The sequence below is a fragment of the Plectrocnemia conspersa genome, unplaced genomic scaffold (assembly GCF_051122295.1).
Source record: "Plectrocnemia conspersa isolate PC_06_02 unplaced genomic scaffold, ASM5112229v1 ptg000012l, whole genome shotgun sequence".
NCBI lineage: Eukaryota > Metazoa > Arthropoda > Insecta > Trichoptera > Polycentropodidae > Plectrocnemia > Plectrocnemia conspersa.
Window position 1 is genome coordinate 13,208,663 of NW_028277176.1, and position 143,708 is coordinate 13,352,370.

The window sequence follows — 143,708 nt, forward strand, 5'->3', positions numbered from 1 at the left end:
AATATCAAAATTAAATGATACAAACTGGATCAGCTCATCGTAGCTAACATTACGCAGGTCAATATGTAATGCCAGCGTAATAAGGAGCCGGATGGCTACAGCTATAGGCGAGTCGGCAAGTGCGGAGGTAAAAGAGGACGCGATCGTGATTCTCGAAAATGTTCCGGAACCCTCTAGATTAGCTGGATTGTCGACAGCACCTTTTAGTAATTTGAAAAAATGTTTAGCGACATACAACTTTCTGCGAGAGCTCAGTGAATCGTATCCCAACGCTCATAAAAGAAAGGCCCTGGGATATATGTACGAATAATAACCAAATGTCCTTTTGTAAAGATATCTTAAATACCTTTTTTGAATTTTTTCCACTAAAAGGAAATATTTGGCTATTCGGGGATTCCAAATTATAGATTCCGATTCAAGAATGCTACAAACTAAGGTGTCATAGAGGATGCGAATAACTGACGGATCGTCAAAGTGAAAGACATTCCTCATAAAAAAGCCGAGCATCTTGGAAGATTTATCACAGACGTCGTATATGTGTAGAGAGAACCTCCATTTGCTCTCGAAAGTGATTCCGAGATCTTTAGTGGAAGTTTCTCTAATCAAAATGTTACCACCGAGATGGTAGAAATAAGCTGATAGCGAATGAGATCGAGAAAATGACACAGTATGGCACTTTCCGACACTAAAGGGCAGACGGTTAACGGAAGCCCATCTCCATAAAGAGTCTAAATCACTTTGTAGAGAGAAGGAGTCCACATTTATATAATTTTAAATCATCTGCGTACAGAAGAAAATTTGAATTTGTAATTGCTGTATTTATGGCATTAATAAATAACACAAAAAGCAGAGGGCCCAGATTGAATCCTTGAGGAACCCCCGAAGGGGTAAAATATTCTTTCGACAATCGGCCAACATAGGTTACAAACTCTACGATTGCTTAAATAACTTGAGAATAACCGAGTTAAATTATCCGAGCAACCGAGGTTCGACACTTTTTTTAATAATAACCTATGACAAACTTTGTCAAAGGCTTTCTCAAAATCTGTATACACGACGTCTACTTGAATTCCCGCATCGAGAGAAGTTGTCACCGTTTTGGTGAACACAGAAGTTAGTAACAGTGGAACGGGCAGGACGAAACCCGTGCTGTTGGTCTAACAAAACTTGCCGAAAGTGATTATAGAGATATTTATGAATAATTATTTCAAATAATTTAGCAGGAGCTGACAACACTGCGACTGGTCTATAATTCTTTATATATAATTTATCACACTTTTTATGAATAGGGGTGACTTTTGTGCATTTCCATAGATCAGAAAATGAGAATGTCTTGAGAATCAGATCATAAATACATTTTAAAGGAGCAGCGAGATTGACTTCGCAACCCTTAAAAATCAAATCGGGAATTAAATCAGGTCCAGAAGAACACCCTGTATGTATTGATATTTATATGTAAATATAAATATCAATATACATTTAAAACAAACAGCAAAATCTCTGACACACCATAATGTGTACGTCGCCGTTCGGAGCTACAACGACAGTTATGCATTACTTTCGCGTAGCTCGTATTGCAGTATTTATGGTTCTTTGAAGCTCACATTTAATATATTATATTTATTGATAAAGCAAATTAAATGCTTCTCAACATTTTATATTTACATCTCGCATTTTAATTTACTATATTATACTTATTTAAGAAGTGAGTTCATTGTAAATAAAATAATCATAAGTTCATAAAAGTGAGATGTAAATAAAAAATATTATAATGAAATGTTGAGAGCCACAGAATTTGCTTGATTAATAAATATGATACAATCAATTTACATTATAATATTTGAAAAAATATTAGCAAAACGAATTTAAAAAAAAGTAAAAATAAGGTATGTATATTCTGAAAAAATAAATCACTTAACAAAGGTTTAGGCAAAAACGTTTTATGTTACGGTAAAGTATGCTAGCGATCAATTGTTGGCTATAAATTACTTATGCGATCAATTGACGAAGCGGCAAATTGCTCGCAATCAATTGTCGGCGAGGTATTGCTGGCGGTAAATTTATCAGATCCCATTATATACATATAAAGTATAATGTGTAAATGTGTAATATTTATGAAAATTTAGTCACAAATATTTATATCTGGGAGGAAGTAAGATTAATGTGAGGTAACAATATATGCCGCCAGGGTCTTAAAGAGTAATTGAGAAAAAATACGGATGACAATCATTGTGATACATATTATACATAAAATGTATATTTTCGAATAAATGGTTTTTACACCATATAAATAAGAATAAAAATATTTCCATATAATTCATACATACTATATTATATGTATGTATGTTACATACATGTTCTGAATACGTTATATTTGAGAATGAGAAACTTCGGTTATGGTTGCTTGTTTGATATAATCGTAAAACACTCTGGATGTCGTAATTCTTTTCGATCCCCGAAACGTCGCCTTACTGGGGCGACATCAATAAATCCTTATAAGGAATAGTGTTTTGCGTACGGCAGATGCTCCAAACTTTTTTTCACGAAGGCAACTCTATCACGTTCCCATCGCCCGATGTTCAAAGCTGCACATAAATAAATTCCTAATATCCATTTACAGCTCGATGATAAATTTTGCGTAGCGCGTGTGTATATTATATAATACATAAACAAATTATTACTTCATTCAGTAGAATGAAACTTCAACGACTTGTTATAATTCCAAATTTATACATACATATATTGTGTAAGATAAAATTTAAATTTGTTATTTTAGTCGCATAATTATGTGCGGCACGACTATAGAATCGTAGCGATAATAAACCATTTGAAAACCGAGCAAAATTTACACGTTAGGAACCCAAAGGGTTTCGCTAAAGTTCTATAAGTCCCGAGACTTTTCGACGCAGAGCTAATTAGCCGCACATAGATTAGCTTTAATTAACGAGTGTGTATAGCAAAACTTTGAAATAAATAATGTATGTAATTTGTGTTTATTAAGCGTGAAAGCAATGTTTAATTTTTATCAAGTAGAATATATATTTTTAAATTTACTTTTACAGTAGTTATTTGAATATTTAAGTTTCTATATATATAGTACATACTGTTTTAATTAAGTATATTCGTTGCCTTCTACAATATATTTCTTTATGGGATAAATTTATTTTAATCTGAATCAATAGCTATAAGCAATGTAAAAAATAGCAATAAGTGTGCGAAGAAGTAAAAGACGGGGTTTGATATTAATAGTGGTAGGTTGGATGAAGCTGCTTGGTTCTTATAAGACGGCTTCCATAAATGATGTCACAGGTTTAGTGAGAGGTGGTCAGTGGAATTCTGACAGTCTGTGAAAGAAAGGTCTGGCATTTTTTGACATAAAAATAGGGGACGACGACAAAAGTTCACGAAAAACCTGTGACATAATTTATGAAAGCCGCTTAACCCTTTTTCTGCTATGGTGTATTTTATCAATCCTACTCTGTCCATGTTAGACAACAATACAATTTACAATAAAATAAATGTTTTATCCCACTGACTTTTATTTCTCGCTATTATCACAACAATGTATCGCTGTTTAGCACCCATAAGATTAAACATGACAATGGCGGATTGGCATTAGTAGCAATTGGCCCACGAGGTCTTAGATAAAAATAAAATAAAATATAGACGCCATTTCTCTTACATGGTGTTTATGTATTTCTCAGAAATATTTGCTCAATCATGTATTTTATATTATTTATAATATTAAAAATAGTGAATATTATAAATTGATTCACAGTTTGAGACACAAGCGAATGCGATAGATTTGACTCAACTATAACAATAATAAATGTATTTTTATTACCATTATGTTATGTTATAAATATATAAAAATATATGTTATGATATTACAAATTATATAGTGAAGTAGAGATTACTTATATTTAATTAAATTTTTATTCGTACACAAGTATTTTTCATTATATTTGTTAATTATATGAAACATTGCCGTTTTAAATCTGATATGGACACTTTACTATCTCGAGCATTACATCGTCTATTAGCTATTTAAAATTGTTGTGCTCTTTTGAGATTTAAAAGCACTGGAGGCTATGAGGAAACTATAAACCTTTTCCGGAATCCGTGTTGGATTTATAAGCTTTGTAATTTGATCATCGGTTTTTATTGCAGTCATTTTGCTGTCAACACAAATTTTCAATTATGTATCGATCTATACAACAGTTTATATTTGATATAGATATTTTTTATCCACTATTACTTTAATATATCTCATATGAGCGTACAATAAAAATGGCGTATTATATTTATGAATACAAATTTTATAAAATAATATTTATATTACATGCAGGACTGAAGAAAATGATCGTTTAATAAAAAATGGGACAAATGGAGCATGTTCATCGAAATGACGTAGTAAGAGCGAGTGCAATATGCAGAAATTCGCAAAAGAGGTCAGGTAAGCGTTTTCTTGTAAAGAGAAGACAGGGCGCGTCATTGCGTGCAAGCGAAGCGTGCAATCGAATAAAGACTGAAAAGGTGTACTCGTGTGAAATGTGATATGGAACTTCATATTATTTCACTATATAGAAAAAATTAAATTATTTTTTTGGAAAAAAAAATATTTTTAAGTAACAAAAGAAATCAGAAATTATTTAAAATAATGTATTAATAATTAATTATAGATATTACAAATAAAATTATTAGTAAACACATATAGTTATTCTATCTATCACGTTCGCAAAATAATTATCTTAAAACTATTCTCTCAAATGGCTTCCTCATAGACTTCCTCTCAAATTATCAAATATCCGGTATAACTGATAACAAGGTTATGTTTAATATCTAACTCAAAGATTTCCCTACAGTAAAAAAATAATGCCATAAAATAATTCTAATGCTTCTTGAATAATACCATTTATACTATTAAATAATTGATATTACAATAAGTGTATCATATATATTGTAGATTCGTCTTCGTTTTATTACAAGTTACTCCAAAGCAAAGTTAATTCCACACATTTTGCAACTTAACTATATTATTGCCATTGCGAAGGCAAGGCGAATTGGTAATTGAAGCTGCTTTAAGTGAAAAACAAATCACCAGAAATCATTTAAATTTTGGTATGAAACACATTGTTTTAAATGTATAGTTGCCTTATTAACATGTATTTGTTTAATTTAAATTAAGACCATCATGACCTAATATATCACGATGATAAAAATGAATAAGCAATATATTACACACTAAAAAAATATTTAAAACAGGTACGGTGATCATTGCTTATATGGCAAACTGATTGGTCACAAGGCGACTGCTCCTACGAAGATTGCTCACACGGTTTAAGTTTTTAAGGCAAGTTATTTAATTTTGTGAGGGACTACACAGATGGACCCTCGTTTGTTGGGGATCTTATTCTTGAAACTCGCGTAATTACCCTGAGCAAAAGTGATTATTTATCAATAACGATAAATTAGACAATAGTCAATTCACACAAAGGCTCTCGTTACGATTTCTCTGTTACGAAATGGCCATGGGAAACAATATATCACCAAGTAGCTCCGCAAGGCAACAAAATTTCCGTTACACAATTCAACTTCAGAGATATCCATTAAGAAAATGTCGCTTTCTAAAGGCGCATACTTATTTCATTGTTTTAAGAATCGAGTGCAACGATTGGCTTGATGATCGCTGCTGGATTGTGATTGGTCAGCAAGCTTTGCCGGCCTGAATACATAATGCTCGGCAGTCACCTGGCAGAAACTCAAAGCGACTAGCAGATTCACCCTGCCTGGCAGATGCGAAGATACGACCTGAGCCTCCCGAACATGATTATTGTAGCAAGAGGAACTGTCTCCAGCCACCTACAAAACACATGAGGATCTTCACAGACATCATCCCTGCGCCAGTTTCTCCACTACTGCTCGGAGAAAATGATACTCGGACATCATAGTAGCCGCAATATATGTAATATAATCTAATAAAATTCTCACTAGTTTCATTATTAACAGGACTTAAACCTTAAAATTGCATTATTAACAGGACTCAGTGTGAAAAAAAAATAATTGAAAAATATTCATGCACTATTTTTTTAATAATTTTATCCAGTTTTATAAGAAAAATCTCAGTTTAATAATAATGTAGCAATTATGTATTTTTGATTACAAAATCGAAAGCATATGAAACATTTTAATTATTAAAACGCTATGAAAGCTGCTGATCTGTTAAGAAAAATCGATCGTTTAAAAAACAATTAAAAGCAAATTAATGCAATGTATATAATTATTATATAGGAAATATGCTTTTTAGCACCAAACATAATCCAAAATTACTCTGAAATGTGTTTCAGCGCAATTCCTAAATTGTTCTAAAATTTCTATATTTTTTTAAAAACATTTAAAATGGATATTAAAATAATACTATATAACCATCCTATTTATCGTTATTATAATTATGAATTAATTTAATTATATGTATTGAGGTTTAAGAATATATTCAATATTAATACCTTAATTGTTATTAACAGTTTAACGCCCGAGGACTCATATATGAGTCTTGCTAGAACATTATTTAGTGAACCTGTCCTGCATAATGCATTTTCTTTTATTAAAAAAATTCCGGGATACTAAATTAGCTTCTATATGATAATCAGATATGGTAGTATACGTACTATCAAATAAAAAAATAATTATATTTTACTGCAAATTTTTGTAAAAAGGGTTGTCTTATCCCATTGCAACGCAATACAATGAAACTTCGCCTTTTTGGGGCACGTGAATTTTTTTATGAAACATATGAACCAATATTTCATATAAAAAATAATATTTTATGTTACACTTCTTGAACCGAAATAAATTTCAGGATCAAATTGTCTGGCTAGGTAAACATAAAACCGATCCAGTTAAAAGAAATCGAAACATATCGGTTAATAGTTCATCAATTAAAAAAGTTCTTCAACCTACAATTCTGCATGTTATTGCAAAACTAAAAACTAAAATCGTTATGGTATATGTAGATAAATTAGATAAAACAATATTTAAAGAGCTTTTAAAAAATATCATCACAGATAAGAAACCAGGGGGAAAAAGCTACAATTCGGATAAATTATCGCTGTATTAGTTTATTGTAAAATAATTAAAAAAAAAAATTATTGCATTTAAAAAAATCTTAATTCAGGAATGAATAAATAAGTATTTTTCATTCCTAATATTTTATATAAATTGCAAATGGTTGCAATGGTTACAAACCACGGATTTATAATTTTATAATATATATGTTTAAGTGCTTCAATAAATTTCTGTATATACAATTTATAAAAAAAAATATCCGTTTATAATATAATATAATTTGCACTCACCAATTTTTTTGGCGTCCCTTTTCTGCTTACAACTATCACGGACACATTTATTTTCATCATTGCACTTACTATTTATATTTATATTTATTATTTACACTTATAAACCGCACTATATCACTATTTATATTTATTTTTATTATTTACACTATTCACATTTTTTGATACGTATAAAAACACAATACGAAGATGAATTTAAAAACTCCTGCACATATGTTGTAACTTTACTTATTTCATGTGCAGAACAAACACGACATTATCTTCTCACATAATTACACTTTTTATTTTTATTGGCTGATGGTTTTTCTGCTTATCCGAAAGCTTTTCTGGTGGATCGACAGCACGGGCACCTCAAGATGTGGTAGAAACTAATGAAATATCTTCAGAATCGTTCGATACCACTGAATTCTGCATCCATCCTTTAACTTTACTCAAAAGAAAATCTTTGCTTTCAATTTTGCTGTTACGATTCAAATTTTAATAGACACTGAACAAATAAAACAATGCACAATAAAATAAATGAATAACAACATTTTTTGTTTATTCCATTGTTTTTTTTTTAAATATAATATAACGTAACTAGGCATTGATCGGCACGATCAACACCTCATATATTTATTACAGTACATTATACGTTGAGGCTTATATTATATCATAATATATTGTAAGGCCGGTCGTTCTGGTTTTTTCTCCGTGTATATCATCTGGCTGTTATAAAAGGTGGATATCATTATGAAATATCTTTTCTTATGTTTTCCAAATTTGGATAAGCGTTTTACCTTTTATGCCATGTTTCACCTGTAGAGGTATTATTTTATATTTTTGAGATTCTGGCAGAACCCTATTTTTCCGGATTGTTCCACAAAGTTCTGTTTTCCGTAAAAATAATAAGGAAGCTACATATTAAATTTAAATAAAATATCTTAATTGATTCTAGGGAATTTACTAAGCAAGATAAGAAAGAAAACGCCCGGCCACCAAGGAAAGTTCAGCAAAAAAAAACCCGGACGGTGCGCTGTTAAAGAAAAATTCATGTTTTCCAAGTAAGAGCATTTTAAAATTACCATGACCCAAAGTGAAAAAATTAAATTGAGTAAAATATGACATATTTATACAGTATTTTTTAAATAATTTTATTATCTCTGAAATAATATGCATATGTATATTCTAAAAATAAATATGTAGGTACATGACAAAATAAAAATAATACACATTCAATTGAAAGTATTTGTAAACATAAACTAATTGATACAGAATAGTTTTAACAAATTGATACAAAATATTAAACACATCTTTTATGTATTTAAAATTTTGTATCAATTCGTCAGCCTCTTATTAATTTGTACGCAATAAATGTGTATTGAAATGAAATAACTTTCCTTAAAAAACTAACTTGTTATTAAACCGCGTGAATGATGTTTCGTATGACCAATATTCGTCTGACTAGTTTCCATGTGAGCAATAGTCCGTTCATAATAAAAACAATATCCAATATGCTTTTAACTTTTATTCCTCTAATTAATTTATACTGGTCAGCATAATCGACTAATCCCCTTACCATACAAACGCCACTGACTGAAATTTATGGCGCTTTTAACGCCACATTAATATCAAAGAAAGATTTTAGAATTGCTTTTTTTAATCAACGGTCGCCAGGGTTGCCACACAATCGTGTCAATTCCGTCATGTGCAAGATTCGGTGCGAGTTAGCTGCCAAAAAAATTGAAAAGGTCCATAACTTTTTTTAATAAGTCAATCATAAAACCAAATGCTTTTATATTCTGAATATCCCTCCCATTAATTGCATTGGTATTATTTTTACGAACAATGTTAATTTATATTCATTCAGTATTTTGGTTAAATTAAATGCATGCCCTGATAACGTATCGAATGTTTTTATGACGCATGTTTGGCTAGCTTTTTATCGAAAACATATTAATCTCTTTATTATTTAATTTTATAAATGCATACACTGAAAAGCAGAGTATATTTTTTATAGAGATGCACATCGCACAGTGAATAATTTTTATGGTAGTCCATGCTAAAAATAAATATTAAAATCATTATGTTTATTATATCTATAATTAATATATGACAACAACGATATTAAAACACAAGTCTGCAATATATAGTATTTCATAAAAAATCTACTTCTAAATCTACTGCTTGCGATTTATCGATACGTTTTCTTGTCTTTATTAAAATAAAAATCCGTTGCACTTTGTAGAATTTACTGATTTTATGGCCAATATATGTACCAACCATATCCACAGTTCCTTATCTCAGGAAGGGTTTTCCGGTGATGATCAAATAATTGCAAAAGAGATGGAAAGAATATCTTATATGTATTTTTGTGCTGAATCCAACTCAGATGCAAATATCCTGAAGTAGAGATTAGGAAAACTTTTGAAAGATCTTAAGATCGTAACGATTTATTTTCGGTTTCTTAAGTTAAGTGTTTCCTTCCCGAAGGAAGCGCGACATTGATGAAAAATAAAACACTTGTTTCAGGTTACGTTTTAATCATCTCTTTCCCCTAGAGAGATCCAAGGCGCAAGATCCAAGGCAACCGTTGCGCCCCTTTCACTTACATATCCGTCTCCAATAAGAAAAGTAATGTCGGGAGACCATCAGTTAATTAACTTCCCGCCAGCTTAGTCTTGCACAATGCCTCAATGTGAAACTCGGCTAGTTATGTAGGTGCTCATTGGTTTAAATCGTAATATTTAATAAAATAATATTTTTAATCCTTCTTTTGCAAAGTTGATTTTAAGTCCACACTAATTAAAGAAACGGCGCTTTTCCCAAACCATTAATGGATAATCTTTACCAAGGTGTCATTTACGCATTACGATAATCATATGCAATTTGCCACATATTCAAGTTTTTTTCTATACGTGTCTGCGTCTGAAGGATACAGTTGTCTTCAAAGCTAGTAGAACTCTAAATTCCAGACGTCGATCTGGAATAGAGATAACGTGAAGAGGGAAGCGACTGCTTAGTTGATGGACCGTCTATCGATGGTGGGGGGCTCCAATTGGTTTATTTTTTATTATTAATTAACCAAAACATTATTATATTAGTTTAAAATGCTCATAGCACCACTGTGCGTCGTTTATAATATATTCATAGCACACTTTACGTCCGCACGTTGCAATTAAAATCCGAAAATATTGCATAAAACATGAACTACTGTTATTATTATTGCATTTTTTGCACGAATGCAGACACAAAGTAACGCTACGACATATGACTAGGCTAACAGTTCATTGTTGAGTCCGGATGCATTCTTCCGTGGTCTGCAATAATTATTGTGCGCAATATTTCCTAGCAAAACCTTTTGATATCTAGGCGAGCTTTGGATAGCGGGCGGTCTTCGCCACCCCGTTTTCCACCCTATATTCCACCCCCTAGCGAGCTTTCGCAGTTATATCCTCAGTGCACCTGTAGCTTTCGCGGCGGGTGGACGTTTTTCGTTTATCGTTTGCGTCACGTGCGATTCCGACTGATACCGGTAAATTGAATTATCTTCGACGGATATTTCAATTTAGTGAAAATATAATTTATTAATCTTTATCAATGGATGTTGCTAATAAACATTTAAGTTATATGTATTATTTAAAAGCCTATCGAAACTTCAAAAGTTTTTTTTAATAAATGTATTGCAATTAAATTGTACAACAAATTGGATTTTTTTGCTATAAATTTTTACTATGACAATATACTGATTTTTTTATTATTCTAATATATTTATGGCTAGATTTTAAATCGAGTATTTTGCCACAGCCAAGTATTGTAATATTACTAATCATACCAGTGCATAAAATCGACGATCGATAATAATATAACTTGCATATAATTATAAATCAGGTAAGATCAAATTTTTACCAAAAAAATATTTGTTTTTCAAGAATTTTATTAAAAATAAATATTTTTTTTAATAAATGTATGAAAAGTATTCTTACAGTTTAATTCACTAAAAGTGATTTTATTTGGAAAATCTGTATTCCATAAATCTTTTTCTTTCGGATTTTAAAAATGTAATTGAATTTATTTGATGATATATTTCTTAAGGCTTTTGAAGTTTTGAATTTTTGGTTTTAAATAAAATATGATGTTTGAAAATGCAAAAGTTTTTTAAAAGAAAAACGATCGATTTTTATTTTTTTATATGCTTATGTACAATACATATTACATAAAGAATGGTAACATAGCAAAATGGTATCATACTGTTGTATTACTGGGAGACAAGTGTCACTATAGTAAAATTTACATTATACCTTTTTGCTTATGAATCGTAATAAAATATGTTGAATGAAGAATATATTTTTCTCTCTTGAAAGATTCACTAGTTATATATAAAAATATCCAGAGGTTTATTATTATATTGTTAAATTACAGACATGTAGAATCTCAAGTAAGTAAGTGATATATATTGCTAAAATATTCTAATAATTTTAATAACAGTATTTTCTATGTTAATAAATTATATTAAACACGAAAGATTTTTAAACACATAATACGCAATTATTTTCAGCTTAAATTTATTACAGAAAATCGTACAATATAAAATTGAAGGAATGTCCTGCATTTCTCTTTTAACAAAAACGTAAGTTAAAATAATGCTAATAGTTAGATCCTCTTAATATTTTCTTATAAAACAATTTTACTACACTAAATTTAGTAACAATAATAATCAATGATATTTTGCATTGATATTATTTTTAATTGCAAAAATGTTTATTTTAATTTATATATTAAAAAAACAGTATTGAAAAATGTTTTAATTGAAAACATTTTTAATATTAAAACAGAATACCTGTTATTACAATTATTTAATAAAACACTATTCTTAATATTATGTTTAGGTGTCTTAATCTATCCTTATAATAAGGTAAAATATTATAATGCAATTAAATTAATCATGTATCGATTTACTTTTATTAATTTATACTCACATTTAATTTATTAGTATTCTACTATTAGGTAATGCCAAAATTAAAAATACTTTAATATGTTTATTTTAATTTTAATGATGCAAAATATAATTTCTTTCTAAAGATATTGGAGGTTTTGATCCAAAATATTTTTTCACTTCTTCTGAATTTTGATTTTTTCTTCGCTTAGGAAGTGTTGCATCGATCGCAATATATGGTAGTCGGAAGGAACAGGGTTGGGAAAATAAGGTGAATGAGAAAAATCTATCAGCAAAGTTCTTAGATTTTATCAAGAGTCAATTTCGCAATATGGGGACGCAAATAGTGTTGTAGAACTGTTGACTAATGCAGGACTATTTTTTTTCTTCCGTGTGCAAACATCTGATCACATTAGAAGCTTTATGCTTTTATTTTGCTAGTTTTAAGAGTTTCATAATGCATTATCTCTTTGCAGTCTCAATATACACACAAAATACATTTTTTTACTGTGAGCCTGGCCTTCGAAGTTTGTTTTTCTACTTGATCTTTAGATAACCACTGTCTTTTACGACTATTGTTTTCATACAATACCCATTTCTAATTTCTTGTTGTCAAATGATCAAGAAAAGGCGAGCAGCTTTTAGATCCAGAAGCTCTTGGGATATGTGGATATGCGCCGAATTGATTTCTTCGCTCAATTCGCGTGAAATCCATATATATTGTCTCCAAGCCTTCCCGATTTTATAAATGAGTCTGCACTGCTGGTCTCCTACTTGATATCGAAATTTCTCGATTAACATTTTATAAAACATAATTGACATTTACTGATATCTAATGAATCACATACCACTTAAGAAATGTTTTTATAAAAAATGTCATGTAATATACAATTTTGTATAAATTGTTCACTTGGTAAACATTCTGGTGCAATTGTTTTTTAATATTAGAATATGTGGTCCAGATGTGCCCCAAATATGTACTAAGGATATAATGGCCAAAGCACTACCTACTGTTAAAAGTTAAATTAAAAAAAACGGAATTCATTTTGGGATTAGCAAATATTATTATAATAATATAATATATATTTTTAGAAAACAAGCAGACTTGCGTAGTAAATAAGCTAATTAATTTAATATAATTATCTTCACTGTAAGCTTAAAAGCTTCCGTAAAATCTTAAACCAATTACAGACTACGTCTCATGCACGTTCGCATACTTAGAGTATATAAATACGATATTCATATGTGGATATACGTACAACGAAGTAAATATTCATAAAATAGGTATATATTATGACAGGATATTATATTATAAAAAAATAATAATTATAATATATTCATGTTATTATTTATCAAAATTTCACAAAAGTTTTTATTTATTATTAGTTTACGATAAATATGCGCATATTTGAGATTTTTATATGATGAAATTACAATAGAGCTTAAAATTAATAATCTGTAAAAAAGATTGTCTGCGTGCACATATATTATATAATTTCTTGCATAATATTTTAATAATATCATGATATTTCTTGTGAGTATATATTGTAAAATATGCCTTTTTTTCACTTAATGCGAGGAACGTATTCGTTCGACGTTTACGTGAGTTTTACGATCTAAAACGGATCGTTCGCAATATGGTTAAGGTTTTAAGGAATAAAATACCGTAATGGCTAAAAATTCAACATACAATATTAAAAGTTAATTATTTCTGTTTTTCATATTTATTTTAATCTATTAAATTTCGTATTAATTCGATTTATTATGTTTTAATTGACGTATATATAAATATAGAACATCAGGTGACTTTATCTTCAAAAGTTTATGTTATAAACCTAATCTTTGCTCATTATATATTTTAGGTTTGCTAGTAATAATTTAATAAACCGATATCGTTACTTCAACTTGGTTAAATACATTAATTTAAAGTTTATACTTTGTTATATTTAATATTATGTTACATGTAATAAAAACAATTTATTATGTAAACAAATATATTGTATGATACAAATATTTAAATTTCTTGATAAACTTTGTTGTTTAAACCACTACTTTGCTGATTATGTCTCAATATATTGGGTAAACTTTCCATTACTAGTAGTTTTACATACATACGTACTTGTTCTGAAGTCAACGAAATATACATGTTATATAAACTAAGTTTTAATCTTTTGATCGGTGGTGAGCGAACTATTTTAATTTCCGATACACTATTTTGTTTAAAATTTTGTCGCAACTCATGGATAGACGTTTTTAAATCGTCTATGAATTTAATGTTTGACTATATATTGGAAATTAAAAGCCGTAAGCCATTATCTTGATAAATCAACGTGTTGATTATCTGGCAGTCGATAAGAGACTGAGAGAGTACGCGATTTGCATCACGTCGCTTGACACTTCATCTCGCAACTATTGCGGCTGTCTCCTGTTCATTCATACTAAATTTTATTTTGCTACTTATTTTAGTATTTTCTTGGAGCGTTTTGTACTGATTTCAAATAATTATTCAGCACAAAACTTTAACGTCATTTTTTAATAGTAAAAAATCTTAATATGTGCTTTACAATTATTTTTAATAATTTTAAAAAATAAAGTACATTTTACATGAATTACACATAACTGAGAAAATATTTTTTTTAAGATACGGCAAAGAACTCTTCATGCTTTAAATTATTTTTTGGGTTTTCATTAAATAGACAAACATCGCAATACATATAAAAATATTGTGCGTTGATTTTTTTGAATGGCAGTAAAATCTAAATTCTGCAAATTTTTAATGCAAATATTTTTTTTTTAGGGAGCGTAACCCTAGGGGTGGTTGACCTCGCGGCCAATGAGACTCCTGATCGAATCCTATTAGACTGTTTATTATTTTTATATTTACAAGTTTGTTGTTGACGAATACGGCGTGACGTTTCTCGTGATGTCGGAGTTCGTGCAGTTGATGATGCTCAGGATGGCTCAAGCTGCATGCGACAGGTGTCAGGAGTGTCAGGTGGAGGCGCCTAGCTGGTTCCTCAGGAAGGCTGCTGGTAGATCGACTGCCGCTGATTCCGCTCTCTGGCGTCTGGTTTCTGTCTCGTGCCTCAGCGTCTCGTCTCTCGCTTGACTGCCTTGGGCTCTCTACCAAGGTCTTGTGTCAACTGCGGATCAACTGCCTTCTTCTCGTCGGAGTCCAGGCTTATATTCTTTTGGGGGATGCACCATTGCTGGCCAATCACGCTTGTGCGTCGATCTCCTAGCCAATCGCTGGAGTCGCTTCGTAGAATTCGAGAAATCGGATGTTGCATATTTGGAAGCGAGTTTTTGCTTGCTCCGACTTTCGAATTCTACGGAAAGGGTTTGCTGTTGTGATGATTAATTGCATCCGCACCGTTTAGCCACAAAAGGGATTCTCTTAACGACCCGTGTTGTGTGGTCAAAAGAAATCCCTCTTGTGCCATGATGTTTGTCTCATTATTAACGGTGAACATTCTTGGTTACGGGCATTAACAATGAGACAATTGCCCTTTTTTTGTCCGTTACTATTCATGGTGGTCGCCAGTCGCCACATTTTATTGTATATTTGAGATGCTGGCAAACAATATATGTATATATAAATAAATATTTATTTCTATCGTGTCTTAGAGATCAAAGCTAGTGATTATTATAAAATTATCTAGATAAATCCGATCGATCATCGCAGATTGGATTTAACTAGATTTTTCTAATCTCATGGATGAATATCGTGATGATTAAAATCGAGCAAAGATGTACTTATTAGGTATTACAAATTCTATAATAATGAGCTACTTTAGCTCATAGACTCTATGTGCTAAAGTAGCTCATTATCATACAAGATATACTTTATGACATAGAGTATATCTTGTATGTATTCAACAACAAAAGAATAGTACTGTTGATAACAAAAATCTCGATTATTCGGTTTTTAATAATTTAAGTTATCTAAATTTGCATAATGTTTTTAATAATAAATACATCAGAATATTAATATTTGGTATTAAAAGTGTTAGTTATAAAGCAATAAAAGTCTCACGCATGCTTACTTATGAGGAACCTTGCTCGCTCAGTTTATGATAGCAACCGTTACATGAAAAAAATTTGGTCATGGTGTGCATGAGAAAACTTCTCACGCCAGAACACCAATTATGCATCGCTCATGGTACTCATGGAATTCCTGAAAACCTTCACTAAAATATTAAAATAATAATCAATCTAAAAATCACTGTATCAGCGACATACCAAATAAAATATGACAATTTGTGGCAATATTACAATATAACCCATTAAAAATGATGCTCATATATAAAATACTTTAGAATCGTTTAAACCATAGAGTAAATAATGTATATATATATTATATGATATTCTTTACTCTACGTTTGCACGCGTCACTTTTAATAAAAAAATCTTAAAATAACGCAAATAATTGCAAAATGTTACCTGTGAAATGATAAATTGCAATTCCTCTGCTGTTTTGCACTGTTTTTACACGATAGTACGGATTAGGAAGCCATATTTTAATCAGTTTGTCGAATGCGCGGAAACGTGCAACACTAATCGTGTGTTTGGGGTCAATGATCTAGCCGCTAGATCATTGACCCATTATGTTTTAAAACACGCAAAATTTCCTCCTATGGGCCACTCTATATTATATGATATTCTTTACTCTATGGTTTAAGCAGGTGGAGTAGTTCTTATTATGAGATTAATATTCTTAAAATTAAGTACAAAAAAGGGCTTATTGATTTAAAAAAAATATTTGTGAAATTCAACAAAAATGGCATAAAGTATAGAAGTTTTTAAACCCTTAAAATTAACTGTTGCAGTACTCTGTCGATGTAATTCAAACTTATGCTTAGCATATGCAGTTTTAATATTCGCATTCTAGCAATTCACGAAACTTAAGCATGCATTTAAAAAAGGCATGATAATTTACCTTAAATTAAATATAAAAATAAGGTAAAGGGGTTTAACTGATGCACTGGAATATTTTATAAATATCAAATCGTTCGATTACATATAATCATATAATGTTTCCAATAATAAACTGTCATTGATAGTGTTATATATTTGCGGGTACTCGATGAATTCGGTATTTAGGGGGTCCGTATGGTTTGAAGTAATTAATAGGAATGCTGACGAACAAAGGACATTCCCCTATTTATATAATTATGCTAATTAGATGTAAGAAAAGGGGTGTCCGTCGTCTTAGTCTGAAAATAGACTTGCTGAATCAAAACTCGTATGAGGGGTCGTTGATTTTACAAAAACAAAGAGTTATAATATATAACAATAGCTAAAAATCAGTAGCAAAATACGTTACAAATTGCAGTGCTACTCGTTACACCATTTGTTGGATTCTCATTTGGAATCTTAAGAACCCTTATCAATTAAATAACCAATTTATAAATGCTATTTATTATGCAGTACACGTATATATAACTTTTTGTATATATTTTTTTTTATGTATTATTTTAAGTCATGCAGTATATTCCCTTTACTTAATTTTATTATTTTCATATAAAAATGTAACGTTATGTAACATATTTAATATTTATATGCAGATCAACCGATCGTGCCATGTCCGCTTAAGTCTCACCACAATAATCATAGTACCCGATTGCCAAACACAATAGTTGCAGGACAATATCGCATTATTTACATTCAACATTGATGTTAATTAACGCCATAAGAGCATAGCAATGATGAAACAATATTTTGGCACAGGGCCATTGAGATTTCGGCTGTCGCAATTCAATTAAACGGATTTGCATCTGAACCGATTAGGTCGATGCATATACATATGTATCTGTGTATGTAAATTGCATGATATTAACTGGTATTGGCGCGGTATTCGACACAATTTTACGCGAATCGCGTTCCAATTTTCCAAGTCTGCAAATTGAATAATTTAATATGGGAGCGCGACGATATCGAATTCGACAGTGACACGCTTTTCGAATTGACGAAATTTAAGCGAAGTCCTTTGGTGACAGCAAAACTGGCGTGTGAGAGTTTCGCTTGTATGTATATATGTACATATGTATTATAGAATAATAGCAAATATATTTGTATATTTTATTCATATATTATTGTATATATATATATATATATGTATTTGTGAGCGAATATAATATTTTATATTCTAGCATAAGGGTTGGAAATGTGTGCCCGCAGTAGCAAACACGTAGCCCGCGAAAGGCTTATTTTTTAGTGATTTTGAGTGTTGTGCGTATTCATTCGATTCACAAAGTGTTAGAGACCTTCGTTGTTTGAAATAGGTTTAAGAGAGCAAATATATGATATAATTCTTAATATTTGTTTTCTATTTCTCTGGCAAATAAAAAACACTCATATTGATATGATTTTTACAGAACGTTCTATTACGAATTGTAGAATAAATTAAACAATTTGCTTAGATAAAAATATTCAGATAGGTTATTTGATAAATACACATATTTATTAAGATTTTCTTTTCGGTATTTTTTTTCAGAACGATATTTTGATTATTTTTTTTAGTGAGATATAAATCGATTTTCACAAAATGCTATGGATAAATCTCTTTTTTTGATAAAATCTTAGTTATTAAATACTTTTATAATGGCACTCTAATTATTGATTTTTATATTTCTAAAAATATGTAGATTTTATTAATAGAATTTAATATGGGAAATATCATGTAAAAATTTGAGATAAGGATTTTTTTAATTTTTTATTTGTAATTAGTGAGGTATGAGGTCTCGTATTATCATGAAGCAATTTTGTTTCAAGTTCGTTTATCAACACTGGATGTTATATTGTTAATTTTCTATGCATTATTTCAATTTCTCCACAACAATATTATGCTGTAATAGTCTCGACTGGTTTAAGAAATAATCGATGAATATTTCTACTAGAATATTGTCACTATATTTTCACAAACTTAATTTTAAAGCTTCTTTGCTCTCTAAGCACTGTTCTAATATTTTTTGGTTATCGTAAAGAATCCATTTTTCATGGCAATAATACTTTCTTATTGTTTATAAGCGCAAAAATATCAGAATTTATAATGTTCGTGCGGTACCCATTTGTTTATTTTTGCACCTTTTCCATAGCATCGTGAAATGCTTGTAGGAAATCTCAGTAAAGCGAAGCTCTCAGGACCAAAGAAAAAATTCGTTATATTGAATGTAAGGAAGATGATATACTTTTATTTTATTTTTAATTACCATACTACATAATCAAAATAAGCTCTTCAAAGATTGACAGATCGCTTTTTGTCTATTTTTAAGGATACTGTAATAAACACAATAAAATGTATTGAAAAAATATTTTATAAAAAAAATTTGAGGGTCGGCGAAACACTTTGAATGTCGCTTGTGAATACATCGGGCACCCACCAAATCAAGGTCGAATTGAGTAATATTATGTCAAGTTGTAACGTCATTCTTAAATTCGTTATACTGAGATAATTTTTCGTTACAATGAAAACATTTTGTATGAAAGTTTTTCGTTGTTTGTGGTTCAACAGTGTTTCGTAATATTTTTCATAAATAGTAAATAAAGGTCTTCCACGGTGATCGGATTATTGCGCACACCAAAATTACAAACAGCAAAATTTTTACATAAAAATGATTGTTTGATTGTCAAATATATTTTACTTTTAATTCTAACAGCTTTATATTCTTCTCTATTTCTAATTAAAAAAATGTCTATCTTACCAAAAATTATATATAAAATTGTAAAATATTTTTAAAACGTGTTATTTTAAAATTAAATCATATTGACATTTGTAAAATAAACGGATTTTTTTTACATATATTGACGTATTTTTAAATATACATATATGTGGATATTACTCATTTATTTGCACAATAATCACCGTAGAGTCTTCCACTGAGTCCATTTTTAAAGTTAAAATGCCAGTAAGCTTTTTATAGAATTTATATACAGTAGACCCCTCCAATAACACGGTAAATTAGGGACGTGCTATTTGGGTGTGTGTAGTTGGGGTTTTTTATACATATTGTATATAAACAATATTATTGATTTCTACATATATTTATATTTGTTAGAAAAGTTAGATTGTTCATGATTTAGCAGTTATACCTTAAATCCGTTTGTATACAAATAAGTGGTTTATTTTTAGAAATAAGCTACTTTTCTAATTATCCTCTGCATTTTTGTTCAAAATACCTTAATTTCTCTCATATTTATATATGTCTTATTAAGTTTGTTTGTTCAATTTTTGTTTTGTTTGTATGTATAAATAAATAAAATAAATAACAGTTTTTATTGCCCCCGATTTTTTTAACCACATTAAGGTAATTTAAACTGAACTAAAAAATTTAACTGTCTTGCCACATATAATAAAACTCATTATTATGACATTGTACATTTTAAAGATATCATACATTTGCTTAAGAAAATCTTGAAAAGATTTTAGAAAATAAAACCACGCCGGGGTCACTACTTTCGGGGTTTTTCTCAAATCATAATTCAGATATCTCTGTTGTTCAAGTAGTCGTTATTGTGATCTTTAAATTATGACTAATGGCGCAGGTAGTTAAAAATCCCTACTTCTACAGCAAAGATTAAAAGATTATATTAATCTTTACAAGACCCTAAAATAATTAAAAAGTTAATTAAACTATGACAATTCTATACTTTTTTTGCAAACAAAGACTTTAGTTGTTTATAGATGTATTATAATTATTCTATGAATTTAATATTAGTAGTATCATATTTTATTTCAATTTGGTCTCATTTCATATATACAGATAGGTTCAAATTGTGCATAAATAATTATAAAGCAGTGGCAGTGTTATCAGCGTCTGCTGAATTGTACGAAATAATTATACAGAGATATGTCTTCAATCACTTTCGGAAAGTTTCGTAAGACCAACAGCACAGTTTTATTTAGTTTCTCCCGTTCTACTGTTACTAACCTTCTGTCTTTCACGAAAATGGTAACAAAATATAATTCAAGTAGACGTCATATATACATATTTTGAGAAGGCCTTTGACAAGGTTTGCCATGGGTTATTTTAAAAAAAATATCGGATCTTGGTTGCTCGGATGATTTAACTCGGTTGAGCGATAGTAAATAGTTTGTAACCTGTGGCGGCTGATTGTCAAAAGAGTATTTCACCCCTTCGGGGGGTCTTAAACGATCTGATATTTTTAATCTAACGTAAAAACATCGCGACGGTTAATTAAAATGAGTTAGTAAGTTTATGAAAAATATCATATATGAATAAATAATGCACAAAATATATTTTTCAAATTGATAATAAATTAAAAAATATGTACTTTAAAAAGCTTAATACTTAATTTGAAGTATGTATAAAATATGTGACTGTTTCCTTAAAGTACACAGATTAGGTTTGCCTAAATTTTCCTTCTCTCACAAATGAATATCATGAAGATTAATTTTAATCGAGGTAGATCGTACGTATTATGTATATATAGGTATATGCAATATACATTAAGTATTTAATTAAAAAATAATCGACTTTGTAAATATTTATTAAAAACTTATTGTAAAAATATATCTGTCATCATAATTACTTATTTACTATTTATAAATTACGGATTGGCGTGATTCATTCGATATACTAATTTAAAAGTAACGTAAAATAGCTGTAGACTGACTTTCATTATATGCAAGTTGGAAGCAAAACAAATTTATAATGCATCATTGTATGTGTTTAAATTGTTTAGGAATCGATAGTATATATGATTAATTTTCTTCGGAAAATTCGCTCGGTATTGTGAGTTATTGGAGTTTCTTTAGAAACATACGTTTTCTACTGTACACTATCATAGTAAGAAAACTAATTTTCGTTTTCTAAAGATGTTGTGAAAATTGTTGTATACAATCGTTTAAATGGAAGGATTACTGTAAACAGCAATAATTCATTACTATACATATGTTTTATCCCAGTATGCAATATATACTAATACAAAGCACACACGCGGAGGCGCAGTGCTATTATTTTCAAGTTGAGCAATTTGTTTCGCTTTAACTTTTTCCGTCTTTGCGTTCAACAAATTGAACTTATGGTAATCGAGGGATATAAAGGATATAAAAGCATGTGTAACTATTATTCGCCATTGCTCCCGCGGGGGCAGTTACCCTCGACAACATCGCCAGTGGAGTGGTCTTTTTTTGTCTCTGCTAATTTTGGCCGGTCACGAACCGAGAAGTGAAAGCAGAAATTGCAAGGAGATGTAATCATTAATATCAATTATTGGGTATCAACGACAATATGGATGTTTACTCACTAGAATGTTGTTTCCACGGAAATAAGATTACACGCGAGGTCGATATATGTAAGTGTGCCTAAAAATATCCACCCAGACACGTTTCAGCACGTCTCAACAAAAAACTGTTTTTTATACAGCCCCTATAATATTTTTTCTACTATTCTTAGTGTTGAAGACGTGTCAGCTATATTTCAAAAATGTTCAAATGCGAGTAGCTAGTGATGTTATTGTCATTGAAAATACTTAGTTCGCATGAATGTGTATACATAGTAGTGGAAATAATAAATATTTTATGATACAATGTTTCGACTATCATTAATATTTTATTTGTATCAATATTTTTTATTTATTTTAAGATTTACCCCTCTCACTTTTCTCATTCGTATATCAAGTTTGTTTCTGATTTTGTACCCATGCATATGATTATTTTTATAATACATATTTATTAGTAATAACTTGTATATTTAATTAATATTTGTTGCATTAAAAGATACGTAATCTCAATTCGCAACAAAGGTTTAAACATAATCATCACCCACCCAGCGCGATTTTATTTTAATGATTCATCATGATATTTATCTGTGAGATTAGGAACATCTAGTTAAATCTAAGATGTCAGCGTTTAATCATTTGATCGGATTACTAAACATATTTTGATTGTTTATATGCATACTACTCGTTGTTATTTCGATTCTTTTCTATCTTGAAAGTTAAACATAAAAAGCCATATAGAATATTTTTAGTATAAATTTATAAAAAAATATTAAAATAGATTTAATGTTTAATAATGTATAATTGTTATCTAAATACATACATATGCCATTTAATGTTGATTTTGGACTTCACATTTGTAATAGATCATTAAAATATGTGGTAAATTACTATACACGACATGAGCATTGTGAATGTACAATTTATGCATGTATGTTATATATCATATATAATTTATTCACTAAACTGATTCTCGCATCGCTCACGTACAATCTCCATTGGAATTCTCCAATTTCACCACATAATTAAAGAATACCTCACCGTTGTCAGATTGCCGGGCTTATTCTTCCCTTCACGTATATTTCGTTCACGGGTAATTTTGTAAAAGCGACATTAATTTTTCCCTAGTAATTTCTCATCTAGAAGAAAAAAGTAACCAAGGCTTTATTTTGTTTGCAGCCAAGAGAAGCTTTGAATCTGATTTAAAGTTGCACGGTACATTTTTCATCGTTTCTATTGTTAAAGCTTCGTAATATATTCATTTTTTCCCTTATTCCTTCAGATCTCGTTTTTTATTTATGCGAAACGCGAATTTGTATCATTTTTGTCCGCTGTTCGTAAAAAACGACTTAGCGGCAATGAACGTTAATGTCATTTCGTTTTTTACGCAGTCGGTTAAGATTAAACGACAGATTTGTATATTACTTATTTTATAAAGCTACAGTTAGTCAAGAAATGTGTCAAAGCCATTCATTATATTTAAAAATAATATATTATATTATTACTACCAATGTAAATAATTGATTTATGCATGTGTATATTAATAATTAATTACACATCGGATAAATATGGTTTATTCGCAAATATCTGATATTTGATAAATGGTCTATATTTTAAACAATAGACATAAACTTATTATTATTAATAATATCATAGATTTTTTAATGTGTTAAAAAAAACTTTAATAGAAATACTAAACTAATTAGGGTAAGAAAAAAAAAACAATATATTAATTTAAAAAAATAATTACAGTAAATGAAGTAGTATGTGTAATCTAAGTGAAATCTCTCTGTAACGAATACGAAAATAACGTAATTCCCAGTATAATGAATCTCAATTTGTCCCCGAAAATTTTATCATACAAAATATTTCATTGTGACGAAGACTGATCTCAGTATAACGAATTTACGAATGACGTTACAACTTGACACAATATTTCTTTGAATTCAGTTCGTCCTTGATTTGGCGTATACCGAAAGTGTTCACAAGCTACATTCAAAGTGTTTTGCCGACCTTAAAACTTTTTTTTGTGTTCGTTACAGTATCCTTAAAAATGGACAAAAAATATCTGTCAATTTTGTAAGAGGCTATTTTGATGCTGTAGTATGGTAATTAAAAATAAAATAAAAATATATCATCTTCCAATATAACGAATTTTTTAATCGCTCCAGTGAGTTTCGCTATACTGAGATTTCACTGTAGTAACTTTCTCCTGCAACCATTTCACGATGCAATAGGAAAGGTGCAAAAATTAATAAATGGTACCGCACGAATTGACCAAAAGGCAAAAAAAACATTTTAAAAAAACATACATTTTAAATTCTGATATTTTGGTGCTTAGAAACAATAAGATGCGATGATAAATGGATTTTTTACGGTAACCAAAAAATATAAGAACAGTACTTAGACTGTAAAGAAACCGAATTTTTAGTATAACGATTTTTTTTCTTCGGTCCCGTGAGCTTTCACTGTATTATTCCATTATTTTTTAGTATGACGTAATAATTCTAAAGGTCACTAAAAATATTTAATACAAATTTTTACCTAAAAGTTTGGTTATTTAAATAGCGTTTTTTTAGTTTTGAAAAATTTTGGGAAAATAGTTTTTCAAAAAGTGTAAGTAAATTTTAATAATATATTATTATGTATAATACATAAAACATTTTTAATTTATGTTGATCTGAATTTTAGAGGGTATAAAGTGTATTATGAATAATATATTATAGTATACAATCCTAAAATTTTCATAATTTTTTTTCCATAAAAGTATTTTTTATTAACAGTATAATATTATAAATATTTGTTTTTTGATAGCATATGTATTTTCATGTTATATTCGTTTTTTTAATTTTGCTGGATATATTATTAATAATTTTCTGATAAAATGAACAATTTTGCTCCAATATTAAATATTGTATTTTTCATATCAAACATAATTATTTAATCCATTAGACGAATTTATTATTTATACGGTATTTTGCGAAACAAAATATTTTTTGCTTTGAATTAAATTATTGTTAATAAAAAATTAATAATATTATTATCATAAGTAATTATAATTTTAATTCAAGATAAAAACTAATTACATGATTGTATCAGTAAGAAAAAAAAATTATACTTAGTATTAAAAAAATATATTTAATGATGTAAATATGTATAATAAAACAACTATTAATTGCTTTAAAATAAACAAGTATAACTATTTAAACTTATTTTATGCGTCTTACAGAATTACATTATCTGATTTGCCACTAAACGATTTTCAGATACATTTTATGCCAGTAACTTTTTTTCTCGACACATCGTATAATAATAAATACACTGCCTATTACTTGGCGCTTGTATACATTTTAATATTTATTTGAGTACTGCGTTGAAAGTAAGCTTATCGGCATTAGACGCAAAACGGGCGAGCTTAAAAAAATTAAAGCGCTTCACATTTTTCAACACGAAAATATATAATAGCATGTTTACAGAATATCGCATTTTACACAGAGAGAGGACTCACAGAGGCTTTGACGCAATGCTTTTCGTCGTATCATCACGCCTCATCCCTCGAACGAGTGCTGCGGCAAGATAAACGAGACAATACGGGCAGAAAGCTCGAATCGAAAACTGGCGCCACCGAAATGGCATATTACAATATTTTTATCCGAGCCCACACGTTTTCTGTCCTTTAATCAATCTCGCGATTCGGGAAAATAGGTGTAAATATCTTTAACATATGCGCGTGCGAGATTGCCGAATGAATTATGGGAGTAAAGAAAAAAGAATAGGAAAACGTTGGATGAAGATAGTTTGGTTCATTACAACAAGAGTCAAAATGATTAAATACAAATTTATAAAGGTATTTAATTGTAGATTATATATACTTTTACCAATACGCTATTGTAACCATATAACTAATTGAATATAAATATATTATATTTAGAAATGAGTATACTTTTTGAGTACAAAAAGAAAACCGTATCTAATCATCTGTCTGCACCACAAATATTTCTGCTATATCTATTTAGTACGCATTAATAAATAATTTACAGGGTTTAATAATGATATTTTATTAAAAATTATATAAACTTGTATAATACATGGTTATTAAATTTTTATCATCATTTAATCAGTTATTAAATTTTTATTAAATATTAATGATTATTTTAAATCTGTTAAATTTTATATATACAATAACGTTATCATAACGCTTAGTAGTCAATTAGGCGGACTATAAATTGTGAGCAATATTTTAAAGCAGTTCATACAAACTGTATTTTTGAAAAATCGTTCAATATACTCTCCGTTATTTTTTCTATTGCTACTAAATAAATATGTTCTACTCTAGCAGTCACAATTTTATTTTTGTATAAAAGGCAATCTTATTTATTTATAAATTATTAACTGCAATAATGAATTCGTGTAAATATGTTGGACCATAGTTGACGTGAAGAGGGAAGCAGCTGCTCCCTCAGTTTTCTAAGTCTTGCTTGATTCTTGAGTGCTTCAAGTTGTGTAAATGAAGGTTTCTGTCGGAAATGAATTCCGAATGGAAGTAAACAATGTGGGCTCATTATATACGCTAGAAGAGAGTAGCTTATTTTACTCAGCACACTTTTGCGACGATTAGAGCGAAATTAAACTAGTTACTTCTTTGTAAGATTCTTTTGCGTAACCGTTAAAGTTTAATATTGTGAAAATTTGGTAGCACTGCACTTGTCATTCTGCATTCCATAAGCTATCAGTATTAGCCTTATTTTGTGTAGAGCACATAACAGCTGTGGCTTATGGTCCATTTAGAGATGCATAAAAAATGCATTCTACTTCTGGGTTTTAAGGCCAAATGGTGTGATTTTGCAGCCAGATAGAAAAGCTGGTAATAGTTTATTTTAGAAATATATTTAATTTACCACACATGCAAATACATGTAGATGTCGATATCAGGCAGTGAAGTTGAAATGGTAGGTCTTGGAAGTCTCACTGGTATGACAAGTGACATACGTCTTCGTTTTCTTCAGTCGGTAATCTCATCATGATTGCTCGTATGAGTCTTAGTTTTGTTCTTTCGTGACGCTTTGTCACAAGTGTCAAATAATTCATATTGATTGTTCGAAGAAGCTTTGGTAAATCGCTGATGAGTATAATTAAAAACCAATTTTTAAAAATACACCCCTATTTGTTAACGCTTATCATAGTGTGTGTGAGAATGAGAGAGAGAGATGTTAGATAATTAAATGTTTGTTTTTATGGCTATGTTAATGTGTGATTATTGATCAAACTGAAATTTGGTGGTTATTATGCAATACTAGGTGTCTTACACACCTTTGTTGCGCTATAGTTTTACCTTTCTTTCTTGTTTAAAGCCATATATTATTAGTTTCTTGAGTTCTAAATTTATCATTGACAACAACGCTATTGTATTCTTAGAGATTTATTTTTTATTATTATAAGTTATTTGTCGTGGGACCTTTAAATTAATTATTGAAACTCTTTATTGTCTATTGAGATTTTAACGCCTCTTTTCTTACAGTTAATGCATATTTGTGAGAAGTTCTTTTTACTTGGTCCGGTAGTCTTCTTATTAGGTAGTAAAATAAAGGATTATTTTAGAATATCGAACACTTGATGACACGATTCGCGATCTTTATCATTTCAACATAATTAAAAAAACATATTTGCAATTAGTTTATTATTCAAAATATTTTTTTTTATTTTAAATAAAATTCTAATGCGCAATCATAAAAAAAAACATAAAATGATACAAAAAATATTTTATAAAAAAAGAATTAAAATTGTTTAGTTTCTACATAGAAATCCATATTTATATAGCCCAAAAAAAGCAATATATAAATCAATATTAAAAATATTTTTGAGTGACTTAGTATAGCAGTGTGTAAATTAAAAAATATGATATTGCGGTACATTTTTAAATTAAAATACGACATCAATATATTGTATATAGAAACATAAATAGCGACATACATATATTAAATCAGCATTTTATATTCTGTATCTTAAAAATATTACATTGTATAACTCAATACCTTAGAATCAATTTTTAAAGCATGTCCTATTGTTATTATTATATATAATTTTTTTATTCATGGTCTCCAATTTAATGAAAAGATTAAGTTTTTTATATTATAGTAATTTATTCATCCGGTAGAAACAATTATTTATACATTTATTTGTGCACCCTTTAATTATCACTAATTTATCATCGGCGTCGTCTCAAAGACCTATAATGATCCTATTCACAAAAAGGTTAATTAGTTTTTTTATAATGCGTCTTTTACGGTCAGAGCTTTTGTCGGTTAAATGCCAAATATATATGTTACTAAATTTTATACAGTAATAATATTTTATCAATTCATATAATATCAAAGTAAAGTAAAAATTCTGTCTGCTTGATTAACGCGTTTAATTAAACATGTATCCAAATTCTGATTAGAATTTCATGATCAAATCGCTAACTCAATCATAAAGTTACGCGGGTGTATATTATATAAATATATTATATAGTATTTAGTGTTTTGAAAATATATAAACTCGTTAATTATTAAAATATTTATATTATGTATATTTCCCGTAGGAATGGCTGATTAAACATATGTTATTTTAAAAATTAAATATATATTTTTATTTTTGATAAATCACTTTTTTTAAAAACGTGTCATCCAAGGTTGGTAATACATCATTTGGTTTGACGTTTATTCTTGCGAGGATAGAGACAAGGGTCACTTTTTGACCCTTACTTGATTAGCCCTCTGGTCGCGCCTCATCGGTTTTCGGGATTAATTAGCTTGTATTCGTGCACGTTTCAAATTCGACCCGACATTTGGTTCCGTCAAATCGAATTAGCCCTTTAGCCGTCAAGAATGATCTTTTTTATATCACATCGGCCTGCGACTTGAACGGTAAAAAAGGGTCACGTTTTTGCGTAAATCTTTTACTTTTGGCACAAGAGAAAAGCTTTCATTTTTTTAAATCTACAATGTTTCATCCTCGGGGCGAAGGAACTCGCCGAGATTTGCATTTGAATGGGGGCAAAAAGTGACATTAAGGACGGCCATTGTGTTTTTCCCTTTTGATGTTTGTTACTTTCGAGTGATAACTCCAATAAAAATGAAAGTCATTATTTTGTATTTTTTGCCCCTGTTTTATATTTGTGTAATTAATTTAAGCTTTGATGAATTGTTTGGAATACGAATTGTATAAATTATAATACACATATAGTATATAACATCAAAAAATAAATTATTATATTTCTATAAACATTTTTCTTTGTGGATATCATTATTTTCCGAATTACGGTGTACACTATGTTTAATTAGTATTTTTAAACAGAGTAAATGTGAAAAGTTTATAGTGCCTAGTATAATAGACCTAGTGGAGGAACGGGAAAAATAAAACTAAATTGACATTTAGCGATCTCTATATTATATAATATAATATAATTATAATCATTATCAAAAAAATATAAAATTAAATGTTGCGAGCTGGACCAGCTCTTCGTAGCTAGAATTAAATATATCAATGTGCAATATCAGTGTATTAAGGAGCTGGATGGCGAAAGCCACAGGTGCGTCGGTTAATGCGGACGTCCTGGCTCTAACGGGCATCAAAAGATGACGCGATCGTGATTCCGGAACCTTAAACTCGAATTTCGAATTTAATAGTCGACAGTATCTTTTAATAGTTTGAGGAAATTATTAATGACATACAATCTTATTCCAATGCTCCTAAAAAGGCGCTGGAATACAAGGAAGGATAAAAACCTCATATTCTCTTACAAAATTATCTCAAGAACCTTTTTTTAAATTTTTGGTTATTCAGGGATTCTAAATTATAGATCCTGATTCAAAAGAACTAAAGTGTTATAGAAGACGCAAATAACTGACGGATTATTATATAATAGTTTGAAAAAATAAGATACCATATTTGTCAGATATCTTTTTGTGCTGCATAATTTTAAAACTTGTTTGTTTAACTATACGTCTCAAGGTTTCACAATATAGCACTTAAAATTATCTATTAACTAACTTTTATAAATCTTCTTTATCTTTTTTTGAGCTCTACAATTTTTTCATGTCTTTTTCCATCAGTCAAGATATTTTACTAATGTTCTCGATTTTTTATCTTTTTGAGCCATCCCCTAATCCGAGTTTACTGTGCTTTATGTTTGTTAATGTTTTAGGGGTGTTAATGCTTTTTTTTCTAAATGCGTGAATTATTTCTACGTGACCTGCCCATCTTAGTTATTTGTGATTTATAAAATTTGGTATATTTTTCATGCTTAGTCAGCTTCTTCAGCTTGTTATTCATTACGTTTAATTCTCGTTTTCGGTGTCCAAATATTATTCTCTAAGTCTTTTTTCTTCTTCTCAAATATCACATTCATACACCTGTGTAACGACTGCCATTTTTTTATTGACTGACATATTTCCTAAGCACTGAAAGTCTTCTACTCCATTTATTAGTGCCTTATTAATTTTGAAATTTGTAATTTTATTATATACTAAATTCAATGAAGGTTCAGGTTGGTTTCTTTCTAATCTAGGTATAGGGTTTTTTCTAGATGATTGTTTGGATTGAGAAGTTCTCAATATTTCCTTACACGTATTAAGCCTCTATTGAAAAATTATAAAATAGCATTACATATTTTCGTGAATGGTTTTAAATTGACTGGATTTATTTATTGTTATCAACATATATAACAAGCATGTCTTCATTTACCGAGGGTGGTGACCACTGTGGTGAAACACTGAAGTATAAAAGTTTTATTGGGAAATATATAGGTGTAATAGTTTCTCCATTGTATTCTACATAATATTTGCAGCTATGATAAGTTTTGACAGAGAAGTGTAAATAATAAGAAATTTGTTTTACAAAATAATTAAATTAAAAAAGTTACAATTATTTTAGCGAACTTTTTGATTTACAGCCCAAATTAATCAAACCAAGACTTTTTTGTTCAATGCAAATTTGCCGTATTAGCATTTTTCTCAATGTTTTTCACTTTTCAAGCGATAAGAAATAAATCCAAATTTTGCAATAATACTCAATAATTCTATGGAATTTTGTGCATATGAAAAAATATGCATAAGAAAGATGTAACATTAATTCAATCATACAAGTGCATAAAAGAATTCTATTAAATATTATTATATACATATTTAAAGTTGAATTTTGGTGACAGTATAGAATTTTTGAGTACCTGTATAAGTTTGTTAGCAAAATCCAATGTGTCAATTTTTTGCAAAATGGCGACAAGTATAAAAACTTAAACACTTGTAACTTAGTAGGTTTAAATTTTAACGAAGAGATCGCTATGTATGAAACGTTTAACAGCCTAAACTTCATCTAAATAAAATATAAAAAAATATATTTTTTTGCTGCAAAACAAGCGATGTATCAGTTCAATCAGACCCCCATACGAGCCATTTTGAGACTTTCAGAAGAGTTAACGCTCTTAACCGCTTGGTTTTAAAGATTACAAATTCAATTTTTAGTATCGTATAGAACTACCGAGCACCCCCCTATACGTTCTGTATGAAAAAAAAAATATTTTTTTTTACAAAATGACGGCCAATGTAAAAATCAAAAGTGTCAAAATTTTGCAAAAATGTCGTATGTAAAAAGTTTTTAAAACATTAATTTACATTTAAAAAACAATTATTATTTTTTTTTAATAAAAATCGAGTCTTACGGTATAAAGACCGGGCCCCTAAACTAAAATATTTAATGCATGTTTAATTAAAGATTAAAGATCGCTCTCTATTACACATTTTCTCTCGTGTTTTGCAAAATATACAACATCCTCTTGTATGAATTATATAGCATTTACATGAAACAATTGACTTTTGTTTCATTTATCCGAACCAATTCTTGCCATAGGCTTTAAATTAAAAAATAATTAATAAATCATTGTACCTTGAAATTTTATTTTTTTACAACCAGCAGATGTTCAAGGAAGTCGGAAACAAATCTTTTAATATAAGTATTATTATATTTGATCATAAAACATGTATTGTAAAACAATAATTATCTGCCCTTGTTATCACTACCTGCTTTGAATGCAGCTGTGAATTAATCGAAATTATGCTACTACTTCTTTTAATTCAACTTTTAATTTTTACTAAAAAAGAACATAATAAAACTTTAAGAGAAATGTGAAATATTGATTTTCAACCATGTATATGCGATTTGTTTCTATAACTATACTTAATAAATATATAAATGATTATGCTAAAAATAATTTTTGACTTCGTGTATTAATATTGCAAATTTGCACTTGTAAATGAATTTATATTTGAGTAGATAAGTATATATATTTAGCGTATTTTAAATTCTCATAAGATCGAAATTTAAGCAGTAGAGAAGCATTGAATTTGAACAATATCCCATTCAATAAATAAATTAACGATACTCATTCATCCATCGCCGAATCTTAAACAAATTCTCATGTCGCCGCATAATTTCAGAGCTAACAAATAACGAGATAGAATATTTTATATATGGAAAAAGAGAAAGTCGAAGAGAGCGAATTGAGTCTTAAATTAAAATAACACGACTCCAATTCAATTTTCCACGACGCCTTTCCTCTCGACGCCATTCTAGTGTAATTTCGATATTCGCTCTCAATTTTTTTCTCTTTGTCCTCGGCTGGTCCACTCCTCCGAAGGGGCTTTTTGTTCCCGTCGTTCTCAAAAGTCTCCGGAAGCCCTCCAAGCCACGAGGGTCTCATCTTTCGATGCCTACAGTGATTTCATCGATACCCTAGAAAGACGTGGCAAAAGTGCAAGTAAGCCGTTTCCAGAATTGAACAGCAAAACCGATGGTTTTTGGCCTAGACTAGATGTTGGCATAGCACTTTGTTCGACATACTTTATGTCCGGTGCGATATTGCGAAGGCGAGGAGCGTTTGTTTATTGGATTCCTCTAAAGACCCGATTATTGGATGCATTCTCGAATCGGCGTAACGTATGTCAGGCCTTCGTTTCCTATTCTTTAATATAGGTCCATTTTTTTATTTTGCGCTTTACTGTAAAAAATACAGACTTCATTATGCTGTTTAATATATAATATAATAAAAGCATATTTTGAATATTTAGATTAAACAAATGAACATATGTTATGAAAATAAAATATGTATTCATTACATGTCTAAATTTGTATTATATTGTAACGCTTCTGCAATGATATTTGCATCTGTTGTATATAATCAGCACGTGAATAATTCAGTGAATAATACTTATGGGTTCGAATCCCATATAAACCGTGGTGTGTCACAATTGTGTATGGGAGATCAGAATAGGTAATTCTTGTTTATTATAATCATCGATCATCACATTTTAGATTTTCCATATCTCACGGGTGAATTATTAAAATAAAATCGAGTTGAGTTGAGCATAGTGATACCTATTGATTGGATGCTAAAATAAATGTCTTTGACTTTTATTACTTATTTTTTTTTTAATATCAGTTATGCGTTTAACACAGGAAAAAACATATTTTTATAAAACAATACCTCGCATTGCTGACCAATATTTGCCAGATAATATGACTGTGTTTAACCAAAAGTACATTCCTAAACAGCTTGTAAATTAAATTCACGAGTTGTTTTCCTCGAAAATTAATAATACTCTTCTTGTATTGTATGATTCTTCGTATTTTTGTAGTCTTCGTAAATAATAAATATGAGGTTTCATAAATAATAAATTATATTTAATTTATTATTTATGGCTCTGTCTAATTTTTCTGTAAAGGCAACTTGATGAATGGCTTCCCGTTACATAGTTTATGGTATTGTTCCTTAATCCCTTAGGATTTATTCGACCTTTAGATAACAACTTGACATCATAGTATTTGCAAAAATAAAGTGTTTCTCACTTAAATGAATTGGAATAGTAAGTTATAATACAAATAAAATACACATTAGTTTAAGAATGACTCATATTATACAGAAAAATACTAATAATAAATGAACGTCTAGGCAGTCCTAAATACACTAAATCTATTATATTTCATTTTAATATTGCAATTTAAAAAATATTACTAATTATGTTATTAATTAACTTATCAATTGTATAAAATTAATTAACCCGATTTTGTGTACAATTAATTAGTATATATTACTTGATATAATTAAGTTCACTTTTATAAATTTTAATTCAATTAATATAATTAGGGCACAGATTTAGTTCAAAGACATTTTAATTAAGAGCCGCGTCTGCGTTTTGCGAATCGCGTGGATTCGACAAAATTTGATTTTTTACAAATTAAACCGCTACCACTTAAAAACATATTTTGAACAAGTCTTTTCACATCGATGGTTTTTTAACATTCTAATGGGAGTTAATAAGCTTTCAATCCATCCCATAAAATGCAGATTTATGAATTATCCAATTCGCGATCATATTATTTGCCATCGAATCGAATCGGCGGTACTTTAGAGAAATATATATTTGCCCACAGGAAACTATCGGACAAAGTTGATTAAAAAGTGTTCGCCGGGGCTAATGTCTGCAAACAAGTATTAATGGATTGTTCTGGCCAAGTGTGCAAACGAGTCTTAAAAGCTTTCGATTGTCTCGCCGTGAAACAAGTGATTTGTGAAAGCACTCACGCTTCCGTGAGATTAGTGGGCGAGTGTGCCTGCTGTGGAAAAGTGTGACGTTGTGTCTTGAGAAGAGATAAAAAAATATATTTATACTACATATAAATACTGCACAACAATCGGCGACATGGATCGCTTCGGACACTTTGGCGTTGTCGTGGGATTGTTGGCGATGGCGCTGATTATACAGCTGGTCTCCACCGGTAAGTCATATTTTCTAAACTATTATTTCCTCACATGAAATTCACCTTACAAGTATTATTAACATGATTTTTATTCGGAAAACTTAATTTGCATTTTTATATAATATAAGGACATACATTTATATATGTATATATTATATTAAATACCATTAACAAAATTTTTATTGCGTCGTGTCTCATCATCGTTCATACAATTGATAAGGATTCGGATGGTTCTAAATAAAATTCAATTTTGAGTCGCTCTAAAATTTCTGCTCATTCTGCTTATATTCTTTAGCTATTCTTTTAATAAGAAATTTAGTTTCCGTGCTAGTTTATCACCTATCATATTTTTTTAGATGAACATATTTTTAGTAAATGATATTTTAAATATTGCCAAAAATTTTCTCACTCTGTTTACCGCATAGACTAAAACATATTTTCAGTTTCACTACAAATAATTTTTTTCACGGGTGAATGGACATTGATAATTTCGCCTAGAACATGATCTGAGAGTTTGATTATTTTGTAAGCGATGCACAACTGATGTTCTGGCGTGAAGTTTCACTAAGCGTACCATGACGCCTTCACCGTCCGCTACAATACAAACTATTATATATCACCACTTAATAAAATACTGTGTTTTTCATACGTTTCCTCAGTTATTTTATACAATCAGCAAATGTTTTAATTTTCATGTAAAAAATCAATTCTAAAATTTTGCGATTATGTTCTGTGATAAATTTTCCGGGATTAAATCAGAATAAATACTATAAGGTAATAATATAAAATTTAAAATACCTATAAATAAACAAAGCTCTCATATTTTTTATAAATTAAACAATGAGTTTCTCATTATTGTTTCTTTTTTAAAAGCTCTGAAATCAATTTGCTTCATTGGGCAAATAACAGATTCTATAAAAACATTTTTTTAAAGAGTAGCCCAGCATTTTCTCATAAAATACATACTGAAAAAGATAAAAAAAACTGCAGTTTTGCAACTATTTCTAAAAATAGGAATTCCGAAATATTAAATTCATTATTTTTTTTGGGTTTTTGGCCGAAGGGGTGTGATTTTGCAGTCAAAATAAACACTGGAAATTATGGTAACAATTTTTTTTATAAGAATTTATCAATTACCACATATATATGAAATTGTAAACGCTGCTATCAGGTAGTATCAGACTTTGCTGAAGTGTCGAATTGAATTATTGTCGACTTTGATCTTTTGTAATGGTGCTAGACGATCCGATCTTAGCCTCTGAGTATCAAGCTTCTCTTTTTCTCTGTCCGTCCGTGTGTCACATCTTTTATACGGCTGGTTTGGCACAGCTTTAATGAATCGCAGTTGGCGGGCCAATTGCATCGCTTCTTGAACACACCCACAAAAGGTGTAACGTCTTAAAAATGATACTTCAAGACGGTAACTTTCGGCGATAATTTTATTTTGAGCAGGGTAGAGTGTTCCACACAAAATCCTAGTTTTATTCCGGTACTTATAGATAATTAAAATCTCGGGACGGATGTGCTATTATGTAGTCCATGAAATATTTCCAATTAATAATGCGATTGTTTAATTCCGAGATCTCTCTTTCAATGTTAGGCCTTACTTTCAAAATGAACTGATATTACTTTTCATTTGTTTGAAATCCCCACACTTTTGTTTACTTGTATCAAGTAATATAATGACATAAACTAAAGAGCGGTAAGGAAAGACGTTTGATCACACACAACCACATGAAAATTATTAGTTATATATAATTTGATTCATAATTATGGCGATTTTTATACCATATGTTCTTAATATTTCTATATAAAAAAACAATTTTAAAGCAAATTATGTAAGGTAAAAATATAAATTATTTATTAAATAATATTTTAACAATTATTCCTTTGATAAAGTTCAAGGAAAAATGAAAAAAGAAACATGCTTTGTATATTTAAGCTATAAATTTATATATTTTCAACTAATTTATAAATTTTCATCGAAAATTCAAATTAAGCAACAATATGCATATAATGTAAATATAATATTACGTAATTTAAGATTTATATTTTACCATTGATATTTATATTTAGCTTCGCCCAAAATATATTCAAACCCATGTTTTATTAGTTTTAATTACTTTTATCATGTTATTACAAATTTATTTAGTAGCACGTAATCGGTCGTCAATGTATCGCTGTTCAGTTTCTTCAGCGGTTTCATTAGCACGTATTGCAGTTGCATGTGATTGTATTTAATAAATAAAAGTTGAAAATAGCGTAATTGCCCTAGAAACAGAATATAAAATGACGCGTGCAAATATCACGTCGCTACTGTTCATTGCTTGTGAGGAGTTCTTGTGACAAACAAATAGACATAATTTTTTTTTATGGTATAGATAATACACGCTGATTAGTGTACGGTATTAAATTGTATTATTAGATAACATCTGTATATTTATCTATTATATATACTTATCTTCATTATTTCTATTATTTAATTTTTATTACATATAAAACATAATACCTCATCACGAGATTCCCTTTTTTTGTTTTGTTTATTTTCTTATCGATCATATTCGATTTTTCTTCTTTATAGTATTATACTAACGTAAATTACTATGTTTAATAATATACATATCAAATGCATTAACTTATCTTTAAAGCTCCAGCCATTACTAGAAAAAACTATTATTGATATTTTTTACGTTTATTTCTATTTAATTACTATCATCATAATAATAATACTCTTTTTATTCTACATATATTAATATATCATCAGCAATTATTTTTCGTATACATTCGCCCTGTGTTAAATGTTTTATATTTTTGTTTTCATGTTTTTTTATATATGCGTTACGCAATTTTGACGTGGCACAGATTTTTTGCACTGTTAACGCTGCGCTTTTTTTTGGCGCTGTTTTGTCCTGCGCCGTTATGAACACCCTCAATTAAAATTGTTATTTTATCTACATATACTGTTTCATATAATAGTATAAGCAAATATCTAAAATGCAATGTAAAATTATTATTTGTTAAAAATTAATACCATATTAATTCAACATTATTTTTATAGTTTTATAATAAGTGTAATGATATTAAAAAAAACAGTTTATTGTATTAACTTTTAATAGCATTAAATAACAAATTTGCAAGTAGCAGGAAGTTTTCATATAAATAAAATAATTGTACTTTCGGGTTTTAGGACCATGTGAATATTTTGTGTTTTGTACAAAATAATACATCTTGACCAAATAAATCAATAGCAGGTCGTTGAAATAGTGGTCCGAAATAAAATGTTGAAAGGAGTGTTAATGTCCGGATAATGTTGTTCGCGAATAGCCTATTTATATGATTGATGACTGGAAGCTTTGACGAATGGTGAACATGTTTATTTTGAACAATTGGGTCAAATAAAAAAACGCTCTCTTTAGTATGTTTCTAGAAAAATCCGCACCTATTCGCGAAAGCAAATTTTTAGTTATTTATTCGAATGGCCACCATAAATAATTTTATTTTCTACTGATATGAATAAGCTTTTTTACCCATTTTGATTGAGGAAAATATGTATTTTTATTAAAATTATAACTGAATAACAATAATGTTATTGTTAAAAAAAACAATTGCGTCTTAAGACGCATTTAAAAATATATTTTGTTTAAATCACGTTTTATATCGAGAGTTGGTTTGTCTAATTGACGATTTTTCTAAATTTATATGTAGGACTACATACAAAAATTTCCGTTAAATATTATTATCTTAGTATATTAATTTTGGAGAAGCTCAAATAATATTACATTTTCAGATTAATTATCATTTTTTATTACAAAAAATATAAGTAGTTTCCAAATATATACAATGACAATATCAGATTTCATTAAAATTGTATACCGATACGTATACAAAATCAGGCACTGTTATAATTAAATGAAAAGGCCTTGCTATCTAATTTAGTCAAATAATTTAATTAGAGTGTCCCTACGCCCTTGTTTGGGCTTTTTGGCTTCCGCACAAAACAATAATTGTTATAAGTAAATTGGCCCGAGGTCACACGTGTGTGACAAAGCAATGATAATCAAAACTTTCCAGCATCCAGACGGCCTGTGTTTATATGTACAATATTTATTATATATTCATGTAAATTGATAAACATTGCTAACATTTATTATCTATTGTATATACAACAAGGCCTCGATTAATATAAATCGACTCAACCAGAGGTGTATTTTAGAATTATCGTTTGATTTTTTCCTTTTCTTTGTAAATCTTCCAAAAAAGAAACGCGGTCGGAAATAATGACACAAGTAATATACAGAGGCGGGTGGAAATTTATACCTGTTAGGGGAAAATTTGTCGGTTCACGATATTACCGACGGGAAACGGAGAAAAAATCCGAAAAATAAATATTTCGGATGATACGAAAGGGTGTTTGTGTGAGATAACTTATAATTTCGAGACCGTTCATATGATGCATGGTCGTAAAAGGAAGCGTAAAAAAACGGAATGAGATTATCTTATTTGTGAATCGAAACGTTCAAGTCACTTGTGTATTTTACAAACACTACGTATAAATGGTATATGCCACTAATATTCGACATATTTATGGTATTAAATTATAATATGGCATTAGCATTAGTTACAGGTGAAAAGTAAAGAAAAATATTGTAAAGATACATTTTAAATTTAATATATTTTTATATAACACATTAAGTTATATTTAATGAGTTTATTATCAAATTCACTAGAAATCGGTTCATACCTCTTGATTAATTAATAGTTCAAGTAGTGTTCTATTTATGTTCAATTACATAGATCGAAAGGCGATTCTTTAGTAAGGATTAACAAACTTAATCCTTTCCATTTCAAAGTAGTGATGATAGCTTTATGCGTGAATTATACGTTGAATTTAACTCATTATTTGGTAGTGAAGAAGATAATATTGGTGGGATTAAAATAAACAATAATAAAAAATAACTATAATCTGATCACAGATCATGTAAATAAATTATATAATAAAAATAATTCATTGTTTGAATTTAGAACCGATGAAGGGTGTCTTAGCTTTTAAAAGTAACAATGTTGATAATATTTAGTTCAGGTAATTGTCTATTTAGAGATGGAACAGTTGGATGGAACAGTTAGATGGAACAGATAAAATTGGGGTAATACTTTCGTGTATTTGTAGATCGAAAATGAAGTAATTAGTAATATGATTTTTTAAATGATTTTCTATGGCAGTGCTCGAGGAAATAGGAAGAGATCAACGGTCCTTCTCTTACTGACTCCTTGAGCAATCATATGTGATTTAGAGGCGGAACTGAAATACCATTTAACTTCCGTTATCCATTTGGATAACCCGTAGGTTATCTCTCATTTGAAATAGATCGCGTTTTAACGTTAATTGTGCCTGAAAAAAAATCACTAACCTATTTCTTAAATTTATTTTTGTTCTGCACATGCATCAGAACAAAAAATACACCATTTTTTATAACTTGTTTAATGGGTGATTCCTACGTATCTAAAAGCATCTAATTAAATTAAATTTTTATTTCAAAACTAATGCATTTTTCTCAGGGTCCTAAAGTGCACCTCAGCAAAAAATATTTATTTAAATATTTAAAAAATATTTTTTAATATTTTAATTCGCCTCAGTACTTTGAATATTATTTTCTCTCAGGCAACGCAGGTGATTTAAAGTATATGTATACAGACCAAAAATATTTTTTTAAGAAATCTGATACGCATACCGTTTAAATTTATTATGTTTGCACTTATACACTCAGTAGTTAAATATCCGCTTCCTAAGATAACGTAAACCCGTGCCGAATTGACGACAATGAAAAATAATCAGTGCGTCGCACCTTTCCGTAAGCCTCTGTCTCGCTGGACCCCCGGATGACATTAATTTACTTACGTAATGAACAGGATTGATAAATCATGTATTTGTAATAAATCAGATATATTTTATATTAAATATATTATAAATATTTTAGCATTAAACGAAGAAAATGAGAGGGTATGCGTTAAAAAAATAGTACATGTTTAATATAAGTTCATCGCGTATTGAATTTAGATCATCTTTTACGATTACCTCAGATCAGAAATAGCAAAATATAAATAGTTATAAAATAGTAAATGGTTATATTTTATAAATACATGTTTTTTTTTATCATTTTAATGGGTAAGATGTTAGTTAGGTAGATAAAAAAAATAATCGCTAAAGTGTCACGTCGTCATCTACCGACGAAATCTTGGGATGTGACATTTTCGCGATAATTCAAGTTGTTCCGTATTAAACGAGTCCCTGACTGTCATAAAGTATTTTTGAAGCTTTTATCGTGAAATTTAAACAACGTACTAAAGGCAAGTTGCGGCTAGCAAAAAATAACGTTGAAACGTAAAACCGTAAACGCGACCGAAAGTCATACCGCAGCCGGGCAATTATGCGTGTTTTCGTTACTATGAACGTTAACGAAGAACCGAAATGGCGAACAGTTAACTTAATGTCCGTAAATATTTTCGCATCGCTTGAAAAAAGGTACACAGTACATGCTAATTGAATTCAAGATTGTGTGTAATATTTATTAAACATATGTTAATTTTATGTATAAAGGTGTGCTCGAGAGCGCCGTATTATTAGTATTGCTTAATGCCTAATGCTCTAAAATTGTATTTTTATTGCTTTTTTCCATTCAAAAGAGAATTTCCCAGAGCGTAATAAACGTAAATTAATTGTGGCCATATCTTAAATTTACATAATAAGCGGAAATATAATCTTCAAATGATCACGAAACGAATAAAATTATAATTGTTTTATTCGTTTCGTTATTGCTAATAATAAATTAGAAATATATGAGATATGTCTTATATAATTTATTTTAATGCTCTTTATGAATAGCATGAGCAATAAAGTTCGTTTTTATATGTGCGTGGTATACTCGGAAAGTAAAGATAGTCTAGAAAAAATGTGATAGCTTTATTTTATGCACTTAATAAGCCTATAAATAAATTATTTGATATTGAATTTTCCATAACTGTTTTACCATTGAGCAATTATTATAAACATGAGTAGAAAAAAGCTAGTGTTGTACTATAAATTTGTCTACATTAGGCTCTGTTTGTACCAGCAGCAGTCTTAAATCACCGCAAATTAATTATTTGCAGTCTCTTTTTAGTGACTGCATCATTATTTTCTTTGCGATATAAAATGAGCGTATCTGATTTTACAAAAAAAATATTTAAACTCAATTAATACCACTTGTAATTGTATTTCTGATTATTCAGCACTTAAGATTGGATCTGAAACTCAATTGAGAATATTTATTGAAATATATATTCAAATCAATTTGAAGTACCTGCAAACATTGTCAATAAAATTGAACGTCATTATTACATTTTTCTACTCAAAAATTTCCACATCCTAAATTCTGATTGTACAATAATGTATAATATTAATAACATACTTTGTTTTGATTTAATTTCAGCTTTTTTCTCAATAAAATTTATTTACAAAAACTATACAACTAAGTTAAAGAATCAATAATCAATATAATAGATTTTAATATAAATGAATCAATTGACATCATATGCAAAGCTATACAAACACTATTAATAACTTCTGATTTTATAAACATGATTTAGAAAAGGATATATTCGTATTTATTATATTTTTAATAAGCAAATATTAATTTATTGCATATATTTCAATATTAACTTTAATATTATAGAAAAAATATTATTAGATTGATTTAAGTAATATTTTTAAAGATTTTTAGTTCCTGAATACGTAGTATTACATTTGTTGTGAAAAAATCTAATCAATTTTTTTATAAACGGCGTTCAATAATAGTAAAAGATTGATTTGTAGAAGGCTACCAGTGGATGACAATTCAAAGCGATATAGTTAACGATTTATATAGTAACCTTTAAGGCCTTTAAATGGCACTTTTCCGTATATAGGGTTAAATACACCAGCCAGTATAAAAAAACTTTGAATACTTTATCTTGCTCTGTTCTGCCCTATATTTCTTTACTGCGTAAAATATGTTCTAAAAACAAACCCTAACCGTGAAATTCGTTTAATATAATGTTTTTTATGTATACATATATTATCGAAAAACAGTGACCTTCTCAACGGCATCAGACTTATAAATACCGCAATTTTATGCGAAGAAAAATCCGAAAAAGGCACACTGTTTGTGAAATATTAGCATAGTTGCGTGTAAAACGCGTTTATTGCTCATTTCGTATTCGCTTCCCAGAAACAACACCTGAGTATTCAGAAGTTTGCTTGGGCTTTGTACTTTTTTGCCTTTCCAAATATCCCGTTTTAACTTGGTCAGATAATATTTTAATATATGTATATTCGGGTATTGAATTCGTTACGATATGTAAAATGTTTTTCTATAATTTCCAATGAAATATAGCATACAACATTTATTTTCATTTAAAAAAATATATTTTTTTATTGGAAAATATTGCTATATAAAATAGTTTTAAAAACTATAAATTCGAATAATAATGAACCACATCAAGAACATGTGTGCGTATTCAGTGCAAAAGTATTTACTTTTGTATCAAGCCGAAGCAGTCCCTTGACAAGGGTAGAATCGTTTTGCGTTGTCTCTACTATTAAAAGAAGAACAAGGTTCAAATAACAAACACGAATTTCCAGACGCCCATATAACTCAAGTGTTCCCACACCGACGTCTCCAGGACCTTTTCCCTTTTCCTTTGTAGTACTTACACAAAAAGAGTCAAATGATTCGTTATGTTGTGTTCATTCGATTCTATCAAAATGTGTTTCGATAGTTGCCATTTCTTCCTGGAGTTACTCAAAAATTATGAAAATTATCCACAAGCTTTTTTGATATTCTACAATTATTTTTATTCCTGTTTCTTTACTAAAATCAAATAAGTTAATTTATCGCGCATTATGTAATATTATATATATATATACATGTCTGTTTTGTAATAAAATAAATAAAACATTACAATTCACATAAAATTCATTATAACTAACTTTGGTGTAAATTATACGAGGCGTGAAATAATCACGTTATTTTACGTTACGTAAATAACGCTGGAGTTAAAGTAGCGATTAATTACAAGAGTAAATTTGTCTGTTCTGTCTTGAAATGTTACATTAACGAGATTCTAAAAAAGTGGTTATTAATTTTAAGAACTATATAAAGACATAGTATTTAGTTCAAAGAAAATTGTAACTATTATTATTATTTTTATCTTAAAAGTATTTTAATATAAAATGTCGCTTCGCTTTGTTCCATTGGGCATGTGCGTACATAAAATATTATGTACCTAGCACGATAGCACAGTTTTGATTACATGTAACAAAAAAAATACCCAATATCCCATCATAAAAATCCAAGTATCTTACCATCACTTGAGCAATGAAAATGAGCAACTATTGTGATTTTCAATAATCAAGATAGTGAAAGATGCTATTAATTGATATACAATTTTTGGCAAGCAAAAGAAAATTACTACAAGTATTTTAATGAGTAGTTTGAAGTTAAATGTATGTACGTACGTTTTTTATAACATATACTTATTTTATTTATTCACACTCCAATTGCTCCAATTTAAAGTTTCTTTAACTTTTTTACGACTTTTAAGCCCACAAATTTACAAAGATTTTTAAACTCACACAAAAACCTACACAACCAATTTGTTATTTTTAAATAATTTATAAATACAGCTTCAATCAATAATTTTTTGTAGATTCGAAGACAGATTTATATAAAAAAAATAATTTACGTAGACAAAGTATAAAGATTCTTGCATGAAGAAAATTATTCATTTAGAATAATATCGCTGTATGTTTATATTTTTGCGGTAAAATTAAAATAAGGCAATATATATTGCGACTTTTACCTTAAATAAACCGCTAGTACTAAGAATATAACTGATTTTAAATGTCACATACTATATTATATGTGACATTTAAAATCAATGCAAGATCGCTCAATATGCAGATATCTAAAAATAAGTGAATACATTTAGGGACTAGCATAATGTTTCTTAACGTGGTGTGTTTTTGGGTGCTAGTGTTTTATCTCGAAAATTATTTCTTAAAAATATATCGAGAAAAGGAATCTTAATTCTCGAGAAATTTTACAAAGCATTTTTATTTTATAAAATTAAATTTGTACGAATATTTTTAAATGGTTTACAACCACTGTCTATTTTAAAACGCTGCATAAGTATAGGCGGGTTCATCCCTAATATGCATACTTCTTAAAAGGTTTTAATAGGGGTCTAGGAATGACAAATAATTGTTTACAATTTTTTAACACTAGCTTTTTTTGCTTAAGTAATAATAGAAGATACTCAGATAAAAAACCTTTCCGAAGGTGTATGTGCCAGATGTTATACTTTCTCGGAAGAGCAAAAGTATTTGAATGACCAACATTTTGTTTTTGCGGTTTTATATTACTCTAACCGGCCGGCGGTTTTATCTTTACAATGGTGATCTAAGAACCCGCTCCGATAAAAATAAATTACGTATGGGAATCGGCAGAATGCAAAGCGACGATTTTTCGATAATCCAAAAAAGTATTTTATATTGTTTTTGTAAAATGACAACGGCTGTTATTAACAATTTTTTCACGATTATTATTAACAGCCCAAGGGGCCTTAATTTATTTTGTTAAAACAATTGGAAAATATCCATTCTGAGCCAGGTTCGAAATTTCAACGGAAAATTAAAGAGTAATTATATAATTGAAGAAAGCAGACATTGATGTCTGCTTTATATAATATATAAATATTTACAAAATCTAGAATCTTTTACAAGTCAAAAAAATAATGACTTCTTTAGTTATCATTCAAAAGCAGAAATTTTTAAAATGGGGAAAAAAATTATTCGCAGATTATTTAATGGCTCGACAAATTCCAATTATCCTTTATATACAGTTGATACTTTATACAATCTTACAATATTTAATGGATCTATTTTAAATTTTGCATAGTTGCTCTTCAGGATCCTGATTAAAACATATGTACCTTTACAGTTTACACCTTTTGCTAGCCAGCCCTCATATAAATATGTAGCATATTAAATGTCATTAGTTAAGAAATATATAGTGCCACCTACATGGAATAAATTTTATGTATATCGCCAATCTTTTAGTACTTTTTAATTAAAAGTATTTTTTATTATTATTTACATTATTCAGTTATTTATCATTGTCCTAATAAATGTTAAATTATGTTATATTTGCTTACTTTTTGTGAAGAATTGGCTACTGATCTATGTATTTAAATATAATAGCCATAAATGAGCATCTTGAAGTAATCACAGGCTCGTTTATTACTACAAATTAAAAGTGATAAAAAATGACGCTTGTGATAGAAAAGTGCTACTTTATTCCAAAAATAAGGGGAAAATCGTTTTGTTAGACCTTTAACTTTATAAAAGTTTAGGCTATGGGAAACTCGGCGTTTGATACCGAAAGACTTTCATGACAATGAGATGAAAAATCTTTTACTAGCAAAATAAATTTATTTTAAAAATAAAATCCTTTTTAAATATTATAGGGAAGTGTATCTTTATTATGCGAATATCTTCTGTAATTGTAATTAATGCGACATTTTAATGCATTCCAATTATCAAAATATAACTTCATCATATTCTAATATGAATATGTGTTTTTCATTAATTGCTAAATATTAGAACCCATTGACACATCAACAGCGCAATAATTATTTTTCATTACACACTACATACACCGCTCGTAAAAGCTAAAAATACATTGCCATTTGCTTTGCGGTATTGTGACGTTTAACGGTCGCCTGATCAAATTTACATACGTGGCAATTACGGTCGCTCGATATTACAGGCGTACTTTAACGTTAAACAGCCCACACACGTTCGATACTGAAAAACAGCAAAAAAAAATTAAATGCTCGCACCTTCGCTCTTTAATCTGACGTTAATCAAACTCGGATTCAGGCAATTTTCCGCGGAAAATTGCTTACATGGCGTCAATAACGAAGCACTGGTGCCCTATTATTTTTTGATAACGATCCAGTACTTTTTAACATGTACAGAGTGACAAAAATACTAATTATTGTATAGTATTTACTTGTGAAGGTCTAACGTATTGCGCTATTAGTTTGCATTATTGATATAATATAAAATGCGAATCTAGGTATAGCATGTGTACAAAGTATAAGTTCTTAATTATAAACCATTTTTACAATTTGGGCAATAATGAATATAAATATGTACGTGATGTTCTCCTTGAACTTCTTTGAACTCTTGCGATTCGGGTCACTGCTTAGTTGAATTTGGTTGATGGTTGGAGAAAAGTGGCTATTTTCGGCGGTTTTCTAAGAAATGTCTTAGCTTCGCTTGAAGCGATTTTGGCTCAACTCCTGTTTATTTTACAAGTTGGACGTGAAGTGATGGTTCTGGAGAATGATTTTTCAGAAAGTCCTTGAAATCGGAGAATTCAGTACGGCTGTATTCTAGTTTATATATCAATAAGAGATTGTTTAACAACGAAATTCGCATCGTGTCATTAATTAGCAAGGGCTAGAAAATCATACATTCTTTCACTTTTATGAAATAAATCATATTAATCGTCCGAATTATTTTCCGTGACTTCAAGCTGTGAAATTAGCTTTGGTGAAGAATCTGTTTGATAATATCAATCTGAAAAATTTTCTGGTGTTTTTATTTATTCTTTACGAAGACAACGATTTAAGGCAAATAAGTTTTAGTAGATTACAAGTGAAGTTAAAAAAGCGGTGAAAGATAGTTCACAATTTCGATCGAAAATAATTTACTTTCTAGGCAGGTACAAACCCTCAGCTCTCAGGGACGTCTTTTGTGGGTGCCCCTCTTGAATTTGACCAGAAAATTACAAGTCATTTAATGCAATACTATAAATTTTAATAAAATCAAAATATTAAAAAAAATGACTAGCCAATTTTTGCCCCCCCCCCCTCTCACAAGAAAAAATTCGAATTGACGTCCCTGATTCTGAGTTGTCCTTCAAAAAAATCTAAAAAAAACAGGTTCAAATCTATCCCGAAAATATTTTTAAATAAGTAATTTCAGTGAAATCATATCGAAATTCATTTTTATCAGTAGATATATATATTTTTACCAGTTAAAATAAAATTTATCTGGCAGGTGTTAATAAAATTATTTAATTTCAACTTTTCCATATGAAGTAATAAATTAAATGCGTTGTATAAATGTATTTTTTAGTCAAGTTATATTTTTCCTAGTGAGGTGCAAATATATTTTCACCTGTAGATATATATTTCTACTAGCGAAAATATAATTTAACTGATTGGTGCTAGTGAAATTATTTGCTGCTCTAAAATGTTTATGTAGCTTTATTTGACACTTGCCAAACGTCCATTTGCTGAAAATCCAAACCTAATCTAATGAAAGTTGTAAAACTAATTATAGTTTTAGTATTTTCATAAGGTCAAGTCCAAAATATTTTTCTCAGTTGTTTGTCTGAATTTTGATAGCTATATTTAATGATATTACTATGAACTTCTGGGTTAAGAGGGCTGATTAAAGTATATTCAATCCGAATTTTGCTCAATAGGAGGGCGCAAAAAGCAATTATCACTTCTTAGAAGTTAAAAATTCGCATGAAAAGCAAAAAAAATGTGTCGGCGCCACCGCAGTGGGTGTTCCTACTGCCACGGCACGATTTTATTGCTTTTGACGTGAATTTTTTGACTTCTGAGATGGGTTAATAGTTTTTTGTGCTCTTCTATTGGTCAAAATTCGGTTTAGAATTGCTTCATTCGATTCTAACTTATTGTAAGTCTTAATATTGTTATGAAAAGTCTTAATATGAATGTTGGCACTTCGACAGCACGATTTTCTTGCTTTTAACGTGAATTCTAACAGGGACGGGCAGACGGGGGGCAATTGCTTCTCTCCTTGCATTTCACCAGAAAAATGCATGACATTTAATGAAATATATTGTAAAATTAATTCGCGTGCTAAAAATATTTTGACATTTTTTAAATTTATTCTGTGGTAATTTGCCGCTCCTAGGCAACTGCCTATTTGCCTATATCTACGGAAGGTCCTTGGACCGTTTCATTAAAAAAGGCAAAATAAACTTCTATGGAAGAAGTCAAAGGTATATATACGGGAAAGTGGGCGACCAATGACACTTGAACATCCACTTTGGATTTCAAGGCATCAGAACTTCAAGAACAAGACTCACTAAGATCGTACAAACTTCAGACAATCGAAGATCACAGAAGCCGCCGCTTCTCTCTTCGCATCCCTTGGTCTAGCTACACGTCCAAAATTCAGAGTTGAACCCACTTCGAAGATGCCTGAGGCTACGAATGCACTCACGAGAAACTTCACGTATAAATAACATGTACAAACTTTGTCTTTAAAAAATAAAAATGAACGCTCCTGACATGAAGAATAGGACAAAGCTTTTTAGCAAATCCTAACGTCTAATTTCGTCCCAGGAATTACAGCTGTTCCCAAAAGCTGTAATATATTTTTCCTAGCTAATCATTAATATAATTTATATTTTAGCTATTTCACTACTAATTTCATATTTTAATTTACATACTAAATTCATTTTCTAATGCATAACAAATTTTGTTTTTTTGTAATTTTATTTTTTCTTCTATAATATGCTTTTTATTATTTAAAAAATCATTTTAACTCTTGATCTTTTAATGCATAAATAAACTTATTGAATATATATTGGGTTTAATGTAATATATAGACATTTTAAGTTAAAGATAAAACATACCAAGTGAGAAATTTTAAAAAGGAGTATTTTTTTAATGTTTTATAGTTTTATATTTAAATATAACAGCTATATTAATCAAATATAGATTATTCCTTAAACAAAAAATACTCCAGTTAAAATTAACATGTTCCTTTATTTTTAATAAATAATATATATTTATTATAGAAACCCATTTAAATTGATATGTCTGTTATTGATTCTAGACGTCACAAATAAGAACAGACAACAAGAAAACCATAAATTAAGGTTATCCAAGGACAATAGACCCGTTCAGCGCCGTTTCAATAAAGACATAATAATCAATTAAGAAGAGTGAAACGACCAGTTTGGGGACGCAGAAGCACTTCCTATCTGGCGAGATGAAAGGGAGGAACGTATATAAAAATAAAAGCACGTTTTCGATAAATCTCCAATGGCGCGTTTCGTCGCACGGCGTGTAAATGGCCGAATAATGGATTTGAGCAAAACAGTGGTAGTACTGCATACTGGGCACACAAATCGCTGAGTGTTCGATTTCCGGATCGTTATCAAAAAAATAATAGGGCACCTGTGCGCCGTTATTGACGCCGTGTAAGCGATTTTCCACGGAAAGCTCGCGGGAAATTGGTCGAGTCCGAGTTTGATTAACGTCGTATTAAAATGCGCACACGTATTTCAATCGAACGTGATTAAGGGTGCATAAGACATAAGCGAAGTTTATGATACTATAAAATGTGAGCAAAATGCAATCTCTGTTCAATAAGTATTGGGAAGGAAATTTCAGCTTGATATATTGGAGCCAATTCTGAAACTATTCAAAAATTGCTTTTAAAACGTATTATGAGCAAAAAATGTATGTCACCATCGCATAAATATTCTAAAATTAGATATATAGGCTTGTGTGAGTTATCAGAAACCGAAATTGTAAGGCAAATTAGTATTACGCCGTGTGTTCACATCCTGCGTACGTGCGTTACGATACCCTATATTAGGGATGGCAAATATTTTCATGTATGTATGTACATACATATGAAAAAAATATTTATCAAGTTACTGACATTCGTGGTGGTTTTTAATAGTAAAAATATATATATTTATATATTTTATTAAGACATGTTATCAAATATGTTCGAGATGTAAACACATCAATTTTACTAATAAAATACTCGAGCTTTAAAGCTTATATCCAATATGAGTATGTGCAACAAAAATACATATTGAATCCATCCAGAAACTTCAGAACAAAGTGTGAACATTGTAATATAATTTTATTTTATTTGTATGATTATGAAATGTATTTTTGATTTCGTTATAAATGAACTAGCTTTTGCTTTTTTAATGCAAACATGCTTCATGCTAACTAAGTTTATCGCTCCTGGAATATGGGTTAAATAGCCATTGAGCTGAAAGATAAACATTAAAAACATTAATATGATTTATTATTTCGTTGAATAATACAATATATATATATATATATATATATATATATATATATATATATATATATATATATATATATATATATATATATATATATATATATATATATATATATATATATATATATATATATATATATATATATATATATATATATATATTTATATATCAGATATGTAGATTTAGTATATCAACGAATTAATAACATAAAATGTATTAATACCATCAGCTATACTTATACGAAGCATTGTAATAAATAAAATAATCGCTGAAAAATCTGTTGCAACTTCAACATATGTAAGTGGAATAGTTCTTATTTGTAAACGTAGCTATGAAGAGAATGTTTCACTGCTTACTTCATACACCTTTGTTTCTTTAAGAATATTCATGAAACTGTATTCGCTTCATAATTATTAACTCTGAGATAAAATACTCTGAGAGTTCTTTGTTCGTCTTCCGCATCTACTATATAATTGTGAAAACCCTGAAAAATATGTTTTATATGTAGTTTTTGATGATAATATTAATTATAAATACAAATATGTTCTATAGCTCAATGGATTATTTAAAAGTAATTATGAGGAAATTACTGCGTCCTTCACTTTATTTGCATATGGATTTTTACAAAATACTGTTACCTTTATTTTTTTCGTTTATATTACACATACGTGATGTGAGCTTGTGTAAATATAATGTTTTCATGTTTCTTTTATTTTCTTGATTCAGGTAGTTGCTGGTAAATCAGAGATGCAGAAACTGGTTTACCAATTGGATCGCTTACACATTCGACCAACGAAACATGTTCACGCTATATAGTATAAATTTGTAGTTAAAGTTTCTGAATTGTTTATACAAATTTTTAAGCAGTCTGCTGCAGCTTTTAGCCACAAAAGGGTTGTTTTTATGCCGCTCATCTGATTATAATGGCATATGTTAGCACTAGTGCTTCCTCTCAAGAATTTCTCGCAAAAAACGTCGAGATCGAGAATTTTCATTTTTTGAGAAATTTTATGAAGTATTTTTTATTATATAAAATTAAATTTGTACGAATATTTTTGAAAGGTTTACAACCACTGCCCTTTTTATAACGCTGCATTATTAAAGGCGAGTTCATGCCTCATATGCATACTTTTTGGAAGGTTTATTTATAGGGGTCTGTGAAGAACAAACAAATGTTTACAAATTTTTAACACTCGAACTTATTTTTGCTTAAGTGATAAAAAAAGATACTCAGATAAGAAACCCTCCTGAAGGTGTTCGTGCCAGATGTTTGAAAATATGTATACTTATACTATTTAAATGGCCAATATTTTTTGCGATTTTCTATTACTCTAACCGGCCGGCGGTTTTATTTTTGCTTTGGGCTATTTTTCTTTTTCGATAATCCAAAAGGTTTTTTTTATTGTTTTTGTGAAGTAGCAATAGGCGATATTGACAATTGTCTCTTTACTGACAGCCGAAGGGATCTCAAATTTTATGTTAAAATAATAGAAAAATATTAATTTTGTGCTAAGCTAAAAATTTCAACAAAAATAATTCTGCGACTGTGACAACCAAAAACATTTGAAATGTATGCTACTAAAATTGTAAAAGTGGTTTAAAAAAATTACTCGTGAGATGTTTTTATCGGTCGATAAATGACATACCTGGTGGGCCTACGAAGCCTGAATATAAAGGTCATAATTAACATTTATTCACGTTGCCATGCAAATATCTCACTGTTGTGAGATATTTGCATGGCATTATATTCTTCCCCAATTTCCAGCCGCTAATCAATTGGACTGTGTTTCACAAAAGCACGAGCTTTTTTTGCATCGACTAGTAGCTGTAAATGAAATATGAGTTGTCTACAACAATGTAACGCAAAAAAGACATTGGGCTATACTTGGGCAAGCCCCTTGAAACATCCCAAAAGCAGAAATCCATGTAAAAAATAATGCTTATGTATTGTTAAATTCCAAGGGTATTGTGTAGTATGATTACATCTTTTATAGTAAAATAAGTTTGCTTAAAAGCTTCTCTACAAAGAGACAGCTTCTTAGTATTAAAAAAATGTTGCCATTTACGGAGAATAATTTAAAATGTCCGATCATTTACTCTAAGAATTCTGCTTCATTAGTATTATTTAGTTTAATTTGTTTTAGTTATATTATCTAGTTTTAAAGACACACAAGGTAGATGAAAAAATATAATTGCCTTTCAGTTTTAATCCAATTTGATTAAACTGACACTTTAAACAAGGAAACAGTCGTTAGGTATACATAATGTTTTTTCACCCATTTTTAAAAGGTTATTAGATGCATGTGTGTATAAAATTATAACATTTTTATTTGTCTTGCTTTAAAAAAAATAAAAAAAATGTAAGAATTTATGCATTGACCTAATATTATTAATGTGAGCGTCACAATGCCTTTACGATGCTTTTTGACATCAAGAAAAAGTCCGTAATCTGCGAGAGAGAATACCCGAACCATGAAAGGCAACTAAACAACAAGAAAAGTCTTCTGGTAGAGCTCGATGTGAATAGGAGCACTCTGGATAATTGTTACATACTGCTATAGATAGCCTTATACTTTGATAGAAATGTATTATAAGATTGGAAAAATGAAAACTACTTTTCGAAATATTGAACGGCATATTATATTATTAATATATGCATAAAATTGTGTATACTGCTTATGTTTAAAACATAAAAAAATTAAATTTAGATAAATAGAGATTTAATGGTTCTTATCTTAAGCTGAAATTATTTTCGCTGAATACAATATTGTTTGACGAATAAAATATATTTATAATGAAAAATCCTTATAAAGTCAATACTCGTGCCGTCAGTTTAATAGATTGGGATAAATTTGCTCAGTAGAGATATTAATGTTTCAATAAGCCATATTGTCGTAGATATTACAGGTGATTTTACAGAAGGGTAATAAAAAATATGATATTTTAAAGCTTCATTAAAACATTATTTATAATATAAATAGCACATTGTATTTTTAATGAAATTAAGCCGAAACTATTCAAAAACAATTATAATATTGTATATGTAAGCAGTCTGAAAGTTATATTTTAATAACCGATTTAATACTATATATGTGTTTATCTTTTTCAGAATAAAATATTATTTTTTTGCCATTAAAGTTTGCAAAAAAAAGCTTTGTTTTTTTTCTATATTTATGAGAAAATACGGTTTTAGTCGGTCGCCATTTTTTTGTATTAAATAAATTTTCATAATCGAATTCATTTAAGTTAAATACATATGTTTGTTCTATTATTTTATATTTATTACAAATGTATTGATTAAAAATATTTTCATTTCCTTTTCAGCCCCCGGAATTCCATTGGCTTCTTTAGAGGCAGCCTCGTTGCAGCTGGGAGCTTTGCAATCCCAAGCTCAATACGCCCCTTCAGCTCTGCAAGGGGCCAGGAAAGCTTCAAGATCGGCAGCTTCGTGTCTCGTTACGGCTGTTCAATACACACATGGACAACAGGTAAAAATAAATTCGCATTCAAGTCTTAAAAAACCCTAGTCGCTGCTTAAATTAACGACTTAAAGTTTTTCCCTCGATCTTATATATATATAAATATAATTAGACACGCTTCGCGTTTTCCGTTTCGAAAAGAATGTATTGTCCCCAAAAGGGCGCCGTTTGAAGGATTTATCGTTCAGAGTGGAAAACTTTTCCCACACCTGTACAAATAAAAGAATGTTGCGGAAATGTAACGAATATGACATCGTAGCGGTACACTCGTTTATCTCGTTTATACGAAACAATATTTTTACACGTGACACAAAAGAGGGTTTTCTGTATGTGTGTGTGTGGATAAAGTTGTATCTGAGTTTGAGTAAGAAATAAGAAAATTAACCGATGTGATTATAAATGTAAATTACATTTTAACTTGCGGAGTTTTTTTATGAGTATTTTAAGATTAATGAAGTGCTAATGAGTTTTTTAACTGTTGCCAACAACGATCTTGAAAGGTCGCTTGTTAAATGGCAATTAAAAATTGTAATTTTATTTTATAACGTGTATGTCGTCGGCTTGTAAGAAAACAACCACAACTGAAAAACAGTAAATTTTAATTTAATAAAAGGTACTAGATAGCGTTTGAGACAGTTTGTATTGCCAGCCAAATCACACCGTCACTTTGGGTAATAGGATCATATATTAGTAGCACGTCTGTAGTGGTTTGTTCGTTCTATATATTTTATAATGATTATATAATATAGTTCTAATTATTATTGCAATTTTTGTTTTGCATTTGTGAAGACGTAAATATATGATAACCATATTTTACGCATGGAAAAAGCTTTGTGGTGTCCAACTTCATAGTTATTAAAATTTAATGTTTTTTTTTACTAAACTATATACTAGCTTTGAATAAAATGATTATTTTTGGCATTTAAAATAAAAGCTGAGATGAAATTGATTTTTGCATATGGTATTATATGATGTGAAATAAAAACAATTGCCCTCTTCTATATACCTCTGAGTATAATAAGTGGTTGTTTTTTAGATCTTTTTCCCAAACTTTTATGGTAAAAAAATAGCTGAATTACTTATGATACAAAGTATGCATGAATTACGATAAAGCTGAGTTTTGGAGTGTAGAGTATACATATGTATTTAGATGCAGATAATTCAGTAAAGGACTATACTTGATCAGACAGGAACTTGGCAGTTTAATACATACATATATAATATAAATATGTATATTTGTTTGGTTTTATTTATGCATCACCTAATTGTAGAAACAGAATTTGCTCTTTTCATATTTCCAAAACTCAAGAATAATTATTTTTTATTTTATTATTCTAAATCGACAATAAATATTATTAACTTAGTCAAAAACTTTATTCTGTGTAATTATACTCAAATTGAATTGGTGTATTAAAAAAAATCTGTTCACATCCCTTGCTAGAGAGCTATCTATCAAGCAATCATGACTCTAATGATTATAAATAATAACAATCGACTTTTATTGTGTACAACCGTCTCCCGAGTATGCCGTGTGTAGTTTAGGCAAATACTCTCAACGTTTTTTTTTTTGTTAAGCGGCAAGTTTGATGGCAAAACAAAATGTGTCATAAAACTTACACTGTGAAACAATACTATCAGATTGTTTAATAGAGTTTTCCTATTCCTTTTCGATACATCGCTCTCGCTACCCACTTAATCTATAAACGGGTTTTGCGAAATAACTTGAAAATTGTGTGAGATATATATTTCACATGGAGAAATTTTAACAATAGTTAAATTAATTTAATAAAATACACTTACATAGTTTATCATCATTAATCAACATTAAATGAATTATTATTTAATACAAAAGATATAATCGAATTTTTGTATAAAAAAAATGTTAGCAACATTGTTTAATATAATTTAGTCTCACAATTTATTGTGTGATACATAGATGAACTTGATATTCAATATACTTTTTTATTTATTAATAATATAATTATTGGATAAAACTGATCTTTAATATATATTTTATTTCTGAACTGCTGTTATTTTTTAGCATTTTATAATGTGTTACTAGATAGATATTTTTTTTATAATTTTACAGATATATTATGTATTATATAAATTAATTTACTAAAATAATTTATTGCGTGTAAAACAAATATTAAAATATTTATCTCGTAACCTAAGCACTACCGTGTTTATATGTTATATATACATGATTTACTGTATCATATTAAATATAAATGAATAAAAGGTATTTCGACTAATAATTAATTTACTGATTATCAAATTATTTTTTAATAATTCTGCAAATTATTTATCAACACATAATAATACATTTAATAATATTTTAAAACGATTACTACTGTTAATATCTCATTAAACTCTCGACCGCTATTCAAACTGCTAGTTGTCAAAACCGCTCAATTATAGCACAAACTGATTTGCATTTTAACAGGAAATTGTCAGAAAGCTTCAAAACCAAAATTATATTCAATCCAATTTATATTATCATAAATGGATCATATTATATATGTATAGAACGTGGCCAATTTTTACCGCAAAAAATAAAAGCTAAATTATAATTGACTTCATATACTCTCATTTTTGTCCCTTGCTAATTGATGGGAATTTGTTAATAATTAATATTGTTTGGAGTTTGTCAAATATTATTATTATTACAAGGAACTTTATTGGCGGCTGTTTTAGGCGTCGCAAATCCGACGCTCGCTAATAAATTCTTAATCGTTTGCTCGTTGACACGAAAACTTCCGCCAGGATATACAATAAGAGAGCGACTTTCGCAATAATTAATCTCCATTATTAATAATTAAAATATAGACTGTCGTATAGCGTCTTGAATCTTTGAAAAATAGTTCTACGAATTGAGGCAAATTGGCGTGTTGCTAAGGAAAACGACAGATTATTTTAAGTCGGCGGAGAATTATCGATCGAACCTGGAAACATTTATTTAATACAAAATATTGTTTTAATATATTTTGATAAAAGCTTCAGCTATATTTAAACTTTGAGAAACTCTGTACTAATATTAAATTCAATGATAAATGTTCCTAAAGAGGTACATCATTTTATTCACTTGCGGAGACATCACACTCGAGGGGTTCGCTACTAACTATGGCACAACCTTTATTTATTTATTTATTTATTTATTTATTTATTAAAATTATAACCATCGTGACCTGACAGGCAAACCTAATGCGTCACGATAGTCAAAAGTACTAATACATCATAATACATACAAATATAAACAAGACAAAACAACAGACACAAATCACCTCAACAGGTGTGCATTGTCCCATACGAATTGAACCAAAACTCCATAAGTGCAAGAGAAAATGTCAATATTACTATGGACAGAATTGAGCAGATAAATGGCCTTGGCCAGAGAAGAGTTGGCAAGTGCTCCAGTTCTACACTTAACAGGCAAGAAAAGTGGACGCGACCGAGAACTATATCCACCTTCAGGAGCCCACATTTGAAGCTGCTCGAGCACTGAAGGATTGTCTACGATTGATCTATTTATAACTATTGATCAGCTTTTTGAATGGTAGTTGAAGCAGTAGTTAATATTTATTCAGAATAATATATATTTTAAAATGTATGTTGTTTTTATTAGTGAAACAAAATAATTTATAGGTAGATGAGTAGTTTTGAATATTTTTTTTTATGTTTTAGCATTATATGTAACCAACGAAATGGTGTAAAATACATCGCTCGTCGAAAGATATATTTAAAGTTACTTAAAACTAAAGGTTTTATCACTTTTTTCTGTTTCACCTTTTTCGATGGTGTCAAAATTTATACGATTCTTATACAAGTTTTTATTATGAATAACGTACTATTCTATCGCGTTTCTATATAATTATTTATTGCAATTGGATTTATGTAAGTGATGTATATTCACTTATAAACGAATAAAAATAGCATAATAGAATATGCAACACAATCCATAGCAGTGAAGTCAGCAATATAAGCATCATTGACTAAAAAAAAAATCGTATAAGATATGATCTCGTATTAGCTAATAGTGAAAAGAAATAAGTTGTTAAATTTATTTTGTCTGATCAAGATTTTAAAACTAAATAATAAATTAACCAGAATTTTTATTTTTAATGGCTGCTGACAAAATAGGGCCAAAGTTTTCAGTTTGCTTTCTAACGTATTTTGCCTTTCATGCTCCGTGTATTTCAATTTTCATAGCGCGATTGCATCTGACGTCGATTTATGTACGTTTCGTGTTAGCTTTGGTTGTTTAGAGTTTAGAAATAGAGACATGAATGACGCAATGTCGTAAATGTGATGGTAAATTTATAATAAATATGTTTATTTAGATCAATAAATGTATATTTTAAATTCTGATATCGTTTATATATAGTACTTCCAAAAAAATTGTTTATATTATATGCACGAATAAAATAAACAAAGCATACTATTCAATGCACGTATAAAATATATACTTATGGTGTGTTAATTTTAAGCAGTCATATATTATACTAAAATATTCGATTTGAATGAATGAGTGCTTTAACCGTGAAAATGTAGCTGTGTACGTCTTATAAATGACGATTACCCTACGATGCATAAAGTTATATTCGCATAGAATCTAATAACTGTAAAATAGATGTTTACGTATTTTTACTTTAAAATATTACATATATACTTTTCGTTTCTGAAAATAGTTATAAACAATAAAAATTAAACACAACATTACCACTAAAAAAATGCATAATATAATAATTTAGCTAGGACAGAAATACGTGGATTTTTAATACCTATAATTTTGAACAATGAGGTTAAGATTACGTCTCATTATCAGTTAATAACACTATATTATGGTAAACGAAAAACTTCTTTCTCCGTACACATTATATTCATCAGTACGTTACTCATTAAACAAAATACTTACATTTCTCGTTGCAATATGAGAATTAAAACATAAAAATTGTTTCATTATCGTCTACTTTATGGTAAAAATATAAAGTATTTAAATAAACCATAAACAAACCAAACGCCCGCTAGCAGCGGTACCTCATAACAGTGAAAGACCGACAGCTTTTTGACTTATACATAAATGTTTTTATTATGAAAAATAAAATAGAGAGAATCAAAGAAAGCACAGTGCTTTAAAGCGAATCTCCAACATTAAATATAATTTGATATATTTAAATAATTATAATATTTAAATATTCGCAAAGAATAAATTGTCAAATTTGAATTGGAAAAACTCTGAGAGGGCATACGAGCTGTGGTCGTACTATGCACTCAAGAATTTCCATACCGATGGGACAAAAAAGGTTTGCCAATGAAATTACCGAGGCAGACCTCTGGCAAAAAGTAGTAAAGAACGAAAACGACCCCAGTCGTAAAACACAGGATTTAAAATTTGGTCGTTCTGTGACGCGGATCACACGGGATTGGATTTTTTCTTCTCTAAAAGAAGGTAAATATACTTCGATATATCAACGTCAATAAATTATTCAATATTATTACAATCGACACCTGACGCTACTAATTTGTTTTCTGTCGACTTTTAATACAAGGCGAATATTAAAAATATTTTTTTGTAAAACCCTTGAGTACAAAATTGCAAATTAGGACATAACGTCGCGCCAACTGTTGCATTCCGGTTTTTGCAGTAAAAGGGCAATAAAAATATTTTCATTACAACGCGACAGTAAAATGCGACCGTTTTGAAAGATTTTTTTTATGAGAAATATATTTTTTGCACGGGATTAAGCTCTTGGTGAATATTTTTTCTTTTTTTTTATAAAGTCAGTCAAAAGCTATTTATGAACTTGCGGAAATGAGCAATAAGCAATCGGAATTTGCTCATTTGAGTCGCAAGATAAGCGCTATATGAAAATAGAACGATAAATAAGAAAACTGAATTATATATAATATTTACAAAATTCAATTTACACGGACGTATTTTAAAAAAAATTATATTACTAATAAATTCATAACATTCTATTTCACTCCAACAAATCAAATGTTTTTCACTTTAACAAATTAAATTTTATTTTTATGTTTTAAAATTTTATTTTTTTTAACATTATATATTTATATTATTATGTATATTACAAATCCAATGTGGAAAGTTTAACCGGCTGTACCGTTTGCGCTGAGGACATTGAAACCACCATTTAAAATATTATTTAAAGGAAATAGCAACTCGTTTATACAAAAGGCATAACTAACAATATGAGAATACTCAATACCATAATTGCGTAATTTAACGAAACCACCTACCTGTTAGTACATCCGCCCATTAATCGCTTGTAAGCACCATAAAAACTAATATTTTGTACGTAAAGATGAGATTGACATCTGGCATAAAACTACTATTGTGATCTACCCCTTGCATGATTTCTTACATTTCAAAGCATAAAAATACATCGTTGGTTGAATAATCAAGCGATGCAATTGTCCCACCAGTATCCGCATATGTGATTCACCAGAGCTGTCTTGAATCAAAAAGATGTGATACTTTGACACATCGTCAGACGATCACACGATTCAAGACTGCAGATAGCGACCACTAAATAATGTTCTTTCAAGACTCGTATGCTGGAAAGAAAGTAAGTCTGCGGTCAAGTTCTAAATCATAAATTATAGCTGAAATTCTGGTGAAAATCTTGACAGAAGTTATAAAGTTCAATATTGTTTTGACTTAAATACGAACAAGGAATAAGAAAAATTAAAATAACCTGTCAGTCCATAATAATTTAACTAATGTTATGATTCAAGGTGGAACTAAACTCTTTATTTTTGTTTAATATAGATCTTATTAGAGTTCTATAATCTACAATGCCATAGATGTCAATTATTACTATTCCTGCTTCAATCAAGTATGCTGGAACGCATCTAGCTTTAGATTGCCCACATGGTACAAAAATGGAAAATCCAGTGTGTAATAACTACAGAGATTACCATCCTGCTAGTTATGGAGGATGGTTAAAGAATCTAAGCAATAAAAAAATCACTCCGAAACGTGCTACGAACAAAATAAACATTGCTGAATCCAGACCCATTAGACGGACAAATTTAGAGAAATCGTTCTCCTAAGCATTCCAAATTCCGAAAATTCAACCCTTATCTGCTGAGCCAAATGCAACCACTTCAATTTCAGACTGAAACAATAAAAACATAATTCAAATTATATTGGACATGCAGCAACAATTTCAAAATCTTATAAATACTCACTTCATTAATAAACTATAAAAAAATATGAATTTAAATACATCATAACGATTTAAAAATCTTAGCTTGGAATGCAAACAGTCTTCGAGAGAGACAGCGTGAACTTAATCAATTTTTAATAAATGAAAATATAGATAAAGCTTTAATATCTGAAACTCATTTAAAAACCTCGATGAAAACAAATTTTGTTTATTTTAAATCATACAGGAACGATTGTCGATTTGTGAAGTCAAATATAAATCACAATGAAACCACTCAAAAATTGTTTGCCAAAATATTTAACATATGTTGCTTGAGAATGATAATTGAAAATACATAGTTTAATCTAGTTTTTATAATTATTAAGTGATATTATGCATATATTATTATTAGAAAGAATGCATTTTTAATACTATTGCAATTTAAAATTAATTATTCTGTATCAATATTTTATACCAGCAACTCATATTAAATACATGCTGATGCAATTTTCTATAGTTAAAATTTATATTCGCACTTACTATGAAAAATGGAGAGCGCGTTACGTGTGTACAATACTCACACTCGTTTAATAGACAAAGCTGATGTTAAAAGTGGGACGTCAAAGCTCAATAATGAGCGAATGTGGAGGAGCTTAATTCAATTCTATTGTCGGGTATCTTTGAGCTTCGCTCGCGTATATGTATAGCCAACCATCCGTCACTGTTAATTTGATTCTTAGTAAAATACAATACAAACAATGCTTGTGCATTGTATGGGGAAATATTTAACACAGTGGCACACTTGCACGGTAAAATGTAACGTATTTAAAGGGTTAAAGGTTTATTGTAATGATGACGCGTCACTACGCTGCTATCTTCATTTCATCACAAAATCACCAAAAGTGTATAAAATAGCTTGAACAAGTCAAAACTTATATTATAAGTATTGATATTGTTTATTGTATCTATTAATAAAGTGATAAGCAAACCATTATGACGTGAACATTTATTTTATACGGATGATATTAGTACACAAATAATAACATGGAATTTAATATTAACAAATTTAAGTAGTTTGAAAGAAATCAAGAAGCTTTTAAAAGAGCTTAATTATTTCTTTAATTATTATAATTTTTGACAGGCACCTTACATTCAAACAACAAATGACGTTTAGGTTTAATTATTTAAAACGGTATCTTAAAACTTACTGACTAGTTTTGAAGTAATATATCATTTTTTTGTGTAAGTATTATTTAAGACAATAAGGTTTATATTGACATTTTTTGTGTGAGATATTACAACAAATTACGGTGGCTTTGTTATAAAAATATTTTTAAATACCTATATATTTTAATTCCTGTAACAAATTTTAAGCTTCTTAAATATTGAATAAATTATTTTTAAATAGAGTAATATTTTATTATAAATTATATATCCTTTAAGAATTAGAGTATGTATTATTATGTATTATCAAGGTTAATTGCTATTTATTTTATGAACAGCGTGAAGCTGATTACTGATTGTGTAGATAATTAAAGTGTACCATTTTATTATGTATCCAATTATGGGTAATTTGATGTATAGTATTCCACGCAATAAAATAAGTAAAACAATAAAAGCGACCGTAAAGCATGATAGCAAAATTATCTTTTACAATCAAGATTTAATTCAATTATTTGTTACAAGCATTATTGCAGCATTAAATAATTGTTTTTATTTTTTGATATTCTGACCACGAACAGATTTAGGTTGTAAAATTGTAAACGAAATTGTTTCTAGCATATTGTGTATTGAACTGACCGCGGTAAATTCGTTGTTAACTATTTTGCCAAATTTACTCTTTATTTTTTTCTGAGAAAAGTCAAAGTTTTGCGGGCAAGAGTTTTCCGACGTCAGACAGGTACTGCGTTGCTCGTCGAAAAAAAACATAATTAATTTAATTAGAATTTTATTACGTCCCGAGTTTAACGACGGAGGAGACTTTAACAAATTTCGCTTGTTGCCTACATAGCCACGCGGAGGTACATTATTTAATATTACATAATTTTATACGCTAAAGCGGAGCCTTCCGAACTTTTTTTTCCTTTAGTTAAAAATGGAAAATATCTTCAGATGACACAGCTGTTCAAAATTCGATTAATAAAAAATAGCCTTAAATTAAATTCAGTTAATTTGTATTTAATAATATAGAAAAATACTTGGTTATTAAACATTTATGAAAATCGCTTGTGTGCTTTTCGCATAATCGCGAACGTAAATAGTTGTGATAACATTAGGGCGTAAGAATATTTTAGTTTAAGCTATTCTGAAAAAGAAATAGATATAAAAATATCGTTTAGATCATGCAATCAATGTGTGTTTATTAGTATCGATAGTAATGAAGTTGCAAAGATTTAAAGTTCATGATATATTACTAGAAAATTAAAAAATATTCGTTATAAAAACGTTTAGAAAGAGTAAAAAAATCACAGAGGTACTTGAACGTTAATTGTTTAACTGAACACGAAACACTATCTGCTTGACGGCCGATTGTATATATATGAATCCTTATATTCTTGAACGAATAAGCGGAGAAAATCGCATTAAAGTTTAACTCCATCTCCAAATGCATTCCCTTTATTGAATGCGGGTTAAAAATGGTTGTCCGATAAAATCAATAGATAATTCAAACAATGCAATTTGTGAGAAATAGTGATTATTTTCTTAGACTAGCTGCGAAGCTTAAAAGATGAGTTTATGTATTAATTAATATATTTTTGGCAATTCTTGGCAAAGAGCATTTTAGAAAAAGTCCCAAACCTGGGGCATCTAATATTTTGGAGGCCATTAAAAATTAAAAAAAATAAAATCAATGGTATTTCATATTTATTTAATTATAAAATTCATTTATTTTACAGCAGCTTTAGACGTTTAATATTAGAAAAGTAAGTTAATATTTCAAAATCAACGGTAATTAATGTGTTGCCAGACGGTAATTAATTGTAGAAAGTATTATTTTTTTCAGAACACTAAATGATATTTCATCTTCTACTACATACACAGACAAAGTTAAAAAAAATCTAACCACAAACGCTGTGTTCTTAATTTAAAATCTGATTTATAAATTAGTTTCAGCTGTATCATTTTCATTTCATTTTCATATATCACTAGTAATAATTGTACCTTAGAAACTATATTTTCTTTATTGAAATTGACGCGTAAGTCACAAACGTTTAAACTAAAATATTCTTGAGCAGATTTTTGCGATTTATTTAAAATTCTAATTTTTCAGTTCAATATATTCTCATAATCGAATCAATTGTACAGAAAACTAAAAAAAAATCTTAACAATTCATATATTTTTAAATTAAAACAATATTTTTTAGATTTAATTAATATGTAATATGATAAAAAATATATTATTTAAGGTAACTTTTCTGTTAATTTTGTAGTTATTTAATTAATAATTGTTATGGGGAAAAGTTCATAATGACCCGTAATTAAGATATCGCACACGCCATATTATTATTTTATTATATCGGTAATCTCTTAATCAAATCTTGATTAAACAAATTATCGTTCATTTTAATCTAGTAAAAAGTAACGTTTATCCTTACTGTTTTATTTATTTTTTGTTAAACCAGTAACACATTTTTTTAACTAGTGAGTAACTTAGTCTTTGTTTTATGACTGGCAATATTTTTGCAATTTGGATAGTATAAATAAAATACATATCTTCAAAATTAATTAATTATTGATACATACAATTTAAAAACATATCTTAGAATACTCTTTCAATGGGTTAATTTCAATAACAATTAGAAATTCAATAATGCTATGAAATTCAATAACGGTATGAAATCCTATGTAAATATTTCAGCATCCATTATCAGTGCAAATCAATATTTTGATTATGTAATTGCTTTATTTATTAGCACAATGATATAATTATTGTTATTTTAATTAAAAAGTAGCAAGTTAATATAAATTTATTTCTTTTATTCTTAATATTAATCTGAATTTATCTAATTAATTAATATATATTTAATAAAAATATATTGTTAGTGCTTTATAAAATATAACAATTAAGGTTTTTACCCGAAAATAATTATTAAAACTTATTTTTTTTTATTTAGAATTTAATTATATTTCTGTGATTAATAATTGTATATAAATAATTTAACAAAAGCATCTCAATACGTGACAATAGCGATTTTGATTATCAATCATATTCACAAACACATCATACACACCCTCTAATTGAATTAATAAATAAATTGGATCCCTCTGGGGCTACTTCGCCACTTCCCCCAAAATATATATATTGCTACCATTGTTTTTATAACCCTTCATATACATTACTAATTTTTATCATACATATATGTATATAAATATAGTCCATGCGCTTTACACACTCGTGTTTGCTTTTAGTACCCTCTCGCAAATGCCGTTTCGCTCATTTATCGTTTTTTTTGTCGGGGGTGTCTAGATAGAGGTTTCGCCGGATTACGTTTAAAACGATGGTGGTGGTTTTTAAAATCTAAAAAATATGTATAACCACACACACATTATGGTTGTGCGTCGCCAGGTTGCGAAGGTCATTAAAAAGGCATCGCGCGTAGGGACGGACGCGGATAAAAGCCGCCATAAATCAAATTGAAAGCGAATGTGCGAATAATTTCATAAATAAATTACCGATGCGAGAAAAAAATAAAATCTTACAGAAATTGACCAAAATAATATTTATGGTTAAACACAGTTTTTTTTTAAATAAATATTTGATTATTTGAGACCTATTGTTTTTATCTAAAAATAAACTCTCAAATATACTTTAGATTTATGGCTATGAACAGATTTTAGATATATGGTTATGAACAGAACAAAACAATGATTAAGAAATAAGTCAAAGGATGTTCGATGTCATAAATAAACTCCCTCATACAAATTAATGTTGGGAATTTATATAAATAAATTAATATTTATTGTTATGTTTATTTACCATTATTATTTTAAAAACTCGCATTTTCTTCAGCATTTGATATCCAGCAATTCTTTGTAATGTGTCACCCAAAGCGTTTTAAATAGTTCTTTCCATTGACAATCAAATGTGTTAAATTGATATATATATATTATTAATTTGCTCATATTTTTAATAATATGACACTACGGTAGTTCAGTTATTTATATAAAATAAGGATATGAATATAAAGCAAGCAGCTACGGTCTCATTAAATATTCGCAATGTAAAATTAAATAAAGAGTTTTTTACGCTCAAACTTAGTGTTATTAATATGGTAAGAACTAATTTATTGTGGAGGTATACATAAAATCTAGTACTATAAAAATGTATGCACTACCTCTCAATTATAAATGAGTATATCTGTATTAATATCAGACAACAATATATCTGTAGTGATGTTTACTTTAAATTCGGGTTCTTGTGTTTCCTTAGTAAATATGGGTCTATGTTAAAATAAAAAAGGCAACTCTAACGATAAGTGGGGCCTAGAATATTTTACAAAAATTAACATAAATAGTTCTGAATCTGAAGAGAATACGCTTTAAAGCCCAACTTAGTAAAGTTAAGTTTTGGATCTTTCGGATAAAGTAAAAATATGTAATCATTTTTATCTGTGCTGTCTTTATAATTGTTAATTAAAACGTTTATTGGCGGTTTTTTTTATATGAGAGGTATTTTATCAAAAGAAATAAAAAAATACTGTCATACGCTACATATCAAAGGCTGTATTTTTCCTTCAAAAAAAGTGATATTTTTCCGCCTCGGTCGCATACGATTTCCATACGGATTGTGTTATCAAGCGATATATCATATTTCATTATTTGAATAATAAATAGAAGGCGATGAAATAAATTTAAACGGATTCACGAGCGTAAGTACCCTTTCGAACTCGATAGAGGCCATAAAAATGGAGATGAAGTCTGTACAAACACAGGAGCAAACTGGCGAATCGTAAGTTGGGAAACAGCTTTTGCCGATTGGTTTACCCACAATTTTATTTCCACGCTCAAATTTTCGAGTGAAAACAACCATGTACGTATCGATTTTTCTCACGGTTCTTATAATTTTAATCTCGTATTATTTCTATATATAAATTTATTATTTTTAGCATTTTTGAGTCTCAAAATAATTGTAGGAAGAGACGTAATGAAATCTAGTTCAAAAATATATTTTAGTAATTTTATGTTTTAATTTACAATCTAGGTTGTACAATTTTTTTTGTGACATAAATAAAAATGCGTCTTGTTAACATGTACTCAGAAAAATAAAAATTAAATTAAATTCTTAATTTATTGATTATTATTTTTACAATATTAATAATTGTACTGTTAATACTTGCTGTGGTATACTAATTCCTAAAATTATATGACATTATGAATAACGATTTTTCTATAATTTAAGGCATAATAAATAATGGTAAATATTTCGTTTGCAAAGCGGAATAAAAACAATCAACAACTACTAAGTAAGTAGTGAGACACCAGACTGAAATCAAAGTCTGTAAATCAATGACATCAATTGTATTAATAATTCAGCTTACAATGAATATATGTCAATATGCACGAATTAGCTCGATTTTATTTTATATATTTATCCATGAGATTAGGAAAATCTAGAAAAACCTTATGTGTGATATTCAATATAATTTTAATTATAAAATAATTCAATTCAAAATTTAAATTAAAAAAAAATGAAATATATACAAAAGGATAACATTATTGATTATACAAAGAAACTTTTAATATTTGCATCACTATATGAACACTTAAGACTATTATATAACCCGATTTGAACGCGGATTGAACACACATCAATTTGCTGAGAAGTTTCTCGTAAGCATAGTTAATTAATAGTTTAAAATTAATTTCAACGTCAACCCGTCTGAAAAACGTCACAAATTGTTTCCGAGAGCTTGAATATTATATTTAATGTATTCAAAATAGACGTCAATAAATTAATAATATATATAATTAATAATATTGCTTCGATTAAAGAATGTATATAAAATATATTTTTATATTTTTCAATAGCTAATTTAGTCAAAGGTACTCTCATATTAAACAGAGTTTTCTATTTTCACTTCTACGTTAGGGCGGAAAACTCAAGGATATTTTGTTTAATAAGTAAGTCGTGTTGGCTGTATTTTCCACCCTTTGCTGTTGGAAGTCTTGGCGTGACGAATTGCGGCAGTTGAAAAGTGAAGCATGTGAATAGCTGAAACTGTTTGTGAGTCATGCAGTAAGCTTATTAAAAATACGTTATTTTTAAATTATTTAATTAAATTTTAAAATTAAAATTAAAAAATATTTAATAATAAGAAATACAAAAAAAAACATTAATTTAATTGTATAATAATAATAATAACATGATAATAAAAACAAGCTCATTAAATAATTTATTTTCAAGTAAATTAAGAGGTTTATATCATACTTCACTTTATGGCAGCGGTTTCCAACCTTTTTGTTACTACGCCTCCCCAAAAAAAAAATTTTTTTCCGCGCCTCCCTTACCTTTTATTTTTTTAATAGATTAAATAATATAGACACGTTTTAAATAATAAAAACTTTATTACAAAAATAAACTGAAAACCACAATTAACAGAATAATAACAAGGTTTAGTTATAACATACACATACGTGTATATTTATTTTTATATATAAGTTTTTTTAAACAATTAAACCAACTACATCTATCGCATAAAAATTTAATGCGACGGTTGTTGTTATTTATTAGCACAAAGCTTATCAAATCTTGGGGGCAATGTGGAGAGTGCTACTTGTATCTCTTTTTCGACTACTAACCTGTTGCGATATTTAGTTTTCATTGCAGCCAGTGCCGAAAAGCACGTTTCGCATAAATACGACGTTACAAACGGTAGAAGCACTTGCATTGCTTTGCAATACAAAGATTCATACTCTCCTTTAAGATTCATCCAAAATTGAATTAAGGTTTCATTTTGAAACTTTTGTTTTAGTAGGCTATCGCATGATAATTCTATAAGTTTTTCCTTTTCAATGGTTGTCGTTTTCATCGTCGATAAATGGATTCTGTACCCACAAAAACTTTGAGAAATCAAGGTCTTTAAAATAATTTGAAAAATGCAGCACTAGACCATCCAAGTGTTCAATAAAAAGATTCTTGCTTGTTTCAATATTGGCTGTGGCCCAGAAATCTTTTGACAGTGAAAACATGTCCAACTCATTCTTTTGTAAATTTGACTTCCATAACTTCAACTTTTTAATGAAAGCTTTTACTTTGTCTTTTTTAACAAGTGGATGCATTTGTGATCCCTGCATTGATTTATTCAATCTGCTCAATTTTCCAAAAATTTCAACTAAATAGGCAAGTTTAACAAGGAAATTATCGTTCGTCCACAAATGTGCCTCTTCGTGGTGATTTTCTTCGAGAAAGGCTGTTATTTCTTCTTTGAGTTCAAATACCCTTTGAATCGCTTTTGCACGAGATAGCCAGCGTACTTCACAATAATACAGAAGTGAGGTATAATTAGCTTCCATATCTACACACAACTTTGCAAACAGCCTAGATCTCAAAGGACTGTTCTTAATGTAGTTTATAATTTTTATAATTTTTGTAAAAATGTTGTTAAGTTCCTCGCTCATATTTTTTGATACTAGAGCTGCTCTGTGAAGCATACAGTGCGTCCAGATAGCATGTGGTGCTTTCTTTTTAACTAATGCTTGAAGACCTGCTTTGTGTCCGGACATTGAGTGAGCTCCGTCAGTACACAGTCCAATACAATTACTCCACGTTATGTCGTTTTCTTTAAAAAAACTGTCCATTATATTAAAAATTTCAATGGATGTGGTCTTTCCAGGAATGGGTTTGCAAAATAATATATCTTCTAATATATTATTTTCCACAACATATCGAACATATGCAATTAAATGGGCATCTTTAGCTATATCAGTTGCCTCATCTACTTGTATGGCGAATTTCGAAGTACGCAGCCGAGAAACTAATTGATCGCAAATATCTTCAGATATATCATTGATTCTTCTTCCGACTGTATTATCAGCAAGCGGAATTTGTTGCAACTGTTTTGCATATGATTCGCCGAACATTATTCGAACCATATCAATAGCTGCTGGTAAAATTAGAGTTTCTCCTATTTTATGTGGTTTCTTACATTTTGCGATTCGGTAAGAGACATGGTACGAAGCCAATAATGCATTTGGTGATACAGAAAGAATATTTTTGAACGTTTCATTTTGATTATTAAGCTCATCCAATTTTCTTTCAAAATATTCTATGGACTTATCAACGTATTCAGAATGTAGAGTTTCATGGTGCCGTTTTAATTTGACTGGTCTCATACTATCTGAAGCCAAAACTTTCGAACACAACAAACACATTGGTTTTTCCAAGCCATCTATAATGACACTAGTGAATCCTAATGATAAATAGGATGAACTGTATTGTCTTTTCTTGGGAGCTTTACTTCCTTGTACTTTTTTGATTTTATTCCCACTAGTATCAGCATCAGTATCTTCATTATTGTTGACTTTTCTCTTGTAACCACTCAAAAATTTATCCATTCGTCTAAAAAATATTTTATTGATATAAATTAAAATTAATGATAGTTAAAATAAAAAAAAATGAAGTTTAAAATATACTAACGATTATTTTCAAGAAGAAATCACGTCAGAAACAATTAAAAAAAACAATACACGCCCTGCCGACACGCTTCAGTTGACACGAGTGACATTTAAATTTGAGGTTATTGTTATATGCAACTAGCGGTCGTTTTGTGTATTACCGAAACAGAGCGTTTGCAAACGCGCCATTTTTAAATTTCTCCGCTCCAGATAATTTTTTTAATAGGAATTAAATATATGTAAATGTAAAAAAATTAACATTCATGCACTGAATTTTCACTGTTACGTTAATATATCAAGTTTTATTCATTTGTAGATATTATGGTATACAAAATAATTCATTAAAAAATGTTGGCGCCTCCCCTGGCAATAGTCCGCGCCTCCCCTGGGAGGCGCGCCTCCAAGGTTGGAAACCGCTGCTTTATGGTGAAAATAACTTAACATTGATGCTTTACTCATACTATTCTGATACAAATACGTAAATTATAAAAAGAGATTTAAACAAGTTTGACACTTAAAAAGATTAAAATGTTTTTTTCTATTTTGAGTTTATATTATAATTGTTAAGAGATAAAAATATTTTAACTAGACTATGATCTATGAAAACAGTAAAAATATTGCTAATTTGAATACTTATTGACATTATAATTGGAATGTATACTGTCGAGAGAGATAATCGATAAGAATAATAGCACTGGAGCTGAGTCGGTGTATTATGAAAATTTTTCAACCAGAACAAAGTAGATTACGATTTAATTTCTAATGGAATTTATATAAGGAGATTATATTAATAACAGAACGGATCTTCGTACGTATTATGAGTAATAAAAAATACGTTATATTTACGTAGAAATTCACAAATTTAATAACGTCTTGTTTTAAAAATATGCATTATCAATGAACGAGAGGGGAATCGCGAGACTTTTGTTGGAAAATTCATATCTATGCGCACACAATACATAGAAAGTGATTTATTTTATTTTTAATTTGACGCACTGAACGATTCAAGAGAAGGAATTTTAAGCGGGAATTTTTCCGCGCAAATTCCACAAATTTCCTCAGGGATGGCGTCTGAGATATTCCTCATAATTTAAGTATGCAATATTGAGAGACGTACTTGCGTATGTACATATATAAATTAACCGAATGATATTTCGTTTAAATTTTTAAAAGACATACGGAGGACCTATCTAGTAAGTGAGTTGGCTCGATAAAATATTTATGTATTGTTTTCTTTTCGATAAGCTTTTCCCCATGTTCGTCAGCAAGGAAAAGAGAGAAATGAAGCAAAACGAAGAAAGTAATTTAGAAGCAATTTGGCACGAATTCGCCCTACGGCAAAGAGCTTTAGTTGCACGCGAGCTTAAAGCTCTGATGATACCGTTAATGCAGTTTTCAGCGAATTTTAACGCGTTCTTAATTACACCAACACATCACTTGTGTTAGGTTAATTTTAATTAGTACCTACCACGTTGAAGTATATTGTAATTTATAATGAAACTGTACATTATAAAGAGTCACTACATGTACATGTTGGCTTAAAACAACTTTTTAAAAGTTCATATATTATAAGTTAAGAAGTTGTATAAAAAAGGTACGTAAGTGACTTTCAAGTCTAATATATATTAATCCTAATCGGTAAAAAAAATCAATTCAACGTACATAGATTATGTTTGGCTACAAAATGAAAACCATAATAGCGATATTACTATTTATTTAGTTGTAAATTATTAAACTGTGCTTTGTGTAAATAAGTATATTTGTTTATTACCAATCAGGCGTTTTAATTTTAGGTAGGTACATATGTGTATAATTTTTATTTATTCCATAAAGCTTTTTTCATACAGGTTGGTAATCTTTAATTCTAATTATAAATTATATAAAAGAAAACAAAAAGTTAAAATAAATAATGTATATTCTGAAGAGAAATTAGTGTCTTATGGAGTACCACAAGGGTCTAAATTGGGACCATTGTTATTTGTTTTGTATATTAATGATATAGTTAATAACGTGAAAAAATGTAAAATTCATCTATTTGCGGATGACACATTAATGTATTGCATAGGTGATAACATTAAAGAAATTGTAAATAATTTAAATAATGAATAAAGTATATTAGAAATATGGTTAAAGAATAATGTACTTAAATTAAATGAGAATAAAACTAAATGTATGTTTATTAATTATAAAAATGTGTTAGATAATAGTACCAAAATAGTAATAAATAACTCTAGTATAGAAATAGTGGATAATATAAAATATTTAGGAGTAATTGTTGATACAAAATTAAAATTTAAAGAACATTGTAATTACATATTAAAAAAAATTAGTAGAAAAATAGGTTTATTATCTAGATTAAGAAATATATTAAGTATAAATACAAAAAAAATAATTTACAATAGTATAATATTGCCCCATTTTAATTATTGTGCAACACTGTTAAATATGTTAAATAAATTAGATAAACAAATGTTGCAAAAATTACAAAATAGGACAATGAGAGTAATCTTAAATAAAAATAGATTAACTAATTGTAAAAGTATGATTGATAGATTAGAATGGTTGAATGTTCAAGAAATATTGAGTATGAATGTTTTAGTATTTATATATAAGTTAGAAAATAATATGTTACCTGAATATTTTAATAAGTATTTAATAAGAAATAAAGATGTACATAAATATAATACTAGAAATAGAGAAAATTTAAAGATAATTAAGTATAAGAAAACGAGTACGGCTAGGGGAATTATGTACGGAGGTTTTGATTTATATAATAGTCTTCCAAGAGAAATCCGAAACAGCAAAAATATAACGGGTTTCATAAATGGAATAAAAGAACACCTTCGTACATATAGAAATAAATTATAATATTAAGACTTTATTATTGTATATTTTTATTTTTTCTTTCTGTTATGTATTTTTTATATATTTTTATATATGTTTACTAAATTTGTTAGATGTAAAGATTAGCTTTTAAGCTAAAAAAATAATAAAATAAAAATAATAATAAATAAATCATCAAAGAAATATTTTTTTATAATTGCATGTAAGAATTTTTCATAGCTTGAAGACGCAAAATGAACATTGTTTTTTGCTGCCATGTAAATAACAATTTTAGCGTATTTTAAAATACCGTTTATAAGGATATAATAAGCATGATTATCTGACTGTTGTTACATAAAAAAATCTATGACAATACGTCTACGTAACAAATATACATTACATATAAAAAACTTTTAAAAACAAGTATAAAACAATAAATTTTCCGAATGATTTACGATCACAGAGATACTAAGGCTTTCTATCCTTCACGTTGATGATTGATGAAAAAAATTACGTGGAAAAATACGAATATACCGTATATATGAATATGTATAAAAAACGAGTTACGTTGAATTTTTTTATCACACATACTTATGTATAGAATTTAATATTTTGAGAAATGTTATTAGCTGTATGAATTGATGGCAATTTATTGAAAGACAAATTTGTGTGATTTATAATGGTTTATGCGTGTTTTTTATATAAATATTTAAACTTTTCAGCAAAACGACTGCTATATTTTTAATATACATATTTTAATACGTTGTATATTTTAAAAGTTGCTGTGGAAATTTAGTAAAATTGAATCAGCATAAATATGTATGAACAAGAAAAACCTCGGCTACCATTTCGTCGAGTGAATTCACAAAATATGACACTACAAAAAAATAATTTCATATGCAAATTTTCATTCAAACGCTTTGTTTACATTTAAAAAACAGGTAAATATAAATTTAAATATGTTTCAACAACGTAATTTCGGACAGTAAATTAAAAAGTCATATGAAATTTATAGTATCCGCTTAGCATTTTTTAAATAAAATATAAATATAATAGAATATGCGAGGGATAAAGTCCTTATAACAGCAAATCAAAACAATTGTGCCATTACAAAACTAATATTTTATTATATGTCTTAATTTAATTAGTGCATTGACATATGTATATAGATTAAAAATTTTTAGGTGTTAAATTTTTTGTTTTAGTGATTAGGACCGCATACAATCCTAATCATAGGTTTGGGGTTGAACAGCAAATAGACGTTATATTAAAAATTATTTATATAAATTTAACTTTTAGCAAAAATAGATTTTAAAAATTGGTTTTTGTATGGATTTTTTGTATGGATGTTGCAAATTATTTTTTATATCAACTTTAAAATGTTGTCATATGTATCGTATCGACTATATTTTTATATTTATGTTATAATAATACATGTATTTATATCTAGCCTTTTATCACACAAAATAGTATTAAATTGCTTGTTATTATTTTTAATCACATTAGTTACATATTAATGGATTTATGTTGTCTGCACACAGATATGGAGGGCCGACCCTTGCGAGTTTTGCCTGTGCCTCGACGGAGAAATGTTTTGCTGGTGGCAAGAGTGCCCGCCAGAAGCTCCGGGACCCTGCCCCAGCAGCCAACCGTATTCCCTCTGCGGTGAGTATTTCGATTTATGTATGGCATACATGAATGTTTCAAAGTATGCCCCCAAATACACACAAACACACTAGGACCTAACAATGATCCGATCTGAAAGGGACGCGTGTGTTATTGTAAGTTATGGAAGAAGTGTGTTCGGAAACATGAAAGGGCTATTTTAAAATTCAATATGCTCATACAATGAATAAGTTTTCCGAATGCGTATTCTTATTAATAAGAGTTTTTTGTTGTGAATTTGTGGGTTGTCTAGTATTTTTTAATTTATATACAACACTTAATACATTATTTTTTCTAAAATCATCACATTTTCCAATTGTCTTCAAAGCATAATTTGGAATTAAATTTTCTCTTGGATGTTATAAATTGTGCTGTAAAGCTTTCATTTTAAGTAAATCAAACGAATGTCGTAGATTTAAAGAGAATGTCTTTTGTGTTGAAATTGCTTTGTATAATAGTAAATAATGATCAAATAAATGTATTGTGTATTGTTATTGAAATTTAAAAGAGTGATGGTCTAATAAAATATTTCTTTAATCGTATTCTATGCATTTATTGCATTTTTAAAATTTAAATTATAGCTAAAGCTATGAAAAAATATATATTATTTAATCACAATTTATAATTAATAATAAATTTTATATACGTTTTATAACGATTTATATAATTATTAGAAAGATTGCTGTAGTATCTAATAATTTTTTTGAGCATATGATCGATATGAACATTGTTGGTTTTTGAGGCAACAATATATGCTTATATTTTATTTTTAACTCAAGCAATATAAATGACAAAAAATTAAAGCCCTTTCTGTTTAAGCACACATATTAACAGAAAATTATTTCCAACCCGAGCAAAATTAACCCCAATTTAAAATTTCGCTTTGCGCAGTTTAGGGCTGAAGGTGGAACACGTTTTCTATTTTTTTTATATTAATATACTTTTTTAAGTGGTTAAAGTTAATATGCGGCACATTTCAGAGGTTAAAGTGAAAAGTTTGAACTTTAATTTTCAGTTTTTATAATTATTATGACATAATTAATTTATTTTTATTTTTATGGTATAATTCTTAAGAATGTCATATACATAATGAAAAGCACACATTTTATTAAACTTTTAATTTTTCTGCGTTGTTTTTAGTTCGTTTAAAATATATATTCAGCAATAATATATTTTTTACAATTTTATTTTTTATATATTATTGCAAAAGGCGGAAAATATCTGTCAAAATTTAAAAGTAAAAAATATTGAAAATTATATGAGAAATAAATAGCAAAAAAATATGGATTTGATGTGAAAAAAATTAGTTAAATTTGTAGTGTTTTCCGTCTAAAGTCAGACGGTGTACAAGTTTTAATACACATTGCCCCTTCAGAGAAAGATTTAGGGCTCGCCCACTTTTTTAGGAGCAAATACTGGTTTAGGTGTGACCATTTAAATAAGATACAAAGCTTTTTGTTATGACGTTGCATCGCTTTCAAAGGTTAATGAATAAATAACGTCGTATTTTTTAAGAAAACAAAAGTTAGTTTTATCTGTCTCACATTTTTTCATTTACAATTTTAATGCCATCGGCATTATATACTCATATAGAGCAATGATATTTTCAGTAAAAAATCCACGTCAGAAGCAGTAAAATCGTGCCGCACTGTCGCAGTGGAAACGCTTTCCACTGCAACGGCGCCGATCCTATAAATTTTTCCATTTTCTATTTTTCTGGCTAAATTCAAGAAGGACCCCCCAATTTTTCCCGAAAAATAATTATCAATAAAAACACTAGTGATTGCAAGTGGGTGCATCCCTGTGCCCTCCCCAATGTTATTTATCAAGAAGTATTTTTTGACAAATTTTATAAAGCATTTTTTATTATATAAAATTAAATCTGTACAAGTATTTTTAAATTGTTTACAACCACTGCCTTTTTATACCGCTGCATAAGTAAAGATGGGTTTATGCCTAATATGCATACTTCTTAAAAGATTTTAATAGGGGTCTGGGTATGACGAAAAATCGTTTACAAAATTTAATACTTATTTTTGCATAAGTAATAAATGAAGACACTCAGATAATAAACCTTTCCGAAGGTGTTCATGGTAGATGTTTGAAAAAATGCTTATTTTCTCGGAAGATCATAAGTATTTGAATGACAATTTTTGATTGTCTATTACTCTAACCGGCCGGCGGTTTTATCTTTGCTTTGATGATTAAATGCAAAAGAATTAGGGATATTTTTTTTCGATAATCCAAATATTTTGTTTTTATAAAGTAGCAACAGCTGTTATTTCCAATTGTCTCAGCCAAAAGGGCCTTACTTTTTTTGTTAAAATAATTGGAAAATATGAATTCTGAACTAAGCTCAAAATTTCAACGGGAAATTGAAAAGAAATGATTTAATCGAAGAAACCAGATATTGATGTCATTAATTAAATATTTGCAAAGTCCAGAATCTTTCACCAGTGAAAAAAATATGACTTATTTAGTTATTCTTTAAAAGCAGAAATGAATAAATCGCTCAATATTGTGGCATAGAAAAAGCTGTTTTTGTACTACTGCGACACAACACAAATAAACTTTAATTAAATTTGCCAGACAACTCGAACTCATTATTATTAAAAACAATCTTAAACAAGTAGTTTGGTATTATTTTACATCAAATTCGCATGAAGTTTTGAACCGATCTATTAATTCAGTTTTCTCTCTTTAGGCAACTCGTCTTCATCTTCGCTCGACAATCGCCCCTCGCCCGTCTTGCACAAGCCCAAGAAAGTTTTCAAGAAGACGACGATCGCTCTGGAGACGACAACGACGCCCAAGACGTCCAAGTCGACGAAACCTTTATCGGCGCTGCTGAATGGGACAGCCCAGCCGAACGCGACTCGGATCGAAACAATGTCTTACTTCGCTAAGGCGAAAGCGAAGTTGTCAAAGTCAGAGAAGAAATACAAAGCGGAGGCAGTAGTCTATAGCTCGACGATAATTTACCAAAGTAGCACCGCGTCGCCGAGCGATGACAGAGAGCACTCGACTCAACAGGAAGAGGAGCTGAGCACTTCGCGCAAATTCGGCGACGATAGCAGGCCTCCGGAGAAGAATGATACGACTACTACGACTACTACTACTACTACCACTACTACGCAAGAACCCGTAGTGTCAACAGCCGCATGCCTGGTGATGGGTGAGATAAGCGTTTCGATTCACTTATAACTTCTGAGAATGTTTGAATATGGATTTGAAGCGTGCTTGTGCGGGAAACGAGTGAAAGGGCGGTTTTGTTCGGTGAAATTATATGGCACAAGGGTTGGGAGAAATTAGCACTGTAGGCGAATATACAGGGTCTCTATATAAACCTATATTATAAAATTATATTTTGCGAGATAATATTCCAAGCATATGTATTTATTAATATTAATATTATTATCATTACTGTAAATATACAGATAATCGCTAGTTTCACGCATTAAGGATCCGAGGCCATGATGTATATGACAACAGTGGAATATCCGTAGCGTCACAACATATACGACATTTTTAAATGTAGTTAATTTTATTTAAAATACTACAAATATATTTAGTACAACAATAACGGGATTTATATCAATGGTCTAAAAATATCGTACCTTTTAAATAGAGACCGTTTATACCGATCTATTGTCAGTGATGTGTGACTAAAAGAGTACTAAAATAAATTTAACGTACTGAAATAATATGCATATAATAAAAAAGCGTTTATGTGATAATTATTTATAAGCAAATCACGATTTTAACAGCACTATTCGCACTTTACTTATAAATAAAGTTAAATGATTCAAAGATGCTGATTGCACTTGAAAGAAAGCTTTTAAGATCTAAACCAGATTGTCAAAACTTTGCTGCATAATTTAATTAAAACGGTTTATCGCGGTTAACTATCAAAATGTAAGTTTACCTCAACTCTAAATTTAATTTACCGGTTTTAATTTTCACACAACCCTATTTTTATATCATGCAAGAAGTGATATTCTACAAAAACGTTATCTTTATCATAAACTTGACAGCCTCCGCAAGTAATTCAATTTGAGGCAACGCAGCGTGCAAAATCTTGTTAATCCCGAATCCCATTATTGTTATTGAATCCGTTTGAGTAAATATTGCCGCTCTCTTCGCCGTACCATACGAATTTCATTCGATTAACCGTATTTATTTTAAAAGTGGATTACCACCCCTTGACGTACTGTATGCGTCTGGATTAGGGAATTTATGGAAATACCGCTCGCTTCATACGATCAACGGGTATTTTATCAAACACAATGTAAGCTTAATAAATTTTACGCGAAAGATAAGAATTCGCTCGAGTGAACAACATCAATCGATCGGATCGCGTGTGTGAGAAAAAATGGACGCAATGCTCTAATTCGCAGAATAGAGCTGGAAAATTAAATTTTTATAAGCTTCGGTTCAATCGATTGAGAAATTCCTAAAAACAAGACATGCCTTTGATCGAACGGCAGTAAATTTTTAATAATAGTTTTTAGAGACCAAAGTTACCGGGTGAATATTATCATTATATATTTAACAAAAAAATGTGTTATTATCACCAATAAATCTAAATATGATATAATATTATGTATGTCCAAATAAATAGCAACTCATTCAAATATTTCATTATTATGATCCATTCACGCGTTTTCGCGTGATAGCAAAATTTACAGTCAGTCTATTTACGCGTTTCAGAGGTTAAAAAATGTAACTTTAGCTTGTAAAAATATTACAAACGTTTAAAAAAATAAAGTTTTTTTTAATAGCTTGAATAAAATGTCGCCCTTTGTCAAAACATAGGTTTAAATTTCAGGACCTTGATGTGTTATTAGAAATATATATATAATATGTATTTATCTTCCATATTATATCAACATACCTATATATCTAATATAATATATTTAATTATGTATATTATAAAATATTAATATAATTTTTACTCGTCGTTTTGAACAATATGTTATGCATTAATAAATATGCTAATTAATGTGCGAATTAAAAATATGAATTAATATATAAGTACAGTCACAAATATAAACTAAATTAAAATAGGTACAATATACGTTAATAATATATGCAAATATTAATATAAAATATGAAACAAGCTACATTTTATGAAATTGAGTGAAGCGGCGCTATGAAATTGAAATTTTAACGTTAAAAACTGTCTTTGGCCTTATTAAAAAACTTTTTTAAATAAAAAGTATACATATAATGCTTAGTTTTGCTAAACCTCAAATTTCACAACTTTGCTGTAAAAGCGGAGTTCGCAGAGTAACATTGATTATGATTGACGTTTTTTACATATAATATTTTTTTCTTTCACGTTTTTATCTTTGGTATTTATTATAAAATATATATGTAAGTTGTATATTATACTATATTATAAAAAAAAATGCTTTCACGAAAATCATTAATATTTTAAAAGATTCAACCTTTTATTTGGTTTGATAAAGTCATCTAAATCACTGTTTTGTTGAATATTAATTTTATGAAGTGGATACTTTCCATTTCGGAATATAAAATTAATTCTGATTTAATCTAGCATAATATTTATTTTTTATTTGGGTCAAATAAATAGATAACACTGATAACAGATAATACATAAGTAAAACTGTATTTTTTTTCCTATGAAAACATATATGATATATGATTATTAAAAGATTTGCCAAAAAATGTTGAATAGACGAAAGGTACAACATTTAATGCATTACATTTATAATTCAACATCAGATATTACTCTGCGTAATAATATATTTTTGTTTTTCATGCCTGCAGGAACGGAATATCAGATAGGAGAGGCTCTACCGTCAACAGGAAGCTGCCTCGCGTGTCGTTGTTCGGAAGGAAATAAAGGCGCCAGAGTCTCCTGCGCCCCCAGGGGCTGTGCACCCTTGGAGACACTCACTGACGATCCGGAATCATTTTAAAAACTTTAGGCCGTAAAAAATTATAAAAATAAAATTCTATTCCCTTCTATATTTTAAAACAATATTGCATTTTATTTGTTAGAAAATTTTATACTGTTTTTAGTTTCAGAAGTGATTTAAATATATTTAATTAAAATTAATATATCAAAATTAATCGATCATATCAAAGACATATGATAATATTATCACATTTATTGTAATATATTAGTACATATACATATATTTTGCAATTCGCAAACAAATACCATTTCACTTTTATTCATAAAACATTGTGAATATCATTAATTTATATGAAAGAAAATAAATTAAGTTATTTATTATCAACAGACAACAATGTTAATCTTGTATATTATATACATACATATTATTTGATACCTTCCAAAAAAGGTTTTTCATTAATACTCTGCGTAGAAATATAATACGTTTTTTTATAGATATAAACCCAATCCTGACCAAGTAGATTTGTTGATGTAAATTGAATCGAAAGATAGGATAGATAATCCTTTATAAAAAAATATATAAAACATATGTTGACCTTTAAACGATTTATATACATGTATATGTAAAAATGTTATTAATATTTTTTCTCATAGTAGATTAAAATGAAATTAGTTGATGTTTATAAAAAAAACTAGGTTTAAAGTTTAAGATATTGGTGTATTTATAAATAAATTAAAAGTTGGTCACTGCAATGCCTAAATATTATACTAGATAAATTGTAGTAATATATTAACATATTTTATAACACCAATCATAAATGATTTTACTTTAAATTTTCAACGCGGTATTGCAGTTTCTAATTGTAAATTTTATCATATAATCGACTGAAAAATATATATCGTATTAATACGCATCATTTAATTTATCATATCGCTTTTTCAATCTATCCATATCGGCAATTTATAAATAATTTTAAAATGTTTGTACATGAATATTGTAGATATGTTCTTTTTCCATCTTATATTTGTTTGTACGAATGAATTTCTTAAATATATTACATTATATTTAAATCGCTCTTGTAAGATTTCCTACATATATCTATATTCGTGAAATGTGTAGAATAGAAATTGAATTTATATTCAATGGTGATACAGAATAAATAAACAATAAAACATACAATACAAATAAAGATTTGTTTCAATGGATGTATTTATAAGCTTCCTCTCAATTAAAATTGTGTCAAGTGTTGTAGCATTGTTGGGACAAAAGCTTCGCAAAAAGTTTTCCGAGAAATTGTTTTCCGTTAAAGGAAATAGGAGAAAAAAAGGAAAAATTGGTATTCATTAAGTGTACAATCGACGTGAAAGAAGCACGTTAGCAACACAAAAGGAAAGCTGAGAAAACAAACAGCAAATGACTTTCAAGACCTGAAATCGTATTTTCAATACAAAAAAAGAAAGCGGGCAGATGGCAACGCTTCAATATAGACGTTCGATTTTTTTCCAACCTTAAAACACCCTACAAAAGAAAGCTTTGAAAAGTTTTAGTTCAAATGTAAACATTTTATATATGTACATAAATAATTTAAATATATCCATAATGTGTACAAACTAATAAATATAGATTTATATATGATTATATACAATGAAATATAAAGGTAATAGTAGTGATAAAAAATTAACATTTTACAAATTCTATGTATCAAACTTGTAAAAAAGTATATCTTGAATAGTATTTATTAAAATTATAAATACGAGTCATGTAACTCATTTTCTTTCTCTTATAAGCGATTAATAAAGTCACAATATAGATAAATTATTAGGCAAAGTATAAAACAATTAACTAATGGATGACATTAAAGTACAGTAATCCCATTTCAGTTCACCAATAATGAATAATTGATTATCTAAGTTGGCGATTTGACGATGAATCAAATTATCACGTTAACAGGTGCAAGCACAACAGCATCATAACTCATAGATTGGGTTAAATTGCTTGAAATCTTATCGCGACTACGGATCAATTATCCTTTGGTATTTGTGTTGTTGCAAACTAACTTAGAATATGATTTATGAATATTGCTTAAAACAATTTTGGAAGCAAGATAACGCGGAGTAACCTTTAATGGAGAGTTTATTGAAATTTAATATTTAATATAATAAAATATTTGGAATTTTCATTGTTTATTATTTAAATAAACATGTACATTTTTGCGCATAATTAGAATTTCATAATATTATATATTTTTTTTTAATATTTAGGAATTTTAATTTATATTATATTTTATGCGTTCAATTAATATTAAAAATAAGTAAAATAATCATTATACTTAAAATTATTTGTAAATTAGAATAACAAAAAATATATGCTAAAGACCTTATCTAACCTTAACTCATAAAAATTCTAAAACTAATTATAGTTTTTGAATTTTCATTTGATTAATTAATTTAAGTTGGGTTTGGGTTTAACAGTAAAGGGACGTTTCGCAACTGTCAAATTAAGTTTAACCTCTCAATATACATATTGATTTAAAATAATAATTTATTAGACTTGACACACCGTCAATAAGCCAATCTTATAATATATAGAAGTATTTGAGTATTTTATAAAACCATTCAAACGAAATTCTTATACTGAATACATTTAGGTACAAATAACTAAGAATTCGCAGTTACAAGATGCAAATAGTCACGTCCTATTTTATTAAGTGCACCTTACATTAACAAACAACAGTGCTAGAGCTAAATATCTCCGCTGAGCAGGTATTAGCATCCCCAAATTGCACTTTCTTAAAAAATTATGTAGCCAGATTACGCCATTATGTACGCTAAAGAGCTTATTATATATGTATGTATTAGACGAAAATTGAATTTGGTTCTACCACGAGTCACGAGCATTGATCAGAGAATTGAGGATTGGAAGAGATTGATTCTTAAGCACGAATTATGCCATATTAAATCACTTTATTTAGTAAGTACGTTTTATTATTAGTTACTTTTTCAATCAAAAAATGCGGCAACCTCGCGTCCTGTTGTTCCATTTTATGCTTACACTACACTCTCTGGCAGTTGTCCGAACCAAAGTTCAACTGAAGTCGGCCAAGGTCGCCGACTTCCGAGTCGCAGTCACACTGCTACAAATTTCATATGCCGTCCGGACGGCGGGCGCGAATGACGTACGCACGGCGGCTGCTGTCATGTACAGCCGGCATATTTGCGCGCGATCGAAAAATGTGCCAAATAATCGCAATTTTTAAATTGTCATATTATTAAAATTACGCTACTGATAATACCAATACAATATCAGTGAAAACTTTACGGTTGTAAATATTCAATTTATGCAAAATTTTTGTCGGCTTTTGTAAAATGCCATAAGGCATAAAAATGATACTTCAGAATACGAACAACATCTGTGACTATCCTAGAATTTGTCGCCTTCGATTCTAAATAAGAATTCGTTATGATGTGACATTTATATTAACCGATTTAGGAAAATACATAAGGATATTCGAAACGATTTTTTTAACAAAATCAAGTACCACTAATTATTTTTTAATTATTTAATTTTATATGAAAAAAAATATAATAACGTTATCTGTTAGAAGAATATACTATCAAAAATATAATTAATCCCTTTTGGTGCCCTAAAATATTCAAAGATGTCAGTAAAAGTCTGTTGAAGCCCCCGATAAGCATGTGGTATTATAACTTGAGCACGTGACTACGATGCAGCGCTCGACATGCATGTTAACCATAGGACGCATACGCGCATACTGATATTGAAGCGAGTTACTCGTTCTATCTCAGTTTGCGAAACACCATATCATTATCTCTCTCACTCTCGTCACTTAACACGCGAGAGAGCGAAAGGGGAAGTATCTCACCGCTCACGCTCGAAAGAGCAGCTCCGACTTCGGTCCCTTTAACTCGGAAATAATGCCGACAATGTTCGGAAGCGCTCGAAGCTGACAAGTCGACTGAATTATCCCCACTTTACTTCCCGTTCTGGATAACCTCGGACTTCCAAGAGATTTTAGAGCGGGCAGAACCGAATCCACTATATTCTCCATCTTTGGCCAACCTTGGCCAACTTCCAGAAAGTGTAGTTCAGGCATTACGGTACATTTCATTAAAGGCTTTTGGAATTATTTTGTTTTTTATTCCATTTACCATCACAGTTGTTTATTTACAAACATCTTTAATTAAATATTATATAATGACTGTGGTTAGTCGTAGAATAACGAATTTTAACATCGATCAAATATTAACTTTGGAAACGCAGTACTATTTATTTTTATAAGGATATATGTATATATACATATAGTATATGAAAATTTATTAAAATATTATATAAAATGTATAAATATATTAACATATAATATGTTTCGCTTACGCACTGCGAACCAAATCTAAGTTTATATATTATATCTTGAATCGTATATACATCAACGCAATGGCGTGAAAAACTACATTTTCCCATTCGACTTTGTCGAACCGCACAAACTTGATGGTCCACATAAGTAAGTTTGAGCAACGTGTGCACAACACGTGGACAGGAAATGAAGTGAGAAAAGCCTCTGCAATATGATATATCGTTTTCAATTAAATCGTAAATTTAGGAAACGGCCGACGCTGAATGACCCTTGCAAGGCGTTTAAGACTCGAGAATTAGTCTTTTAATGGTTTGGCGACGATGAAAAATGTCCACGGTTTATTTGTATTACATTTCTGGGAAGTTGTAGCGAAGGCGCTTAATTAATTTTTAAGACCTTTTGAATTTTTAAGACCATTGTTTGCACCTTTGCTACTATAAAATAGCTGTAGATAAACGATATTTTATATTGAACAATAAATCACCTAATATTTTTATAACATAATTAAAAATATATTTCTAACATATATATATCAACGCCTTTATCAATCCCTTATTTAAAATTTCGTTAGATTTTTTTCATTGTTTTATTTGTAAAGTAAAAAATGTTATTCGTTATTAATTACTAGCTTTTATAGTCCAATATACATCGGTGTTGTTATTTATATATTTTAATCGCTGTGCAATCTTTCAGATTTTGTGCTACATTAATAAAAAATATATATCTCAAAAGTCTATTTAAAAGGTTACAAATATTAAATTAATAGCAGTCTTTAAATTAATAATTTATAAAACGGCATTTGATAGCAATTAGTTTAGTGTTTTTTTGTAGTCAAGCTGTATTTTAATGTTTTAATATACCTATTCTAGTCTATAAATCAATATGATATGCTTTATCGTTACATATCTTCGTATTCTTTTAATGCGTGGAATATGAAATGATATTTTTATACTATGTATTAAAGAAAACTTTGAAAGATCAGATCGTTCTTCTTTTACTCAGTCAAATCGCAAAAAAATTCAACCTTTGAGCTTTTCTTTTTGCGATGCGATGCGATGAGAATAATATTAAATTACGCTTATGATATTGAACTTTCGGAGCCCTTCGTAGCCTTTCGTAAATCGCATCATATTCTATTAGATAGCAAAAAAGTTCATGCATTCTATCAAATTTATCTAATAAGTTTATGTAGCAATAACATAAAAATCCAAACACCCGGTTATAAAAATATAATTAGACAAATTTTATTAGTATTTAATATAATAAAAATATTAAATACATAGTATTAACTGTAAATTGCATATGGAACACTACATTGGCGCCAATGTTATGGGAGCATATTGCAAGTAAATTTTATTTTCGACATGTGACAAATTACTGTTGAATGCTAGTTTGATCATTTTCTAGTGGAAGCGTTTTCTTAACCGTCCACCATGAGCTTAATATTCAGAATAATACAGATATCATTATTTAGTTTTCACATTTTACCTTCGATTTTCAAAACTGGGACAATAATTTATCTCGCCTTATATTAACTCCGATTCTCGTTATCCACAAAACTTGGGCAATTGCAGTCGCGGATATTAATTATTGTTTCTGTACGTGCTTTCGGTGGAGTTTCACACCGTCGAAAGTGAGGTGTGCCGCATTTCCCGTCCATTTAACCCGTTGTTGACTGGAGTAGTTTATCTCGGCCATGGGCCAAAACTTGGTCTCGAAAAGGTGGTTTTCAGCCGAAAACTCCACAGGCCACTCCGTCATTTCAACTTTCGGCGGTCACGAACGCCACTGGCAACAACTTGCCTGACAGCCGACGAAAATCAACTTTCGCCGCCGAAATACAGTTTAATATTATGAGCTAACTGTCAATGGCTCGTTCCAAGTTTTCTGCAGACTATTTATTATACAAGTTGTGTTTTGGACTGACTCAGCGCTGAAACTTTAAACTGGGTAGTTAGTTAGTGCAGCGGCGGTGCCTCTTTAGGGACCCTTGGAGACGGGCGCACCTGTAATTGACTTAAGCAACCAAAAAAGTGTCTAGCTTGAATATTTATTAATTTACTTAGTAAATATTAATAGAGAATCTATGTTAAAATTACCTAATTGTAACACAAAGCTTCATTTATTCTGATAAATATGCTATGAAGATCTCTAGCAATTAATAATTTATTTACTATTTATTTTTATTGATTTGGATAGTTTACATTTACGATGTGTTTAATTAAAACATAGTAGTTAAATTAAAGTAATATATTTCGAAACCACCCATAACGAACACGTTACAATTAAATGATCCTACAAACTAATATATGTCAATAAAATAGAGCGGCAATTTCAACAACTAATAAAATTATTGTTAAGAACAATTAAAAGCAAAAGTACTCACAGACAATAACGAAAGAATGTGCACTTTTAAAATACTAACAATATATGCAATCGATATAATCGTAGCAGCTAGTTAAAATATTGTCTCCGAGTGAGCAGGTACAATTACACTGTTGCCAAAATGCATTATCCAAGCAAAATGTAATTGATCATATTTGTTAGATAAAAACAAAAATTAAAATTTCGCCAAAAATCATCTTAGGACATCACTTCCATTTGACACATTCGTTTGTAACTTTCATAAGTACCTCCCTTTGGAGTTTAGTTCAAACTTACACCAGCGAAACATTCTTCGAATCAAGGCAGACCTTTCACTTTATTCGTTCAATCTGATCCAGTCAAGCAGTCACCTTAAATCTCCACGAGTGCAATTTGACAATAAAAATGCCTTGAATTCTACTACAACTCTGTAATGTTGTGGTACTTTAGTAGTGATTAGACTATTTAAGGCAAGTTGTAAATGGTTATTATTATTATTAAGTAGTTTTTTATTAAATATTCCGTTATAACCTGATAGGCGTAAGCCCAATGCGCTAGAACGGGGTAAATTTTTACCAACCGAGTAAGTCAATCAGATATAATGAATACCTACAAGAAGTATTAACCATCAGACTGGGAATCGGTGACATCTATATTTTAATAATTATAAACTATTACATGTAATATAATTTATAACCAATAAATGTCACTGCAACTAGGGCCGGTTTTTTAATATAAGCGCATTTTTTTATACAAATAAAAATTAGGGGCTCGAACCTACAACTTCAAAGTTACTAGTCTGAGAAGTTACAGATTACGCTATACCGTCCTATAGTTTTGGTTCCCACATAAAACACTTATTTAAACAGATATTAAAAATGTTTCAAACTCAAAGCGTTTTTCAAACATGCATAGTCGAAGTAAAGATCAATACTGCGTTACGCAAACGCTGGTTATTGGGTGGCACTTAAAAACTTTTTTTGTGTGCCACCCAATAACCAGTTTTTCTAGACTTTTCAGATTGAGTAAAATCTCAATGGCTTTCCCGTGTGTTTCAGTATTTTTAAAACGCAATGCCATTTTATTAAGCTCCTTAGATCTGAATTTTCATATATTTATGTGATTTTCATATTTCTCTAGATTTATATTTCAAATTTTTAGTTCATAAATTATAAATAAAAAAAAAGTTTCAATGTGCACAGAGATTAAAAATGTATAAATGATAACAAATTAGTAATAGTGATTATTAATAAATAACATTTTAAAGACTTCACTCACATAAATTTATATAAAATATTTATAAAAAATAATATATTGCAGTAATTTTTGCCACAAACACGTAAATGTATATTGAGAAGTTGTCGCGCTTTGAATTTGGTGATATATTCGACTCGAATGAGCTAATGTTTCATTTCTCCCCGCAATTGTCTGAACGGGGTTTTGAAAGACCAGCGAATGTGTATGATTGTTACACTTATTTATTTTTCTAAGTAAGTATCATGGCTCATGTCCGCGTCTTATCAGCACGGGCCCAAACGGTATAAGAAAGAGCGCTAAGCGCGCGCTCGGTTTGTCGCAAGCATCTTGGCCTTAACAACAGTTTTATTAGGCATGCTTTAAGCAATTCAGATTTTTTTAATAATAAGCAATATGAGACAATTTTGTAATAAATATGAGACAAAAATACTAAACAAGTGCTCGTGCAGTATAATTGTTTGAATATTTATACACATTTGCATTTTTTTCTTTTTACAAATCTGATCATCATGACAGGCTTTCCCAATCTTTATACAAACAATAATTATATAAATAAACAACTAAAAAAACAAGTTAGTGTACACCATAACTAGATGAGCACCACCCTACATACTTTTTCTAGCTCCTGATAGCTAGGATGGTATGTGCAAGAGAATCGTTCTCAAGCACTGACGTCTTGGCCGCAATGGATAAGAAAAAGGGACGCAATCGCGACTCTCTAGAGTACTCTAAAGCTAGCAGCGGAAAGTCACTGAGAACTTACGGATTGTCAACTACGCCCTTTCGAAACTTTAAAACAGTTTTTTTTAGAGTAAACGCTACGCCGAGACTGCAATGAATTTTATATCATCACTCCTATCAAAGAAGCACTAAGATTCCATATTTTTTTTAATTCTCCACTATAAATAGGAGTACTTTGCTTGATTCGGATTCTAGACAATGGCGCCATATTCGAAAACGCTAAGAACTAACGTATCATACAGAACGCAACTCGCTAATAAATTATCAAAGTGATACGCGCTCCGCATAACGAAGCCGAGCATCCTCGACGCCTTATGGCAAACTTTACTGATATACATAGAAAATCTCCATCTCTGCTCGAATGTCACTCACAAGCCATCAACGAAAATATTTTTGCTTAAAACACTTTCGCCTAAAAAAAGTGAAGAGATCTGGAAAATGCTTGACGATGTTAAAAGTAACCGGATGTCACTGAAAGCACATTTGTGGGTATTCTTTGAAACACATTCAGGTCATCAGCCTACATGAAATTAATAAAGAGAAAAAAAAACAGAGAGCTTAAATTTGATCTAAACTGTAAAAATATTCCGCCGGGAAAAATGATCTAAGCAATGTGACAATAACACTTGGCGATGCTGAAAGGTAGTCGATTGTCAATCGACCACCTCCACAGCGACTCCAGGTCTTTCTGTTAAGAGAAGAAATCCGAATATGTGCGAATAATCTGAAACAATTTCAGGTTATCGACATATAAAACAATTTACGAGTTATTATACAATATTTCGCGTGAATATTGTAAAGAAAGAGCAGAGGACCCAGATTGAATCCCTTTGGTACTCCAGAATGAGCAAAATACTCTTTGGAGCGACGATTACTATAGTTCATATACTGACGGCGGCTAAAAAAGCTAACAAGACCGTTCGAGAAACCGAAGTTGCTTAACTTCTGAAGAGAAGTAGGTCATGAGAAACTTTGTCGAATTCTTTTTGAAAGTTAACATAAAAAACACTAACCTGGATTTAATCACAGACTTCAAGAGGCACAAGAGGTTAGTGACCATGGATCGACGCAGACAAAACCCGTGTTGTTGCTCCACTAGCGCTTTCCGACGAGGATTGTAAATAAATCTGTAAAAAAATATAATAAATAACTTAGTAAATGCCAAATGAACAACGGCTCAATTAAGTTTCAGAAAATCTAGTAGTATATAATCATTTACAATACATAACTTGCACAAAAAATATTCATGTTAAAATATTTTAAAATAGAAAAAAAATTTAAGCAAGAAATGGGTAATAACTTACATTTATTTTGAGATCTAGATCTTTAAGTGTTTTGCCAATTTTTATTATTATTATATGATTTAATTACTTCGGTGCGCTATTATTAAATAATTTTTACATTACTGCTTCATGTTACACGCGTAGAACGCTTATTATATGTATAGTGTTTTTTATAGGTCTGTATTTTTATATTAAAATTTCTTGAAATATGTTCGGTCAGTCTCACTAGTTGATTGATCGTTGAATGTTGTGCGTGCACGAAACCCGAATTTAGTATTGGGTAATTCATTTTGTGTTCCTAATGCTGATAGTAGGTATGTATTGTTTTTTGTTGTAACGTTGTAAAATCTGTATTACGTCAGTCTATAGAAAATGGCATTATTAATAATTGACACAAAAGGATAATCGATATTTCACGCATTAAAAGACTAGTATTAGTAACCGCCTGCATTGCTCATTAAATACGTATTTAAAATCCAATTAATCAATTATATTATTTTTGGACAGCTTTGTAATAAATAACTCATGGGCTTAAATCGTTTCTATCAAGAAGTTTAAATCGGTTATATAATCTCTTTAATTTATTTGTTAGGGTATTATTAACAATCGTCCAATCGTTAATTAATTAGTTTGCAATATCCGTTTTTAAGAGCACACTTAGTGCTAATTTGCCTTACATTAAAGCATTGATGTTAATTAATTAGTTTATCAATAACTGTTTTTAAAAGCGCCCTTTGTGTGATAATTTGTGTTTGCAAATGAATCTGCATTTGTAAATTTGTTTAGATGGCCAAGATATATAAGCATTTGCTTAATAACCGTCTGTCTGGGTTATGGAGTCCGGTGTCCTTCAAAGATAAATTGTTTATTCCCCAACAGTTGAGACGGGTTGTCCGACGGTGCGTCCGTAGTTTGCAGGCGTCTCTGAACTGGGTCGCTCTGGATTCAAAACGTCAAACTAGACCAGTAGTTGAAAAAAAAAACTCTGCTATTCCAAAGTTCAACGGGCCTCCTCTCGGTTGTTGTCCAAGTCAGAGGTCTCTAAGAAGGAAAAGTTCTCGCAATAACTCTCTGAGGAAAAGTTGTGTGAAAAAATGTCTGAGTGGTGATTTATGATTGCCATGATCCAAGTATATACATATATTGCTGGCCCTTACATGGTAAATTAAAATGGTCCACACTTTTTTTGTGGAACGAGCAATTGTAGAAAAGTGGCGAATTTATTTGATATAAATTGCCGTTGGTCGATACGGTAGAAAACGGTGGCGAGCATTATTTATTCGCAAATCAATTCAAATTCAATATTTTATGAGTTATGGCGCATATTTAATTCGTTACGTAGTCTCCCATGACTTTTTTATTATTGAATCCACTGCAGTCTAATATATTTAATCACAAAAATTAGACTTCTCACCTATTATTTATATATAATTTATTTAGGGTATACCCTGTACACGTTCCAGATTTTTAGACCAATACTAGAAAAAAACACCCAAGAATACAATGACAAAAGTGCGAATATTTAGCTCTATCCTTAAAAATAATATTTAGTTAATTGTTCACTATTGTAATTCACACAACATCAATGAATATCAACATATTTTTATTGTCACTTTTATTTATTACTTTTCTATATGAAACACAGCACCTTACAGATAAATTATATTTTCCTTAATAAAAATATATATCTACCAGTGAATATGTATTCTGATATAATTTCACTGTAATAACGTATTAAAAAAATACTTTCAAGATATATTCGAGACTGATTTTATTTTAAGGATAACCCGAGAATTTCTGGTTTAGAATCAAGGACGGCAATTCAGCTTTTTCCAGGGAAGGGCCAAAGGGCTGAAGTTGTTCAATTAGTGGTCGTTATTTTTACTGTGAAACTGTGTCTTATGCTTATTTACGAACGTTTCATAAAATGTTTTTGTAGCCATCAATTCAATAGACTATTTCCATCCGTACTATATAAACAAGTTTAAGACTGTTTTTTGTGTTAATAGTTTTTTTCACGATTTTATTGCTTTTGACATGAAAACGCTCGGTTATCTACCGTTCATATTAAGATTTTTTATAACAATAATACAACTTACAATAAATTAGAATCAAAATAATAATATCTTAACCTAATTTTGATCATCCCTTCTCAGAAGTCAAAAATCCACGCCAAAAGCAATTAAATTATGCCGTCTATCCCAAAAATATTTAAAAAAAAAATTTTGGGATAACCCAACGATTTCAGGTTAGAATCAGGAATGTTATTTCAACTTTTTCGGGGGGTGGGACAAAAGCCAGCCAGTGGATGTTTTTTAAATATTTTATTTCCAGTAAAATTCATAGTATTTCATTAAATTACATGCATTTTTCTAGTCAAATTTATGGGGGGCAACTGGCCGCTAATATCATGCGACTTATTGCCGTTGGAGCACATAAAACCCAACATTCACTGAGTTATAGCTGAGATTACGCTCGTAATGTACGAAAAATCATCGAAAGAATCGGCTGCTGCAAAAGATCCAAAGGCGGCCATTTAATTGATTTTATTTTTCATAACTAATGAAATACATCAAATGTATATTTTTAAAGATATCTTTATATTTGTGTTTTTTTTTTTAAATTCGGAAACTAAAGTTGGATCATTCTTTATATATGATATCCTTCGGCGTGATCAATGTAATGCAAACATCTATCGTACAACTAAAGGATCTTGATTAAAATAAAACATTTAGCGTAAATAATCCTCGCGACGTTATAGACATTATAACAGGGCACAAAATCTATATAAATAAAAGGCAATGTATGTGTATGTACTCCAAACTCAAAAACTACTGGACTGATTTCACTGAAAATTTCACAATTTGTTCTTATTAGTACTGAAAGTGTTTAGAGAGCAGTAAATAAAATGAATATTGTACATTTAGCGCTAAAGTCCACTATCAAAAACAAAACAGCAATGAAACAAAAAATGTATTAATCGACACAATTCAATTCATGTCTTTTTAATTAAGATAATAAATTGCTGTCAAATTTCAATTGTATTTATTTAATTCATATACATATACATATATAAATACTTAAATTTAGCAATAGCGAAGCATTGCCGAGCTCGCTAGTAATACATATATGACAATTGCTTCGTCAACATCAACTTCACGATTCAGAATTTAATGCTCTCAAAATATATTGTCTAAGTATTAAATTGAATTATGAACAGTAATTTAATTTATTTGAAGAAAATATATACGCAAATGTAAAAACAAAACTTTTTAGATTGAGAACCATGATTTTGAGTATCTGGTACAGACCGGGCAAAAAATTGTTTCCAAAATCCATCGACGGATTAATAGATTGTACGACGAATTTTAGTAATTTAAAAATTCCAGATAAAATGATTAGGAATTACTGAATATTTTTACCGTACTATATTGATATAAGTATCTCTGAGCAATGTATGTAATAAAATCGTGTAAATTTTACATTTAAAATGGCTTCAAAAAATATATTGGGTATGAAATAAATGCCTTAAGACTGTAATGGTAAAATTATTTTAAGCATGACATACATACATACATGCCTTTGGACTTCTAAAGGCTAACGGTTAAAACGCTTTTATCGCGAGTTGAACTGGCCCTTTTGTATTATATGATTATATTGTGCGTTAATCCTTTCACTTATAAATAGAGAAGTGGTTCCAACGCATCAAACTTATGTTTGTTAGTTTGCAATAACCGTTATTAGAAGCGCACTTTAAATGCAAATTTCGTGTGCTTGTAAATTTGTTTAAGTGACTAAGTTACATCAGCAGTTCGATTAATGAAATTTTAAAATCTTTTTCGCGATAAACCCCTAATAATACTATCAATTAATCAATTACCTAAATCAACCTTTCAAAAGGATTTATTTATCAAATAGTCGAGAGAGGTCCTTTTTTCTTACATGTTAATTAAATTAAATCAGTTTAGAGACTGATCAAAGTACTCGTTGGACCTGAATAATAGTTGAAATTCGCATGTGCTCGAAAATTCCAGCATCATTTTGGCAACGTATGAATTGAAGCGAACTTGAATTTAACATGTCGCATCGAGTATGAAGTGACACGTTGTCATTCCGCTTGCTGGAAACACACGCTGTCTTTGTCAGGACCACCGACCGGTGCGGTGCGGTAGGACGTATGAGTATCATCACCGTGTTCCACTCCAAATCGATATTTGTGCGCCCAACGGTCGAGTTTGTTTTCCGGCAAAGGGTTCGGATGGATTGGTCGACGAAATGAAATTCAACATCGACATCTGGCGGCGGAAAATTTGAATATAATATTAATTTTGAAATTGTAAAGCTAACCACCAAGTTGAAGGCGAAATATAGACGAGCTTTCAATTCGGTGGGTAATAATCAAAGAAATTTAAAAACTTTGTTAATGCTACTATATAAATTATTGTTAATTGATCAAAGTAATAAATACTATTTTAAAATGTGTTAATTGAATCCGCAGAATCAATTTAAAAATTAGTGAATACGTCAAAACGCAGTCAGAAAAGAATGATATTTTATAGTAAAATATTGGTCAAAACGGACTTTATATTAATAAACAGAAAAATGTCTTAAAACTGAATCTAATCAATAAATGTCTAAAGAAGTTATATATTTCAGTTATAGTTTATTGGTTTTTGATAATAGGATCATCTCATTGTTACATCCGACTGATTTAAAAAACTGTATTTAAATTTAGTTTAAAAATATAATAAATTGAGTAAACGCATAAAAGTTTACAGACCACCGATAAATTAACGGTGGTTTGTAAACTTTTGTTTCAAGAAAAAATATTTAAACTGATTATTTTACTTGTAAGCAAGCTGTGACTAAATGTATCAGTATATATTTTGGAGAAAGAAATGAAAGTAAAACAAGGGAGCAAACTTTCTACATGTACGTTGCTGATTCATGGCAATGAGAGCTTTTAAGTAGTTTTATTATACCATTACACATAGAGTTTCGTACAGTTGTAATATTCAGGTCCTTTTTTATGTGGTAGATGCGTTCCACAGTATAACGCATATAAAAAACACGGCTTATGTTGAAAAATTAGAGATGCGTTCCATAATTTTCCAAGCTCGCATAGTTTTAAAACAGTGATTTGAAAAGATACCCAAAGTATCCAGAATCGCATTAAAAAATTCAGAAAAATAACAAGATCGAAAACATTCCTCTGAAATTTTTTGATTTGTATAATTTGAATTAAAATTAAAATTTTTTATGACATATCTTCATCATAATTATCGTCACTTTTTGTATTTTGCGATTTGGTTCGAAATCAGTTTCATCACTAAAAGAAATAGTATGCGGTTCGATTATACGGCTCTAGGAAAGTTCACCGATTTTATAATTAATCGCTGAAAATTTATTAATTAAAAATAATTACTTACACTTTTATATTTTAATTACATTCATTTAATTGAATATAATATATTGCAAATTATGCAATGTATTTCATTATTATATATAAAAAAAAATTTAACACATTCCCATAAATTATAAATAAAAATGGAATATTGATAATAATTTAAAGAGCATATTTTTATTTATATAATTAATAATAACAATAAGTTATATAGTAATATACGTATATAATATGAGATATTTTTTATTTTATATTATATGTCTATAGTTACATTTTTTATACATTTATTACTTTAATATGTATTTTATTTTTCCATCGTTATTATATTTATAATGAATTATATAATTCTACAAATTGAAATTTAAGAACATATATAATAATATTTATTAACTAAATTATTACTTTTATAATATATTTGTCTTTTAATACTTTGTACTTAAATGCACATTCAAGATAATATTTAACTATTTATAAATAAAAGTTTAAGATGTAATATCGTGTTCCTAATAATATTGTCATAAAGCTTAGGTTTTAATAATTTAATAAAGTTTCTGCTCTAAAAAATATTCACAGCACTATGTAGATATGCATAATTCTGTAGATTTTTTAACTGTCAAATTCTTTAAAACTGATAAATTGCTCTTGAAAAAATTATTAATATACTATATTCTGTGCATCGTCGGCTCTATTGAACCTAGAATGCATAGAGTTAAAAAAATATATACCTTATATAATAATGAAATACATTACATTAATTTGACAACATTAAATTAAAGTAACTAAATAATTGATTTTCTCAAACTGAAAAATAAATAAACAACAGAGCAAATGCTTAAAGATATCGTAAAGAAAAATAATTTGCATAGATATATTATAATAAATAAAAATTAAATTAAATCAAAGTACTTTTGAATAAATGACTAAATGTATATCTATGTGAATATATTAATAAATATAAATAAATTAATTAAAAATACATATTAAATCAATATATAAAAAAACGTATAATATCTATAGATACATAAAATCCAAAATAGCTTATATATTTATCTTATTTATTGTTATTATTTATTATTTAAATAAAGATATATTAATAAAATTAGTTTCGCTATTATTTAGTATATAAATGTAAATATACTATTTTTATTTATAATTTATGGTTATGCATAGAGTTAAAAATATTTCCTATATAATAATGTAAAACATTGCATAAATTTTTAATACAACATATTAAACTAAATTAAGCTAGTTATAAAATAAAAGTGTAAATAAATATTTTTTAATAAATAAATCATCTACAATCAAATATAAAATCAGTGAACTTTCCGTCGGTGTATTTCCGGATACCAATTATAAATGTTAGAAAATGATTTTTTACAATTATACTTTTTCTCTTTATCAAGATAATTAGTGATTCAATTTCTTAATGATTTTATTGATTCAAAGTAATGATTACTGCGTATGTTTCAATGGTTTCACTGACTGTAACGCATCCAGGCCTACTGCTTTTCAGCAAAAAATAAACTTTAGTGTTAATGCCTCATTTCCAAATTTTTCCACAAAACATTTATAGTTGCTTTTAATGATATTTTTTTTAAATTAGAAATTATGCCTTGAATGAATGGCAGAATAATACTTATTGTATTGTGTGAAAGAAACATATCAATAAAATCACACGACAATCAATAAAACTTTAAAATCGAGGCTTTCTGATTCATATATTTTTCCACTTTTGGTAAAATCAATTCATGAACCATTCAGAAAATAAAACAGCAGATAATAAAAATTAAGCTTTAAAATAAACAGTTTAATCTTACGATAATGAAAAAAGAAACAAATAAAAATTCGTATAACTTGAAAACCGTACAAAAAGATACTTTACTGAATATAGATTGTAAAAAGAAAGAACGTATATACTAAATATTACTCATAGGCATGGCAAAAATATAAAAATAAACAGTCGAGTTAAATCTTTCAGTACATGGTGGAGCATAAAGATTTCCCATATTTAAAGTAAGCACCGTGTGAGTTATATTAGCGATAAAGAAGTAGGTTACCTTAAATTCGATTAGTTAGACTCAGTACCTATCATGAGTTGAATCGATGAGCATCAATGCTTCGTTATTCAAGCGTATTATGATGATAGTCGTTCTGTGATAATGACGCAGAGAGCGTTTCTTTCATGCTTTGCACCTGTAACAGATCAAAAAATGTTTTTTTTTTTTAAATTCGGACAACTTGATCCGCACTAAAAATATTATAAAATCACCTGGCTAAACGTCAAAAAATGTGAAAGTAATAAGGGCATCCATCATCCATTGACTCAAGAATTAGGTGAGAGATTATGCCAACCGTAGATTTATCAGTGTGGATTTTCTTGAACAGAATTTATTCTACAATAAAAAAAAATTAAGCTCACTTGTATATCATTTGAGTCTATGTGACTTTTTTTTTGGATATTTAAAAGAAAAGTATTCAAACATCGTCCTCGATCTCTTAAAGATGTAAAATAAAGTATCAGACTGACTCTATTCTGCCTGAGATAATCTGGAGAGCGACGGAAAAATACCAGAAACGTCATTAGTAATGTATTACCAACGACGGCTGCCATTTTTTCAATATGATTAAAAAACTTATTGATAAAATCTTTTGTTTATTTAATTTTCAAATAAATATATTATTTTTTTTTATGGATATCTTTTTTTAAATGCGTTAGATCTTTATGCTCCATTCTGTAAATGACAAACGCGATATTTTCACAAATATATTGAACTGTTATCTATCGAGCAAATGTATCTCAAGGGATTAACGCACAATACTATAAAAAGCAATCTGAAAGACATACGTCAAATCTCTTTCAATGTGATTTCCCTAAGTGTGCACGCGATATTTTTGGTTTTTCTCAGAAGATCTGCCAGACACATAAGTTTTTTCCAAAAATAAATATTTACTATACATTAAAAATGAGAATCTTGTATATTGAACACGACTTTTATGAATTATAAATTTTATTTTTAAGTATTTATATATCACTACATCTAAGTAATTATTTTCTGATTAGAGCTGTCATTTTAGAAGAGATGGAGTATAACATATTTATATAAATTTAAAATATATATTAATAACTTATAAAATATGTATTTACATGGTAGAAAGCTATAGTTAAAAATAAAATTTACAAAACAAATTTAGACTTATTGATTTTTGTTAAGGTAGAAACATTTTGATCCTACTCACGTATCTCATATCGATGCTTGTCATTACCAATCGCAGTAAATTTGACGCCTATTTACCTGTCAATGAGCATCTGTATTTGCTCTTATAAATTTTATCTTCTAACATACGTATATGTGTGCTATTGAACATAAAACATAGAAGTGCTGCAGAGCATACAACAACGAAAAGTATATTTAGTCAATAATTATCGTATTTTTTGAGCACTATAATGTTATTTAATATATTAATCATTGCTCTATTGAAATGATGTATCAAAAATCACAGGATCATATTTTTAAGACCAACACTTACATCTATTTGCACAGGCAACATCATTATCAATAATATTTAATATAATTGTAAAATTCACAAAGCTTTGAAACTTAAAAAATACTGCTTAGAATGTATTTAAATTCTTGTATGAAAACAGATTCTTAAAAAAAACAATGCAATGCTTCAAAAGAAACCATGAAAAAATTACTTAATATATGAAGAAATGATATCGAACTAAACTAGGCTTTGACGTGAAGGGGGAAGCGTTTGCTCATTCGATCTTTTCCGTCCGTCGTTAGTCGGAGACTTATTTTGGCCTTGGGTTTGGACAAAGTTTGAGAGCTCTGGTTGAAGCTATTGATAATGATGTCATCATTTGGGTTCTATGTATCTAAATGTATATATGTACATAGCCAAACTGGGCATTTATTCTCATCGTTCTGCAATAGCAAGTTACGATAAACTATAAGTGTGGTATTGCGTTTGACCATTGCATTGTAGGTTTAACAGGTTGTTAATTTTTTTATAAAATATTAAGAAAAAATAATTTATTAGAAAAATATTATTAATAAAACAAATAAAATAATTTATAGTTTTAAAAAACATTATGTAGTCATGTCATGAAACATTATAAATGGGGAGTGATTGAATCTATATATATGAAAAAACGTCTATATTGCTAAGTGCTTCTTTTAAAAAATTACTTTTTACCATATATCCTTCATATTGTTAAATCTTGATTGCAGATTAAACAATAAAAAATATACATATGTTATGCAATAAACTATACACATTCTAAAATAATACGTTTGCCTTATTTCTTGTTTTAATTAACAATCAATTTTAATTAAATCGAGATCGGACGTTATCAAACCTGCGGTTGCCTTTTTTGCCAGTGGCACGCGAGCCGCATAAATTACGCGCAAACGTTTGAGGTGTCGTTAAATTTATTTACAGGAGCCAGTGACCCTCGTATGTGTCAAATGTAAATTTCTAATAAGATTTATGGGCATTTTCGGTTTTCGGAATGCGTCGCTTCCTTCCGAGTAGAGAGACGCGAAACAATTTGTTATTTGTGTATAACAAAAACCAAAGCGTTTACGGTTTATTTGTTTGCCCCCTTTTTCGGGCACTTTTTTCGGGTCGGCGATGCGGCCCTGTGCGGGTCATTTGGCGGGGTCGGGAAAATAAAATATCCCCCTGGAGTTTACACGTTGTTTGGCTAATGGATTTAATATTTTTTGTAATGAGTATAATGTATCGTAAAGGCGGCGAAAGCTTATATTGCTTATAGGTTTATGGCTATGAAGCGGACGATTCTCTGGCTCTAGTTAATATAATTAACGCGAGTTTACCTTTGAGGACCTAAGGGAACAGTGCTCGTTATAACGTGCACAATTTGAGGGGTTGGGATTGTCAAGATTTAGACCAACTTCTTCAATTTAGGGTTTGTACCTCAAAACGTACCCATGTATTATATTTATATGATAGTCCACTCAATAAAAATACGTACAAAATTTAGTTTAAAACTACTGAATATTGAAGCATATGTTTGAAAATATGGTGTATTACGTAAAGCACTGCCAATATTTACCACGCTCTTGTGAACAATTAGTCAAATATGACAACCCTTTCTCCCCTGGCGTCTTCATATTCTTCGGCGGTTATATTAAAATCAATATCTCGACATATAAAATTATTTTATTAATATTATTCGCTTTCCTGAAACCTTAATTTTCAACGATTGCACAAATAAACCATTATAGTAAATCATTCTCGAAAGATTAGGTAACCAAACACTAAAACTCGATTTAACCGTAAATAAGTTATAAATGTTGGTGATTTAAGTTAACGGTGTATTTTACATGCGATATGCAATTTAATATGTTTTATTCATAACAAATATTTAATTGCATAATAAAATTTAATCAATTGTATTTATTACAAAAAATGGTAATTTATCTACATTTAAAAAATACTATAATTTTTAGTGTATAATAATATGTGTTACTGGTAAGCTATATCTATTAAAAACTAATATTGCTGTAAAGTTGTAAAAGCGCTTATTTTATTTCGCAATTTAATATGTACTTTTATTATGTACTATTTACTCATAAACCCTATTTTTTCTTGAGCTCCGTGATTTACAAATGCGTATATAAATTCAACTACGATGGGTCAAGACTGTAGATTCTTCACAATAGTAGTTAGAATTAGCGTAAAGGATTGAGACCACACAAAAGCCCTCGTTATGATCAGAAGAAATCACATAAAAGTGTTCTTACTGTAAATATTCTTCGTCATTAAAAAAATTATTATTTGTTGAAAATAATAAATCACCGGATCCACAAGATTTCCGTTGCAGTATACGATGTTGGACAATGCCGATCGCCAATACCTATTTCGCTGTGCTAAGAAGCGAGTTCATCGATTGGCTGGATGATCGTTGCATGATTTTGATTGATCAGCAAGCTTTTCACCCCCGAATACTTGAGCCTGGACATACATACTGTCATGGACGCACACGTCCTGAGAGGGACTTCACCATACAAGTACCGTAACAGAGAAGGACCAACTTCCGCTGTACATTTGCTGCCACGCCACCTACAAGACCCTTGAGGACCTCCCACGGACATCATCCTTGCGCCAGCTTCTCCACCACCGCTCAGAAAAAACATCTTGCCAAAATAATTTGTCGTAACAAATGTAAATATAATTTAAAAAAATCTAACTAGATTCCACCTGCGTCTCACTGGCTACAAAGTCACATTCCCTAGGGTTCTCAAACCTTAAAAATAAAAATAACGAAAAGTCATTACTAAGTATGATTTGTTTGTAATTATCTTTTAAATCACGGTTTATCTTAATCAAAATGTACTTGTATTTCAAAGTAGTTAAATCTATGCCTCTGAATCATTAGTTCAGTATCTTTTAGAGAATACTTTTCTGATCCTTAATATATTTATATCATAAAAATTAAAAATTGAATTGAATATATGTATGTATATGATATCAATATCTATACAATATAACACGTGCTTCTGTGTGGGTGGGAGTGGAAGTTAAAGTAAGAGTGGGAGTAATAAAATGTATATAATTAGAACGCGTACTTAAAAAAGGTAAGGTAAGTAATCCTGGTGATGAAAAACATATAATAATAAAATTACACGCGCAACACATGTGTACGGAAAAACAACTTTAAATGTTCTCAGTATGAATAATTAATTTTTGCGATCATATTGGGATTATAATTATATTACGAATTATACTGAAAGGCATACAATGAGACATATAAAACATTAATATTAATTCAACATAGTTAAACCACAATTTATTTTATAAACCATTATTAAATTCGCTCTAAATATTCTGGACGTTTTATATAGTAATAAAAAATATTATATCTAGAATAGAATTTATAATACATCACTATTTTATATAGTTTTTTAATATTCGCTCTTATCTAATAATTTAATTTAATTTAAAAATAATCGATTTATTACTAGTACGACAAATCAATAATTATTTTGCTTCAATGGGCAAAGCAATCGCGTTCATAAATTTTCGCTCTTTCAATGACATTTTCCTACACTTTTGAGAACTTTCGGCCAAAGTCATAAATTTCTTATTGAGTGTTCCTTTTAATTTTCAATAAGTCGCTCAGTTTGTTGCTTTCAATGTTCTTTGAAAGACTTTTCAAAAAGTAAAAGTTTGGGACTCTGGAAATATCTTTGACGATTGATATTTTTAAAACGCTCATTAACAAACATTCAATACATTTAAGCTCCTTAAAATATTTATAGAAAATCATATTCAATGAAACAAGTTACCGCATGAGTGTATAACAAAATTTGCATACATATCTGAATATTCATGCAGTGAACCTAAACGAATTGCCACCAATAATGAAACATGTATATAGATATATAGTATGCAAGGTATAGAATTTTATTCCTGCTCGTTTAAGCTCAATTGCCTGTATTCTTGTACGGAAGAGAAGGAGATTTTTCTCTTGTAGTGCGACGTTTCTCCGATATTTTTTCTCGGTCTGCGCACCGATATTTATTGAAATAAAAAGTTATTTTTATTTAATTATTTCCTAGGTTATATTTGCGTATATATTCTAATATAGGACAGGGGTATTGAAATTTTATTAGTTCCGCCAAACCGCAAATCGAGCGGAATAAACGAAAAGCGACTGTGTGCGAAAGGGATGGGGGTGCTGTGCTTATCGCAATCGGCGATGTCGAAAGGGATGGAAATATATCAATGATGAAACTAATGGTCGTGGTTTTGACCTCTGATCTCTTGACCACACATTAACGCCGAAGCTGTCGTTCTCAAACAGTCGTTGAGTAAACATATAAAATCTGATACACTCTATCTATACCTATGAATCATATAGTCTACATTGCCGATTTATAACATACACTAATTTTATTTATGTATTTATTTAGAATCCATACATCAATATTTGTATAATATATAAATATTACACGTTTCCCATAGTTGCTTATATTATATTTCTTTAATTTTTTAAATTAATATTTTAAGATATCATATTGCACATATTATTTTCTCTGGATAAAACTAATAGATATTATTTAGATTAAAAAACTCACGTTGAAGACCACTGGTAAAAGATTGAAGAGAAACAATCGCCTAGAAGCTTAATTCATTAACATTTTCCTCCTAACCCCCCGTTTCGTTTATTTGAACCATTGATTTAGCGATTTGTAACAATCGTACATATTCTTGTAGAAGAAAAATCCAATTCTATCGCCAGCTCGAGACAAAGGAGCAAATCAAGAACGACAAGTTTATTATTAAATATCCAGGTTTGTCGGTAATTTCCCTGAACTTATTCTTTGTTCTTTAATTGCGTTTTTTTCCTTAACGTACAATAGAGAGAAAAACGTTTTAATTGTGTTTTTAAGTGTTTGACCTGAATAATATGTATGTACATTTCAAAAAGCTGAAAAACATATTTTATTTAATATTTGACAATTATTTTAATTTATAAATATAAAATATTTACGCCCAATAGCTTTACTAGTTTAAAAATAAAAAAAGAGTATTTAAATGTGAGGGGTTTCAACTACCTGTACATTTTTTTATAATTTAAAGGTCATTCTAACGACCATTTCGAGCAATCTAAAAATTAAATCAACGCGTTTTAAAAAGAGGCTTCACATTATTTCACACAAAAATGGAAGAAATCTCGAGACCAAGCAATTGCGTTAATAATAAGAAATATTGCACTTAACATCTAACGGGTTCGGTACGAAAATACTAATCTTTGTTTGAAACGGACGCGCTTCTTTTATTCTTTGGTTATTGATCTATCTAGACTGTTTCTCCTTTAACTTTCACGCACTCATGCTATACCGCTTTGTCAGAAAATTTCGCAAGAGAGATATGTGTATATCCACCTTTCTCTAGCACGGATTCGCTTGTACGTGTGCGAGCGAGATGAACAAATGTGCTTGACAGAGCGAGAGTGCTGGAGGAAGATGCCTCACGCTCTGACTCGCTCTGACGTACGCATCAGACTGCGTTTCAATCGTGCGTCAGTATTTATTTGCCTGTCGTCGGAAGAATTGCGTCGAAGCGCAGAATATTTCTGCACTTCTCAATTATTTTTCGAATTAACAAGTATGATTCTACGCTCGATTAAAAATATTTCGGTTTCTCGACAGTTAAGCCGTGAATGGATATAAAAAGCGATGCAATGAGCTCACAAACATCCTTATCTGCGATTCGCTAGAGCTGTTTCGAACAGTTTAACTATAATATGTTTATATTCATGGTTTTTCATTGTCAATTTAGTTATCATTCCGTTAATTTTTCAAATGTTACAATGTTACACAATAATAAATAAGCAACTTGTTACAAGCATTACTCATATTAACGAATGAGGATGTCGTAAATATAACAAAATGAAATACAGTTCACTCAATTAAATTTAATAAATAATACATAATTTAACACAACGTAAAACACGTTGTACATATATATTATATTATCGTTGCTGAAAATATTTACACTGTCTCATTTGCTTTGTCATATATTTTGTCGATTTATTTTTTTTGTTTCGATTCCATATTTGTACTTTTGTTCAAAGACGCGTTATTGTATAAATATAACGAACTTCTCGACGACTGGCTTCTAAGAAATTCCTTGGAAATTACATCACGAATGGTACATTTGACGCACATTCAATCGAATTTTTTCATGAATATACTACAATATAAGTATAAATTGAAAGGCAAACGGTAAGAATAAATTGCGTGTTTTTATTAAAATGAATTTTCGAAAGATAAATGAGGTAAAATGAGGGGGAAGAAAACGAAGAAAGTTATTCAAACTAATGACGTTTTTGGCTATCAGGTATGTCAGGGCTAATCTGTTGGAAAAAAGCGAGCGCCTGTATTTTATAATTTATTAGGTGTGAAAAATTCGATTTTTTACGCACTTATATCATATCCGCATTCAAATTGAATGCGGATATGATATTTAAAATAATGTAACGTATCACTATACTTACAATTATTAATTATATTTTAAAGTAGCTAAGATCAAAATACTGAAGGACTCAAAAAATATAATATTAAAATGCACAATGTGTGGTATACACATTTATTACGATATTAATTGTATTGTACATATTAATATATATTAAAATCATTTATTAATGCTACGTATATAACATCTACTACTAAAAGTATATTTTTATTAAATATATAGATTTTTTGATGCAGTTGATATATTTTTTTTATCAGTACATGTAATACGTAGCTCTATGAACTATTATGCTGATAATACATTTGTTATTATTTGCAACAATTTTAATAAGGGATTTTACTTTTACTGGTTGTAAAAATCAACTAAAACAGACTAGATAAGAAAGAAGTAGATAGTGTGCGAAATATAATGATCGATCTAATATAGGACTCTAAATATACACATATCTGGTTTTATTAGGCATACACATATATAACATTATACATAGACACGCTTGCTATCTACGTACTTTAGTTAAAAATAAAACGTCGATGTGAAAGTTTGAAATTTCAATTAAAGACTCGGAGAGAAGCCAAAGGTTTTTGCGTGCTATTTTTATTTTAATCAAGTGCGATTGCACGGCGCAAAAGTACAGTGTGTCTATAGAGCGCAAGTTCATGGATATAGACGCAAAGGTAGCTTTCAGGTACAGGTGTTGTGAGTAATTTGGGGGCTTCGGCGGAAGCGGCTGGCACGAACTTTACATGTCACCGCTTTAAATTAATGAGACTGCCCCCGACGAGGGGGCAAGCGAACGGGCGGCCGGCTTGGGGGGGGGCACATTCGACTCTCAAAACAATCCTATAGTCAAAAGTCAATTTGTACCAGTTATTTTTTCCTTTTCAAACAGTCGCGCAACCGCCCCGACAAATGGGGCTAAGCCTGATAGTAGAACGAACGTTGATTCCGAATAAAGTATGTACGTCTATATGTCCCATTAGGGTGAACAATACAACGTATTGTTTTACAATTTTATTATGTAATATTATACATAAGACGAACCTTTTTTTAAATAAATATTTATGTTGCATGAATCAGAAATAAAATACACAAAGCTACTCTAGACTTTTACACGTCTCCCGTTTCCAATAAAATCCGCGATGTGTGACAACGTCAACCAGGACTTACTATATTTTAAAAATGATCATGAGCGAGGCTTTAGGATAAACTGTTTTAATTCATCGCCAAATTATTTAAGATAATGATTATGTCGTTATGAATGGAAAGCCATCCGTTGTCACTAGTTACTTATTTAACGATTTATGATTGATAAGGATTGGAGCCAAAAATCAATACACCTAATTACAAACACAAGTACATAAATGTATATAATGACTATAATAAAAAATAAATAAAAAGCTACTTTAAAGATATTACAGTTAATCTTTTTTCGGATTTAATATATACTCAACGAGTAGATCGTTAGATATATAGAAAGAGTAGATCATATTTGAGAAAGAAAAGCAATTTTAACGAAATACGGTAAGAATGCGGTTTTGACAAAATTCGCTTGCGAAATATGTTGATCCAATAATTTATGCGAATGTACGTCAATCTACAATATAATGTTATAAAGTCTTAAAATAAGTGCATTTTTAGGGACCCTATTAATATATTTATTTAGATTTCATTAAGGCCAAAACTTGGTGGTACTCTGACGTAACGGACACTCTTCTCGTGGCAACTCTGGCGGGCTCGCACGCCGGTGCGGTTATATTTCATATTATATATCAAACATGTAACTCTGTAACTACAAATTTTTAATAAAATACTACTGCAGCCGCTCAATCTGTGTCTAATTGCCATTTAGTATGGCAACTATAAACAAATAATCGAAACAAAAACATAAAAAATTAAAGAAAAACCATCAAGTAATACGTAATATATTATCAGACACAAAAATCATACGAATGTACTTAATGCCATCTGTGAATAAAACTCTCAAATAATACACAAAAATTCATCAGAGCTAAAAAATATGTAAAGCTCACAAAAGTAAGAAACTATAATATTTAAAACAATAATCACTAATAATCATAATCTATGAATTTAATATTAATTTCGTGCAACGAATCACGCAAAATACGCGTCGCCCGCGACCGCGCAAAGAATTTAATTGACGCAAAAGTATTTATTGAAACAGTATTTTCAACTCTTTTAAATATTCAGATGCAAGCACACTTTACAAAATCGGATCAACTCTATTTGAATTTACCTTTTTTATTCCAAATATTAAGGTTTATCTGATTACCATTCATTACGTAAGAGTGTAATGTAAATTTATTGTATTTATTTTCATATATAAATAAAATAGTTCTGCTACCTTTATCAACTTTAATTCGTTTTTAATACCAACTAACTTAAGTTAGCCCCATTTTTATGATACGCCTATCGGAAATGGGGTAAAAACAATGGAGATGCATACACTATAACCACAAACACGGCTTTTACGGCCAAACGAGAAGAGGTAGGACGTGTAATTTTCACCAGTCACTCCTTTGTTATATCTACCGAAATGGAGCCTTTCAATCCACTAGTGAAATGAATAAAAGATTTTCCGTTCAATTCAGTAATAATGTTTTCACCGTAGAGAATTTTCATAAAAACGTAACGCGTTTTATAATAAATATAAATATAATATTACATACGCATAGAGCGCCCATTCAGCTGTCGGTATTCTGAGGTTCAATTTAATATTACATGTATTACATTGTACATGTTCGAATTAACAACAATACGTTGAATATTATAAAAGGGTGAATTTGTTGAGAATTAGTAGGGTAATCGATATTCTATATAATTTAACAAAACATTGCTATTTGTATACATGTTATATAATATAATTTTATTTATTACAAAAAATCATGGCTTGTCAAAAATAGCAATATTTTTTCAAACAAGATTTAATCAATGGCTTTTTATAATAATAAAAAGCCATTGATTAAATCTTCCAGCGAATACGCTGGTTTCAGTTATGTTATGTTAGGCTATAATGAAAATTGGGTCTAAACATCTATTACATTTCTTGTCATTTAAGAACTACGTGCTCAAGTTTTTTTAATAATATAAGATAAATGTATATTATATTAATATAAAACACATCAAATAAATACGGAAAACGTCTGCAAGCAATTCGTTTCTATAGACATAAGAGTTAGCGCGCACAGTTCCGGATGAAACAGGACCATTATGAAAATGAGATGGTAGTAACAGATTTGCGGCAACTACGTTCCCTCGGCAAAGAATCGAAATTCTCCCGAGGATATGCCCCAGACTATGAATTCGATCCGAGACGTTCCACTATTATAGTTTTGCGTCGGTAACCGTTGAAAACACGTCGTTCCTTCCATATCTATATGTACAAGATACGAGAAAGGAATAAGCGGAATGTCTACTTTACTCGTGTATCGATCGAAAAGACATTTTTAAGAGACCCATAAAAATATATATTCCAAAACTTCATTGTTGCCGGCAGCGAAGGGGTGAAATCACACCAACCCCTATTTGCCACAAAGTCATGGTGTGATGCCTATTCATAACAATGAAAGCCTCCATTGTTATCGAATGCACGGTTTTTCGCTGATGATTGCAATATTTTCAATTAGTGAGAGCGACGCGATATTCACTGACATTTGAAAACCAGTATTGATCGAAAATGATGCAATGTTCATTGACATGTGAACAATTGTATTTATAGATCAAATCTTTGAAGACATTTTTTGAAATATATTTTTAATAATTTTTTTAAATCAAACTAAAATAATTGTCTACAACATACCAATCAAATACTTCTTAAGGGCCTGGTGGATTTGTTGCATACAACGTGAAGAAAATCAATAACAAGCAGAAATATTACGTGTTGCATCTTCAATCTCTTAGACACGTCTGAAAGACTTTAGAGATAGCTGGTGAAATTGCCTGTAAGTAAAGTTCATCTAATTAATTATTAAAAGGAAGTGAAAGAAGTGTGACTGAGATATTTCAAAGACTTACCATAAATTAGTCACGACTTAAAAAAGCTGATAGAGACTCGGAAACATCGAGACTGGGCTCTTGAAGATTAGTCGTTAGTATAATTAAATATTTTATTATATTATATGATTATTTTTTAACACTATTGTGTCCTTTAGTGCTGTGGTTATGCGTCAAAGAGTCGGAGAAAAATATCTTGATGTTTTAAAAAATCTTTATTGAATACGCACTACGTCGTTCTTAAAAAAGGCTACAAATACGTTATTTTATACTTATATAATATATAATTACATACATAATATTTTCTACGAGATGAAGTAGCTGATTATATTTTTTATACCTAATATGCACTACCTAGCTTAATAATAATTATTCATTATCGTGATGTCTAATTGACTTGCCCAGTTGGTACATAACTACCGTTGCTGCGTTACAACGAAAGATTTAAAAAATAATAAATAGTAATAAAAATCAGTATTTTTAATCTTCCAGATACAATATCAATTTAAAAATGCAAAGGTCTTTTAAAAAAAATGAATTTTAGTCGTTAAAATACCACTGGTTTATTGTAGGGCTTTCAATTATTTGTAGTCTTAAACTATTTTAATATTAAATAAAAAATGGTTAAAGTATTCGAATATTTAAATATATTAGTCATTTTTTTCTTAGTTTTTACTAATGTTAATTGAATGCAAAAATCAATTAATTGCCTGTAAAATAATATTTAATATTTTAATTAATCATTATTAACTAATAAAATTTTATAAAATATGCATAACACAATCCCAAAGGGCGTCAAAAAAAATGTTTAATTTATTATTAAATATTTTTTGATCAGATCACTTCAGCTTTTTCGAATCACCAGTATTAAGATCAGTTGCAATTGAATTAATTTAGCAAAATTTTATATATAATTTTATCAAATTTATTGTATATAAAATAGCTGATAATATTTGGAATGAATTTGATATACGTAAATATCGGATTTGTTTTGTGCGAATTTGCATAAAAATGAAATAACTGGAAATAAATTACCCGTAATCGAATTATTAAACTAATTAAAGTAGAATATTTGCGTCTTTAAACTGAAAATACAAACACAAAAATTTTGGAAGCACACCTGCTTTTGAGATAAGCTTTAAACGATAATAAAGAGCGGACTTTTCCAACATTTTGCTTCGTTTTACGAATGATTACTGCGAATTTCAGTCATAGCAAGTCTGTAAAATAAACAAAATTTGCTTAATTTTATAATAAGCTTTGTCGAATGCTTTTGAAAATGAGTTTGAACTGCGTTGATAAAGAATTTGTAATTGAAAGACTTTTACCATGGAACGACGTGGACGAAAACCATGTTGCTGATCCATTGAGCTTGCTGAAACTTATTAAAAATTAGATGTAATAGCTCTTATTTTTTTAAATGAACATAGTTTTGACGCATTGGTTCCAATGTTTTCATGTATTTTAAGTCTTTAATGGCATTTGAAAAAGTACGATGACTGCTAAATATGTGCTACATTTTTCTTAAGATTTTTTTGAATTTGAATTTATTAAATGAATTTTATCGCTTCAATATTAACTCGACTGTCAAAATTTTTTGTACATAAAATACATACATTTCAGTCTCGCTCTCAAATACTTTTAAAACGAAAATTGTGTCAAAATTGAATATAGACAGATACATCTTAACGCAGAATACAAATCTAAATTAATTAATGAATTAAAATTTGGATGAGCATTAAAACAATCACAAAAAGCGCAGTTTGCTAATTGCAAATTATGTAATTCAAAATATTAAAACAATTAATATAGCAAACATCCAGATCTGTATAAATGTTTCCAATTTAGTTTTGAGTGAAATAATTTATACTATTTTATCTTACATACTCGGAAGAAAGCGTCAATTTAACAAATGTGCTTTGCAGAACAAACATTAATCGTCAAAGCCGCTTGTTACCACTAAATACTAAGTATTGTAATCGTCTTAACACGTTCATTCGTCATCGGAGTTTGTTTAAAGTGGGCCACCCGGGAAACATACCCATATTTTGTGAAAAAACATATAAAAGACATGAAGCTTGCTTACTTAAAGAGATTATAAAGACACAAAGAGAAAAATTCATTTTGATCCACATTTTAAGAGCCTGCCACTTCTACATCACAACTACAATGTAGACTAAATTTGTATACGTATACAATATTTAAATTTAATATTGATAGTAGATCTTTCGTGTCACGAGTTATTTTTAAATAATTATTCTCAGACGTTACAATAAATTAAGTTCGTTTTAAAAATGCAACGATCAATAATACACATTTAGGATAAAATTGATACTTCCATTAATATTGCAAGGTACAGTATATTAAATTATATTGTTTAATTATTATAATATGTTATTTTCTGGGCAAATTATTAATTTCAGCTAAGTTATTTAATTTTTCTATATAAAGCAACGAGCCTTATTCAAAGATTTTAACTAAGAAAATTAATTTATTTGCAAATAATATACAAAAACAATGTTATATTCGATATTGACTTTTAATTATTTATGTTTCTTGGAGTATAATATTATATTTGAGCATGATTTTTTATAATTACTGAATATTTTTTGTTTTATGATTATTTCACTTGTTGTTAATTATTATTGTATAAAATTATTTGTGTCTCAATATTTTTGTAGAAAAAAGTACAATGGAATATATAAAAACAATTCAACTGACAGTCTTGACAATTATCGCTCTTCTCTCAACATATTTTATAAATGTAATCTTAGGATCAATCATATTTTCCATGAACATTTTACAATGGTTGATATTTCCAATAGCGTGTATATGTTTTCTGTATTTGGTAAATATTCGTTTATTAAATTAAAAGCGATTTGTATGGAACAAAGAATATTAATTAAAATAATTGTCATTACAGATTGGAAACGTAGAATTCGGCAAGAGGAGTTCTTTAATTCAAAAAAAAAATTGAATTACCAACCGAATAGAAAAAAACAACACTTCTGTCTTCTTAATGAAATATAGATAAAATAAATTATTTTAGTGGAGAAAATATGAAACATCAAAATTGGTACGGTTAATTAAATTTACATACTGTCAACAATTTTAATAAAATAAAATTTGCTTTCTATTAACTTGAATCCGTTGTGTTTTTTATAATATTTATTTTATTATGAACTATTTAATTATCTTTATTGTGTTGCATTATTGTTTATTTTATTGCCACAATGCTATATTTATTTTGCTATGAAAAAAAAAATCAACTGAATTAGGTCATATGCTCAAATTCCACCTATGTACGCCCTAATTATTTTCTAAATAAAGCACGACTTGTTCTCCATTTCTCTTGAGTAAAAATTTATAAACGAATTTATTGTATTAGCTTCACTGTAATTTTATACAAATAGATAAGATTAGCGAGCGTAACAGTGCTATAATTTTGACAGGGTGCAATACATTATTTAGTGGTCACAAACGATTATAGATTTAACAATTATTTTGAATGGTTTTTAAAAGTTTAGAATTTTTCACATTGTTACATTTGTTTACATTGTTTTAATAAAGCAATTTTTAGGGCTCTTATTTTTCAGATCAGAATTTTAATATCGCTTTTAATTACATGGATCAGAAATTATATTACATAAGTCAAAATTTAAAGATCAGAATACGTCGGCTAATATATAAGTGGCCAGAATAAATATTAGATGCTCAGAATTATTATAAATGGTATGAATTATTTTGACAGATGATCAGAATTATGTTTTTCAGTTATTATGTATTCAGTTTCGTGTTTATTGCAGTTCATTGCTCAGTATTTATAAAGAATAGCCAGTATTTGTAATATATGAGCTATATTTTAACCTCAAGGAAAGAGTTATGTTGACAAATGTTCAGCATAATAATACATGGTCATTATCAATGTGTTTGAGGGGCAACTTGTTCATATGGGTTCATAAGCCAAGCGTACTCTCCACCGCCGCTCTGTCCTTATTCCCGCTTCGTTCGTCCATCTGAATACCTACGCGTACTACATACAATTGAATAGATTCTTTGCATAGTCATTGAGAGTTATTCATGGGTTGTTCCCTCTTATATAAATAAATAATTTATTGCTCATTATCTTTATAAATATTATAATATTTTTTGGGTTATCAATTCATATCTTACATACTACCTATCTGGTCAATCCCAAAATAAGACTTTTTGTAAATATCTTTACTCTACGTATATTATCACTTTTATATAGAACGCCACTGTTCTAGTTTTAAAATGTAATTATTGTAAATTAAAGTGCTTTTAGTAGTGGTGTTTAAAACGTTTGTTTTAGCTAATCTCAGTGCGTTACACCGCATTGAAAACTAGGCTATATAAATCTAGGTTGCACAAATTTGCAGCTACGTTCCATTAGCTGACTGAAGGAAACGCTTTTCTTGGTAGTGTTTAATGGTGCGGCTGGACGTGGTCACAACCAGGAATGCTAGAGTGCACTTAATCTTGACGCACTTCAGCTTCCGACACCCCAGTGTCTGAGTGCTCTTCCGGCAGACTTTAGAAGCTCAAACTATCGGAAAATACATCGAACGAGTACCGGAAAACTAACGGCAAGTGTTAACGCTTGAAACCTACTCCGCACTTGGACATAATGAAACAGAACACGACCGAAATACCATCGGAGAGTGGGAGGTGTGTGGGAGGAGATCTAAACGCCACAAGGAGGACTGCTCTAAAAGTTTACGGGCTTGACATAATGGAGAGTTTGGTGTAATATTTTTTTACGTGCAAGTAATATAAATCAACCGAAAGCTTTATATATTTATTAACCATGGAAATATAATTTATACAATTTACAAATTATTAATATGTATGACGTACTCCAAAATATTATTGTAATTAATTATAAATAATTACGTGTAATATAATTTATACTTAATATATGTCACTTTGCAGCTGGAATCGGTTTATAATAATAGCGCGTTTTTATAAATAAAAAATTGAGTCTGCTCTCGTGACTTGAACTCGCGGCCTCTGGGTTACCAGTCTAGGACATTACGGACTACGCTATGATCTTGCTCCGAACGTATTTAAAGACTTTAAAAATAGTCAAAATCTTATAGAGCTGATAGATTCAAATCGATACAAAAGTACTAAAATAATTATTACATAAGATTTAAGCTTTTATATTTTCTTTTTTAGAAAAATAGTTACCGCTATTCTTCCATATTTTATTTTAGGGGAAAGTCAATACACGAGTACCATTTTTTCCGGTACATTTTTAATTGTACTTTGATATATAAAATGATAGATAATAAATAAAGATTTTTTCCTAAGTTAATTAATTTATTTGCATGAATCTGAAAATTCATTGTCTTCAGAGTATAGTAATGATTATATAATATTTATTGTTTTAATTGTCGGTCGTGTTTAGAGGGTTTTAAAGAGGGTCTTCTTGTCTTCGATTAAAAGTCTTAGCGACTATTCTCAGCTTTTAGATTAAAGTTGTCGTAGATGGTTACGAGGAGGGTTTAAGGTACTACTCTAATTAAAACTCTCAGTAACCCTTCTCAGCTTCTAGGTTTAAGCAACTTGAGTGACACAACATAAAATATTTTTTATGACAGTAAGCCGCGACTCGGGTATGATTGATACGTCTTTTGTGAGAGTTCTGTTGATCTATTTACTGGCTGATATTTTTGTCATAATATCGGAGATTGTTAGCAATGCAACTTAGATTTATTGCAATTATACCTAAAGTTCAACCGCGTTTTACTTATATTGTAAAACACGCCATATATCATATTTTGGGTTTAAACGTAGCTCTGATATTATTACAATGCTTGGTGAATCCTGCGAATGACACAAAATACATCATATTTCAATTTAATTTTAAAACACCGTGAACGAATATATTTTGAAGTAATATCTAAAATAAGTTCCCTAACCAGCAATCTATTGTAACATTTTCATCACCACAGCAGAGATCTAAAAATGCTTATTATTTTTTATTTTTAACAACAAATTATTGCTACTTTTGTATTATAGTATTCACTAATATAATGGTTGCAAATAAACTAAAAAAAAGCTACTTGCCTGCTCTTCAATAAGGAGGATTGCGTCTAGTGTTATCCCACCAATATTTAAAGTAAAATCTTCAGCAAAATAAGATAAATAAGTACTGTAACTTTTATTTATTTAATATAATTCAGAGGAGTAATGGCGCCATTCTTTACTAAAACACATTTTGCTTGGATATGTTTACGTAACTGTGAGAGATATTTTTTTGTTACATATTTTTAAAGGCCTCGCATCAGTTCCGCGCGTTCGTTAACGACGCCATTACATTTCGCGCTTCGTATGTTGTTCAATTACGAGTTTTATTAAATTCCAAACGTTAAGAATTAATTGAATTATTTTGACGATCCCCCTGGACATCTAAAGTCGCACATACACGCTACAAGATGTATTGTGTTATAAAGGAAACAAATCGCTTGATCAAAAAATAAAACTGGCAGGGTAAATTGTTTTCGATTATCAATATCGATGAGGGGTGTTTGAAAAGCTTATTAGATTGAGAATTTAATTTGTTAACAATAAAAAATGTATTATATACTAAAACAAATAAAGAATATGGTACCCTAAAATTCAACTCCTTTTATTATTATGCTTCAGTGGCGTTTAAGCAAAAACGTCTTCTTATTATTAATAAAATACATTAAGGCCTTTTTTAATTTTGAGTAGTCTGATTTATGTATGAGAGGATAGTTTTGTAACTGCTTGAGATGATGCTAATAAGATAATATAACTAGATATTTATTAGACAATAACAAATAATCTGTTACCGGCCCAAATCATCGCATTAAATAAAAACAAGAAGAGCAAAGATCTTCCCCTAACTTTAAAATGCTTTTATACGCCGTATTATGTGATATTTACGTATGTCAGTAACATCCACCAGACACTTCTACCACTTTTCTTCTGACTTGGAACAAGCAAGAGCATAGCCTAATTCGCGCCAGATGGAGCTAAGCCGAGTATCGACCGAGATTACCCTTAAGATACTGATACAGCAGTAGCTTTTTACTTCCACGTAAGACTAGGTGGAACAAGGCAGTCACCAGAATCCCAAAAGTTCAACTCAAGAGTAAGAAAAGAAATACATAAATGAATACTTTAATAAAATAAAAAGCTGGTTTAAAAAAATACTTATAGCTGATTTTTAGATAATTTAAAGAATGTATTTGCTATTTAAATAATTCAGTCGTTGATAAATGTTTTTAAACTTGAGGATTTAAAAAATCAAAATCTGGTATGATATATGAGTTTAGTAAATTACATATGTTATAGACTTCATATCATTTTTTTAAATATAACTCTCATTAAACAAGTACAGTTATTATCCTATTTTTATTTAAATAATTCCGTATTCTAAAATATTTAAAAATGCACTAAAATAATTTAAGGTTTATATATATATTGATTGTCAGCGCCTACGTAATATATCTATATGTATTTAACAAATATTAAATAATGTTATGTAAAGATTTAATAATAGCACCAGGCAAGAGACACCGCCACGCGCGTTTGAAATCCCGCGAACAGTGCCCGCGGACCCAGTACGTCCACATTCTTACAATCCCCTCTAACGTACGGGATGGGGATACAGCTTACGCGCACAACGGTGTATATAACGCGGCACAAAACCAGATTAGTCAAACTAGACTCCAATACGCCTCGACGCTTGAACAACTACTTTGCTCCACGGCCATCACCTCCAAGACACACAGTACTGAAGACTTCAAGAAGGACATACCGACGCAACCGAAGATCTATATTTAGCGATTACATACGACCTGTACGCTGATGATTTCGATTCATTGTGAAAATTGACGGTAAATATAACATCATATTGTAACATTTTATAAAAAGCTAGACTCAGAGATTTTTACGGTATTGGAGATATTATTATTAAAAGGATACATTCTATACTATTAAAACTTTTTTTATTTGAAGTAATATAAACATTTTCCTCTTGAATAAGCAAGCAATTTATTTTAGGATTTGACATAACTCACTGAGTTTCCGTAGAAATATTCGATTATATCGTGAAGTTAAATTGTATATTTAATTTTTTGTGTCAGGACGCACGAATTAATGAATTTGATATATACAAAAATATTACTGATTGATAGCCTAATACAAAAACGAATTATAAAATATAATTTAAATCCTACTAAAAGCCCATGACTTATGTTTCAAATGCGATGAAAAAAATATTTTCAATAAACTAATAAATCATTTTATATATAACAATAACAAACACGTTGAAGCTAAGGCCGTTGTTATCAAAATATTTAATAAATATATAAGATCTATAACATCAACGCCTAAAACATGTTTAATAACCAAACACAATTATTGAATAACATTTTATGCAGATGTATGGTAAATTCTAATACATATATATAATAATAATAAAATAAGATTATTAAACAGATTTTTTATTGTTTCAGTAAATAATATGTTATTTAATACAATATTGCTGAATTTACATCTACCGATGATTAATTTTATTTCGCGTTATTTTCACTTATTTTCGCATTTCATCTTCGGTCGCTAATTAAATTTCTTTTGGCTTCTTCTCGATTCATATTATCTTCGTATCGTATATTTTTTTACGTAGAATCGATTTATCCCAAAGGCGATTATGACGACGGAAGAAGTCGCGCTCGTACCTATTCACTCTTCACGGAAATTATCTTCGTCTAACAACCGAAAACAATTACGTGATCTGAATAGATATTGCTGACTTGTTCCCGACGGAGGAGATATTAATAATTATTAAACGGTGTGCGAATGACGAGAATAATCACGTTTTACGATTTGTGAATCTCGACACTTTTATGTTATCGTCGAAAGCTGGACAGAAATGATTACAAATTAAATCAGACGAAATGTTATTTACTAATTAGAGCATCATTTAAGCAAGACTCACGTTATTATATCTATATAGTTTGATGTTTTCAAGTTGTCGTGAATAAAAGTACCGTAATCGATGGCATTTTGTAGATAATCTCTATAATCCTTCATTTCCGTCAATTTGTCAAAGTAGAAGTACTGTAACAAGTTTGTGTTATAAATAATTAATAATTAATCATAAAAACAATTCATTACCATGACTATTATTCCTGCAAGGGTTAGTTTTTCTATGTGATTTTGAATTAAATAAATTAAATAGCCAAAAATTATCAGCAGTATTTTTAAAATGTACGCCAAAATCATAGACGTAATTGCAAATACAATAAAATTTTGATTATATCCTTGTTTCATTTTATCTTAAATCAAAAACCGCACTGATTCTGCTTTAATATAATTTAAATAAATAAATAAAACAAGTTAATATATATTTATTGTATTTATTATTTGAAAAATAATGAATACTTTTTTTAAATTCATATACATACATAAATGATTATTAGATTAATAGGATATGGTCGTATTATTAATGATTATTATCGTAGCCGTAAAAAAAATAATTAAAATCCAATTCGGTTATGTTATAAAAATTACTATATAATAAAATATATTTGCTGTATTGTATTATTCATTGGCGCATTTTAAATCAAAATCGTTTATTCATTACTGATGTACATTTTTTATAAATAAACTTGACATAAAAAGCATATACATACCTACATAATTTATGGGGTTTCATGTGTCAAGTGAGATGCAATTCAAATCTTAGAAATTCAAACCTTTTTATTATACAATTACATTTTCATACATATTAGTTGTTCCGACAATTTTACATATATTTATGCATGGCCGAATAAAAGTGTGTTATGTCCGTGCGTGGTTTTTTGTGTATAAATAACCTGAAGTCGCCTCAGCTGTCACGGCGTGTGGTCGTGCGTCAGCAAGGATTCTGAGGATGTAAACTCTGATAATAAAGCATTTCTATGGTTAGAGGCGTTTAATTCCGTCGAGAGACGGTGGTCCTTCGAGAAGAAAAGACGGCCATCTCCAAAAGGGAGAGGTCGCAACATTAGTTATAAATGTATGTATATAACAAATATAAATTATGCTGCCAGTCAATAAGGGCACTCTAATTTTTTTTACCAGCTAACTAACCAGTTACTTTTATAGTATATATATATATATATATATATATATATATATATATATATATATATATAGTATGTCCTTTTTGGAGAGACAAGGGGTAGACCAGCCAAGGGCGTAGCCCCGACGCTGGGTCTATCTCATACTTACGTCCTCGAGTGCAACCCAACCGCGACTATCCTAGATTGCTTATAATCGCTTCTCTGGCTGAGAGTTTTGGGAAATGTAATTTTGGTCATCCTTCATCTTAGTAGCTTGCAGCGCCATTAAAATTTCTATATTTTTTCTTAAAGGTCCATAGTACATCTTAAAATTAAAATTAAAGTACTCTTAAAAGATTTTATTAAAATACGCCTGAAAAACTATCCACTTACTCATTAAGAGCGCAATAATAAATTTTCCGCAAATGTTATCATATAACAAAGGACAACACTTTGGGACACACTAAATATGTAGGTGATCTTATACTTATTTAGAAATTAAACATCCGTTCTAAGGCTGTTGAGACGACAGGTTAGAACAAGTTTAAACATTTACAATAGATTGTATAATTGTCATATAACATATAACTATTCGAGACTTTCGGTAAGTGTTATTATATGTTATAACAAAGGACAGCATTTATAATAATAAAATAAAGTTGCCAGATCTCACTTATAATAAATATTTAACAGCCGATCAAAATCTGTCTATATGACAGGTTGCAGCCTGTTCATATGATCATAATTGACCGTGGTAGCAAAAAGTGGTCGAGCACTAAGCCTCCCTCATATATAAAAATGACACACATCGGGTCAAATCAATAACTTCAGTTCAACACTCACTTCCGAAAACGTCATTGAGAATTTCGACTCACTGAGTTTGTACAAGCTCAAACCAAATTGAACCGGCGATTATTGACAGACGAAACATATTGAGCCGCTTCTCTCTTCACGTCAATGCTCATTTAGCTCGACGACAGGAATCCAGAGTTCAAACCGCTTCGGAAATAACTAGATCCTTCGGACGCAGATACAGATAAGAGAACTTCGCGTATACACTAACATTATTCAAATTGCTACAATGCTTTGATTTTTACAAAAAAAAACACGCCTGACACATAGACTAAAAAATTGGGGTTTGTCGTAAAAATAATATAGTATTTTTACCGTCACACCCAAAAAAATAATTAAGCTTTCAGAAATCAATTTTGTTATGTAAAAGAAAGAGCTTACTACTTTATTAAACCACATTTAGTTTGCAGCTGCATAATTATTTTCCTTGAAAAATTAAAAATAAAAACAAAAAAAACACTTCCAACATGAGTATACATATTTCCTTTAAAAACTTCATCTAGAAGCACCATTTGACTTCAGACTTGAAATAAACTTCGAGGAGCCACACAAAGTAAACTAAGATAACCCTTAGGCTAGAGTAAAAGCAGTCGCTTTTACTCCAGCCACTTGAACCCCAAGAGCTTAACCCGATCTTCGAGATGACTTAAAAACTACTTTCTGCAGTAATATAAGAATAAGCACGCACATATATTATTCATAAATTAAAAAATAAATTAAATATAAATGCACTGAACTTACAGATAAAAATAAACTCAGGCGCCGCTAAGTACCACACATTTTTATAATTTGTTAGTTTTTATTATTTTATATATGGAATTGCATAACTGTTATTTTTTATATGTAAAAATGCCATTAGCCGGTACCTGTGTTTACAAAATAAATACATAAAAAATAAACGGTAAAAGTTGGACAAATCCTTCGAAACGACGGAGTTTCTACACGGAACCATTACCACGTTTAATGCATTAATAAACGGGTATAAATTCGCGATAGCCGAGTATAAACTCTTGTCGTTTGTGACGTCATAAAACTTGACGAGTCTCGTTAAGCAATTACAAGAGGATAATTGAATCGGTCGTATGTCGCGTACGGTTCCATCAGCGCAAATCGGATAAGCTTAAACGATTTATATTTGATTTTTTTCCTATTTATTATTATTAAAATAATAATAATAATAATAACGCGGGCGATGTTTTTAAGGGCCGTCGGAAAAGTTTACGACGGTAAGCTGATCGAAAAGGGAAAGGGATCAATTTCACGCTAGGATGAACGAATTCCGACTGTGAAGGGCAATTGGTGCGTTGACATTTTCAGCACTGACTCATATTGTCCCACGAACGAGACCTTTTCGTTATTTCTCTATTAAGAAAATAAGTTTTCTCGACGGAAAGCACGAATTTATAAAATTACTTCAGCTGAAAAATATATACGTATCTATACGTTTATGAATACATATATAATACATCAACGACATGTGCTTTGAAATAATAAATAAAATATAGCAACGAAAAGATTGTGATTAAAAATATAAGCATATGTAAAGATATCTGTGGAATGAGTCATTAGGAATATTAAGACCAAACTGAACGTTTATGAATGAATATTGGAAATTGACAGAAGCATAAAAAAAATACCGCAGCATAAAAAACTAAGCATTATAAGTTAAAAGATACACGCCTAAAAACAATACTCTTGATTTTGTTTGAAATAGCATTATTGTACGTATCCTTTGTAATTATCGGACGGACGCTCGAAAATGCGCTAATTTTAACTAGCTTTCACTGAATGTTTTGATTTTTAAAAATGTGATTAGTTCTAAATTGCCCTATTATTTGTCTGAGCTTCTGAAAAGTGAAGACTCTTGGACTATTAACTCCGCCGCCCGATACTAACATCTACATTATCTGAACATGTACTGTATTATTGTGGCTGCAATTTTTCATATTGCATATTTTCATTTTATTTTTTTCTTGAATACGCAGAAAAGATTTTTGTAGACGAAAATTTGTGGATTCAAAAATTTCGCCACCCCCTTATTTCGTTAAAATACATGTTGATAAAATACAAAAATACTCATATTTCATGTAGGATAAGACGAACAAATTTATTAATTTTAAAACCTATTGTTTATACAAAATTCAACTGATTTATTAAATATTTACATATACATTTAATATAAAAATAAAAAAAGTTATACTCTTTTCTTTTTTAAATACCTTACAAATAAACAAAAAATAATAATATAACCATGTTTTTAAAAAATCTCTTCTGGCTTTTAGAGACGCGAATTCGTCAATTAGTTCTGGTAAGTCTATATTTTCTGATAAATTATGTTCAATAGATATTAGTGCTAGACTATTTAGGTTTCCCTGAGACATGGTAGATCGGATATAATTTTTAATTATTCGAGTTTTGAACGCCAGTGGCAACGGAAACTGACAGTGTTAAATTTTTTTTGAGGGCAGTGGTTAAATTTGAGAAACGTGCTATTGAATTTACTTCTACGATATTTTGTAACATTTGTGAAGAATTCTTCGATGACGAGGAATCGGGGAAAATTTTCCGGTAAGACATTATTTCATTAAATAACTGGATACCATCTAAATCCCATTTTGACATGTTTGTATTGTCTGACTGGAACTTTACACCTAGCTCCATGGAATATATATTTAAGGTAGCATTATCCGTTTCTTTAAAATTATACAAAAAATTCAAACATTTGATCTAAAATCGTTAATAAAAAATCTTAAATTGCTGCTTGCAATCTGCAGTCGAATTTGATTTGGTTTCGTAAAAAAAATGACATCGCTTTTAAATACCAATATTTTTAGCACGCATTTTAGATCTATTGTCGTAACTTTGACCCTTAATATTTTGAACATCTAATTTAAGTGGCAATTTTTCCAATAGGAAATCATACAATCATTCACTGGTAGAATCCGTGATGGGATAAAAATAAAAATAAATTCACATATGTGATTTATTTATCTGAAGTATTTATACCTACACACCTTACAATAAATGTGATTTCTCTGTATGACTTATGTCCGGTGTACAATCAAGTATAATGGCAGAATATTTAAGACGAGATAGAGCGGTAATTTAGGCTTTAAATATTGCATAAAAAAATTCACGAAAAAAGTAAAATATAAATTTTATAGAGCACTTGTACAGTAAAAATTGTGTGGCGAATAAGGAGTCAATTTCTAAGAAACGAAAATATGAAGTTTTAGATATAAATAATACTAATTGCACCAAAAAAATTATATATTTAGTTAAAAATACCAATCAGGGTAACTTGAGAGTAACTTTACTCCTATTCTATTTTTGTTTCAAATTTTAATCAATCACTGATTAAGATTAAATTGTTTATTTCCTAAGTTTTATTTTATTATTTTTTCACATTATTATAAATTTTGTTAAATCGGCCGCCCACGTACCTCACACGTGTTCGGCAAAAAATATTAGTGAATGACATTCCTAAAACTCTATATTGAGTATAAAATCCTGATATTGATTCTGTCTGTCATTTGTTATACTGCACAACGTTTATATGATACTACTAGACCAAATACAAACAATAGCTCTATTACCATTTTCAATTTACAATTCCAGAACATTTCATAATTGCATTATTACATTTTACACATGCCATTTCCATTATAATATACGTCATTACATTTTACGGCTAGACTCTTGTTGGTTTAACCTTTCCTAGTGTGACGTTATTACACATCAACTACATTGATGTGTAATAACGTCACATGCAAATTAAAAGCAGATCCTATTCAATTTTTATGAGCTTTTCAATAATAGACTGTGATACTATCTGAGTGTAATATATGCTTAATATTTTGTACACAACTTGATCTCGGACCTCTTAACGTCTATTTTGCATCTTCTCTGTGTCGTTAAGGCGAAAAGAAGACATAATAGAAACGTAAAGACCCAAGCAATTTATGAGGCTTTTAAGGCACTTAAACGGTGCAAAACCGCGTTTCAATGTATCATTCTTTGAATGTAATAAAGATAAAATAATGACGTTTAAAATATTTACGATCACTTATCCTCGCGAGAAATGCTTTAACGTTACAAATGAATTTTTCTCGCGTTCAGTTATGTATCACATGTATTATATAAACGAGAAAACCAAGTTAAAATGTAAATTTACGTTATTTAACTTCTTATGACTAGAGTTTCTTTGCTTTTAAATGGCACAATATAATATTAACTTTTAGGAAATTTACTAATATTCTTTAAAACAGTTTTTCACTATGCTACAATGAAAAAATAAGGTGCAATTTACTTAATCACAAAATAATCTGTTGATCTTAAATTTTTAGAATCGTTAAGCTAATTTTAAGACAGTTTTTTTTACGATTAAATAATGTCATTAAAATATCTGTAAGCTATTATTTTATTATAGCACATCATGTACAGGGCCGCCGAAAGCGAGCCCGGGCCCAGGGAAAACAATGATTCCGGGCCTCATGACAAAAATAGTATTTTATATATTATATGTTTTAACATCGTGATATAATATCTTGAATAAATAATAATAGAGACGAGTTAATCCTTTCTATACTACAAATAAATTAGCCACCGTTATGACATATTTTCTGAAATCATATTTTATGCAAAATATTTTAATTAGGCATTAAAAATTATTAAAAATATCTACTCATAATATTTATTTGATAAATAGTCGTGTTTTTTTTGCTGCTCAGGTCAAAATCAATAAAATCGTGCGTTTTTATTAAGACTTTTTATAACAATATTATGAGTGAGCACATCTAAACCAAATTTTTGTCAATAGGAGAGCGCAAAACACAATTATTCCTCCTGAGAAGTGAAGCATTCACGTCAAAAGCAATAAAAACGTGCCGTCGTCGTCGCAGTGGGAACCAAACGTGGGTAAATCAGAGACTATTTTATTAATTATAAATTATTATCACGGCTTACAACCTATAGATGTCTTTGTGCACGACTCAGCTCGATTTATTTTAATTATTCATTCGTGAGATTAGGAAAATCTGGAAAAACCTAATTTGTGATGATCGTTCGGCATATTTTATCATATAATAATCACTAATACCTATCTCCCGAGCACGATTGAAATTTAAAAATACAGGTCATAGGATTTGAACCGCTTATATTAAAAAAATTATAAGAATATTAAGAATGAGAATCGAATTAAGCATATCTAAACCAAATTTTGACCAATAGGAGAGCGCAAAAAACAATTATCACTTCTCAGAAGTCAAAAATCCACGTCAAAAGCAATAAAATCGTGCCGTCGCAGTGGGAACGCTCGTTACCGAGCGTTCCCACTGCGACGGCGCCGACACGATTTTATTGCTTTTGACGTGAATTTTTGATTTCTGAGAAGTGATAATTGTTTTTGCGTCCTCCTATTGACCAAAATTTGGTTTGAATATATTTTGATCAGCCCTTTTATATTAGTAATCCATAGTAATATCAGTAAGGATAGCTATGATATTTTTAAAATATAATGTAATATTGAAATGTAGACTAACTATGGAGAAATATGTGAGATGCGATGTCTGTCTGTACATATTCTTCAGCTTCTTTTTCACTGAGAGATGAGTCGACTTAGTTTATGTTTTAACTTGACCTATTGAAAGTTCTTAAACTATAATTAATTTAAGAACTTTTTTAGGTCAGTTTTGGATTTGAACAGCAAATAGACGTTTTGCAATTATTAAATTGAGCTTCTATTCTTCTGAACCTATTAGTTAAATTATATTTTCGCTAGTAGAAATATATATATCTACTGATGAAAATGTATTTGGACTAGTGAAAATATAACTTAACTAAAAAATACACATGCTCTGTAACATTTTTACATCGGATGTAAATAAATATATATTACTAGTACTACATATAAAAAAGTTGAAATCATATAATATTACTATCACCTGTCAGATAATTTATATTTACACTGGTAAAAATATATATCTACTGGCTAAAATGTATTTTGATATGATTTTACTGAAATGATATATTTTAAAAAATATTTTCGCGATAGATTCGAGACGGTTTTTCTATATTTTCTTTTAGGAATAACCACATGAAACTAAATATATTATTTCTTTTTTTGCTGAATTAAGTCCAGTTGTCAAATTACCGATAATACAATCTATAAAAATATTAAAATTTATATAATTCAGCTGGTGCTGTTGTTGAATTTTCAGATCGAATACCTAAATTTATTGCTTCTAATTTACATTTGTTGAATATATCCTCTCATGTATAATATTTTTAAACGTTCAAAAAGCTATAAAGTCAGCAATAATTTGCAAACAAATTTTTACGCAAATGGAGCCACGTCAAAAAACTACAACCTGTCCCATTAAATAATAATGTTTATTGTGAAAGTACTAACTAGAAAGTGGGTGCTTTTGTAGGCAATGTTCCACTGCTTTTATTTCTTGTATGTATAAAAAGGGCTGAAGGAACTTATACCTGGAATACATCAATACATACATCTCAAACAAGTGTAGTTTAGTTCAGATTCATTATTTCGGTTTTTTCTTTTTTTATACATATATTCTTGCTATGATTTTTTCCAGAGTCGGGCCCCGGAAATTTTCCCCCCTCTCAGAAGGCCTGGTTGTATAATAATATAATTAAAATATTTTCGAAATTAATTTTGCATCAGATCTTCTAAAATTATTATATCTATGTTTATACACATCCACCGCAAACACTATGCCGTTCTAAATATACTACATACATACAATATGATATGTTTTGTTATGGAATATATTAGGTCATTAAGTATGGGTGATGGCCCAAACTAATCTTTACCCAAAATTTGCATAATTTCGATGACACGAAATTCCGCTCCGACGACACAAGGGATTATGCTCTTTCACCCGATACACGGCCGTCGCCACCTTTGAAGAGTTTCACCATCATAACATAACAGATTTGATTTTTCCGTTACAACCCTAAATTTCCCGTTTCCTATTCTCGTTCAATAACCTACTGCTATTCCATAAAACACACATTTTCCACTTTTGGGATGGAAAGTTGAGAAATGATTTTTCACTGTGTGACTAATCCGACTGCAAAACAAACAAAGGGTTTGGACCCTTGTTTGTTTTGTCTCGGCGTGTATGGTACGGATTACGACTTGTTTAATATATGCTCTCTGGCGCCGTTTGTGTTGAACGAAATTGAGATAATGTCAATGAATGAACTGCGTGATTGGCTAACAACTTTGTTATTACAATAAAACTCAGTGCAGCTACATATGGTCGTTAGTTACCATAAGAAAGAGACTATTTAAAATATTTTCTATTGATAAACTGACATGTCAAGGGAGAAAAATAACGTATTGTTTATATTCTTAAGACCTTGGTAGAATTAAAGTTGCAACGCAACCATTTTAAGTCATACAAAGATGTCGATCGTATAACTAAAACTTTTACTGCTTTGTTTCGGTACATCATGTTATACATTAACAGTAAGTTAATAAAACTTAAAACTACACCTCTGGCTCTATTGTAAAGTAACTTCTCTACATCTATATCAGAACGTGGGTGTTACTTTCAAGTTTGTTAATTAACGAGCTCCTTTAAAACAATCGATAATAAAAATACATGTTAAAAAGGTTATACACGAATATTGCCATAATATATTTAAATATATTTTAATAAAAAATCATATTTAGAACGCCGGCCGAGGAAGCCTACTATCGACTATCGGCGGTCGGTGGCGTGTTCTGTTTCTTGTGAGAGCGATGGGGTATTTCGAATTATATTTTCGTGTCCATATCACGTCGGTAGGTCACCACTTTCAGCGCACGTCCTCCAGGGGAGCGCTGTCGTAGTGGAAGCCAGAAATAATACGACATTTCGACTTGGCGACTGGTTAATGACAATCATTTATTAATGAGCAACACGTGTAAAATATTAATTACATTTAATTAATTTGTAACATGTGTCTGCTATGCGAATTTAATTAATAAAATATTATGCAGTTAACTTGTCGGTTCCGACATACCCATAAATAAAAGTTAGAAGCAACGATATCTATTGAATTTAAAGGCCAAAATTTAAATTGTTTTATTATAATATATTTTTAAAAATATATTATATAACAATATATTTTTAATTTTGGCTCAAAATCTTGTGATACTTGCTCTTATGCATATAAAAAAACATAAATAAAGAGATGACTGATCGCTCATAAATTTATTTGCGAATGTTTAAATTATATGTTACCATGTGAACATTGACTGTGAAAAAGCACTTATCAAACATACGCGTTAAAAGCGCAATAAAATAAAATGCAATTAACTTTTACAAGTCCATGTGTACGTGACAATTAATGGATAAGCATTACCATATGCATCATCATATTTAAATATCTAGTTGATAGTATTTTTTATTATGAATAATTTATTCATTTTTAAAGTATTTTTCTTTACAAAATATAAAATATTTACATATTATATATTTTGTATTGTTTATTTTATTTTGCCTGTGTAAATCATGCTGAAAAAATAATTTGTTTTAGATTTTAGATGTAGCTCACACGCTCACCATTATTTTCACGTCAAAAAGGGTTCAGGTCAAAGGGCAATTTTTGCATAATCGAGGGTCATTTTTGGTTTGAAATAGGTTGCATGCTTTAAAATATGTTCTGAATTTCCGTGTTTCTGTTTGTATTATACATATGTTGCAGTATCCGTCAATGACATCTGTTACACTGACGCAAGTAGGATTCTGATGGGAGGGTATCTAGTTATCTCCCGGTAACAACTACCCCTAACACTTTATACATACGTACACAATACAGGGCTGTTTTGGATAAAGTGTGAACTGTACCGTGACTTCCGGTGATTATGATGATTTTAAGGGGTAGCTTATGAAACTTAATTAATAGCAAGATTATTGTAGTGAAGTAAAAATAAAATATTATTTTATCAGAATAAAAATTTGGAAAACACTATAATGACGCCATAATATATAGTAATTAAGCACGTTTTTAATTGTTTTGTTAGCTTGATAATATATTAAAGAAGCTTTCACTAGATTTTATTTTAATAAAATAAAAATATCCCAACCTGTGGTGTCATAAGAACTATAACATAAGTAATAGTCGACCACGTGACGTTTATCTTTTTATAAATTTACTTTGATGTAATTCTCAGAAAAAAATGGGATATCAAATGTATAATTTATGCAAATATACATAAAAATGCAGGTTCTAGTGTCGAAAGCGTCACAGAGCCCTTCAGTACTGAAAATAGAATCGCCCTAATCTCTGGTTCAGTAATCAGCTGAGTCGAACTGACAAGTCTTTTAAGAATTAGTTTATGTTGTTAGTGCGAGAATAACTGGTCGAGTAATGTGTGATCAATTGACCAAGTGTTACATTTTTTATACTACTCTTTTGAAAGAGTTTGGACGATAAAATAAGAGAGAAAGCTAATTTATGACCAATCACGTTATTGTTTAGCTCTCCCTTTAGGAACAAACGTTTGAAAAACAATTGTATTTTGTATATCAAGATTATTTTAAATTATTCATTCAATATAAAAAATATCATATTTTTTGATACGACGACCTGATAAAATTTGGATGCATAGAAAGATAACTTAAAATTTCTGTATTTCCATATATAAAACCTCCGAAAACACACGTATGTATTATAGATATGAATATGTATGTATTTGTACCTAATAATATCAAAATGTGTTAATAATACAAAGGACGTAGAGTAAATGTGGGTTCAAAACCTTTTCAACCACACACCAGGACCATATCAATTATCATTATTTACACAATGGATTATTTCACGGCTCGCTTCAAACCCCTTTGATTTTTTTTCTAAAATTGATTTATTTTTACAGTGAGCGAGCCTTTGTCCTCTTTATCAAAGCTTATGTGTGCTGCCCACAGCATGTTTCAGAGTTAGTTGAAAAAGTCGTCGTTTTTGTTGATAAATTCCAGTACATTTTATAATATACATACGTATTTTTGTGTTTAGATGAATAAACAAGTATTTTTAAATATTTTTATAAAATAAAAATATTTACAGAACACCATTTCTTTACAATACAGTAGTAGTATGAAGTGTGTTTTTTTTTGATAAAAGATTTAATAGTTAATAGTATGTTCACTACTTCATAAGAGAGAATGAATATGGTCGGTTTGTTCGTACTGTTTATCCTGTTTTTGGCTTATATACAAGGATAATGTTTACCATCCAAGTTTGTTTACTCGAGACGTGACCTAAACGCATGATAAGATTCTTAATTGTATATTATATTTATTTTTCATATTAAAATCAAGGTGGTCTTGGTTCTAAAGTCACATAAAAGTCGCAATTTATGTTATTGTTGCTAAAATATTTAATATATGAGTCGTTATAAAGCATTTTATTTTTTTATAATTATAAATTAATATTATTGTTCAACTATTTTTAGTCTACATGTAGTATGGGTAATTATTTTATATACTTGTAGCCTTATCTGCGTCTAAAAAATCTAGTCGTCTCGTAGCTGGACCAAGGTTGACACAAAGAGAGAATCGGCTGCTTTCTTGCTCATCTTATTCTTTGTCAATCATAGCTCTATAGATAATAATTTAAATTAGCTCCTAACGATGTCATATGAAAGTTCTTAGTGGTTTTCTTTCTAACCAATTATGAATTAATTTATTTCCGTCTGCTTTTTTAATATTGACTATTAGTCATTACGCTGCGGCTAATATTTTGCACGTCATTGCACTTTACTAATATATGGTAAGCACCTATTGATGCCATATTTTTAATATTACAGCTTAATAAGCTATAGTGATTTTCAGCCTTAAATTAAATGAAGAAATATATATTATATGGGTCAAACGTTCATAGCATCTTTAGGTGCGCAATGCGTACTGATAAGTGTATTGATAGCGTGTATAGACGGCATTCGCAAGGGTGAGAAGGATATTTAAAAATCTCACCTTTTTGTTAAAGGTATATAATAGCACTTGTATTTGTTAATGCCCCCAATGGACATTGGTAATGAATATAGCTAAACTCTCGGAAACTATTATCGTCACGTGCGAAAGCAAAGTCGGTGGATTGTAAAGATCGACTAATGACATTTTGTTTATTGCGTTTTTAACGCTTATTGCGCCATTTTTTTTTGGGACCCAGAATACCAGTTTTTACCGTTGCAATCAACACAATATGTAAAAAAATATAGCTACTAAAAAAAATATAATGTTGCGATTGTCATTGGATCTGTAATCTAGAATATACAAAAGTACATTTTTTCAATTATTATAAATGTGAAAGACAGACTTAAAAATTTATAAAAACATATCTGTCTCATTAATTTTGGCGATACCTAAGCATATCATAAACATGATACTTATGGTTCGAAAAGCTTTATGATCTGCATTTATTGAAGTGTGTCGATATGCCAGGATGATCAGAGTATCTATTTAGAAGACACTCGCAATGAAGTAGCTCTTAGAAAATTAAAACTTTGATGATGATGATAATATAATTATTCAAAATATAGAAAATCTTGAATGTATAGTTTAATTTTAAAACTATGAATTTTTTTTAAATGCACTAGAACGGTTAATCAGATTAGATACAAGATGACTTTCAAATGTATTTCAATTTCTTAGGCTTTGCTGCCAAAGCTTTAAAACATTTACCTAATAGTATCATAAGTAGTATCAGTTACATAATTTAAATGTAATGTAAAATAAAAAATAAATAAATCACCTTTTTTATTATCAATACATTACAAACGATTATTGTTGTAAAAATATCATTATTTGTATTTTTCGGATTGTTGAACAAAATTTAATTACATCCATTGTCGTTTGTGTAGTCTAGCAATAAAACAATTGTCACTCTTCATCTTGTGCGACACACTGAAACTCTTGCCAACAAAATGTTTATTACATTTTATTCGCTTATTCTGAACAGTATTTAATCGGGCTAGGTTGATCCTGTCCATCCTGGCGATTCGGACGTGCTGTCTGAGTTTGATTCTTAATTTCATCTCACTCGTGATGATCCTACACCATTTTTCGCTTAAAAGAGAAGCTGTATATAAACAAGCCACCGTCGAACACCTGTAAACAAAAATTATATTAGGAGTAAATACAAAATAATATAAAGCACAATCAAATTGTGAGTATAAATTTGAATATAATAATACCTGAATATATCAACATTGTTGAATCCCATGAGGCAAAGCAGCGAAAATAAACTGTACATTTTGGTAGATTTAACTGTATATCACAAATAATATTAGATTAATATAACGTATAAACCGTAGTATTCCGTTGAATGGGAACGTAGCACGCCGAAATCGGTCGAATTATCAATTGAACGTAGCTCGCCGAAATAGTAAATTCAACATTTTTACTGGTTTGTATACAGATACACAATACTGCCGAGACTAGGGAATCTAATTTGCGATCCAATGAATGCCAGGATTAGTAAGCATAATCTTAATTGATTTTTAGACATGAAACATTCGAGTCCGTATCTGTACAAATAAATGAAAAATTTAAAAGCATTTTAATCATTTGGTATTGATTTAACTGCTCTTTTAATAAATATTTATATAATCATAGTTTTAATTTTATTTTATTTCTTAAAAACTAGCTTTTAATGTTTAAAAATTTAAGGCATAGTCAAATAAAAAGAATTATTAAATATAATTTACTGCGAACCTTTCACACACTTAAATCCTTTTTCATACACTATTGATTGCCTAAATCAACTTTAACCAAAGGGCTTTGTCTACAGGATAGTTGGGATAGATAGATATACATAGAAGGGGCGTTGAACAAAAAAATGGAAAACTTTGCCAGCAGGTGAAATTAATTCAGCAAAAAACATCGTATATAGTCAGGTGTTCAGGATTCGATATATCTAAATATAAATTAAATTTTCGGTAATTTACAACTACCAAATGTAGTTGCAGATTTTCAGCAGTAGCAACGGTGCAATTTCATGATAATCGTCGGTTAATTGCGTCATTTGCACTACTGCTCTTATAAGCACGTCCTAATAACGATTACACGGTCAGTGAATATAGGCCAGTGTGTAATTAATTATTTGCAACACGTCAAATCTTGAACAATCCAGGGTGAGTACAACTCTCTGCCTGTTATGCAAATATACAAAACAGGGGTACGGCAATATTATGCCACCGCATTGGCATTTACCTTTATTTGTAATTTAAAGCAAGCCCGAAATAATTTTGATAATCAAATGTTAAAAATATATTTGCGCCATTTAGTGTATATGTATTTGATACTAGATAATCATCCTTCGATAATTTATAGTGTCTTATATTTTTTTTATTTACACAGCATAGTAAGAATGTATGTTTAAATACGAATGTATATGAATAGTTATTGGTTTATATAAAGGCATCATAAAAGTTTGTTTCGTGATACATGAAAAAAGAGAGGTTAAATTAAGTATATATTACGTAGCTATTACAGGCTTTTAATTTAATCGGTGTGCCTAAAATAAATCGAGAGTTCAATATTTATCGAAATCTATCCGTCTACGCCAAGGTAATGGAGTTTTCCTATTGAATTTTCCCGATTGCATCCGCGTGAATAATTAGCGCACAGTGTAAATCTTGGTCGCACTGCGAATTACCCCAACAGAATTTCGCATCAAAGTACAAAGGACCAACTCCTAGAGCGTTTAAAACCTGCACGAGTAATTCTATAGTGTCTCATGTTTAATTAATACGAACGGGTTCACGACGAGACCGCTCCTCTCAAACATTTACAACAGCTCACTATGGCGAAAGTCAATGTTTGATTTCGGACGAAATTATTTCTTCCAATGGCCGCTGTTTGAGCCGAAACGATGTGTCAACATGGCCGAAATGGCGCTACGAAATGGTTCCGAGAATGTGAGATTGTTAAGTGTTAAAAGGTACTGCGTACACATACTTTATCCTTGAGGATCTAGTGAATGTATTCCTAGAAAAATTGAATGGCTTTGAACTGGTTTATACTTCATCTGGATATTATATCTCAACAAATAAATTATAAATCCCTGATATTCACAGCTGACTAGCATTAACGTTCTATACTCATTTTCATAAAGCTGTAGAGCTGCTTCGCATTATATTACAATGGAATTTTTTAAACAAAATTAAAGCTTTTTAGTAACCAGAATAGTACCTATACTATTATAAATAACACAATATATTACCATAATATAAGAAATGCATGTATTATAATAAGATACTGCGGACTGAATGACTTTAAACCCTTTATTGATTTATTGAATAATTTACTTTTGGGTATGCGCGGTTGGGTTAATGTAAAATCGGCCTTCTCGGCCTTGTATGAGGAGCTATATTGTGCAATCGATCAGTAGTTTACTCGCAAGTGCCTAGACGTGCTAGATGGTTTTCTGTTGAGATAATTGTATTGATAAAAATAAATCACACCTTCCATAAATTGGAACATCCGTCTGCTCTTAAGGAATTTCGGTCATTAAGAGCGCGTGTCAAGCTTCTGATGATTTTCTACCATCGCAATTATTAAAAAAGTTGCCAAAATCAAATTAGTAATGATCCCAAAGCATTCTAAAAAAGCATTAATACTAAGCGCGCTGCTCTGTCGAGGCCGAAAGTATTGAACTTCTATGAAAAACTTTCACAAAATATTGCTGACGGTTTCGCGCAATATTTCCGTTCTGTTTTCAAAAAATGTTTTTGGCCGCTTCCTTTCTTTTGTATTTAGTCTTCAGGATCGTCAGGAAAACTTAACGCTTAGAACTTAAATACGGCTTTGAAATGTTGGAAACAAAGGCGTTCTTCTGGGTCTAATTTTGTTCCCAATGTCATTTTGAAGAAAACGTACTTTTACTTTGATTCTCGAAACTTTAGCATTTCCTGATATTTGTACTGTGTCCTGAGAGTGCTGTCGATAAGACCATTCTTGAGGAGAATCACGATCGCGTCCTCTTCTGATGCCTATTAGAGCCAGAACGTCCGCACTTTAGGGGGCGTAGCCCTAGGGGGGGTTGACCTCGCGGCTAATGAAACTCTTGTATGAATCTAGATGGATTTTTATTAAGTGATATTTACATGTGACAAATGGACGATTACGGGGTGACGTTTCTCGCGACTGCGGTGAAGGTGGCGCAGATGGTGATGCCGGTAGATGATTCTCAGGGTTCTTGTGGCTGCGTGCGGCGAGTGTCAGGTGTGACTCTTCGAGCAACTGATGGTTCGGGAGTTCCGGAATTGATCATCTGGTCTGTCGGTGAGGGCGCGTGGCTGGTTCCTCCGGATGGCTGCTGGTAGATATTGGCTCTCTGGTCGTCTGCGTCGCTGGCTCTGCTGTCAGGGCCGTCTCTTGTCTGGTGCCTCAGCCGTCTGCCTCAAGTGCCGTGGACCGTCTACCTCTCCTCATCGGAGTCCGGGCTTATATCCTTTGGGGGGATGCACGCTAGCCGGCCAATCGCGATTGTGCATCGATCTCCTAGCCAATCGCTGCAGTCGCTTCTTGAAACTCGAGAAATCTGATGTTGCATTTTCGAAAGCAACTTTTTTGCTTGTCCAGACTTTCGAATTCTTCGGAAAGGTTTTGTGATGTGGTGATTTATTGCGTCGTCCGTACCGTTTTGTCACAAAAAGGATTCTCTTAACGACTCGTATTGTGTGGTCAAAATAAATCCCTTTTGTGCCATGATATTTGTCTCGTTGTTAATGAATGAACGTTTTTGGTCACGGGTCAGCAACAATAAGACAATTACCCTTTTAAATCTGGACCGATTTGTGTGGTCGCCACAGCATTATCCGACACATCTATCGCTGTCGCCATCCGGCTCTTTAATAAGCTAGCTTTGCATGTTGCTCTATTTAATGTAAAGTAACTATTTTTAGAATTAAACCAAAATATTTTAACTTAATCATATTTTTACAACGTCAATAACATACACGTGAAAATCTAATAACGACTGCATTCGACGTAATGGAGTAGCTGTGAAAATATCCAACGTAATAAAACTAGGGGCGCAAAAAGCGGCCAAAATATTTTTAACAGTTTTATGCAACGTCACGGTAAAAGCCAACAAACAACGCGCAAGCAAATCCCGCGAATCCCTAAAACAACCTTCGCCATTTGGTTTGCAAATAATTTTCAGGCAGGCGGATACATTTTCGGGTTCGGAAAAGCTACGTATGCTAGCTACGAACGTATTCATCAATCACTCGTTTCGTATTTCTGTCAATTTTGCAAAATAAATAAAGGAACGAAAAAACACACCAAAGCATAACTGCCGAACTAATGTACAATACAAATATGGCAATTAAACAATGATTGAAGCATTCCAAATTCAAAAGAAAATGGTATTTTTTCTTCTGCTAATACCGGTATTAGCGAAAGAAAAAATAATAATAATAATAATGTCATGATACAACAAACACTTTGTTAAATAACGTAAGGAGTGAAAGCCTTATGTTTAGAATCTCTTTCAAAATTTTGGGTTTCACCTCGGTGCCTTTTTAGATGAAAAGATTATATTTTATTTTCATTCTGATCGCACTAGATTTAACTTTTGGATACTTTTTTAGTAGTGTTAAGACCATCATACTTTCTAAATGTGTTAGATAATGATCCTACTGAAGCCTAAATCTTCCAACGAGATGTCATCATACAGACTCATTAGTCTGTATGCTTTCGTCTCGTTTGTTTGAGAGAGTATTCCTGACACAAAATGTGTTTCCATATAATCAGTTTATTGATAGTATAGCTAACAATATAAATTTTTTTCTTAAAAAAATTATACTGTTATGTGGTCTTTCTGGACAGACATCAAGCCTTCGACCATATCTGACATACATATATTATGTATGTTTAATTATACATAAACTTGATCACTTTCCTCAGCTTTTTGCTTATCATCATGGAAAGCACATCAACAATCTCTGAGAATACGAACTATAAATTAAAATTATGTTAAAAAAACGCTTTAACAATGTATGGAAAGATAAAAGTATCTCGACACGACAATTTGTTTCGTAAGTAGTATAGCCTTCCCTATATGTTTTATACCTCGTAAACATAGAACATAAAGGCTGCAGATCTAAAGAGATTGGGCGCCTTCGAAATGTGGTGTTGGTGACGGATGTAATGAATACCATGGATAGACAGCCGCATAAACGTTTCCATCGTAAAGGAAACAGCAATAGAGGATAGACTTTCAATCATATGTATACAGCAGTTTCTTGTAGACGTTGTTGTGAGTAGCAATACGTAGTGGGGAAAAAATAGTAACCATATAAAGACGGCAACTACAGATATGATGGATGGTCCAAAGTATAATGCGAATGCATCGACTATAAATAGCATAATTAAATCTAATTATGTCTGTCGATCTAAATCAAAATTTTCACAGTTACCCTGTAGGTCCCTGCTTATAATATGACCCCCCTACCCCACAAAAATTAATATTTATTTAATATAAGCCCAGCATAACAATTATTAAGTAAGTAGTAAGACACCAGACTGTAATTAATTCATTGATATATATTTGTATTAAATATAAGCTATTGTTATAGCATACAAATAATACATCTCACTTTGCACGACCTAGTTCGATTTTATTTTTATTATTTATCACAGCATGCCTCCATGAGATTATGAAAATCTGGGAAAAGCCAATCTGTGATAATCGATCGGAGTCATATTTATATAATAATCATAAATTTTGATCCCCAGATATGATAGAAAATGAGAAACATTAGTATCTATACGGAATTCGAGCCCGGGTCTTTTAAGTATTATTCGCCAATTATTCCACTGGTCTATGGTCATCTCACCAAACCCCAAATAATTCCATTCTAAATTTAGCCATGCTATTTAAAAATAAAAATATAGTTTCCTCAACTCCCACTACCCTCTTTCTGTTTTCACACGTCCACATTATTACTCTCTAAACTAGATGTGCCAAACTATTTTGAATTTCTGGACCGCATCGCTTAACAAAAATTGTCATGGGCTACATATAAAATTCATTATTTACTTTTAACTACAATGCAACCCATATATATTAAGCAAAATCTGGCTAGTGTTATTTTTAACTTGTTTGTCCATCAGTGGATCTGAAAAAGCCAGTACTTCGGTAATATAAAATTCATTATAGTGTAGTTGTATTTGTAAAATCAGCGCTTTCATCCAATGCTAAGGAATAATAAAAATAGCACATGAAACTCTATATAAGTTTTATTACAAAAATTTCTGCTATGCTTTAAAGATATTTTTTTAATACTTTATTTTAAATTCAGTATACAGAGTTTATTTGAATAATCAGTTTTATAAATAGTTGTTCAGACGTAATATTTTTTTATACGGCATATTTCTTGCAAAGCCTTGAATTTTAATTGCAATTAAACATGGCGCTTTATTTTTTTCAACAAAAAATCATTTTTTATAAAACAAACTCTTTTCGTATAAGTTTTATTTTTTATTTTAGCAGTTTTATAATGAGATAATGTAGAAGCTATGCTTAAATTATAATGAACGATCTTAAAATTTATTTTTAATTTTATTTTAACGATATTGCTACGTGAACCACGTGAACGGATGTTGTACCATTCTAGATCCCTGTTATAAACTTTGGTTAACGTAGTTATAATCTGAGCAAAGTCCTGCTCATAAGTTAGACTTTTTTTATAAAGGAAATGTATTTAAAATATATAAGTTGCAAACGCATGTGAGCAAACAAATATGTATTTATTATTTACCGTTTGTATGTAAAAATAACAAAAATGGCTCTGTTAAAGTAATCAATATTATAAGTTTATTTATACTGGAAACATTTTCTAATCCTAAAAAAATTATTGCAGTATTATAAAAGTTATTTCAATTATGTTTCTCGTTTAAAAATCATTAGCATGATAAAATGTAATAAGCACACAATAATAATATGCCACATAGATAAATAATATTTTATCTTATTCATGTAAATAAGTATAGTATAATATTAAATTTATTGTAAATAGCTTATGCTATATACCTACATATTAACGCATAAAATAAAATATTAAAAAAATTGTAAAGCACTTTATCAATAAAGGGCAGTCATTTTGATTTATTATCATTTTATATGCGCTCATATTTTTTATGCTCCAAATTATTGATATTTTTCATTATGCATGCATCATAAATAATAGCAATAAAAATTCAATAATAAAAAAAAACATTAAAATAACGATACCAGTCAAAAGGGTGTGCTAAAAAAATATGTATTATCTTAATAAAAACAATGTCATCATATGATATTTTGCTACAAAGTAACATAAAACAAACTGAATACTTAATATAACCGTATGAGTATGGTTTTCAGAGATGTATTAAATAATAAGATATTCTCTTTAAGGTAAAGTACCTTATTATTAGAGAATTTTCAATACTTAATATGTGCGACTTAGCTGGATTATAATTAATCATCACAATATTAATCCGTGTGATAAGGAAAATTTAGGTAAGCCTAATCTGTGATGATTGATTGGAATTATTATAATATATTAATCACAAATTCCGATCTCCCATAAATGATAGCAATAAAAATATGGGATTCGAAACCAGGTCTTTCGGGTAAATAGTCACCGACTTATGCCACTCGTCTATTGTGCTGGATAAAATTTGTTTATTTGTCCGTACAAATAGAGACTTTTCCCTAGTGTCCAAATTTCACCTGAATTAAATTTGTCCGGACTTACGCGTTTTATTTTTTACTTCTACTTAGCTATTTGGTAATGACATACGTTCGTAGTACGGTTGGTTTTATAAAAATGTATTCTTTATCTCGTTCCATCAGCAGTATCACTCTCTATTTACAATTTACATATGTCTGAAGATTATTAATTATCTTTTTGAAAATATGCGCCCATCATATTACTAAAGAAAGAGTATTCTTAAATTATAACAAGACAAGATTGACGGTAGAAGCATTGTGGAATTAGAATGAAAAAACTTGCTGCAATTGATACACATATATTAAATGTAGTATGTAGATAGGTATATATAATATAATTATATCTTCTATAAACTTTGGACAAAATAAAATCATTCTAATTTCACATTACTTCTATTATTAATCTTGTCTTGCTATAATTTTAAAATACTCTTTTTTCAGTGATATGATGGATGGTCCAAATTTAAAATTCTAGAGCCTAACATTACCAAAGCACTCAAGTTTCATATATTAAGATTTTTTTGCTTTTGAACGTCGAAAATGTTTTTTTCCCGGCCAGTAATGATTTTATGAGGTTGTTACACGAACGAAGATAAATCAAAACTAATCTGGAGTTCGATATAGAGTATTCTTTTTAAGGTGACGAAAAACTGTTTTATAACAAGATACGACTAATTACACAAAAATATTGTTTTAAATGTTAAATCACGACGTATGTATGTAAACAAATCATCTTTTTTTAAAAATCTCTTTTAACTATTAGTTATTTCTTTTAATGCGTGACTTTTTTGAGAACGGTCCTATCTACAAATATTCGCTTTGTATAAAAATGCAAAAACGGATTTTTGTAAATCTTGCCCGATAAAAAAGTAACATATTCACGTATTTTACCCCATACCTTGCATATTTTCATCGAGAACATACACACATTCAGTGCTGACGTGGCTGTGACGTCATATCACGATTTAGATATCCATTTGCTTGATGTTTCTTTTATAAATCAAGCGTTTTGGGGTGGAAAAATGTCACATTTTGCTTGCGTGTCGATTATCGGCAAACATAAAGCGAGGGGTTGTTTGCCGGATTCGGCAAACTAACTAAATTCTGTATAATGAAGCCTCCCCGAGTCTGGCGAATTAATTTATACATTGTGTCCGACTCGTTAGTTTCGAAAGTGTTCTAACTAGTTGGTGAAATTGTTGGTTAGTTTGAGATATTTGCCCGAAAACGACGCTATCGATTATTAACTAATGTATGATTGAAAGCATATTTCGTACGTGCTATCCAATATTGCATAGAAGCTGGCATATGGTGTTAACTGGAGCAAATACGGTAAACTTAACACTTCACAATTTAATTTTTAATAAAAGTAATCGATAGAGAATAGAACTTTATACTTTAAAACAATAAAGTTTAGCATAAACAATGAAACTCTCAAATTATTCAAACACAATA

General features: G+C 29.6%; 1 protein-coding gene and 1 long non-coding RNA gene across 2 annotated transcripts; one reads left to right on the plus strand and one right to left on the minus strand.

Moving 5' to 3' along the window:
* The first annotated feature begins 10,789 nt into the window (after window positions 1-10,789).
* LOC148228268 (uncharacterized) lies at window positions 10,790-83,307 on the plus strand. Its single transcript, XM_088199077.1, has 6 exons — window positions 10,790-10,866; window positions 34,975-35,319; window positions 54,807-54,970; window positions 76,110-76,233; window positions 78,938-79,408; window positions 82,027-83,307. The coding sequence occupies exons 2-6, from the start codon at window positions 35,244-35,246 to the stop codon at window positions 82,176-82,178; spliced, it is 987 nt and encodes a 328-aa protein (XP_088055203.1). The 5' UTR covers window positions 10,790-10,866; window positions 34,975-35,243; the 3' UTR covers window positions 82,179-83,307.
* LOC148228269 (uncharacterized) lies at window positions 70,716-71,850 on the minus strand. Its single transcript, XR_015811631.1, has 2 exons — window positions 71,768-71,850; window positions 70,716-71,689 (listed from the first exon to the last, which is right to left on the minus strand). It is a non-coding gene; the product is annotated as an uncharacterized LOC148228269 (long non-coding RNA).
* Window positions 83,308-143,708: the final 60,401 nt, after the last annotated feature.

Excerpts from the sequence above, each read along its gene's own strand:
- LOC148228268 (XM_088199077.1), top strand. The coding sequence starts at position 35,244 with ATGGATCGCTTCGGACACTTTGGCGTTGTCGTGGGATTGTTGGCGATG. Across the intron at positions 35,320-54,806 it reads TATACAGCTGGTCTCCACCG|CCCCCGGAATTCCATTGGCT; the intron begins GTAAGTCATATT and ends TTTCCTTTTCAG. Across the intron at positions 54,971-76,109 it reads AATACACACATGGACAACAG|ATATGGAGGGCCGACCCTTG; the intron begins GTAAAAATAAAT and ends GTCTGCACACAG.